This window comes from Barbatula barbatula (assembly GCF_947034865.1).
Source record: "Barbatula barbatula genome assembly, chromosome: 16".
NCBI classification, from domain to species: Eukaryota; Metazoa; Chordata; class Actinopteri; order Cypriniformes; family Nemacheilidae; genus Barbatula; species Barbatula barbatula.
In genome coordinates, this window is record NC_136779.1 from 6,598,494 (window position 1) to 6,716,773 (window position 118,280).

The following is a 118,280-nucleotide window of genomic DNA, read 5'->3' on the forward strand; positions in this document are numbered from 1 at the left end:
GGAGATGCGAGCTACAGGAGCTCAGCTGTTTTGGTCTGGTATCTGCAGGTTCCAGTCTTCCGAAGCCAAAAAGCAACGGGACAACCTTCAGCTGCTGACAACACATTTTAGATACTGCTATTATTCAACTAAATTGACTCATAACTAAGGATGTTTATTTATGCAATCCTGTTTTATTAAACAATTTCCTGTACCCTCATCAAAGCAAAATAATATATATTATTTATATGTACCTACCATACAAATATATCCCGTTGCAAGCTGGCATCATCTTCTTTATGTTTGAATTTATTCAAATAAAATGCTATTCTATACAATTTACATCTATACAATGCATTTTAAATTAAGTATGGAATTATATATATATGCGCTTTGTGTATATTTATATGCATTATATCAACACTAGCGTTTTTTTATCACAAAGGCTAAACCACAGTGGTTGCCATTTATGAAATGAAGGTAAGATTTCGTTTACAAAACATTCTTCAGCCCTCTGTGTGATCCTTGAGAACAGTTTAAATAAATCTCTTATTTAAATAAATAACTAGTCAGGTAATATGAATGTTAAAAATGCTACGTGCAATCAGACAGTAATCAATAAAAAAATATTGGATGCATATTTATATTTATATGCCAAATTATTTTTATATTCATACTTATTTTCTTTGATAGTAATAATCTACCAGCCAGTATGCATTTGCACATAAACAAGCGCCAAAAACTTTGTGTTCGCATTTTTGCAGTAAAGACAGAGAAAGAATAACCCCCCGCCCCCCCCCCCCCCCCGCGTCTTTATTCATAATGAATACAGGTTACCCGGCCTCAATTAACCCGTCTGCGCGCGCTCAGTCCGTCTCAACACCATTTCTAATAGGCTATGAAGTCTTGAATGTAATATATTATATTCAAGACTTAATAATAGCCCATTGCACACGCACGCACGCGCACACACACGTATATATATAGTATAATATAAGTATAATATAAAGATAACGTATAGTAAGATATAGATCATTTAAACAATACTCATTTATTAATATAAATAAATAAAAAAGTTATATTGATGTATGTATACAAACAAATAAACAATCCTAATTTTAATATAAAGTAAATGTATATAATGAACAGGTTTAATGTAGAGGGTTTTTTTTCAAATTTAGTTCATGTTTGCGGTTAGTGAGTATTGAAACGGGAGAAAATAAGGAAGCGCATATGATGCCTTGCTGTGTGCTGTTTCACCGCACGGATACACGTAGGCTGCCGCGGATTTTCACAAGTGTCTTCCGCCTATTTTTCCATTCATTCCTGTACAAAAGCAAACAAGGGCGACTCGCTTTAACTGTCCTGCTCTCTTCTCCAAAAGCTCCTTTCCTCTCTCTCTCTCTCTCTCTCTCTCTCTCGTTCAAGCCCTTTCCCCCTCCAATACTTTTTCCTGCCCCTCTCTATTTATGAAAACGTCACTTCAAGTCCCTCCCTGTTTGAATCTCATTAGTTTTTTTCTCGCGTGTTTCTCCCTGTCAATAATCCCGAATCCAGACTCTCTCTATTTCCATCCCTCTCTATCTGTCAATCAGCGCCGCCTTTGAACTGAAAACCACTCCGACCAACTTCAACTCCCTCAATCCGAGCGCCTCAGCTCCGTCTACGGCTTCTGTTTCTGCCAAGATTGCCCTCTTCTTTTTGAGTTTTGAGCACCCATCCAGCCAAACGCCAGTGCAAGTCCCTAAACTTAAACTCCGGATTCGGGGATCACACCAAGATCAAGGGTTTAAAAACTTTCGGTGTTTTTGGCCCCCCGCAAAATTAGCGCTCCTCGGGAAAAATGCCGCAGCTGAACGGCGGTGGAGGGGACGATCTGGGTGCGAACGATGAAATGATTTCCTTCAAAGACGAAGGCGAGCAGGAGGAAAAAATTTCGGAGAACTCCTCTGCAGAAAGGGATTTAGCAGATGTCAAGTCTTCTCTCGTAAACGAGTCGGAAACGAATCAAAACAGCTCTTCGGATTCCGAGGTAAGTGACAAATAAACTTCGAAGCGAACGTGCATTAGTTTACACGCACTTTTGTTTGCTAAACGCGGAAAATGTGCGATGGAAACACGCTGCAAAAGAGTTGACGATTTACCCACTGTGATTATTCAATGCAATCCCTGTGTTTCGTTGCATTTCAAGGCGGAAAGACGGCCTCCGCCTAGATCTGAAAGTTTCCGAGACAAAACAAGAGAAAGTTTAGAGGATGGTGAGTTCCTGTTTTCTCTAAATCGTCTTGTCTTTTACACTTTTTGCACCGGACAACAACACACTTCCTTAGCTCCCCTTGCTTCTAAGCGTACACACAAAGTTCTTGGAGTGTAACTTATAAAAGTTTTCCTCTTTTTCCCCCCGCCATGTTAGCTGCGAAAAGGCAAGATGGAGGGCTGTTCAAGAGCCCACCGTACCCGGGCTATCCATTTATAATGATTCCCGACCTCACGAGCCCGTACCTCCCGAACGGATCGCTCTCCCCTACCGCGCGCACAGTAAGTGTTTTTAACGTGTTTCTACAACCACACGCACTTAGCCACGGCACGGCTTTCATGTTTAGGGATTGTTTTGGTGCTGGCTTGTGAACTTCTGCCACAGTTCACTCGTGGTGTACAGTGGCATGCCGCTCGCGCGTATACACTGTTGCCCTGTGCGAGCACCGAGTGCGCGCGAGTCGGACCAGCGCGAGCTGCCTGCATAGTTGTCATGGTGTGCTTTCACGTCGTCCACAAACTTTCCCTGCTGTAGGAACTTTTGATTTATTGTTATAATTTCCTTTTGTTATTTTAATTGTATTCCCAGCAGCCGTGTCCTTTAGACTCGTGTGTTTTTAAAGTGTTCTTTAAATATTTAGTATGCTTGCGTACAAAGCTTGTTTGCTTTAGATTAGATATTTTGTTTGTAGTATGTTCCGGAGTCTCGACCCGACCTGAAAGTATGTATAATTTATTGTTAGTGTTATTAATGTCGGTATATTATTATTATTATTATTATCGTTATTACTATTATTCTTATTGTACTCGTTAAAAAACAAGGCTTTCGGTTGTTAAAGCATTTCACTGTCCCAGAGTGCACCAAACATTAGAGGTGATAATTTCTCTCGGCTTAATTTTGCTAAATAAGGAATGTCAAACAAAAAAAATATGCTGAAGAGCATCATGGGAAATGTTTATGATAATTAGAGAATGTCAGTTTATGAATTTGTCAGAATGAAATGCAAGTATTGCTCATACAGTGCTTGACATGAGTGTAGTAAAATATCATGCGGCGTGTCAGGTGTTTTAAATATTTTTGTAAGTGAGTCAATATTTACTTTACATGCGGATTACATGTAATCAATTTTAAATTCGTGTAGACATTATTTGTCGTGGCATGATGGACTTAAGAAGATGCAATAGCTTTAATAACGTGTAATGTATATATGCCTTATATTTCTGTTTAAATACATTTTAAATATTGTTCATAAGGTTTGCATGTTAGCAAGGTGTCGAGCTTTCCCTGTACCAAAAATAATAAGTCTTGATATATATTTTTAATAATAGGTCATATTTTGATATATCATTACTGGGAAATGTGCACCAATAGGAAAAAAGGCAATTTATTTTGTGGGACTTTTTATATGAAAAATACCATGCCGTCCATCCCCAAATTATTGAATGTAGTGAATAAAATAGTGCTCTAAATTTAGGATTTTATGTCAGGTGTTTTAGGAATATGAACTATTCTCATAGAGAGATCACTGAATGCTTGTGTTTGCCGTGTTGTGGCCGTTGCATGCTACCCTAAAGATTCCTTCTTGCTGAATCTGTTTTTCACTTACTGATAATGATGTTCTCTATCTAGCATTTTCTGAGGCTGCTGTAGATCTGATTTTGTTAAAGCCATGCACATGCACTCATAAACGTTCACATATAAACAGCAAATATGCATGTATTGGAAAGGAATATGAAGGAATATTTTTAACAATAGTAGTAAGGCAGCTGTTGTGAAAGAGGTTTTTGTGTTCCTAGGGATGCCTTTACCAGAGCTCATAGTCTAATAGTTCCTCTACCTGCTGAGACGAAGACCTGACTAAACCGCTGGCTTATTCATTTGGCTTCTGAGAAAATATTTAGTGAGCTCCCGTGAATGTAGGATCATTGTTTGATATATCCTCTTCTATTTCCCAATGTGTGAGTCAGTCCAGGTCTGTTCCTGCCCTCCAACCTAAATATTATATTGATAGAAATTGTGAATTGCTTCATAGCTGTATGGTGTAATGTTTGATCTTTCACTGTAACCGGGCCTACAGATCTTAGTCTTTGACATTGCGCCGTACCCCCTCACCTTCGTTTCTTTGCATTGAGGTATGCTACCTACGAGCTGCCTGGGCGTCCGACCCACGCCGCTTTGAAGTTGAAAGCCGTTGTATTCATAAACGCATTACTTAAGTAGAGAATAAATAATTCACCTGACCATCGATCAGCTGTCTCTGCGTTTAACAAATGCATGGGGCTTGTTGAGGCTAGCGGCCGACAATGTGATTTTGAGATTTCTTACCATTTTTGCTGTCCGGATTTGATGCATCTTGCCTCCATCCTTTTTAACAAAATTTTACTCAACAAGCTTGCAGGCAAATTATTTCAGTTTCATTTTAATTTTAAGCATTTGGATGAATTTATTACATCAGTGTTTTGTGATCAGCATACATTTGCTACTTGAGAATGATGTAAACTAATAGTGTGTGATGCTGATGTTGAAGTCAAGACTGATATCGGAAATGTGACATTTTTTTAAAAGGATTATTATTTTATTTTCATAGCCCTATGGCTGCTAATTTCCTCTATGGCGCACTCTTGCAATAGTGATGAAATATTTTTCCCCACAGCTCTGATGCGTGTGTGAGAGAGAGAGTGAAAGTGGGGACATCTTTAATCGTCTGACCTCTGAGAACTTCAATAATGGGGAGTTTGTTTTTCTAACTACCTAAATCCTAAAAGCCATATGATGATTTTGAAGCGTTTAGCAATTTGATATGAAGTTACATCTAAAATGGGTTTGCCTTTTTTCCCCTCCCTCTTTGTGACATACCCCAGACAATAACCACTCTTCCCTCTTTTATTGAGAGCAGGGTTTGCGTGGCAGACGTACAGCTGCGGACACGCTCTGTGTGTCTGTTGTGGTTAGAAAGCTGCTGGGTTAACCTGGTGGCTGTAGGCTGAAATCACACCCCAACAGGTCTGCGGAGAGGTAGCGCAGAGGTCTGGGAGGTTGTGTTCTGGCAGGGGGCTTTGTGCCCATAAATCCGCTGGGTTTATTTACTGCCTCTCTGACTTATGAATGTTAAGATATTTGACGCCACCCCTGGCCCCATAATTCCTGAGGCCTGCAGACTTTTGGCAGGGGGTTCAGATTTCAACGTATAATTATGCGTAGTTTAAAAAGGGACAAAATGTAAAAAAAGAAATCTCGCAACACCCAACGTGCTCTCCGCTCTCCGAAACGAGATGATTCTTAAAATTTGTGGAGGTCCTAAAATATAGTTTTTCATTTATTTATATTTTTAATATTACATTTAATTTACAATTTATTCAATTTATTTGTGAATTTGTTAAAGGTTAATTTTTCCTTGTGTAGTCTTGGGTGTATTTTAATAAACCATGGCTGAATATTTTTAGACGTCGATAACAAAGGTTTATCGTATGGATTATGCGTGTGTCGCTTCAGTGTTGAATAGCCTGTCGTGTGAGGTGCAAAAGATAGTTTAATACGGATTTACGGGGATAGATTCATACCTTATCAAATTGGCTTTACATGTTAATAGCCCCTAATTGCTATCCGCGGGGGGCTCGCAGTGCTACGTGCTCAGCTTGTGTGCCGCTCACCGCAAAATACACTCTTAGTTTATTTAAAAGGTTGCCATCCTTTTGTTTTGCAAATCACATTTGCTTATAAAGAATAATGGAGGCAAGACTCCTTTTGTCCCTCTATCACTCTTTCTCCTCCTCTTCTTTTTCCTCCCTCTCCCCTGACCATGCAAAAAAAAAAACTGAAACCGACTCTGTTTTGGAGGGGCTTTATAAACATCCATAAAAAGTGCAATCTGTTTTGGATTTGTGAGAGTTAAGTTGGGGAGCAAAGTTTGGCACCATTAAACTGAAAGCGGGGCCTGTGAGACATTAGTGGCGCGCAGCACATTCTCTGGGCTTAATTAGTCCAAACTGTAATTGTTCATGGTCTGCCAATAGAAGTAATGCTCAGGAAGAGTGCAGTTGCACTAAATCGGCCCATGGTTTTTAAAACAATAAATCACTCGCATATTTGTGTCGTGATTCAGATAGAGTCCCGACCTCTCCCATCTCGACATGTGGTAAATTGTAAAGTCAATGAATCGCAGATGTGGGGGTGGGAGGGGGTCCGGGGGAGTGAAAGAAACAGTACAGTACGGTTTTGTTAGTGCTTGGTAAATGAATGGAAAAGATTTGTGTTGTAAATATTTACTGAGATGTGGGGTTTTTGTACTCAATTGTCTGCCGTTGATGATTTTGGCAGGCTGGCATTTCTTTTTCCTATGTCTCGCTTCAGACATGTGACGCTGGGTTTTAAAGCAAATTTTATGTATACCCAATGTTTTGCAATAGTTTAATTAAATCATCAATATGCTTTTTTTAATAGGGATGCACAATAAATGATCGGCCATATCGGTATCGGCCGATAATCAAATTTAGGCCGATATATTACAGCCGATAAATCATAAATAATTTATTATGGATAAACTTCAGTTGCATGCTGCTCACAGATAAAAAGTACAGTACTGTCTTTCTGTTGTGATCATTCACTTACTGCTATTAGCAAAACATTGTTGATGTAGAGACAGTATTTGTAAGTGTAAATTATAGTAAGAAAAGCATATTGTTGGAATCAGACTGCTGTCTGAATGCTTTCTGTCTTGAGACCTGTTAGACGTGTGGCTATTAAGAACATTTTTCTGGGTTGCTCTGGAAGAACATCTTTAATTTGTTTATTAACTAAAAAATATATCGGAAAAGTTTGAAGGTTAAAGAATCTTTAACTAGTGCAAGCCTGGTACATGATTCTCGGGAAAAAGAGAACTAACGGTTAGCTTAATGACAAAGATTATCAGTTATCGATATCGGCCAAAATGTAGATATCGGTGCATCCCTAATTCTATTATCGAAGTCATTATTTACAGTACTATATTTTTGTTTTTCCTCCTGATAAGTTTTCAATATGTTTGTTTTTAAAGCCAGTGCTGTCCTACATCTGGTAAATACTGTTGTAAATTGTGTGCTGCATTGGCTTAGCAGCTGTGTGTTGTTGACCCCACCCCTCACCTCTCTCTCCTCTTCACCATTTATTTCCATACACAAAGATCAACACAAAGATCGCACTGTACATCTGGAATGCAACTTTTGTCATCTGTTAAATATAGTCCTGCTTTTGGCCTGCATGGTGAGGGTTTATGTAAATGGAATTACTCTCTCTTGCTGTGTACATGCATCAAACAGGCCAGTGCAGCTGTATGAGAGTTATGAGAAAATATATTTATGATGGGGAGCCCGATGGTATTTTTGGTATCGTAAACCATTTAATGCGTTAATCTTTAATAATGATTGATTTCAAGAAATGTATTGAGAAATCCATGAATTGGTCTGGTGGTGACATACATTTTTTGATTACAATAATTGTCCATTTTAATAGACATACTAATGACTAAATGCAAATCAGTTCTTACATTTTTTTATTTCATTTATGTATTTTATGCATATACAGTAATTCAATCTTATAAATTATATTATTTTTGTATTTTTAAATTTAAAAGCTTAACTATATTTTAAATATTTGTATAATCAATTATTTCAGATAATCTTTAAATTTCCTTGATTATAAATCTATAAGTATGTAAACATCTACAATATATTATTAATAAATGCAGTAAACATCTACATGCATTATTTATAAATGCAGTAAATGTTGTAAACATTGTTAAATTAAGAGAAATGAGATCTAGAAGATGGCATATCAGCATCTCTAAAGGAATTTTCCTTTGCTTCTTTTTAGAGAAGTTGCCTTGTACAGCGTGATGTATCGGAGCAGGGGATTAGGAAAAGCGGGAAAAAGCGGGCCTGATTTGCCCGCCTTGGAAGAGTGGGGGAGACGCACAAAGACGGTCTGAATAGAGCGCATAATTGCTGCTAATATGGGGGCAATGAGACTGGCGACAGTTCCTGGTTAGATGTCCAAACAATAGAGCCCCCAGGCCTCACATTTATCTATGAAGGAAAAAGAAAGAGTAAAAGAAAAAACACAGCAGGGCTTTGGAAAAGACAAAGAGGAGGTGCCAAGTTTATAGTCATGCGTGATTGACAGACCATGTGTGTGGCTTTTCTCTCTTTTTAATTTAATAAATCGGGCAAAGTTGGTAAGTTATCAGTGCTTCTTGATTCCCGCCTCGTCATCAAAATGTCACCTGGAAATTCTCCAGCGGACAGGCTTGAGTGAGGCTGGCGGAATTTGGTTGCACTGGGCTTTTGTTTGGATTGGAACGTGCTTGGGTTGGGCCAAAGTGCACACACGCATACGCTTTCTAGCGCTGCCATCAACTCTTGTATGCTTAATGATAGTAGTGCTTGAGTTTCCATTGAAAGTGTGTGTGTGGATATCTTGTGCTCACGAGCATGCAGTCATGATTATTTTCGGTGTGTACATCATTATCAGACTTTAAAACATCTTACCACTGTGTCAGTGGACCTGTAGTACAGAATAAACATTTTGACTAGTGCATATTATAGCTGCTCTCATTAAACAATCCGACAATTACCTTTTTTTCACACAGGAAGTCTAAGATGCGTTTCATTGAAACGTCTTTCCACAACAAATCAGGATCTATATTAAACACAAAAGTAGGACGTGTTGCATTTGTCATTACGTTAAAGACACTTCTAAAAAAAGATTTAGCCCATCCAGTTTATTCTGCTTATGTATTTATTAGTCCGTTGTGAACGCTGCGAAATGTTTCACTTTGATAAGAACGTCATCTAATTTGGTCTCACGCCGACAAGTCGGTCTTTTGGTTTACGATTGCAAACCGAGATTCTGCGATGTTCTTTTGTAGAAGGTAAAATCCTGTTTACTTCGATAATCTGCACTAATTCCTGTAGATACGTCGGGAGGGTTTTTGTATGGCTAAAGCACATAATTGAGAAAGTAATAGGTGATTAAACTCAGTCCATGTATTTTTAATCTTCTAATTAAACTTTTAATTGCAATGGGATAAGCTGTGAACAGGGCCTATAGTGTGTGTTCACTAATGAGTTTATTTCATGCTTGTTTTTAGCAAATGGGCTGCATTTAGAACCTGAGGAAAGGTGAAAGAGATTCAACTTCTACAAGGGTAAAGGGAAATTAATCTACTGATCAGGGTTTATATAAAGATTAGAAGTACAACAGGGTGATATTTGTATACGTTTGAAGAGAATAGATAGTTGCTTTTGAACTTTAAACTCTGCCATGTATTTTAGGCCTTTCTGCTTCTGCAGATAACCCTTAATAATAGGTGTGACATGGCATTTTTGTAGTCTTGTGTTTTCCGGGTTGAGTTTTTTATTTCTTTGGCCATATGCAACTGAACGGCTGTCAGACAATATAGATAACATTTCAGCTGATTAGCGTTGTGCTTGTCACATGGGGTACCAGTTTTGTCCTGTTGATGCGTTCAGGGAGAAATAAAAAGTGGCATAAAAAAACATAAAATCTAATGAGATCATAGTGATTTCTGCTAGACTGCAGTGAGATATAATGGATCAGATGTAGATTGTTGCTAAAGACTTTCTCAGATCTTTCTCTCTATATAACTTTTCTACTTACAATATATGTTAATGCATAGTTTAAGAAGAGTGTCTCAGACTGTGGTTAAATGTCAGATATTTTAATATGATCCATCTGAACCTCATCACATTTTTACATGATTCTATCTACCTCCGTTTTACCATACACTGATTAACATCTGTATTTTTCTTACTCCTAAGATTTTTTGCCAAACATCTGAGACAAAGTGAAAACTGAAAATGAAATATTTCTGAGAATTTTATGTCTCGTGAGCTATAAATAAAATAATAAAATGATCTTCAGTGTTCAGACATTACCTATTTTTACCATTGACTGTAATAAATGTTGTCGTGTTTGTTTGGATGTTTCCATCCTTAAGGATTACTCTGGATTAACGGTCGCAGGCAACATCTCATTAGAGGACAGTGTGAACACTCAGTGCAGTCGATTTCCAAACGGAGAGAATTGACTTCCCTCGCTGAGCGAATTGTCAATTGCATTGTGAGAGGGGTATAATTGAATGGAGGTGTATCTTTGGCCAAATGCCCCAGGGCTCTGTGGGTCTGATCAGTGGAAGCCAGAGGTGGCAGATATGGTGTTCGATTGCAAAGAATGCTCTTTCACGGTGTTAAGATCTGAACACTGACATAGAGGATGTGTAATTCAGCAGCCGTCCGAGTTAAATAGAGACGATGACTGCTCGCCAGTCACAGTGAATAGTGATCTCTCGCTGCTGGCTATCTGTTGAACGGAAAGATTTAGTGATGAGTAGGAGTGATTTATAAGGAAACGGAGTTTAATCCTAACCCGGAGCTGTTTTCTTTGGCCAGCAATCAGTTTAAGCGCTGCTGGTATGGAATAGTCAAGTGACTACGGTGACGTGACGTTCGTCTGGGTGCCCTTTAGAATGCGTAGTTATCTGCAGCTTTACGGCCCTTGTATCTTTATGGACCGTCATGCTTTGCATTTTTCAAATATCAGTAAAGATAAATTGCTTGCTTTGGCAGGTGGCGTGAAATTGACAGATTTCTGGTCACTGAGGAAAAATTGCTCCAGCGTTTAACTGTTTAAGCTCCACGAAAGCTTAGAATGCAACAAAAGTCGTCTTGTTGCGTTGAACGACGTTCATGTCGTTGATGATGTTTCCTGTGTGGTATCTCTATGGTTCACGGTGTTTGATAGAAAAGAGAGCAGATGTTTAGCGCTAAGCATGTTAAGGAATTCAAATCTGTTTAAATAGTGCACCATCTTAGCCCAAGGTCTGCAGGGAAGGAAGTCCCGCAGTGTTTACATAGCCCAATTGTCCTGGAGTCTCTAATGCACTACTGTTCAAACACTCATGAGAGCAGAGATGACCCCTGTAGGAACCTTTAACACAAGTGCTGTGTCGGTCTCTTTGTGTGCGAGTGTGTCTGAGCAAGGGCTTAAAGAAATTGCAGAGTCAAGCAGCATAGTTGCAGGCCCCATTTACTCGGGATGTTGCTTGCTCTAAAGCCTAGTGGCGTGGGTAAAAAGTTGAGCAGCTGAGCCCAATTCATCTCAGTAAGCAGGTTGATAGAGAGAGTAAGACAAAAAGCTCTAGGGAGAGATAGAAGATCCCCTTGTTCCGTCAAACCTGCCTGCGGGGGAGGCAGACATTGACATACGGGGGAGTCATGGAGCTAATTGTTGTTTGAATTACCTGTTATGATCCAATGACAAATATCCTCCTCTCCTGCCATTGGAGCAGAAAATGTTGCCTGGATTGGCATGATGTAAGCAAGTGTGTGAACCGTGCTTCAACAAGATGGATAAATGCAATTATTGGGCAGACCAGGAGAGGGAAAATCCATTTAAAGCTCGAAACGCTAACCAGGGGCCGTGGTTAATTCATTTGGCCAATTTGTATGTGATGTACGAGTGTTGTGGCACATTAGTCAAGGAGAGTGCGCGTGGATCTGTGTGTGTGTGATTGTCTTGAAGAGTCTTGTAGTTGTGTTGTTCGAACCCCTCCCCTTTCCCATCAACCCCTCCCAGTGGATAATACAAATGGGGCATGAGCTCTCAAATGACAAAAAGATGCACTGGGAGCAGAAGGGCAGGATTGCTTTTCAAATGAGCCAGGAAGAGGGCTATGCTCCGTAGGCACGCTCACAGAACGTGGCCTAACACACCTCCTTCAGTCAAGACTATTGCACAAACTAAATACATCATTGCCACAGACGTCACCTGTGTGGGTTTCTCAGGTTCGCGGTCAGAACATAGACTAGTCAAGCTGTAGTAGGGCCCTCACTGACCTAGGTTGTATCTGACATTCATCATGAACTCTCCTCGGTATACAATTAAATTACAATTACTGCACACAGGCTACTATTTACCCAAGGCACGCAAGGCTGAGGCCACTGTCACGGGCATCTCACCGGAGACCAGCGTCACCTCCGCGTGCCCATTACCGCCCATCTAATTATCCCTCTGAAGGGCACATCGGTATTGACCAATCCTTTAACAGCAGTGTTGACTTCCACTTGAGGATTGTAAAGAGAAAGTCACTTGGTCTGGAGACTGTTCTTTCTTTTTCTATTGGGTAAACACTGAAATCTGTTGTTTCTCTCTTGAGGCATGTCAATCCATTTGGCTCCCACACTCTGGATCAACACTGCGGGTCAAAAGTTTAGCACTATTTGACTGAAACTTGTCTCATGATTTTCTAAACTTTTTCACCTGAAGGTACACAGTATGTGTAAATGTTTGTAAACTTAAATAAAAAAGTGACAACATTTTGTTTCATTACAAAACCGAAACATTTATTTAAATATGTGTTATTGAAATAAATTACTTGGACAGAATAATAGGGGGGAGCAAACAATAAGAGCCTTTATGTTATGTTTTATATCTTGCGTTTTAGCACATTCTAGGCATAGTTTGGTTGAACCTTTGGTTAAAATATAAATTGTTTTTTAGTCACAACATCACAAACCCATAGTCTTGACGAGTTTACTGTTATTCTAAGATTTGAAAGGAAATTATGATAAATTGAGGATATTTAGCAACCTATTGAACGGTGGTGTATCTATTGATTTAAAAGGGATGAATATCCCCTGTTCCAAACACAGCTAATCTAAAGACTCATTGGTGAGAAACCACTTTGACAGTTACGTAAGATTTGTGGTATGCAAACACAGTGGTCACAGAATGCTATGAGGAAAATGGCATCGGTTTACAGTGCCCGGCCACAGATTTAACGATCCCACCACATAAAAAACACTGTGCAGGGTTGAAAGCAAAAAGGTGCAATGCCTTTTTACTCATGGAGCTTGGGCTTCGGTGGTTAAGGAGCGTGTGCATGAGGTGAAGCAGGTTTTAGATCTGGTCACCTGACTGTGTGCCTCTCGGGCTGCGAGGTCAGGAAATCGGAGCCATGGAGGAAGCAGCTGGCCTTGTGTCATTCTCACAGCTGCTGTGTGGCCCTCAGCCTTACACACTTGTATACTCAACACACTCGCCTTTGGGACCAGGGTCCCGGAGTGTGACCGCACACTTGAGCAGGACACTCGTGTTTCTTTTTTGTGGTCAGATCTAGCTGATACTACTTAAGTGTGTGCAAATTTTTATGTTGACAGTGATTTTGTTTCTTTTGTCTGAAGAACTCCTCAGAAGTGACTGTGTTTCCTGAAGCCCCCTAGTTTTAATAAGCTAATGTATATACAAGTAATTTCCACCTTCTAGACTAAAAAAAAATCCAGCTCTGAATGTCTCAGGAACCCTTACTTTGAGCATGCTGGTTGGAACATTTAGCAAATTATATCTTGGCAACCCCTTGCAGAACTGTTTTGCTGTTTTACAGAGGCCCCAGGGTCTGTTTCGTTCCATCTCAGTATCTTGTACGTCTTCACGAAAGAACAACTGCAGGCTGTGGTCTATTGACCAATAGTCAGGAAAGGATCATGAACAAAACAGCTTGGAAGTTTTCTGTGTGCTCTTTCTGGATCGCTTTACAGCAATGGACATGCCTCCAGATACAACTGCTCCGGTTTGTTGGGAAGCTGCCAGTCTTATCAGGGCCAAGTAGGGGACAAGTATTTTAAACAGCTATTCTATATGGACTAATTTGAGCTGGGCTTAAAATAATTGGATTTGGTAGCAGTCTTGTTGTCTTAAGCAGTGACCCAATGCCCTCTGCCTTATGGTACCTAAGAAACAATAATTAAAGTCCGGGAGCACAAAGACGTAATTCTGCCTTTGCCTCGTGTTTTACGAAATGGAAAATGTTAGTGTAGTGTTATAGTGTGGCTCGTCCCCAATGGATCAATGTAGATTAACTGTGCCAATCTTGGGCTGAGAAGCTGCTCCCAACTGCGGCATGACGTCTAGCTACCCAGCATGCAACACGACACCCTGGGGCCCAGCCAGAACATGCACCAATCAGAGATGCATTAACACCAAGCAACACGACAGGTGACCACTCAGGCCCTGATGCTAGCCAAAGAATACAGGCTACAAATATTTTTATTGACTTTATTATAGGGTGTGGCATAACGCTCACGCAGTCGGTAGTCCGACTGCTGCAAGTTTTGTATCCCTATACTCTATAAGGTATTTTATGGGAATTGTTTATGCGTTGGCATCGAGGTACGTCTCTTTTCTAAGCAATGTCACAAGCTATAATTTATGTTGAGGAGCTGATTGGGAGATTGCATAGTTTAACGCTTGGGGTGCTGCGGTCTGGGACTCTGGAAGAGGTGACCGCTAATTGTTGACAGAAGTCATGGGCAGAGCAAAAGAAGTTAGGGAGAGAACGAGAGGATGAATAGGCTCTGGCAGCAAGGTTGTGGAGCTTCGTGTTTAGTTTTCAGGAAAGAGTAGATTCTTGGGACGTTCCCCAAAGACAAACGGCGGTGCCCTGTAAAGCCCATAAACCAAACACGCTCCCTCTTTTAAGAAAAGAACACACTTATTTCTCAATTGCGCTTGTTTTGTGGTTTACCAAACCAAGTTGGTTGGAAATGTCCGGTAGAGGCCTCGTTTCTGTTTTTCTGCAACGGATAATAAGGGTCTGTGTTTTCTCCCACTGATTAGAATGTTATTCATTTAAAACACACCCGGCTTTTGCAGTCTTCACGCCTTCTTGATCTCCGTCACTGATGCTCGACGGGAGGGCACATCTGCCTTCGCCAGCTTCTCGCGCAAATCCCGGTGTTGTTGTATTTTGCTGTAATTTAGCAAATAACATCAGTAATCATTCAATTGGCCATGAAGTCTTGCCTGTTTGCCATCCGTCTGATGGGATTACTGTTTCTGTGTAATTAAAAGTGTGACCCCGTGCTGGAACAGGGAGGAGGGTGACAGAACATGGCTGAGTGCTACGCCCGCTTAAGAGGAGGGGTGTCCGTGGACCTTGGTGCAGCACTAAAGTATGTGCAACAGAGCGCTGCAGAAGTGCCATGCTCTTCACATGAATGTGCATGTGTGTGTCAAACCCCCCATCCAGCCTGACTCTTTAACTTCAATTTAGTCGGGGAGAGCAGACACCCAAAGTCTGAGTGATCCCTGTGTGCAGGTGGTGTGTCGGAGGGAGGTGAGGATGCGGGCTCCTGCGTTAACTCTGATTTCACCTAGGTTTTGTTTGGAGTCTTGCGTTTCCCTTGGACACTTTCCAGAGACTACAAGCCTGGCTTTTTTCAAGGCGCTCTCAGAAGCACATTGAAAGGCCCTGGTCAGACCTGGAATTGGATTTCAGACTTGATCTTGTTGTGCATAGTAAACAGAACATTAAAGGCATAAACACGGAACCTAATGAGTGGATGCGTGTCTGGGTGTGTTTGAGTGATGAAGACCCGTCACTGCCTAAATACGTTGGTGACTCGACAAAAACAACGAATCCCCTCCCCCATTTCCCTTTCTATATCTTGGTATATCTCTGTCTGTCCCTATGTTCTTTACTTATACACAAACAGGATGTGAGCCTTAAAAAAGACATTAGCAAAGTAACCAACGAAGACTGGATGGCGCTTCCCCAGCAAAAGAATGAAGTTTGGTGAAGAAAAATACTCGTACAAACAAAAATAACCGTTTTAATTAGCAAGGCTGGCTATGGCTTGCTGGCTCTGTGTGGTTGACCGGACATGACCGAGGTGGCACTGACCATGGGCCTAGATCCAAACATACAGACAAATTACAGGGTGCCCAAGTAAAAAATAGAGCATGCACTGCCTCCCTCTCATATTTTGTGCATTTTGCCATATCTATAGCATAGTCGATCAAGTAACAAACATTGATCTGCTTCCTGGTCCCCTTTGATTCTCGCTCTGCTACAGGCTCTTTATTTTTGCCTTTTAGACCTTTTCTTCCTTTCTCCTCCACTGCCATTTTCTCTCCTCTCTCTGCTCCCAGCATGCAGCCTGATTACCTCTCCAAACTGGCAATAAGTTGATTGCTTTACAGAGATGATGTAAGCCTCTGCCCTAGGGTACATCAGGTTGGCTTTGGCTTGCTTTATCTTGTAAAGCCTAAATTAACAGCTGGTTTGGTTTGAGTTCTTCTGGATCTGACTAAAGGATTAGACTTCGTTCTCATGTGAGTCAATCTGGTTTGATTTATTGCAGGTCTATCAAAAAAGATCAATGAAGGCCCTTTTTGAAAGTAAATCCTTAATCGCTCTTTGCACTTACGTGTCATCATTGTGAATTTTCTTTCTCTCGCCGCTGCTCCCTCGTTCTTATTCTCTTCCTGTCTTCCTCGGCTCTCTTTTCTCTTCTTTTTTACGTCTCATCTCGGGAATGAGACGAACCTACGATGGGCAGTGTCAGTGGTATTTTGTTGTTATACGGAATGGATTTTTTGCTCTCATTAGCCGTCCATCACTGCAGCTCAAATTGAAGCCCGGCTTTAGCGACGCAGGCCCTGCTGGCAGCTTGTTGCGTATTTTTATCGCAGCGCAAATCTAGATGTACGTGTCTACACATCCCAATGCCTGTAAGATGTGGGCATGGGTGCCTTTGTGCTCAGGAGTGACCGTTCATGTAATGTTTTTATTCCAATTGAAGTTTATTACCAATTGCTAATGTTTTGCGATTTTTAACAGTATCATTTTTAGTGTGATTGGTCAAGAAAAACTTTAAAATATACATATTTAAAATAAAAGAATAAAACAATATATTAAAATCATAATGTTTGTTGAATTAGATGCTGAAAAATAGATCCAAAGATGTCCGACTGATGCATATGTAAATTAACAATAACACAGATGGAAGAGTATAGAAGTCGCCCCCGAATGACCTGAAATGGGATCTGCTTGTAATATTCCTCCCCTCTCATTCCCACTTTCTTTCACTTGTTCAATTTCTCCTCCATTCCATTAACAACAGGCCTATTATCCACATGCTTTTTTCTCCACCCTCTCAAGGCCATGACTTTTAAAGAATCTGGTGTTGGAGCAGAGACAGTGGCATGGCTTTCCTGACCAGGGGCCACACATACACCCACATGCACGTGTGCACGCTAGCACCGGTAACAGTGTGTATGTGTTCTGTTTGTGTGTTCTTTGTGTGTGTTCAAGGTAAGATTCATGTGTGCCTTTTCGAAACGCGGATGAAGGGAAATGAGTAAAAAGGTCTGGAATGCAGAGTAGTAAAAATGATATGTGACGTGGTGAGTGAGGTGAATGAGATTTCAAAGTTCAGAACAAATTTCCTCTTCCTCTTCCTCTATTGTCACGATTTGTTTGCGATTCATTTTAGAGAATCAGTTTAATCTTTTATTTCAAACACTAAAAGTTCATAAAAGATGAATTACTCAAGCTGTCAATTCGTGAAGAATTTAAATACCACAATGCTTTCAAATGATGATTTATTTGTCTTTCTTCAACCCCTGGTTAATTGTGTCAAATGCTCCTTGTAAATCAAATAATTTACAAATGCTTTGCAAGTTGGTCTAAGCAAATCATTGAGGTGAGCCTTTCAACAGAAAGATTTATTTGGGAATCACACATGAATCACTGCTCCTTTTCACACCCAGCTTGAGCATGTTTTCCTCAGTCTCTGCATTACCTGCTCATTACGTTCAGGTGCGAGTTTGTGGCCTGTGTGGTTCTTGGTGTCTGTGAGAACGCTAGATTGTGTGTGTGGTGTTGGGAAAAGCTTAGGCAGATCGATGTCAAGTTCAGGTGTGTCCTCCTCCCCGGCTGGCAGAGCAGGGCCGAGGGGCCGAATGCTAGAGAGGGAATTGACAGCCTACGTGGGAAGGAAGGGCTCACTGTCAGCTAGACAGACCTCTTAATCCTATAGCCTTGGGGAAAGGGTGTGCATATGTGTGTATCTGTGTGCACGTGTGGACCTATATGTGTTTTTCTAGCTGAACCTAATCTATATATGTGTGTTTGTAGCAGCGTCATATGCTATGTAGTTTATTGTAGGAGCATTTTTGCCTTTCTTTGTCCAAACCATATATAAAGTAAATGTGTTTCATCATCCCTCTATGTTCCAAATCGGTTTTGGTCACGGCAGGGCTGGAGTGTATCCCAATATATTGGGCGACCCTGAATAGATGAATGTGTGTCCTTATTTTTATATAAAATACTTGTAAAATAATTGTTTTATCTACAATTTCTCCCAAAACATTTCCATTCCATTCTAGTTTTGTTTTTCCATGTGCTCATCAATTTCTAGTCCCTATGTTGTGCTATACATACGTCTGTCTTTGTGAAATACAGCATTTTAATAGCTGTTGCAGCCAGACGACATCTATATCTATGTCTATTCATGCGATTGTGTCACAATGTTGGGAGGTGGGTGTGTTGGAAGAAGCAGTGTGGGTCTGTCTGCAGGATATAGTAAACATTTCTGTCGCTGCTATTGTAAGCTTTAGCCTTTCTTTTGGCACGCCCTCATTGTTTTCAACACTTCACTGTAAAACAACCAGAAAGGAGCGATTGCATCACATCAGCGTTCATTAAAGGAAAAGCGCACTATTTAGCCACATTCCGTACAAGCCTGCTGTCTGTAGCTTACATTCCCACCCTCTCTCTCTCTTTTTGGCATTGACTTTTGCATATATCACGGGCTGCCAGGCTAAGAGCCTGGGACTTCCCCACGCCACACTCCAAGCCTTTGATCCCTTGCTTTGGAGGTAACATCAAAAGAAGAGGCATAGAAAGGCAGCTACTACTGTGAAGTTCAATGTTCAACTTGATGGCTTGGCTGAGGGCTTTTTTTCCTGCGCTGCTTCCCTCAGCTGACAAAAACACACAGTTTGTAGCCAATGCTGTTTCTTTTCTGTGCATATTAACCTTGATTGACAATATCGTAGACAAAAAACAAAACCCACCTCAAAATTGTAGATATCTGCAGCGATGCCCATTCAGCAGTGCATGTACGATACATTTGAAAGCATCTTTAATTTTGTGTTTCATCAAGTAAACAAATAGATTGACTGGCTGCACGTGTACATAGGCTTCAGAGACAGGATTGTCGGTTTGCGGATTAAATATTTGTGGGTAATAAGGGTAGGTTTGTGTCAAGTTCTTGTAGTAAATGAACTACAACTTTTTATATAGAATGTTTGACATGTTAAAATTATTTACCCTTCTAGCTGCTTTTCTAGCCGGTTTAGCTTGTCGTCCAGCTGACCAGTTCCCACAATCAGTAAACCAGACCAGGCTGCAGACCAGCTTTGACTGATTTAAAAGGTTTTCCTTTCAGCAGGTGTTTTGCCACACAGATGCATCTACACATGTTGTCATTTGATTCTTATAAACAGGCCTCTTAGCATGTGTGATGGAACATATGTCTGTCATTTGTCCGTTTTTTTTTATGATTATGATTCATTTGAACCCTGACTGCATCGTGCGTGCAAAAGTTATGAAAGTTAAATAGAACACAAACCATTTCTAAGTTTATTTTTATTTAATCTTGTTGAAATGCCCCCTTGTTTAGGGTTCGGGAACACAGGTCTGGAGTTGGCTCGAGAGAAACACATGGCCACGGAGAGTTGGTTAAAGATCGCATTAAAGATTCATCAGTAATTGCTGTGTGTGATAGTGTCTGTTGCTGGCGTTTGTGGAAGGATGTCTGCAGTAATTAACAGAGAGGTGGAGAAGGGGTTATGTGTGTGTGTGAGAGGGGTACGGAGAGCCGGGTCATTACTACGGTTTATTTGGAGGTGAAGGGTGTTCTTCGTGGGGTGCAGAGAGGGAGAAGAGAGGCCTCGCATCGTCTCCCAGGGTGCTTTGCCCATAGCGCCCACCGCGTGACCTTCCCTGGGTCTTATTGTCATCTTTTCCTCCTCCATTTTAATGAGTGTTATTAACCAGCCCTTTATTTATTTATTTATTTGAGAGCAAAGGAAAAGCTTTGTGCCTGAAGGTACTAGTGAGCTCATGGACATGATTACCAAAAAACATGGTTACTGTACTTTTACTTAAATAACCTTGTTTTGTTTGATAAGAAACTATTGGAGTATGTTATGTAAAGTTAGTCGATTATGATTGTTATTTATTAATGGATAAACAAAATGTATGTGTAAAACAGTATCTTCATCAGCAACAAAAATCATTGCTATGATTGAAACAGAGGCATGTCATTTACCACAATAGAGTCATAGTGACCTTTATATTTCAATAATGGACGTTTTCGGTCTTCCTTATGCCCTGACTATTAGGGTTTGGATAGAGTTTGTGTTATAGCATGAAATATAAAATCTTGTGCTGCAACCACTCTGAATTGCAAGACCAATATTTGTGCACAGATACACTTAGGGACCCACTCTTATGAATATGGAGTTTCTAGTGCTTCAGGGTTTATATCTGTGTGTGTTGAAACCTGTTTGAAGGTTGTTGTTGCTCCGGGAGGTCTTGATTTTGAACTCGAGAGTGTGCACCACTGTGGTAATTACCCCCTTACGGTAGCCCAAGATGACCCCCAACCGTACAGTAAAGAAGGCCACGGCTGTGTGTGTGTGTGCGTCAGTGTTTATGTGTCTGTTTCAGTGTGAGCTCCAAAGTCCAAACTCCATGCCAACCCAATGTTAACGTTGCGGGCCTATGAACAGTCACACCTAGCGCCAAGCCCTGCGCCCGGCCTGAAATTCACGCATCTAGTAGGTCAGTGTATGAGATTCCAAGAGGTAGGAACGAGACCCCTCTAAGTGTAGAAAGACTGGAGGCTGTGTAAGGGTACATATCTGGTGGGTGTGTTGCTAGGTCTTGGCTGCCTGTATGTCTCATTATGGGCCCTGCTGGAGGAGACACCAGCCACGAAAAGCCTGCGGGGCTATTTATAGAGCGTTCATATGGGGCCATAATCACTTAGAAGAGAGACAGAAAAAAACGATGGGAAGAAATTGTATATGCAGAGGCATGGCAACAATTTTAGACATTTCTGAACTCCTCTCTTAGCTTTGTTGAAAGTATGCTGCTTATTTTAAGCTCAACCAAAGTGCAGAAACAAACCGGTAGGCAGCCACGTAAAACGTCATCTTTAAATGGATAGTTCACTCAAAAATAAACTTTCAGTCATCATTTATCCACCCTCATGTTTTTCATAACCTCTGTTTTTATTCCTTCTAAGAAAGATATTTTAAGAAATGTCTGAGTGGTTTTGTGTCCATACAATGAAGGTCATTACCAACATTCTTCAAAATATCCTCATTCTTGTTCCATATAAGAAAATAAATTCATGCAGGTTTAGGATTAACATCAGGATGATTAAATGCAAAACAAAACATTTCTAGGTGAACCTCCCCTTTAAAATCAAATTTAGTTATACCAAATGCTATGTCAACCTCGATGGACTTTGACAGAGAAACTCTGTCCCCAACTGTTGCCATGAGAGACATGTTTGTTTGTTTTACTGTAAGGTGATTGGTTGCTTTTAAAGAACTAGTAGGGCCTTGAGGCTTGGCAGGCGATCTTTATGGCCTTCTGAGTAATATCTGCATGCTGAAGTTCTTGCCTAACACGGTCTCAATGTTTCAGGTGAATCAGCTGCTGTATGGCAAATGCATGAGCCAACACCTGCTACGCAAACAGAGCGTGTGCGCGTCGAACACGTCTCGTACTACTGTGTTTGAGGTACTTTGCAATCATGCTGTACTAGATTATATTGAGAACGAGCCTAGTGTGAAGATTTTTAATTTGCAAAGGATTGCATTGTTATGAACCGCACTGACACAATGCATAAAATTGAGCTTGCGTAGCTAGAATGTGTCCACGTATGTTTTGGGTTTCAAAAGCTGCTGAAGATCATTTTTAGAAGCATCCTGAGAGCACAGTGTCCGTGGAAGTTTATGAGAATGGGAGTGAAGAAAGGCCAGGGTGAGAGGTGAGTGGATGGAGGAGATCAGGCTGTGAGGGACTTTGGCTCTGTGCTGTCAGAGTGATGAGAACCCCCCAGCGGTTCAAGCTTTGGAGTAAATACGGGCCCCGTGAACCCTCTCCCGCCCCGGGGCACACAAACCCCAGGCCTGCCCACATTCCAGCTTTATTTTCCTGGTTGCACAACGCCTCGGGCTATCTGAGCTGGTGGGGTGTTCTTTTCTCTTTTTTCCTTTATTTACTCATAAAATGTGTATTAGAAGAACTGAGCAAGTGTGAAGAGCCTTCGTGTAGACTAACTTTCAGTTTCATCTACTGTTGAGCTACTCCTCCTCCAACACCCTCCACCTCCAGCATACCACCATCCATCCGAAATGAAGGCTATTTGAATGTTTCTAGCAAACACTCATAGACACACACACACACACACCCAAACACATGCTTTCTCTCTTTCTCTCACTCTACCTCTCCAGAGATACGAGTCTCACAGATGGGCAGATCCCTTCTCTTTGGATCAGTGAATTTCAAAGAGCCTGTCTGGATCATTATTATGTCCTTTCCCCAAAAATGTCTCCTCTTGAGAGAGCGAGTGTATTAAGCAGGGGTCTGCATGTATCCACGCATGCCTGTGCCTCAGCACCTGTGAACAAAACAAAGGGCTTTTTTGTTGCTTGTTCTATGGGAGTGTTATTTTTCGCAAGTCTAATACAAACTAGCTGTGTGGTTCTCCATTTGAACCCAGAAACAAGCACTTGAGAAAACCATTTCCACAGATTGTTTCACGGATTTAATTTGGCCTATTTGCCAGTTTTATTGAAAAAAAGGATATCAGTTGGTGGGTGCGACTGAATCGGACAGAAACTCAGTTTGCCGGTGTTCAACAAGCCAGAGAATGTGCATCACCTCCTAGGCCAAATCTTTTATTAATTATATTATTAATCGTTAGAACTTATTTTTTCAGGATCTTATGAGTCTCATTTCTGTAAACGTAAAGATGATGGTTAGGGTGTCACATGTTTGTATCGGTGAATGTGGAGACGCTCAGACACAAATACTCTCATTCTATAATATCCTTTTTGCTGTCTCTTTAAATTTCCCAGTGTGCATTGTTTACATGGCTGGAACGCTTCCTGGTGGCTCATCCCATGCCTAGGCTATTGGGAATACGCAAAATTTACAAGTCACTTGGCTTCAATTTGGTTATCTTGCTCAGCTTTGTTTGCTCTGATTTACTTATGAATACTTTCATAACACAGTGCCGCACATGACTTCGGCAGCAGGAGTAATGAAGTGATATGGCGACTTCTAGTTTTTCCATGTGCGAGATGTTCTTTCCGTTAAGCATTAAGTTTCTTTCATGCCAAAGGTCAAGCTGAAAAATTACGATCCAGTTCAGGTTGACATTTTTTACCAGAAAACATAATTATGCACCTTGCCTCGTCTATCTTGTTTTCTGCTTTTGTGTTTCTCTGTTTCTGCTTGTCTGGAGTTCGGAAGACTCCAGGCAAGAGAGGGACAGAGGAAGAGTTCATCCCTCTGGGAGGATTTAGAGAACTCTCTTGTCTTTCACTTTATCAGAGACAATTGAGTCATTCATTCCTATTGTAGCTATGCCGAGGCCAGGCAGGAGAAGCCAAGGCTGGGTCAGTGGGTTGGGGGAAAGAGGAGCCCCTGCAGTTGAGGTCTCAGGACACAGTGCTCGTTCTGGATACGTCTGAGGCAGCTTGGGGGAGGGTACCGAGAGTTCTCCAGAGCTCCGGAGCAATTTGTCACATCAGAATAGCACTTGAGCTACGTTGAGGGGGCCTCCTAGCTGGAGAGTTTCTGGAAGGAGGAGCAGAGGCAAGGGGAGGTCAGAGGTCATGGCCTTTTCAATCCCGAGTGACGTGTCCGTCATTGAGATGAGGGGGGTTGGGCTGCGAGGAAAGGCTGCTGGGGGTTTTGGCACAGGCTAAGCTTAGCTTTCCTTGGCATGCTTGTAAAACCTGCTGGAGGGATTAGGCCAAAGGAACATTTGCAATAGCGGTCTGAAGTGTATACGCCTGTCAGAGTATGTGCACTCAGCACTCAGCACCCACGCTGGCCAAGGTGTCACCTTTCACCCCAGAACAAAACGCTACAGCACCGGAGCACAGGACGTCAATTGGCCCTCAGCCCGCTACTGTCAACGCATAAACCGTTTCCCACAAGCAGACACTCGTTCAAGTAGGACTTAGTTATTTTGGAAGATTACACACATTTTCAAAACCTTAAACACACAAAATGCTTGAAGTAACACGTCTTAGAGTACATTGAATAAACCTGTGTAGGAAGCGAGAGTTTTGAAGCATTATGATGGGACAGAGTAGGAGCTGAAATGTGGACCATGATTAAGGGGTTTTAATTATACGATTTTGATTTGTGGTTCATTTTGACCACAACCGTTAGTTTTTTGGCTTGAATCTGAGCAAGAACGAATGACTTTAGAAGTCCCGCTTTGGGATCTGAGGAAGAATAGCTCATTATGCACCGAGTCTTGAAAATTTCACTATTCCTTATGTGAAGTGTATTCTGAATTTATTTTTTATGTTATGTGCCCAAGATTGCATCCAGCACTGCCCCAAGGTTATGTGTCTACACTGTTCTATATTCTTTCTTTCTTGCTATGTCTTTCTTGCTCTCTTGCTCTCCCTCCTTCTCTCTCGTTCACCTTAAATTACTTCCTTTAATGTTATGACATCGGCCAAGCCCTAATGCAAATCCACTGAATTCACCATATTCTTCAGTACAGATTGTTTGAATGATTATTTGAATTCACTATTTGAGTCAACAGAGCAGCAGTTTCCAAAGCTTGTTCTTTTAAAAAACAGTTTGCCTCGAGTTAACCTCTGACCCTGTGTAATGCATGCTTCAAGTGTTAAGTGTCCTCACACTTTTCCTGATGTGACACAAGTCTGTGCCCTGGAAGTCTGAGACCAGGTCACACGCTTACAATCAGTTTTATTCGAGCCTCCCTGGAAGCAAGTAAAAAGTTCATAGGTCAATTTCACTAGCTGTGTGTTAGGTAAAGCAGTGTTGGGACAGTAACAGCAGGTTTGTAATGGGCCCCAGCATGTGATCTGTATGTGAGAGGAAGAGGTCACTTGGGCAAAGAGAAAAGATGTAAATGAGGCGTCTGCTAAGCAGATCCTGCAGTCTGCGGGTGATAACAGGCATGTGACCTCTGGGACTGTCCATCAGCAGGGCTCTATGTTAGGGTTCAGGGCTGGAAATAAGAATGAAGAGGAAAGAGAGATGACATTGCGACTTCCTGTAGGATGTACAGGTTGTACCAAAAATGGTACAGGTTGCAGTTTTAACTATCCTAGACAGGTACATATCTAGATGTCTGCTAAAGATCTGGAAAGCATCTGTTATGTAGACACATCTAACAAACGTCTTTGAACAAGCAATTTTGCATACGTTCTAAATTATAAAATTTTTACAGAGATATTCTAAATGTCTATATGACATCTGACAGTCGACATTTCAGGGATTTCAAAACGTTTGCAGACATCAAATATACGCCCCATGGATGAACGTGTGCTATCAGGGTTGTGAAAGCATTTTGGGTTTTTCTTGGTGATTATTTTTAGCTGTTGGCTTTAAGGTATGGATCACTATGACAGAGTTCACAAAATGATTTTTTGCCTCTGGTAAAGTCCTGGTCAATCATTTACGGGGACAGTCGCCGTGCTGACTCGAAGCCACACCCTTATTATGTGTACTGGGAAAAATGCCAGAGTCCACCTGGAATTCCTAAAACGCTAAGGAACGATAATACAGGAAGAGAAATGAATGTATTCACCACAATGAATTTAAGTGTGCTGTTTACAAGATTAAAACAAACATAATACACTTTAAATAAAATTAAACTCTAACCTTACTTGTATTAAGTTTCAAGAAGTTCCACCTCATGCATCATTCGACAATGGCATAATTTATTTTCTTTTGCTTTCTATGTCACACTGTCATGTTTTAGATATTTTAGCTCTTATGTTGTGTTTCCCTTTGTTTTCTGCATTGTTAACATGTTTTTCTTTTGTTTTTCTCCATTTTTTTCCTTTCTGCCATTCAGTACCTACAGATGAAATGGCCACTGCTAGATGTTCAAGCAGGAAGTCTTCAGAGTAGACAAGCACTTAAAGATGCCAGGTCACCATCTCCAGCACACATCGTTGTAAGTAGCACCCAAGAGTCATTGCATTTACAAAGTTCTTTGTTTTATAGCGTATTCAGTGAAAACAAAACAACTTCCTGTGTTCTGCATTGTTTGTGTACTAACACTTCTCTCCTAAGCTGTAGCTGCGGATTGGATGTGTAAGCGACTAGTGACTATAGGAAATAGTAGAGCAGTTTGAGTTGGAATAAAATATTTTGATTTTTTTGTGTCACCTATTACGTTAGTAGCTCTTTGTTTATGAAACGTAATGGTGAGATTTTAGTCAAAACAGCAGATAGATTTTTATTCTTGTTTGCATGACACATACTTTCCTGCAATTTAAAGTGGAAGAGGTGACTGCATTGTTTGGAGTGTCTGAAGTTGAGATAAATGTTTTATTCACTGGATCTGCTAGTGTGTTATTTCAACGTATTTACCTCTCAATTAGTTTTAAATGATGGTGAGCAATGGTGAGGGCTTCAAGGTTAGTTGCATGGCTGGATTGAATAATGTTTCCATGCTTCAACATTGTGTTATTGATTCCCTGCCTTGGATAATATACCAGATTTGATTTTGGTCCGTCCATTGTGGCACAAGGGTTTGGGCTTTTATTGAGTTTCCATGGTTACTGGAATCAACAGAATGCCTTGAAGGTCAAGTTTTGGAAAGTCATTTGTAGAATTTGGTCTAAATTCTCTCATTGTCTGTTTTAATATTAGAGATTTGGGGCTAATTATATTAGTTTTGCCTGCTGTTTTAGACATGGTACATTGTGGAACATTTCCAGGTACCTTTTTATGTGACTGCATAAAATCAGCCTGTGCGACTTTTGGTTCACATTTAATTTTTGTGGTCATTCACTTTAGGCGCAAATTGGCTATTGCAGCACTTTAATGAGATGCTTACATTGTTCAGGTAGTATTTTTGCACTTGATGTAGGGTTTAGTTAACCCCATGCTTATTATAGAAATGAGAGAAGGCAAGAAAAGTATCGCCCTCCTTCTCAAAATCATTAAATTTGTAGGAGGTTGAGAACAGGCTCAACACTGCACTTGAGTTTTATACCTCTGTCTCATGGGGCTGTAAATGCTTATCAGCACACAACATTTCTCTCTATTGCCGTATAAAGCAACCACTGATTGAGCTATATATCACGTGTTTTGTAATTTCATTTAATTTGATCTTAAAATTGTGCATTCTGCTCTTGGTTCTATCAAGATTTGACTTCAATCAAAATGAATCATGATGCCTATTTGGCATTTTTTTCAACATACTTCATCTCACACATTCATAACCTTTTTCTCTTCTGCTGACGTGTTTCTGATTTGATGTTTCCTTGGTTTGCGTCATGCCCCTGGTGAATCTGTCTGGAGACCGTTGGTATTGGCAGAAATGGATAACAGTGGAATGCCCTAAGCTGTGTTTTTGCTCCCTCAAGTCGGCCGTACGTGTAGGCCTTATCAATAAATTGTTACCATAAACAAGTAGTTTCTCTTCTCTGTCAAATTAGAAGAACACCTACCCACCTTGACCCGTGGTACTGAAGACGCCTGTCTGCCGTAGACTGATAAGAAAGCACAGATGGGCGTGAGATAAGGGACGTAAGCCGAAGTTCAAGTGACCCAGCAATCACAAATGATAGGAGGTACAAACGCACAGGTAGACAGCAGGAGAGCGGAGGTGATACCATAAAGGGCAGCTCGGCAATGAAGTAGATGAACTGAGAGACAGCTAGAAAGTCAAACAAAAATGGATGGACTCTGAAATAAGGATGTCTTCAGGCTGCGTTCACACAGCGGGTTATAAAACAGGTGTCACATACTGTTGCTTTTTATAATTTTATATAAAATAGCTATCTATAAAATTATTTTATTGACATTTTCGGGACATTTTTTGAGTGACAATCCCAAATTCTCTGCTCCTTTCATACGATTCAAAGTTGTCGATTCAGATTTCCTTAACTCACACTTTGACTGTAAATGATGTCAATAATTATGAATGTTTTTATGTTATTGGAGTCACCCTTTTGGTTATTTACCGTCACCATGACACCACGTGTCAAACACGGCCATTGTAAGAATAGAAAGAGGGCTTGGCTTATTGCTTAATTAATTCAAACAGTATTCAAATTATTGTAAGCTGTTTGAACAGGACCATTCGAGAGTCTCAGGTGTTAGTAAACACTTCCAAACATTTAACGTAACAATAGAAACGTTACACCTGTATCCGTGCGCTTCCTTTAGACGGTCACATGTGGCCGTAGAGGTGCTGCTCCAAACTGCTCTATTTATAGGACACAGGAAGTGACCCTCTCGTTTCAGTCCACGCCCTTAGAAGGCAGTGCCAGGATGTTTGAAGTATTAAGAGCCCTGCAGGCTTTCCAAAGCCGTTTAGCCTTACACAGTGAGCATGCATTTATTACCTGTTCACAACTCATAAAGAGCACATCACCCAAGACCACTATAAGCCTTCTGTCTCATTGCCATTTCCAATAAAAACTAATGTGATTTGTTAAGTCTTTGCTTTTATAGTTTGCATTAGAGACAACAATGCGGACAAGTGGCTCGTATTTGGACTGAAGTGCTTAAGGATGTGTCCCACGTACACAAAAGGATGATGGGAGTTATTTTCACATCTGTGACACATTGGCGAATCATTACGGAAGGGGTGTCCTGTTGTCGTTCTCTTTCTGTGCATGTACGGTATGCACAGCTGCTCATTGAGGTTCCGGACGTCACGGTAGTGTGGCCCTATTTACCGTTTCATGATGTTAAGCATATACCTGATTTAACGCACAGTGTAAGGTCTGGTTCACTTTACTTCATTCTGGCTAAGACCAGTTTGATTTGCAGCTACCAATGGAAACTTCTTTTGTGTTTATGTGATATTTTGGACCTAAGGACTAAACAGTCTGGGTTTGGGATCCACAGTTACCGAAGAAAAAGCCAGTGGCATCATTTTGTTACTACGCGTGTTCTGTGCATTGTAGATTTTGTTTCCCGATTCAGTTGAATCATATTTCGTTAACTGTTTGTGACACCACCGTAGAGTTGTGAATATTGTAATGTTGTTTTCTAAATGATCAGTGCTGAAGCATAAGGATACGTTCACACACACATATAAGAGTACAGGCACACTACACGCTGTCTAAAACACACAGACACACACATTGTGCTCTCGCTCAGAGTCTTGTTGAGGCTGAACAATGTCTCCATTGTTTTCTGCGCTTTCATAGGCAGCAGGGGGCGGCTGGAGTGTTAACTATTTCCCCACAAGGCCCCACAGCAGTTGCATATGTGTATGTGAGGAACCACTAGCAGGAAAACGCGGGAATAGTGAGAAAGCAGAAATAGGAGGTGGAATAGAAGGGGTGGAGCGTTGAAGAATAGCTAGAGAAAGCTGAACAGTTCCTGTGTGGTAATTAGTATTTAGGAAGTGATGGAATGTGTAACTTTTTGACACAGCGAGAAATAACAACCAATCCAACGTATGCTCAGGCCAAATTTAGTAATTGATGTCTTAACATAGGAAATGCCTTCAAGCTGAACTTCCATATATCTGTTGCTCCCAACCACAAGTATTGAAATCAACATTTAAAAAAAGTGGACAAAATGAAGAAAGCACACATACAGAATGCGGTTAATTTTCCCACCCCCCAGCTGTGTAGGGGAGGCACGCTTAGTTGTCTCAAGCTAGCACGGGGCCTGTAGTTTTGCTGGGTAATTTGCTGGCCTTTTTTCCGCAGTGAATGGCTGTGCACCTGGACTGGCTTGACAATGGCTGGGAGGGCCAGAGGCATGCTGGGAAACCCCAGCCCCCTCACTGTTAATGAGAACCCCAGTGTCACAGGCACAAGACACGGAACCAACATTTTTCTCTTACCCTTTCCTCTCTCTTTCTGCAAACCATTTCTTTTTCAAGCTTACTTATGCTCATTTCTAGAACCTTGTTTTCCTGTGTTTCTGGTGCTTTACTATGCAGCACGGTAATGTAAATCTTATAACTAAATGAAAGCGGCAATTTGGTTGCATCTGTTTGTAAGCTGGTCAAGAGACCTTTGGCCTCAATGTGTGGCCTTGTGTAGTTCATTACCAGCCATCAAAACAAAACCTGAAATACACTTTCTCGCCCAAACTTAAGGATGGCAACAAAGCTTTACGAGGGACCTGGTGTCAAGGTCACCACCCCATTGACCTTAATGTGTTATGTAACCGTGAGAGTTCAGGCCAGTTCTGACCTGTCTGTGTGTGTTCCAGTTAGCATTAACATCACTTTTACACAGCTTAAACCCTACAAAGTGTAATTTTTTACTTCCTCTCAAAAGACAACATGGTGAAGTAAGAATAAAGAAAAAATCAATTTCAGTCAGTTCATATGCACCCACTGTCAACATGCTAACAATATCAGATCCTTAAATCGAGAGAAAACTCTTTTGTTTTTGGGTATGTATGTAAGACCTGTTTGGGCTTGTACCTGGCAGCGGCCTGACACCGTAAATATAGAGGAAGCAGATTCAATAAATATGTGACAGAGGGTTGAGACATAGCTAGACATTTTTTTGGTTTCAAAAGTCATGCCTTCATTGTCTTCATGCCCTGGTTAAGTGATGAGTGTGTAATGTTCTCATTTTGTGACACGGGACGTCCGTCTTTGCCTTTCAGGGGCCCTACTGCTTGGAATTCCCCGGACAGACAGATCTGAGTCTTCACCAATTTCATTTGGTGAGAAAACTCCAAGTTTCTTGAAGCTGGCTTATTAAGTATTTAAATGAATGAATTGATCATTTGCTGGAAAATCCATTGTAAGCTGGTTGCTTTCTTTCAGAAAGTTGGTTTCAATATGATCATTTGCTGGTCATACAAACCACTGTCCAGAGGCCCCTATCAGCTTAATTTGGATTTTCCAACAGAAAAAAACAAAATCAATGAAAAGTGTATATCAAAATTCTTACAATGAGAGTGTATCAAAAGCTATTTTGTTTTTGATAACAGTGCAATCTTCTGCTGTTTTTGATTTCGTTTGGTTGCTGCTGTTTTCTGGTAATGATTTTTTCCCGTAAAGTGAGCCTAGATCTGCTTTGCATCTGTACACACACACATACTGTACATGCCTGTCTCTTCTGCCTTTAGTTTGAGCTGTAATTGTAAACTGTTGCTGGCCTTTGACGTTATGCTTTTTTGTCAGTAGCGGGATTTGTGTTATGATACAGTACGTCGCTAGAAGCATCACCGCCACTCCAGCGGTGTAAAATCCTGAGTTCCTGGCAGCCCAAAATGCCTCTCGAGCATCATCTTTGTCTGCTCGCAGGCCCCGTTTCAGCCTTGTTAATTATTTTTCTGCATCTTCCGGAATGGTGGCGATTATTTCGCTCCGATTCCTTTTCCTTTTCTCTGAAGCAGCTGGCGTGAAGAGGATGCTTTTCATTTGTAGCATCTGGGCTTGAACGTATGCCAGCGAGAAGTTAGGAGGTGGAGTAGTTTGTGTTTTTGTGTGCGCTCCCGCACTCGTGTGTGTAAATGTAAGCGCGACTCGGTTTGCGTGGGTTGAGGTTAAGAATGTTTTGATGAGACGGGCCGTCTAGCTGTTGTAATTGTCCCCTTGTCCATTGACACGAGGCTCAGCGACACGGAACGTAAACGCGGCGCTCGTCTGGCTCTGCTCTTCAGCTTGGTGTGGCACGGAGTGACGCAACATGGGGCCACTGATGCTCAGTGTCTCAATTGCACCTTAGCCCTCCTCGACGGACACAAACTGTGTGTGGAATTCGTAAGGGGGGCATAATGGGTTGCCCCGGTCTGCCAAAACTCATTAGTGGGATCAGTAAGATTGTTTAGCTTATCGCCTCAGATTTAGGTCCATGATGGAAGCTGTGACAGGGACAAGCCTGTTGTGGAAGAACACTCAATTTGTCAGTTCCTCAAACTCAGAAAATCTCAACAGCACTGTTGTAACTGTTAACGTTAGTCCCAAAATTTACCGATCACACTTCAGTATAGGGGCAATTCTCGCTATTAACAAGCCATTAATTACAACTTTTTCCTCAATTAACTCTTCATTTCTTGCTTATTAATAGTTAGTAAGGTACTAGTTAGGTTTAGGTATTGGGTAGGATAATGGATTTATAGTATGGTCTTGAAGAATATGTGCTTTATAAGTACTAATAAACAGCCAATATGCCAATAATAGACATGCTTATAACAACTAGTTAATAGTGATATTTTCCCCCTATACTGAAGTGTTACCAATTAACCTTTCTTGCAAAAAGATCAATTTAGTGCTGTTGAAATTAATCACGATTAATCGAATTTGAAAAATCTATATTTAAATAAACAAACATATTTATGAAATATATACATATTATTTATAAATGACAAATAAATAAATTAGTGATTAATCATTTTGACTGATCTAATTTAGACCTAAAATTTGCCATTCTACCAATTCTTGTCGATTCTACAAGCTTGGTGACAGTATGCAAATCTTGTGCTGTTCAGCGGTTTATATAAGTCACTAAACTATTAATCTATGTGTTATCATCTAACCGTTATTGTAGGTGCAGAACTGTATTTTGGTTTCGTAAGGAGTTTCTGGCAGAACTTGTTCGGCAAGGTTCATGAGTTACTTCAGCAGTTTATCTCTGCATTATACAGTATATGCAATTGAGACGATACAAAGTTGTTTGAGTATAAAATGTTCGTCCATAATGTCTTTGTGTATGCATTTTTGCTTCTGTTTGTGTGCGAAGTTTCAGCTGGCAGACAGATGTGCAGGTTCCATATTTTCAGTTATGTCAGGTTGGGCTAATTTAGCTGCACATGATTTCACACGAACCGCATTATGTTGCCATGTTAGCACTCCGAGAGAGCAAAAGGGAGGGTTCAAGAACTGCAAGAATGTTTGGGATTTTTGTTGAGGCCAAAACTTCCACAAGGACATCCTGTGAGCTTCTAGTACAGCATTATACTTTTAAGTACCATTAATACTTCCATTTAGGAGTATTTTTTGTTACACCTTTCTATACACACACACATCTTTGTGCATGTCATTGAGTGAGACGGAGTTAGCCAGGGACTCATACTGTATTAGCACTTCAGGCTATTTCACAGGGAAACGTGTTTTGACAGAACTCCAGGTGTCTTATTGTTGGGTGTGCTATGGTTCAGCAGATTTACCAATTAGTGTCGGGATATGGGCAGACGGGGAGGGGGTGGCTTTTAGACGGTGGTTTGGAAGAGCTGAATGAGGGGGACAGTAAGCGGGAGAGCGATGGAATGACATGGGGCCTTGTGGGCTGCTAAAGGGGTCATATGGTCAGAGAGGGAATCTTGGTAAGTTGATATGTGACCTCCTTTCACAGAACCGTTATAGAGTAGCTTGGGAAAGTAGTTTAGGATGAGAGAGAGAGAGGAAAAGGGTAGTGGAGAGATAAGAAAGAAGGCAGCAGTTAAAAGTCAACATGTTCCTGCTCTTATTGTGAATGATTCTGGGCACGTTGTGTTTGTTTTGGTAATCTTTCATCAGAATGGTGTTGCTTGCCCTGGATCAACTTTTCTTTTTTGGTTGATGTCATCAAGCGCTCGTTTACTTTTAACCCCTCCCCTCCAACCACCCGTCCAATAGAATTGAATTGGTTACAAATCTCAAATTTTTTTGCTTTGTTGATTATCTTAGTCTGCTAAAACAACATCTTCACTTGACTTTTACTACAATAACATAATACATTTCTCTACATGCATTATTTTTAGTTATCATGTTAAGATGGATAATATCAAAATGCGAATTGAAAAATTTGCATTCTCGTTAAAACAAAAAGATGCTTGTTTACACGTTGTCTACACTGTACATATTTTCTAAGGCCTGTTGGTCTCCATTCCATCCATTTTTTTCAAGTTAGCCTGATCCCTGTTGCTTTAAGAAATTATGTCTCTGTTTTTATTTGAGCATGCTTGTTCTGTTTCCAGGAAGTTTTAGGTGAACTGTACAGAGGAAGTTGAAGTGATTTAAATCCCGTCCCCTGGGTGGCCAGTAGAATGCAGAGCTTTTTTTGGACGCGGGCTGGTTGTTTTAGCAAGCCTTTCGCTCACCAGGCTCTGTCATAAAGCCCAGATATATTCACACGGTAATTTAATTGAAGAGAGAACGAATAGGCCGTTTCGTCAAATTTGCAATTGTGTGAACTCGTGTTTGGGAATTCCTCGGTGTGGAACTTGACCGAAGGTAGCGGCGGTCGAGGCCCATTGAAATCACAGTGTGTACTGCAGCACGTTCCTTTGCTAATCCATTGTTTAGGTTGGACGAAAGGCCTCCCCTGCTTCAGACACAATCTCTGACTGCCTCATGGCCAGAGAGTTTGGGCCACATTATGCGGTGAGATTCAGGGGCGCACCGGCGCGCAAGTTGTGTGTGCGTGCTGTGAGCTGTGTCAAAGTGGGAGCGGATGAAAAAGAAAAAAACTGGGGAGGGGGGAAACTGACATTTCCAAAGAACGATTTATTGTTGTGGCTGAATATGCAGTGACAGTTAAAGTTTAACACCTTCCCTCTTTAGGTGTGTGTGTGTATTGGCCCCTGAAACCCCCTTCCAGGGAGCACTTAAGCCAGCCTGAATCGCATTTACTTTCATAGCCCTAAATGAGAAAGCAACAGGGATTTTTTGGAAGGCCTTCAGTTTTTTGGAGCAGTTTTTGCATTGTCCTCCCTTTCTCTCGCTTCAGATTGTTTTCAGATGTGCCTTTGCGAGATGAACTTCCAATGTATTTTGCTCCTCTCAACTTTTTTCTTCACAGACATCTTTTTGCTGTTTATTTGTATCTTAGTTTTTATGTTTCTCCACAATAAGTGCGACGAGAGCCAAGTTCTCTGTCTCCATTATGGCTTTAAAAAGAGAAAGATGAGAAGATTGTTTTTCTCTGACAAATATCTTTGTTTTATTGCATCTTTTCACTTCTGCATGTTTTTGGTTAAATGATTCAGTGAGTTAAAATGGTCTTGTTCTAGCATGCTGTTGCATGCCCCCCTTTATCATTTATTTAGTGTACTTTGAGATATGACTGGAATGTCTACCGTGTAGATGTGTTGTATTTAGGTTGAATATATGACAGGCAGCTGACTGGGCAGACCTGATTTGTACAGGACAGTCTGTCACTATGTTTAGCACAAGATACAAGACTTAAGGGAAAAATAATACAGAATTGAGAGGAAGTTTTATATTCAATATCAACCTTTTTTTATGAGCAGCAAGTTTGGAACGTAACTTAAACTTTAAATACATTTTAAACATCTGTTAGCTCTGGTTTATTGATTCAAGCACATGTGTCCTGACATGTTGAACGTTGGTGCTTAGTGGATGATACACTTTTGAATCCAGCCTGTCCACATTCCCATTTTTTTGTCTTTCTCTTACCTTGTACTGTGAATAAAAAGGGTTGACGTAAAAGAGTTTAGGCCACTTAGCCCCTGGTGGAAGACAATGTAACGACACTACAAGGGCCACTGACAGCCATGCAAAACTTTCTGTGTATCCTGATAAAATCTGGAGTTTTTCCATAGACGTATGAATAATCAAACAGAAGCACCATCTAAATATAACATGTTTTATTGGTGTAGTGAACATCTCTCTGAGACCTTTGTTGCAGCCCCAAGTGTGCAGATTTGAATAAAATGGTGGATCATGATTGAAGTGAGACAGGCATGCCGTCCGTGGACAGGAGACATGGAGCCGAAGGTTTATTGGGAGGCTCATTAAGGACAGCGCGGCGATGTGGAGAGAAGGAGCGTGCGCTTCACTGGCCTGCGTCCCTTTGAACACCTGCCCGCTCTTATCTGCGACATGCTCCGTTCCTCCATAACAAGACATTTCTCCTCACACAACTGCATTTTTTTTCTTTCGCCTTTACCATTGATGGCAACAAGGAAAATCCTGGATGTCACCACAATCCTTAAGATACAGAGGCTGCTTCTCGCGTGTCTTTTTATCTCGTGTGGTTTTTTTCCAGCACCTGTTGCAAAAGCCCACAGACCCTTTTTATTTCCCCTTTGTGAATGGAAAGCTAAATTGGAACTTTTCTTGCGCTGTCTCCACCTTGTGTTGACATGCCGTCGTGGCTGTTTTATGAGCGCTTAGAGCAGAATTCCTTCATCATAGCGTCAGACAGACAGATAAATGCCCTCTGAGTGGGTTTTTATGCACTAGGGATGTACAAAGCTCTGTAGATTTACTATATTAAGTGGGCGACGTGTTGACTAATCGGACAACCTTTATAATTAGTCTTGTGTCTGGGTCACCTCACCACAGAAGGATGTGTCTCTAAGGAGGGGAATTTACATAAGACATGTTCTTACATTAAAAGACTAAAGCTAAACAGAACACAACAAAGTGATACAAGGGTCATTATGTTTTTTAAAGTTGGACTGTTTAAATACAGTACATACAGTTATATACCATAAGTAGTCACCCTGACTAACTAGTGACAAATCACTTTTCCACACTCTGTAGTGTTTACACTATTGAAAAGGTCATTCTCTCACCATGACCCTTCTTTGGCTATAGCCCTGCATACTATTTTATTAATGACCGCATACATGAAGCCGAGAAATGATCTCTCCGGTAATCAGACCAAGCTTTAGGTTCCCTGTATAAATCTTGTGACATTTTATGTAATTGTCGTTAACCGTATTGGACATCTTGCCAAGCACACAGTAAACAGTTTGTATTCGAGCATTGAAGTACATGTTTTCTGTCAGCCACGGTATGTGTCCAGAAAGAAGCAAACCAATACCACATGGCTAATATAACGTTTGCGGACCCCCTCTCATCCAAACCAGCTGTATGAGACTCATATCTTCATATATCCAAACCAGTTTCAGGTTTACTTACTGTAGCCAGAGCTCCCGGGTGAATGACGAAATTTGAAAATGAAGCCAAAATATGCTCACGGTAGTATGGCGCTGGTCCAGGAAGTGGAATAACGGTCCACCTTATGTGTCTTGACATGAAATAGCCACACATCTTGGGGCTCATGAACAAATATTGTGACACCAAAGCTTGTCATTACGGCTTAGGTGTTATTAAATGTTTTGTGTCTCGCCCTGTAAAAACAAGCCAGTCAACCAGTTTTCCTTTCCTCCTTATTCATATTTAGATTATCATATTTCCTCTTGTAGCTATTGCGCCATCTCGAGTACTTTCAATATTCACATTCTAGTCCTGGATGTACAGATGTATAACCACGTTGTCTGTCCGCCCTCTCCTTTAATTGTTTTATCTCCTTACCATTAATAGGAGCAAAAAGAGCGACTTCTCCCATGTACGACACATCAAAGGCTACCTCCCCTAGTTTTACAAGTTGGCCGTCTCTTTGGAGGAGAGGCTCTGGAGATGTGTGCCGATTCCCGGCTGGAATGGGTTTGATGGTCTAATTGTAGCCCCCAGTGGACACCGCTGCATATCACAGAGGGTCTGGGCCAAGCCAGGATCCAGTAGAAAATCCACTGATAGTCCTATATTGCAATGACAGATCCAGCTACGATCAGAGAGTGGAAAAAAGATCCTTGTTCTGTAGGGAACAGAGCATACAGTACGAACTATACTGTATGTTCTCCAGTGCTGAAGAACAATAAGGATCCCTATGCTCTATCTGAATAGTAGTCCCATAAACTACACAAACGATTACTAAAAATATATTTTTCCTAATTTTTAACTTCACATGTTATTGTCTTTGCTCCAGGGACAATTCACCCCCCAAAAAATTCTGTCATTGTTTATTCACCCTCATACCTTCAAAACGACAAGCTATTTTGAGAAATGTCTCTGTGGTTTTGTGTCCATACAATGGAAGTCAATGGGGCCAATGTTGTTTCATTACCAATCTTCTTTTGTGTTCTGCACAGGACATAGTCACACAGGTTGGAAATGGCACGAGGGTGAGAAAATAATCATTCATACATTTTTGGGTGAAATACGAGCCAGTTTTTTTATTAGAACTGCTTCTGCTTCCTCCCCTCAGTAGCTGAATAGCTCCATACATGACTGAAAGCAGTTGTCTGCAGTTAACCACAGTACAGTAGCCAAACGTATTCTCTTTGTGTGCGGCAGGGCGCCATCTGAATGGACAGCTCAGAATTTCTGCCTGATTTACCCCTCAGCATTGGTTAATGTTGCGACTCGCTAAAGACCACGCTGGCCGCATCAGGTCAGGGGGCTTGCCACGGGGCTTCGGCCAGAACAAAGGAATCCACGCAGGCACTTTTTCCGTCTAGCACTGCTGCTTCCATGACGACTACCAACACAGCTATTCTAGCGGTGATCAAAAAAAGATCTCCTCTGCTTTGAACTCCTTCTCTTTTTTTCGGCCGCGCATCAAAAAAAATCAATAGACGAAACTTTGGAGCGCGTGTATCAGTTTTTGTGTTTCTTTCTTCCCCTCCGCCTTCATCGTTTGTACGTTCCGTCACTAGAGTAAAAAGCCAGTTAAAAGAGGGCTGATGGTAAAGATGACACCGTTGCAGAGGGTCCGTGCGGGGAAAAGCCTTGACTGGGGGAAATCAATTTGGTTGGGAGGGGGGTTGGGGTTGCGTTTTGGTGATGCAGATTCTGTTTTTAGACTGAACTGATAGAAAGGTTTTTGGTACCTAGAGACTACACAATACTTTTGAGGGTGAAGAGAAAAAAACGAAGTTCTTTGGTGAAGCCTAGTTGCGCTGTTATGATTTGTTTTATCCAACTGTGAGGAAGTGTGTGTAGCTGTCTCTCTATGCTTTTGGTGCTTGTGAACTGAAAGAGCTTCTTGTGGCATGTTGAATGTCCCGGATGGGATCCCAGTTTCTCAGCGGGTTGGGTCCGGAGTTTTCTGTAATGTGGATGTTGAAAAGCCAGGAAGGTTAGATGATGATTTTATGTTGCAATGAAATTACAAATGAGGTAAAGATATCACTACTGTGTCTTACACAGGGGTGTCCAATCTCTCTTAAAGGTATAGTTCACCCAAAAATACACATTATGTCATCGTTTATTCACCCTTATGTCATTCAGAAAGAAAATGCAATTTACACATGCAGCGCTTCTCATCAATGCTAGTTCTAAAAGCTGTGAACCAATCAGAAGAATTTGGAGGCGTGGCAAACAGGAGCAAGTTGGTTTTATTTAGCGCGAAAGTGCGTTTCCAGACCCTCGCGTTCTAGGGTGCGCTTTTAAAAAAAACATTTGAGCGATTGTCTCGCATTTTTAGACACTCAGACGTGTTCTCTCTGAATGACCCCTTACATGTCTGGAATGAGTAATTGATCAAATCATTTTAATTTCTGGGTGAACTATCTCTTTATTAAGATCTATTTTTTGATAATTTAATCCAAGATGACTTAACTCAAGGGATAGGTCATCTAAAAAAGAAAAATTAATGAAAGAAAATGTAGCGGAATGGCTCCTGGATAGTGACTTGTATTTTGTAGCTAAAAAAAGAGAGAAATTGAATATTTTAAATGTAAATTATCCAAAGATGCTTCCATACAACATCACACAACACGTTCAGTTGTCTTTAGAAGCCTACATTTGTTATGTTTTTGTACTTGTATATATTTTTGGTGCTTGATCGATTGGATCTTTTTGTGGAAAACAATTGTCTTCCTCATAAGTGACATTTTTGTTCCTTCCTTTCAACATCTAAATAATTTAACTGCTAATTGAAAATTCTATTTTTATTTTGTAATATAAACCCATTAGATTTGAGAATTCAACTAGACAGGAATTAGACAAGAATGTCTGAAGGTCAGTGTGTCAGTGTCACCGCGTGCGTCTGTTTGTGTGTACATGTGTGTGTGAGTGTGTATATGCGAGAGTGTGATGCATGCCGTTGCGCTGCAAAAGGGAAAAGATGTCTGCAGCGAGCATTCTCACTTTTCACTTTATTGTTGTGCTTCCTGTTTTGAAAGCCATTAAGGAGACGGTTTCCTTACTGAAAGGGAAAAAAGACGCCCGTCTTTTTGAAACGTGTCCAAGCGCAGCGCACAGAAGAGAAGGATGATAGCGATCAGCAAACAGCCCAATAACAGGAACACAAAGAGGAAAATGCATCGCTCTCTCACCGCTCCCTGTGAACGGCAGATTGATACGAGGATGGTTTTTGATGCGTTGATGAATGCTGAAGGATGTGCTTGTTGTTTGTTCCGTCACAGCTGTAGCGCACTTGTCATGCACCCAAGTATCCCTAGCGCGAGCTCACGTGACCAAAACCCAGAATGCTTTGTGACATCTGCCCTGCCATTTTTATCTAAAGGCTGGGCCACGGTACTGATGTTATGGGTGTTTCCTTCAGTATATTTTATTCTCTTTATCAGTTGAATTGGGTTTTAACTTTCTTCCATAGAGATCTGGGTGTAGATATTGATCTGATTTACGTATTCAGCACTGAAAGGGTCTTGTGCCCTGCGGTATCTCGCCGGAGGGAGAGTTCATAGTACTTATCCCAAATCGCACAAGTAAAGCCCCGTGTGCAGTGACCTCGAGTTTCCATTCGCTTTCCTTTCTTTCATACCATCCCTTTGTATGTGGATCTCAGGCTTAGCCCAGTGACATTGCCAGGGTGTGTGAGGTCATGTGACCCTTTGAACTTTGGTCAGTTTTAAAGTGCCAAGATATTAAGAGGGGCTGTCAAATAAGATTGACGGGGAGTAATGGTGTCTCAATAAAGTCTCAATAATTATGTTAAATATTAAGTGAAAACAAAGGGTGTTATTTTAGGCGTGGGAGTCATCTGGGATGTAGTGCGAGATAAATAGGTTTAGTTGTATATCATTTTTAATGTTTAATTTGTTAAATGAGACATAAGATATTTTGTAATACTTTTCCCAATTGTGTTTATTGTTGGTTTCCCTAATGTTTCTCAAATGGAGACAAAGAGAAGTAAGCCTAGGTTTGTATGTAAAAAAACAGGCCAAACAAAAAAATTATTTATTACATTTATATTGATGTTAATTTTAAGTTTTACAAGGTACAACTTTGCAATCTTTTTATTTCAATATAAATCCTTCATACCATGTATTTTTAACATCTGTCAATTTATCTGGTTATTGACCAATATGTAGCAATCTTCTTTCATTACCTTTATTTTACTTACAGAGCGAGTCGTAATTTATTCCTTTTAGTGTGTCTGAATTGGTTTGATTTAGTAGTGCTGAACCCGTTTTCTCTGTGTGTGTGTGTGTGTGTGTGTGTATGCTGCTCACTGGCCCCGCAGCCTGGCCAGCTTGTAGCTCTTAATAAAAACCACAGACTGTAATTGGACTTAATTGCACCCTTCGGGCGTCATAAACTGAAGTGTTACTAAACAAACTGCAGGGTCTGGAGGCCGTGCTGCATTTTCCACAGCGTTCCGCCATCTTGCCATGTGCATGTATGTGAAGCGACGAGTGTGATGCTTCTCCTTGGACAAAACAAGAGCCTGTGGGTCTAAGAATAATCCACGTTCCCTTTTACGCACAGACGCTGCTGGCGTGTGAAACGGGTGGAAGCACCTACTGGCGAACCTGGTTCAGTCAGGGGGACCTGACATTTATAGTGACAGTTCACCCAAAAATGACCCAATTTACTCACCCTCTTGTCATTTCAAACCTTTGTGACTTTCTTTCGTCTGCAGAACACAAAAGAAGATATTTAGAAGAATGTTGGTAACCGAACAACAGTGGACCCCATTCACTTCTATTGTATCGACACAAAACCTGTGCAAATGAATAGGGTCCAGCCAACAACATTTTTCTAAATATCATCTGTTGTATTCTGTGGAAATAGGAAAGTCATACAGGTTTGAACTGACAAGAGGTTGAGTAAATGATGACAGAATGTTTATTTTTGGGTGAACTATCCCTTTAAGGCGGAGGTTGATTATGTGCTGAAATACTGTCTCTTATTGTGTCCAAGTTCTGTTTTTATATGATGCGTGCGTTTGTAAGAGAGAGAGGCAGAGATGAGTAATTCGCTCTGGTTTAACCAGGCGTGTGTTTAAATCATTATTTATAGTGTGAACTAAAGATGTCACAATATGCCGATATTTGCATTTATTGTGATATTAAACACAAAGATTAGCGATATTGTGTTTATTGTACACACTTCGTAATATCGTAACTATTCAGCATCCATTCAACATGTTGCTTTAAGAGTTACAGGGGTTATGACCTCTCTCTCTCTCTCTCTCTGCCTCCATACACTTGTATTATAAGTGGGATTTGTTGACTAAAAAACAGACAAAACACAGAATGAACCAAATTAAAAATGAATTTCACTGATGACATCATTTATGTCATTTATGTAAATATATCAATAAATATTGTGATAGTATTGTTACTGCAAATTTGTTTGGCCACAATATAAATGATGCTTTTTATAGATTGACTATCAAGCTCAACAACGCTTGCCTGACACTGTTTACCCGAGTAAATCAGACGGTTAATGAAAGTTTTGATTCAGGTGTCTCTGGTGATCACAATTGTGAAGTGATTTTGCACAGTCCAAATAAAGCAATAAAACACGACAGATCCCAGAAGTTATTTTGCATCTTCCACAGTCCAGCACTTAGAGACATCTTGCATAAGTCTTTACTTAAACTGCGTTTTGTTAGCGGGAATAATTCATTCTTCTCAAATGTGTTTTTCGAGCGATTGGCTGTTTAGTGAGTGCACACAGTAGTGTGTTTTACGTGTGCGTATTTGTATTCGTGAATGTGTTTACCGCCTACAGACATTCTCCTTCAGGCCATTGGTGAGGTGCGGCGGGTCGTTCTCACAGGGGGCTCTTGAGGGTCACTGCACACAATTGATTGAGAGATCCAGACCAAATTCAATCATTGAAATGGCAAGGCCAGCCGTGTTTCAGTAGCACCGCTGACCCCGAAACCGGGTGCTAGAGGAGAGGAGAGTGAGATAATCACTGTGAGACCACCGTGTTCCTTTAGCTGTTCGATCGCCTGTGCCGACCGACCGCCGCACCCCGCCGGCAACACGTCACCGCTGAGCGTCCGCCGTCTGTTATCAAGATTTCCCAGATTTACGTGTGCACAATAACTCCATCTGCCCCTTGAAATGCACATTCGCTTGTGTGTTTGAGATAATTGGGGCCGGTCTTTGATTGCACGGGTCGGTAAACTTTCTCTTGAAGCTCAAGGGTGTCGGGTTTTTATGCTAAAATATTGTGCTTAAGAAACGATTATTATTTTTGCAAGATTTTGTCGCATGAAAGTGCACGTTGTGCTTTAAAGAAGATTTCTTAAAGCTTATTATAAAACAAGGTGTGTAAACTCCGATGCTGTCAGCGAACGCAAACCATGAGTTTGCAGGCTCTCATTTAAAGAGGCCCCAGCGCTCCCTGTGGAGGGAATAAAACAGAACACATAATTAAGATATATAGGCTGACTGGGTCAGAATATAGCCATAGACTTAAAATATAGTGAAGTAGACAACTCTGTTAATCAGTGGTTTGTGGTTACTGCTTGAAAGCATCTGCTTTGTGTGTGTGTGTGTCTGTATGTGTGTCTATATAGGAGGTTTTAAATGGTCTACGCAGCTATAAAAGGATCTGTAGGAGAACATTAGCGTCTGGTGTGAGGGGAGTCACTCTTAGACAAGCAGTGTGTGTTTATGACGGAGTTCACAGCGGTATTAGCATGTGTCTGTGTGTGCACGGGCTCTCCCAGCTTGCTCCAGTCAGTGACCCATAACTCCTGCTCTGTTCCACCTACCAGTCCAAGTTCCCGCTGTAATATATGAGCTAGACAGGTGACCGCGCGTGTGCGTGATCGCATCCTCCAGTGGCTCAGGAATGATCGCATTTCCTCCTGCACGCTCAACTCAAGTGTTTTGTCACCGTCTAATGATGACTATCCATCAATAAGAGGGGCGGAGCTGAGGAAATGAAGATGGATTGAATTAGTTTTTAGTGAAATGGCCGGCTATTGAGCAGCCCGTAATTACACTGTCAGGAGTATTGAACCGGATCAGCTAGTGGCACCTTAACACTTTCACCCAACTGTTAATTACAGGGACTCTGATACGGGCAGATTCACCTTATGTCTCCGCTAATAAGTGAATATTTCTGCTGGCGTAACTAGAGTTTAATGGGTTTTGATTTGATTGTTTGAAAAGATTGTTAGTTAGTTGTTAAAATTGTGATTAATAACAATAATGATAATAATATAATTTGTATTAATAATTGCAAAAAGATCTGCACTCTAAAATGTTAATTATTGATTCATAATAATAATAATACAATTGTCGCATTTTTACAATTGTAAAAGTAGTATTTTTTAAATAATAATAATAATAATACTATAACTATTGCTACTACTAATAATAATAACAACAACGGTAATGATAATAATAACAATTATGACAGTAATAATAATAATGATGATAATAATAATTATTATTGTTATTATCATTGTTGTTGTTATGGATATATATGTTTTATATAAATGACAGCACAGAGTAATGTTAAGTGCTCAGTTGCTAAAATGTTGTCCTATAGGTGGTCACGGACTTTCACATACTTTGCATTCTCTGGCTTAATTGTCCGTGATGAATAAATGCTTATTCAGAACAGTGTAAAGGTCCTACCGAAAGAGTTCCCAATCCAAGAACACCTCACCAGACCCTGTATACTGTGGGAAATGAAAATTGGGCTGAAGTGTTTTTAATTAAATAAGTCAGAGAAACTCCAGGAAATAGCTTAATTTCATATTGAGACACATGACTTGGGGATCTTAGCGAACCAATTAACCTCAGTACAGCTCATTAAAAAGCTGCTTTCATGGCCAGGAGCACAGACTTATCTGCCAACATAGGACATGAAAGCAAATTTGTAAATCCCAAACTCTAAAAGTAATTGGAAAGGTTGATGCAAAGTGTAGTTCTAAAGTGACACGTCTGTGTTGAAATTAACTAAAAAAATTGTTATTAGGAAAGTAGTGGTAAAAGGAAGGATTTCTGTTTTTGTAAGGTTAAATTAGCCAAGGGATGAGTAAATTGCTAATAAATGACTAAATGAGAGTAGGATGTACGGACAGGATGTTGTTTAGAATGCACTGCTTGTACTGTGGGTAAATGTTTAGTTCACGAGAGATCGGATGAGTGCGCTAATACCAATTTGTGACACACCCCTGTTGAGGTCACCCTGCTTTTACGAAAAAATGCTGTCTTTGCTTTGGCTCATGAACGTACCCATGACAATATTTCTGTGGTGTTGTATTTTTATGTTATGTTGTAGTTAAGTTGACTTATTTATAGAATGCAATATACACTTTTGTCCTTTGCTGAATTTTAGCTTATTTTGACCAAGGGTCACGTCCCTGAAGCTCCTCGCATAAACAGAGGCGTCAGTGAAAGACATTCGACATCGACCCTTGGTGAAATCATTTTAGTTTTTTTACCTCATTGAAAATCCATTAGTCTCGGAATAGAGTACATTACTGTCACCATTTTGATTATTTAGATGTACGCTAATAATTTCTAAAGACTGGACCCGTGGTTTGACCAAATCCAGTGCTTGTTATTCAAATTAATTATTTAATGGGTTAATGACATTTGAAGATTTTTAATGTAAGGTTTGATTTTGTGAATGTGTGCGTGCTCAGCACCGAGGTCCAGTTCATGTCAATGGAGTAAGAATCATTATTTTAATTATAGGATGAAAAACAAAGCTATCTGATGGATTTCCATATAGCCTAGCTATTCAATCTAAGGGGTTTTTGAGAGTGAGTGTTGTCTTAATAAGGAAGCCCAGGGTGAAATGTTATTGTTCAGAGAGTGCTCTTTCATAGCATGGAACACTATGAAGTTGTTAGTTATGTTTTAAATGTCTTAAAATAGATAGAAATGAGACAATTGTTGACATAGCTTAGCTGAGATCATTTGATCTTGTTAGAATTTGATAAGAAATGTTTGAGTACACAATGAAACAGATATTTGATTGATGTATAACTTTGGTCAATTTAGGACATTCATTTTGGACTCGTGGTTTTCTTGCCTTCAGCCTTTCTGTTCTTTAATAGATCTTGGACTCTAATCTGTCCTCTTCGGTGAGCGGTCATTGATAAACGTAACCTTCCTAATGCTCCGCTTAGAGGTTCAGGGAGCACAAGGGGCACGGGACGTGTATAGGTTACACCGCTCCGCGACACGCATCTATCGTTTGCTAGAAGGCAAATGGCATCCGAAATCTGATTAGGCCCCATTATAAAGAGTGATATTTTCATCTCAGCAATTCTCGGTACTGTGTCAGAGCTCTCCACTGTTCCAATGCCGGGAAGAGCACACTCCTTTGACAGATAGTAGATATCCCAAACGTCGCTTGTTTGGACAACGTTGTCTTTCACGACGTGAAAAAAACAGACAGCCCAGAAAATAGGAAGCAGCTAAATAATGTCAAAAGATCAGAAATCAATGGGCCAGAGGAACGTGATCCCGCTTCTCTTCTCACATGAGTGTTTCTCCAGGGCCACTGAAGTTGCTTGTGTTCACTCCCGTGGAGATGTAACTTAAGCGTGGGGAAGCAGCGTTACGACGTTTGGAGCAAATGGTTCAGCAAAAATAACCTTTTACTTAAAGGTTGCCATCAGAAGTTTATTGAGTTACATGCTTTTTATTTAACAGGAGAAAGTAAGAGGATGGAAAGCTCAATTTATTAATGCATGAGATCGTATTTCTTGGAATTGTGAGTGAATAACAGGAAACTGATCAATAGGTATGACTAAGATATATACATAAATGAAGAGAGACATTTTAGAAATGTATTTATTATTTTCTTTAAAAAAAAAATCAGTATGGTTGATGTGTGAGCTATACATTGTGCATTGTGATCTCATAATGAGACCGAAAAATGCAACACCAAATCGCTTTTGTATTGCCCACTGAGGGCGGGAAACAGACACAGGATTAGAAAGAAAAAAATCTGGACATTTTTAAGAGATAAATTTAATTTCTTTGCTATTTGGAGGTCTTCTTTGAAAATTGTAATGAACACATTCAGAAACCGGAGAATAGATTTACTCTTAGCTTCAAATAAGTCTGTGTTATCGTAGTCTGTCATTCGTTCCTTCCTATTTTCGAGCTGCTAATTGATGTTTTTGATGTTGGCGAGAAAATTGAAGAAAATGTCATGTGTGAACCAGCGCGGAAGTTAATAAGATTGACTTCGTTGACGGAATTCACAATGAGCAAAGGAAAACGGTATAATGGGGGCTTGGTGCCTTCGCCTATACAACTTCGAATGGGATGAAATTCACACCCGCCGAAGCCCAGTGTGCTCAATGTGGAAAGATATAGAACATTTGGGATGGCAATTTTTTTTTCACGGTGTTCTTTTGCGGTTTTATTTGTGGTTTGTTTATCTCCCCGTACTCTACTGGTGTGCATAAGCAGCTGCGTATCCCGAAGGCTCCTGCCCCAAACCAGGCCCAACAATTCGAAGGAATTGTCTCCCAGGGATACCCTCGCGCTTCAGACAATACTTATTCTTAATGCTGTTTTGAGTTTGAAAAGGCGCAGAGCTTTAAAAAGGTTAGATAAAGATATGTCTGAGCGATGCACCGATATCAGTTAGGGTCAATGCATATGCTTGGCTGATGTGAAAAAGAGCTTAAATTCAAATCCCCTTGAATAAAGGGATTGAAGCGCCACCACTGTCGCTCCATCTTTAGCCATTTATCGAACGCTGGCCAAAAGCCGAATGAAATCCATTGTTCGTTACTTTTACCTGCATGCTTCCAGCAGTTTTAGTACTACAATTCTATCTGTAACAATTACGAAAGTAGTTTTTTATAATTATTAAATGTCGATTTTGCATTTAAAAGAACTGTTATTTGTCAATTGGCAATATGGCTTGGTGTAATGGGGTTCTGTGTTTTTAATTAGGGTGCGGATTAGCCGAGTTCGGTTCAGTGGCTCTGATTATTTTGTTCCCGCCCTTTAGGGGAATGAGCTAAAACCCTAATGCGGCCAGTACCCCCAAGCGGTCCTTTTTTGAAGACACCGAACAAAAAAAAAATCGTAGCATTCGCCCCTCCAAGGACCCACAGTAAGCGACATTATTCTCGGAATAGCCAATTAATTCCACTGGCAATGATCGGTTAGTGCTTCTCCCGGCCCTCCTCACCCCCCGCGCTCCACTCGGCATTTGAAATGCTAACACAATGAAATATTTTTCTATTGGTTGGTGTCCCTCGGCTAAGCCACCGCCGCGGGCGGAGAATTTCATCGACTGATGAGACCAGAGGCGGACCCGATAAAAAGGTTACCTGTACGTGACATACACTCGAAATGGCTAGCACTACCTTGAACTCGAAAGTTCTGTAACTTTTATTTGACTTTTCATCGTTAGCAAGGCAGCACTTCTGTGCCCGCGGAGTCGACACGAAGGACAGACACTTGTTTGTTTTCAGGGGCGCATGAAATGTTCTCGCAAATTTTTCTAAAGCATTACGAAAACTGTTTCTTATGTTTATCAGTAATAAATTGATTTACGTATTTGCTAGCTATTTTTCGCATTCTTTCGTTTTATTTAGTATGATCGTAAATATTAATAATGAACGCAACCTTTTAAAAATCTCTGTACGTTTTCCTGAACATTTGCCGTCAAACCCTCCCCGTCTTGCTTAGCGTAAAATTGCGTTTGCGCATTGACGTAGCTAAGGCTTTGTGTTGGAGGCCGGGGTGTAAAGAAAAGAGCAGTAGTGCACCTGTCACGTCAACAGCCGATGGGTGGGGAGGGTGTCGAAAGAGTAACGGCAAGTAGGTATAGAGTTTTTTCTCAAATTGTTAGTTGAAGTATGGTGTCGGAATCCCCCCACACACGCACTCCCACAACAGACACAAACACCCTAACCCCCTCTTTTTTTTTGCAGCACACTCTCACATATACACAAATTCTCTCTCGCACACACACACATATTTTGCTGTCTACAAGGAGAGAGGCAGGTGGCTCCCCATGGCTGCAGCCTCATGACAACATGCCATTAGAAATAGCAGGCCTGTTGATCAATCCTGCCGACATGACAGCTTCGCCGCAAGGCCTGGCTCTTTGAGCACCATCTCCGCGGCAGCTCCCTCTCCTGTTTCTCCTCACTAATTGGTGAAAGTTCTCTTATATATGCTTGTGGCACAGGGTTCTTTTTTCCTTTTTTCTTCTCTCTTTCTCCTTCGTCTGCTGCTTTTCCTTCCCCCCATCATCATCACCCCTATGTATTTTTTCTTTTTGTCACAATGGAAGTGATAACTTTTAGTTAGATATTGCAAGTGGGTTAAAAATGATATGTGCGCCGTAGGCATTTTTTTCTGAATACCGAATTACTTTTTCATTTACTTATTTTTTAGATATGTGCAGTAAGGCTGTCATGTGACATTGGTTATCGGCAACATAACAACAGATTTAAATAAAACGGCTTACAAAGAATTACGTAAAATAGCTTTTTTTTTATTATGAAAAGCATACATAATTTAACATTTATATATACATTTATAATATATTCTAATATAATACTAAATTGTCAAACAATTTTATCCGATTGAACCTGCCTGTTTTTATAGAAAAAAAATTCTGTGCTCGTATAAAATGCAAATATTTATTAATGACAGAAAAAAAGGTTTTTGCTCAAATACAAGAATCGTCAAACCAATTGTCATAATACTTATTCTGCTTCGTGCAAGCTGTCATGTTCCACCACCGTGTGTAAACCTAATGTCATCTTCTGTTGAAGTGCTTAACTCCCCCTCTTTGATTTCTCTCTTAACTAAATAAATTAGTAAAGAGATGGAAGGAGAAACACACAGCAAATGTTAAATATCTCCTATTTGTTATGTGTTTAGGCTTTTAATTACAGGCACAGCTTAATGCTGGCACTTCAAGCCAAGACACGTTCCTCTTTACATTTGGAGCCAGAATACAAACACTGTCCTTCCCGTGATTAATTTGATTGTTAATATTTAATATTTATTTTAGGCAAGCCCTCAGGGCCAGAGGAGAACTTGTGGACAAACCTGAGCCTTTTTATCTTTAGTGTTCATGTTTATAAAGGAACTGATTGAAATCCATTTAGTGAGACGTATAGTGCAGTGATAAAAAAAGAAGGAAATAAAGAAAGAAAAATGTATTCTGCTGCCTAGAGTAAAATTCAAATTGTTATATTTTTTTGTCCACCAGATGAGATTTAAAAGATCTTTTCCCTGTGTTATTTTCATGTCAGCGTTGGCTAATCGTTAACAAGTGAAATGGTAATATTAACTGCTATCTCCACCCAGTGGCACGAAAGGAGACGTGGATGATCTTCGGAGCGCAAGTTAGATGTGAAGATTTGCCAAAGGGTGAATATTTTATTACACAATGATGCTGGATGCGGGGCATTTGTTTAACATTGTTAATACTCTTCCCTCTCTCAAATAGTGTTTTGGACATTTAAATACATTGAACAGGAGACAAAAGTGCTTTTTGTGATTTAATTTGAATGCTGTGAAAATGAAATGCAGTCAGATCTTACTGTGATGTGTACGTTCACCCACGGCTTGTGCGTCTCCGAGACACCACCGTGGGTTTAGAAAAGCTCTTTATTCGGCAGGCTAGGATATGTAGTGGTGGTTGTTCTGGTGAAGCCGGGGGTTGAGGAGACACTGGACCGGGGGTCCGTATAAGCGGATCGGCTACTAGTGGAACTGGGGGTTCCTCTGAAGCTGCCTCTCTGGCTTTGATCAAAGCAGGTTGTTTTATGTGGCTTGCGCGAGACTTTGAAGCCACCGCGTCACCTACAGCACTCGCTTCATCAAGTTCACCAGTGTCTTAATAGCAGATCAATAAGTTTCAAAGTCTGAGAGTTAATTTGATACCGGCGCTGATGTGATCGTGCTGGGTCGACACACTCGGGCTCACAGCGGCTCCCTCTCTGCATCTTGCCGCTGCTCTTTCTCGCTCATACACACACACACATATACACCTTCTTCTGCCACTCTCTAGATGCGCATTAAGCGCGGCGTCTTTTCATCTCTGCCCGTTCTTCTACTTGACATTGATTCATGCAAACATTGCATTTTCAAGTGCTGCATTTTTTAATCTCTGCATACTGCCTTAATGTATCTTGATGTCGGATTTTGTGGACCGGTGTGGATATTGTGCTGAGCCGTTATAAATGTGTTCGTGATCTTAAATGTTTTATTTATTTATTTTTGGGAGGAATCATTTTGGGTTGTATTTGTGACCTATTTAAGGAAGTAATTTAGAACAAGAAAGAAACGTTTCATTTATGGGCTATTGCTTTTCTTTGAAAATTCTTTCATTCAGTTCCTTAACATATGTTTCTTACATTTTTCTGGGAGGAATTGGTTAATTTAAAATATGGTGTATTTTATATTACATTATATGCATTTTATTATATGATCTATGAATATATTTTATACATTAAATATTAGATTGCATACATTTTTTAAATGGCAGTGTCTGAAATTGAACATATTCTCTAATATAAATGCCAATTTAAATATATTTCAGTCTAAAATTTTCAGTTATTGATATTGATAAAAAAACAGATATATCTTTAAAATCTAAAAGATAAAATAAAAATAAATAACGCGCAGATCACTACAGCAGCAGCATTTGAACTTCAAACGAAAACGGCCAAACAATTTATATTGAAATGGTTCTTAAGCGGCTTTTCTTTTTTTGGTGGAGAGACGGTGGTGTTTGGACCACCCTTGGCTGGAAGGGTCGAAGTAGCAACCCAGAACAAAAGCCCAATTTAAAATGTTCATCTAAGGGTTGCTAATGGTATTAGGAGGCTGACGGATGGTCAGCGCTTCCCGGCCGCACCATCGTGTGCCCACAGCTTGACCCGAACCCACACTGAATCGCCAGCCCCACAGCCTTTATTTGCACACATCCGTCACTATACGCTCCCTATCAAAACTTCTGTTTCGTTTTTTATTTTATGAATAAAATGTGTTGTTTAAAATGGGAAGAAAGGCTGGTGAAGAGTCCAACAATGAAAAAACTAAGATTTGTTTCATATCACAGGTTGTAATATTAAGTCTGGTTTTACAAGAATATTGTGCATTTATGATTTACGTTTGGGTTTAAATTCAAGGACATTTCTGATGGATTATACTATAAGAATTTATCTGCGTTAAATGGATTGTTACGTGTATAATTTACTTTAAGGTAAGGCTGATCTTTAATGATTATAATGATATCAAATGATTGAAATTGCTCTCAATATTTCGCAAGGTATTTTTTTTGCATTTTAAATTTCCTTTATTTTTCTCTTGCTAAAATTACTGTCGAAAATATTTTTTAGCTTCCTTGGTGTTAGATATTGACTATTTTATTGGCAGTGTGTTTTAGCAGTTTCCCATCTGAATGTGGTGCTGTGATTTAACTGTGATAAATGAAGGTTTTCTAAGCTGTCTGTGTGGTCTGAGGAACCGGCTCTGCCGATCCAAAGCTTGCACCACGGAAAGCGCTGGAACATGCTGTTCAATTATAATAATAATAATGATGACCTCAAATTTAGTTGTGAATTGAATATCCCTGTTGTTTGTATTGCCGGCTCTTTGCTGGATGTATTTGAATTTCTTGGAGGAAATGAAATGGGAAAAACAGGAAGGCATAAAAATTTGAAAATTGGACAGCTCTGTTTCTTAAGATGTTTCTTTAAAATGTTGTATTGCTTCTTTTATTCAAGAAAAAAAATCAATCTTTTTTTGTCTGTTTCTGCACATCTTGCTTCAATAAAAGCATATTAATCGGGTCTCTTGTCCCTTGGAGGCACCTTAAGATGATATTGTGCCTTTTTCTTTAAATTGTTGGGGGGAAAATCTCGCAGATTTGGTCCCTGTCAGTCAGAAATAATTGTGTGCTTAATCTCGTCCCTGATGGATGACTTTGAGTTCAGCAACGGGCCAGCTCCAATGACAAATACAATATTAATATTCATTAACTGCTTTGACAATGCTAATTTTGATGCAGTGGTAAAGGGCTTTCCAAAGTTAGCGGCCAAAGCATCAGAGCTGCGCAAGGTGGCAAGATAATTTGTGCTGGTTTACAGAGCTGAAAGCGTTTTAAGTCTTAAGCAGGAAAAGGGGGCTAGGTACCACAAACAAAATAAAAGAGAAAAGGAAAAAAGTTCAGACGCATTGGAAGCCAAGACTGTGGAAGTAATACGATCAAGAGGGTGCCACACAAATTTGACACCTCCGATGCTGTATCTTTGAGCAAATATTTTTCCTTTTTCGTTTTTTTTCAACGAAAGTTGCAACGGAAGAAGGAACTAAGATGGTAAGTCAGCACATTCTTGATTTTGTTTAATCTTTTTGATCTTTTCAATTATCGCCATTTGAAGATCAATAGTGATTTTTTCCTGCTATGGTTTAAAGGCTCACAGCGGTGGTTTGGTGTATGGTCGGATCATGGCTTTAAGAGTGAGCTTCCTCACTTCAAGCCATCAGTTGGCCGTGCTTAATTTTTGCTATTGCTTGACTTCCAGAAAATCATCTTGGCTAGTTTTATGTGCTTTTGTTATGAAGTCATTGGCATTAATTTGGGATTTTAAGCATTTGCTTTTTGTATTTTGGCACTTTTTTAGTGACTTGAAGATAATTGAAATCTCTTGCAAAGCTCGGTGTCCTGCCAGGCACCTCTTTAATTTATAAATGTCAGAGCTGTCTTTTAAATTTGTCCTCCGCTTTTATCCGTCTGTCGTCGCTTGTTTCTCTGCACCAGATTTTTTCGTGGGGCTCTACGGTTAGGAGCGAGGGGTTGGGTGGCGTGATGGCCGCAGCTAACCGCGGCTCTCCCCGTTCGGATCGGATTACTCGCTCTTTGCCTCCTCTTGCACTTTTTTATTTTTGTTTTATTTTCGCCGACGCTGTGAATGGAGCGTGGCAATGGGGATTACTGACACGTTGAGAGACACCCTGCTGCTTGAGTTTAGCCAAGTTAGGGCAACTCTTACAGCCCCTCGAGTACCTTTATGTTTGCCAAGCCGCGGAAAGCGGAGAAGGGACCGAAATGCCTCTCGCTCTTTTCTCCCTCTCTTTTTGTTGTTCCTTCAACTTATCAAAGAAAGAGATGTACTCAAAAGAGCTTAATAAAGAGGATATGAAGATGAGCAGAAAAGGAGAGGGAGACAGAGAGAGAGGGACTCTTTTTCTTTTCTGCAGAGTGTGAGAATAACTAATCGGGTGTAATTTGGTGAATGGCTGAAGGAGAGCAGCCAGTTCGGGTTCGAGCGGCGGGGAGACTCCTAGGACCTTGCTGAGGGTGGCCAGCGTCGGCTCCCAACATCCGTGGGTTGGGGAAAGAGAGCACGCCCGGAGTCTTTGGGTATTTCGTGTTATCGGCTCAGGCAATCAGGGCTGGAGGGCTGCAGCAGATGTGGTGCTGCCCTCCAGTGGATTAGTGGACGACACAGTGATGTGCATCTTGTTGTAGTCAAAGCGCTACTGCGAGTGCCAGCATGCTTGTTTTAACCAGGAACAGAGCAGCATCAGGACCTTTTTCCATATAGAGCCTATTTAAATGGTAAGATTTCACACTTCATGTTGTATTATTCTACTTATTTTGATTTGTATCTGTTGAGGCTTGTTTATTGTTTTTTTGGCAGCTACTTTGGATTTTTTTTGTGTGTATGTGCCTGACATTTAGCAATTTATATCACTTAAGTTGTTAACTGACAGGTTGACAAGATTTTATAATGAAAGGGTATTGAGTTTGATTGTTTTGCCTGACAGTCTTTTTTTTGTTTTGTAAAGCAAAGAATTCTCTACGGTTTTAAAATTATATTTCGATAATAATAAAATATTTGAAGAAACTTTAATATTTTAGAGCATTTAAATAAAGATTTAACAGTGATCGGATGATGATTATATTTTACGATATTGACAATAAATAATGTTAAGCTAAAACAAGAACAAAATATTAAATATATTGAAACATTTTTTTATTTTAATTTATATAATTATATTGAAACATTTTTAAGAAGCAATATGTCTATTATGAATGTATTGTAAATAGACACATGTTATTCAAAATTAATATCTTATCCTGCCTCGTTTCTTTTTTATTATTTTATTATGATTATCTTATTATTATTAAGAATATGAAATAAATATAAAATTAACATGATAAATACAGCCTTGCAAAACTTTCCATTATTATAATTCATTATATGTTTAAGTTAATGACATTTTTCAATTCTGTGGTGGCATTAAATTAAATTACAAAATTTGCAACAGTCTTTTTTATAATAATTTGTTCTGTTGAATCAGTAAAAATAATTGTTAAGCTTTTAATAGCATTCCTTTTATTCAAACGCCAATGTAATAGGTTTCAATTTCCCTGCATTGACCTCTTGTACAGGATTTTTCTGCCTCATTATTTTTCCATTCTTGTTTTTCCTCTTATTTAAAGGCTGTAAGAAAGACTGTAAAATTTAGTTTGACAATATGGTTGTTGCTCTCTTGTTTCGGAGTCATTGTAGCGGGTGATTGCGGGCTGTCGGTCAGCAGCGGCTGAACTGCCGGTTTACTTAAGAAATTGCACGTGTGTGCGAGGGGGGTCGTGGGAGTGTGGCGGCCCGGCTGAATAGAAGGAGGGAAGGCAATTAGCTGCCACGTTGCTGGGGCTCTTTTACTTGTCAGGCTGGCTTTTGTGCGAGTCTTGTACAGAACATTCCCAGGGTTTGTTTTGGCATTTAGGGCCGAAGAACGGCAGCCGAAACACTGCGAGGAAAGTGGAAGGGAATTCCATTTTCCAGAGGGAGTGTGATTTCCAGTTTGTCAGTTTCATAAAATTATGTGTTCTTGGAAATGTTTGTTCAAATGTAAAATGAACATAATGAATATAAAGATAACAGCTTTTGAATTATGATTAAAATGTGTTATATATGTAATTCAAAACTGCAAAAAACAATTTTAAATAATATAAATATAGTTGCTTTTTGATTATTTACAGTGCATTTAAAAAATATACAATTTGTGATTTGTTTAAAACTACATTTAAACACCCACATTTATTTGCAGAATTATGTGTTGTTCACCATGTTGTGAAGTTTCGCTTATTTCCTTTTGTTACCGTCTTCCATTTCCTCCTTTCATTTTCTAGCTTCCTCGTAAGTAGAAAACCACCAGTGCTTATACAGAGCAATGATTTCAAGACATTATTAAATTCAAGGAGAAATTACAGAGAAAAATAAGCTCAACAAATTTTGAGGTACAAGTTCCAGAGGCCTGTCTAACTGTGCTTTTGTCCGGTCGAGTCCAGAAGAGTTGTGTTAAGGATGTCTTTTATTCCCTTTAAAAAAAAGAACAGAATAAAACAATAGAAACAAAGACCCCGCATTGATGTCACGCCCGTGTCAAACAAACACCTCTCTCCCCCGGACGGTGCGCTTAGAGAGGGGACTGTCAGAATCACACAGTTAAGTGACTGCTTGCCACATTGCAGATCTTGCCCTCCCTTTGTGGATGCTGTTGTCTCTTGTTCTTTTTTGTCTCTCTCGATCTCTCTCTCTCTCTCTCTGTCTCCTTCACTTGCATTTCTCGCTTTATCTTGTTGTAGCCAAAGCTTTTCAAGCTGCTAGTTCGTCTTTGGGCATCCTGCAGGCACCGCAGAACCCACACACACACACCTACACACACAAACATGGACCGACACATTCACATGCAATGAGAACTTTGTAATAAGGCTTTTTCCTAGTTTTTTTTGCTTGTGGGTAGATGTCTTCACAGCTCTGATAACTATCAGGATTTCTCTTCATCTTTTTAAAACCGCAACCCTTTGAGTCGGCTAGCCATGGAGGAGTAAGCCGGAAAACCTGACAGATTCGTAGAAATGCGCGATTATCCATCTGCGGAGGACAGGCCTATCTGGACGTCTTGAGACCTGCTTCTTTAAAAAAACAGCTCGGGAACAATGGCCAGCGTGTGAACTTCTGTGTGCGCGACCCTCTGTTGGGACACACACATGCGCTCGCTCAAACACAATAGAAATTTGGGGAAAGAAGCAAAGATTGAAAAAGAACCAGGAGAAAGGGAAGAAAGGAAAAAGAACCTTTATCCGTTGGCTGGAGTGAGAGGCAGATCACGAAAGGGCCGCGACGGTGCCCATGTACCCGAGAGAAGGCCTGTCAATGGGGCTGGAGGAAGGTGGAGGGAAGGTTAGCTCTCTGGCCTCTGGGCTGTCTTTCTTACAGCAGGTTGGCGCTTGGCAATTCAGTCTTAATGCCTGGGTAAGTGCTATCGCAGATACACACTTCTGCATCTTTATTTCCTTTTCAATGCCATTGTTGGGGTTGTTTTGCCTTTATTCGGTTGACTCATTGGCATTGTTGTGTGGATCGATAAATGGCAAAGGCGTGCTGTTTATCTGTCTCAAAGTGACTCGAGTTTATTGTTGCGTGTGTGTCTCATAAGAGGTACATTTATGGACGTACCATGTGAAGGTTTGTAGAAGAGTTTGATGTGTCAAAGCAGTGAGTGTCTGATGATTCTTTGATTAGGGTTGAAGGGGAAGTAAAGTCATAATATATGTGCTACATGAATTTACCGTAAGAGGCTTTCCTGAGGCTCAGAGGTTAGATTAAGGCGCTAGCAGCTCCAAAGTCATGGGTTCGATCCCATCGGATTGCACACAGTCAGAAACAAATGTATAGTACAATGCAATGTAAGTCGCTTTGGATAAAAGCCTCTGCCAAATTCATAAATGTAAATTCCAGCCTGTGACTTCAATGATAACATAGTAATATTTTATTCTTGCAATAATTAGCAAAAACGTTTGTGTTGTCTTCAAGGTTTCCTAAACTTAAAGATATCAAAGAGTTAAACTATTTATATTTTCAGGCCTAAACAAAGTATTAAAACCCGTAAAAGGTAAAGAAATTTCTATTGTTAGTTTACTTTTGTGAAGTTATGCTGAGGTCTCAAATATGTAATCTTTATGAATTTTGCTTGAAATTGCATAATCTTTAATTTACCTATTATATTATGTTTTCCTTATATATATTACAGAATTCAACATATTTATTTCTATACGATATTGACTTATCTGTTCTTAAATCAGAAGAATACAAGTTGTGTAGAATCATAGTTATGCCTCTATTTTGTGTGTGTGAGGGTTGTTATAGAGATGGTGACATCATTATAGTTTCACGTTCTTTGAAGTTTCTCCGTCTCGTTTCAAGCTTTCGTTTTACAAACGGCACACCAAGCGAGTCGGCTGTGTGTCTTTGGCTTCACGTCTTTCTTGCTCATTTGAACATTCCGACGCATAAACATGCAGACACAAGCGTGTGGCTGTTTTCTGCATTGTGTCCACTGCGCTTGGATGCAGGCCATTGGCACGTACACTTTTGGAGTTCAAGTCCCTGACAGCTTTTTTTGCTTGCTCTGGAATTCCGCAGGCCTGAGAGCCCCTCTATCCATCACGGGGATGTCACACCCCCCCCTCCAGCCCCACTACAGCTCATTAGAGCCCACAACTCCAGTGACAACTCATCATATCATCCCGTAAAGCAGAGAGAAGCGCACGGGCCCTCAGGGGGGCCACAAGGTCGCCACCTTCACATTTTGTCTTTAAATTGCTCTGCAAGGTGCCACCAAGCGGAAGTGCAGCACCAACAGCTTTTTCCTGCTGCTGTGGGGCCTCGTCCAGCCTTGTGTGTTACTCTCAAACTCTCTTCCTCCATTTCACTGAATAACCGTATATAGCCATTTGCTATTATGTTGTAAGATTTACTTATTCATTTATCCAATATTTTACCATTAGATATTATTGAGATATTAAATCTTTCAGGGAGTCCTGAAAGTATTAAGACATAAGTTTACTATGACTTCCAGCCCTATAAAAGACATAAAAATGCATTTTACGTGTTACAAGCTGTGAAAAGTAACTTTCCAAGCTATATATTTTGTGTATTTAACGTGTGCTTAGTAAAATTTAAGTTAAAAATATATGTACATGTTACATCAGTGAGAGTTTTTTTTTTTTTTAACAATCATAATTCATGACAAAATTGTCCTTAAACAACCAATCTTTGTATAAGAACTATTACGTCTATGGTGGGTCCCTATGCAGACTGTGTATAAATATAAATGTGTGTGAGCACATGCCTGCGTGTGTGTGCAGGTGTGTTTAAGAGAGAGATGGAGAATGATGGACAGGATTTGATAGACGCTGCATCCTAGCGATTGTGACACGCTCTCCTAAGACAAACAGACCTCTGCAGGGTCTCTCCATTAAAACAGTCCAGGCTTTTGTAAGACCACCACTAGGGGTCATGACCCCAAGAAAAACTGTCAATCTCATTGGTTAGACAGGCGACAGAAGAGAGTATGCATTACCATAGGCTCACTCAGTGGACAAATTGACAGAATTATATTGAAAGTATTTTTATGTATGTATTTTACCATATAGGCCTACTTGTAAACCTTCCAAGTTTGCAAATCTTCGTCTGAATAGCTGATGTTAATTTGCTTATTTTCTTGATAAATAATCACAGATATGTACTGTACATTTAGTCTGATTTCCTCCCAGATTCGTGGATTGGTTTTATAGTCGTTGTCTTCATCCAGTGAAGGTGGTGGTTGTGGTGGGAGGCATTGCTGAAGGTCTGAACAGGAAGTAGCCCACTTTCTTTGCGGATAATAAGAAAAAAGGACGCCCCACATATTTTCTTTATGTTCCTTGTGTGGTTCATTGTACGTCCCGCTGGACCTCCGTGTGTCAGTCTCCAGTCTCAACGAATTGTTTAGAAGTATGTTTTTAAAGAACGTTTATTCTGCGATTGTTAACGGCCGGCAGTATGCGGTTGTCCGTGGCTGGGCATGTAGGTGGTCCTCCTCACTCCGCTGGGTTGCCGAAGACAATTAGCACTGTCTGGAGGAAGAGGCTAAAGCCATCATACAATAGCAGCGAGGTCAATGGAGCCTGATTTATTGTGAAGCTTTTCATAGATTGGAGACTTAATGGACTTGAATGGCACTTAGAAGAGAAATGGTTTAAAGAATGTGTTTTGTATGGTGATAGAGGTGATTAACCATTGTATCGTGTTATTTTTGTCCTACTGCGTGCGTGTGTGCATACACTCAAAAAAAAAAGACAGGGGTCTTATACACAAGGCATTTTATACACAAGAGCTTGCAGATTTCCAGCAATAGTAGATCTACTTCCAGCTCTTTAAATCTATTTTCGATCTTTATTGATGCATTCAGGCAACATGTGGGAAAAAACTTAAAATCTGTACTGCGGTACCGTCCTGGACTCTGAAGTCCAGATAAACGTGATGACTGCCTATTATTTGCAATGCTGTGAATGGAGATCTGTTGGTGTGATGTAAATCACTTGGCTTGTCTCTGGGTGCATGCGGACACAGCGGACAGCCATTTGGAGCTGTCTCTCAATGGAGGGGCCCCGGACAAAAGAACTCATTTAAATGGCTACTAAAGCTTTTCAGCGCAGAGAGAATTGACAACATTCTTTCACATCATTACTGAGAGCGAGGTTATGGGGGTAGCTTGCGGTGCGGGGGGTTGTTTTGGGTGGGGGCACACCGTTCCGGTAATGGCAACAATTCGTCAGCTGTGTTTGGCAGCTGTCATCGTTGCCCTCTGTTGATGGCAAAGTTTTTTTTCCAAATGCATTTTTATAAGTTTTCTCTCTACTCTTTTGTTTTTTTCCTCTGTGGCCTCACACTTCTATTTTTCTTTCTCTGCAGTGTGTTCTGCTCTCAGGGGCCCCGAAGAAGTCCCCAGAGCCCCTTTCTTTCCCCAAGCAGCTCTGTTCAGTTCATTAATCATTCATTGGGAATATGGTAGATAGAACCCCCATAGTACTGAATGGGGTCTCTCTCTCACCCTCCTAGGGTGGACACTCCAACCTCATATATCGAGACCTCTTAGTCGACCTTAATGTAACTAAAAGCTCGGATTGTTTGGTTCGCTGTTACTTTTATAAAGCCTGTAGTGACGCTCACTATTGTTTTTAACAACACCCCGAGTCGAAGGCTGGATTTGAGTTGGTATGTTCTAAATCAAGGCATTGGCCCCTGTGCAGGACATGAACAGCTGTCAATCAGACATGCGGACGCCATGCTTTCCTGAAAGCGGGGTCAACCCACATGCATCCGAAGAGCTCAGGGTGTCATTTACGACTGTCTTACTGTCAGTCCAGTCAGCTCGCTCACAATTTACGCACCGTCTACGGGCTTGGGAATCCTGCGGATAAAAAAAAAATAGAAGCAAATCCTGTTCCATGCGTGGCAAGCCCTGTCAAATCTACAGCACGGCAGTAATCTGGTTAGGTCGCGTGTACTGGGAATACACTAAATGCCAGGCTATGCATCAGCACCCCTCTGCTCAGCTGTAATCTTGAGTAATTGAAAATAAGTCCTGTACCACTTTAGAGCACAAAGAGCAGATTACATAGCTAAAACCAATTTGACCAAAATGCAGAAATGGATTTTCTTCCCCCCTCCTCTGCTATCTTTTATAATGCAAACCCTTTTCCAAAACCAGACTCCGAAGGAAGAGCAGAGGGAGGAAGGGTTGGGAGCGTGAGATGTGGGTGAAAGAGGAGGGTGAGGACTTGAAGAAGCAGAGCATTGTGGGCATTGGCTGTGTGTTTGGATTCACTGTAATTTTGTTTAATTTGTGGTTCCTCTTAATTGTGAAAGCAATGCTTCGGGCAGAGCTTTGGGTTAAGGAACCATAATGCAATCAGACACAGCGTCCTTATGTGTATCTAGTGATGGTTTTAATCAATATCCTGTGGCATTGCACCTCTCTAGAGTTGTTTAAATTACAAACCACAATATTCAAAAATGGCCTTGTGGTTTCTGATGGTCTTGATAAAATTGTATTGGGATATTTTATGCAATTGTGATGGATGGGTAGTTGGAATTAAGGCACCTTAACCCAAACCTATATTAATGCCTTGTTCAATCCCTTTCCCTCTCTTTCAGTCTAATAAGGTCCCCGTGGTACAGCACCCTCACCATGTGCACCCTCTCACACCTCTGATTACATACAGCAATGAGCACTTCACGCCCGGGAACCCCCCTCCACATCTACAAGGAGACGTGGACCCCAAAACAGGTACATGCATGCACGCCGTCTTTTTACATTCATGAATTTCAAAACAGGCAGGTAGAAGTCCAAAGATAAACGATAGGCCTGGTAAACAAGCAGCTCACCATTCATCAGTCATTGCGAAGGAATAGCTACTGCTGCATCAAAGCTCCTTGGCAAGATGCATCTTTGTTCCACAATTAACTCGCCACTGTTGTTGGCCTGGGTCGGTTAAGCCAAAGAGACACTCGACTTCTGATAGAGATGCTTGCGGGAGAAACTTCAGCTTATATAGTTCACCCAAAAATAAAAATTTGATCATCATTTAGTCACCCTCGTGTCATTTTAAACCTGTTTGATTTTCTTCCGCAGAACACAAAAGAAGATATTTTGAAGAATGTTATGAACTGGCACCCTTTAACTTTCATTGGTTTTATGTCCATACAATAGAAGTGAATGGGTGCCGGTGATGTTTGCAATATTCTTCAAAATATCTTCTTTTGTCTTCTGTGGAAAGGTTTGAAATGACAAGAGGATGATCTTGTCAAGGGTGAATGATGACAGAATTTGTATCTTGGAATGAACAATCAATTTAAAGCTGCAAAATTTAACTTTTACAGGTCACTTTACATGCTTTTTTTATTCAGGTCTAAATCAAGCGACGTCAAGCTGACATTTCTAGCAAAATCATACCTTTACTGCTCAACCACAGATTTTTTACCAAAAAAGTTACGTATTGCAGCTTTAACTGTGAGATCCAAAAGCAATTATCCTCTGGTGTGATTTCATTTTGGTGAATGTTTTGAATCAGCATTTTCCTCCTCAGCAGCGCTACACAGCCACACAGCTGCTCTTCAAAGCTGTTGACAAATCACATTTTTGACTCTTATAACAGACTTTAGCACTAAGGGCCTATTTACGTACTCAGAGGCTGGTTAATGCGCTTCTTAATGGGGTCGCTTAATTGAGTTTAGAGTTTAATTAATTAACAAATCGTATTAAGATCGCCGTGTGCGGTGCCAATGCACTGTGGCGGCGATGCATTCTGCATTCTGCAAGCAGTATTGAGCGGAATGTTTGCACTCGCTGGTAACACTTTACAATGAGGTGGAATGTGTTAACATTAGTAAATGCATTAACTAACGTAAACTAACTAAGGGATAATGTACAGACAGCCAGTTGTTATCGCAGCAAAAAGCCCCGACAGTGTGATCTTGTATTGAGAAAAGAATAGACATGAAACGTGAATTGGAAATATTTTATTAACGTATTTTACAAAATGCAGACCTTCCATTATTAAAAGCAGTTTACTTGTTAAGACCAGAACGACGTTCAAATTTCACGATCATGCAATTCGGCGCTATCATTTGTAAATATAATGTCATGTATGTTATTAAAAGACATATTTATACTTCATTTGTCAAAGAAAACTTTGAAAATGATTTGCTGCATCCGGGTTACCGTGTGTTATTAGTTTTGAGAGGTGGTTATCTGGGAATAACGAACCTGCAAATCCTGACCAATCCGAATCAAGCAATGTACAGTTATACAAATATCCAGTCACTTGTCATGGCTCATTAAAACATAAAAAGCAGTCTTTATTTTTACTTGTAGACCTTTGACCCCGTCATTTGTTCTGTTGATAACAAAGATAATTGGCTGTTGCACCCTAAAGTCAATGTTGTGACTGTTCTGCACTTCCATTAATATGTCAGTCTCTTTTCAACACATGCCGTGGCGTTCGCGTTGTTGACTTGTGAACCTCAATTATCGCCCATTGTTAATCCTGTGATTCGATAGATAAATGTGACAGGGCTCTGTATTTTCCCCGCTCTCCCCTGTGTGCCATACAACATCGCGGATGCCTCCTCAAGCTTTGATCAGAACGTGTGATTTAGGGGTGCGCTTGTGAGCTCAACATCCTCCCTCTCCCTCTGATGTTGACTTTGTTCAATTGTGTATCTCGCAAAGGATAAATTTAACACTTCATTAGGGAATTTCTGTGTTAGGACAACAGCAGAAACATTTTCTCACCGTTCTCTCTTTTTTTCTTGCAGGAATTCCAAGGCCCCCACATCCTTCAGATATATCTCCTTATTACCCACTGTCACCTGGCACTGTAGGCCAGATACCCCATCCGCTGGGATGGTTAGTTCCACAGTAAGCAGACCTTTTATTTTCCTTCTCTGTTGTCTGTGTGACTTTGATTGTTGTGATTTTACAGTTTGATATACACTGTTTGATATACAGTGGGGCCTGGTAGTCTGAAACTATGAGAATTCTGTTGTAATGCAATTGTTTTAGTACTTTTAGTTTAAATCAAAAACTCTGTCTCTGGCTTTACAAGTTTATTCAGAGCATGATTAATGTTATCCAACAAAATTCAACAATTTTGATGCTTCAATGAATGCAAGGAAATCCCAGAGAAGTCTCATACTTGTGGACCCTTGCAAAAAAAAAGATTCTGAATGAATGTTTCTGTGCATTAAGCTTAATTTAAATAAATCGTGGCAAGTCTCCATGCATTTTATATTTACCTGGACTCTGTCCACTGTGCTTTGGGCCTCATATGCATTTTAATACTCAGACACATTATAGCACAAAAGATGACTCTTAACCCCTTTACAGTTTTAAACATTCCAAAAACGCACCACTGGGTCCCACGGTAATGCACTCACAGCTTTCTTCATCCCCTTAACTCTAAATTGCCTCTTTGTGGCAAATGCTATTTTGCATGTCTCTGTATTGTCCAATTAGATTAATGAACTGTGATTGCCAGTATTTTACCCACAATTCCACAAGGGGGCTCTCCCCTGGTAACTCTTGTCAACACTTGTTAATATGACAAAAGGCTACAAATTAAGCTCTGTTAATTTAATGTTTTCTCACCGCGATCTAAATACCGAGAGAGAGGCCCCAAGCACAGCCACGGCCCTTTGATTCTCCGCACTTTATTTTGGTATAAATTTACATTCATTATTGTTTGTCTTTGGATGTGTAGACCTCAATTAGCGTGATGGCTCCATTAAAGGGGCCGGTGCTTCGTCTTTAATTAGCACAACAAAACACCTAGTTTCAGCTCAGGGATAGGGGTCTCCGTCGACACCAAGCGCAGGGTTATGAAATTTAATTAGCCATTCCTATCAGATTTGTGGCATTCAAATTGTTCCGAGTTTTCTTCGCTTTGATCCGCGCTCTGCAATCCCCCAGATTTTTGTTCTGATCAAATGAGAATAAAGCCGCCTGCGTGGAGAGCGCTTTTTCATCCTTTCTTTTACCTTTCCTTCCTTTCTTATTTTCCTAGGCAAGGTCAACCGGTTTACCCAATCACGACGGGAGGTTTCAGACACCCCTACCCGACTGCCCTCACTGTCAATGCGTCCATGTCAAGGTGAGTTGAGCCCTGGGACGGCAAACTTGCTGAGAATGCATTCACACGTCTAAACTTCTCCCTTAAGGAAAGACTGCTCTCGCCTTGGTGTTCAAAAAGACAGTCCCCCGCGGCCCGCTGCGTATTAAAATATTAATTATTGTTATTATTTAATAATGAGGCTACTGAAGAACATTTACCCCTGCTGAATGCAGAGGACTGTAAATCTCTTCTTAGCTGTGGTGTAGCCAGCGTTACATTTGCAGAAGTAAATAAATCTCTATTAAGCAGAACGGATTCGGGAGACTGTCGTTGACTCTGAGCGAGTGGCTTTTGCGGCCCACTGGGGTCCGATTCGAGTGTCAAACACACCCAGGGGAGCACTTACAGCTGTGTATTGGGGGGATATGTGTGCATGTTTGTTTTATTGGTCACCACGATTGCTCCCTTCTGACCATTTATCGTCTATAATGTGAGAAGTGGGTGTATGCTTTAGATGACAAATCTCTCTGCATTCTTTTGGTTTTACTTCATTCAAAAAAAGAAACGGAACAGTAGCTTCAAATTGGGTGGTCACCTTCTTCTAAATTTACTCGACTCCGCCCAATTTCCTTAATCGTGTTATTTTCCGAACCTCACAATGATAATGAATGTAAAGATGATGATGGTGGTGGTGTGGCTAGCCAGAGAAGCAAAGGTCTGGTTTATAGGTTTGAGAAATGGAGACCTGCTCAAGCCCATCCTGCGTCTCCAGACAGGGACAAACTCTTGTTTAATTGCATAGTGATTTGAAAAGCAGCTCTGGAGGCCTGGTGAGCTACAAACAGATGACGTTGATGGATAAATGTGAGCCAGGGAACAAGAAAAGATGGAGAGACCCGGGCCTGGCTTGAGCTTGTTTAAGGGAGAAAGCTGGATAGTAGATTTAGATATTTAACACACTAAAATATTAAAGCCGTACATAATGGCAGTTTTTAAACATTCATCACATTACATTTAACGTATATATGAACCAAACATTTCTGCATAATTACTTTTGCGTAAGTTAGTAGCATTGAGTTTAAAACGTCGTAATGCTTATGTTTCATAAATAACGCTTTTTTCACATCAATAAGAAGTTTTCACATCAATTTGTTCTTCTCCGCCCGTCTCCTGTAATATTTTCAGGATAACAAATTTTTTATGTACTTTGCCAAGCATAGCAGTTCTCTAACACAATATTTATCTTTGCAATAAAGATCACAGTATATTTGCAGCCGCTCTACGTGTGACCACAGGGTCTGTTTTTCTAACTCATGTAGGTCCATTTTTATTACCAACTGGCTTTAAAACCAATGCTTCACACTTTTGACACCAACAGCCATACTGTGTGTGCGTTCTGTGGTCTTGACTTCATATAAAAGTCGTTTGTCCCCTGCCAAGGCCTGAAATAAGCACATTCTGCCTTTTCCGCAGTCAGGCGCCTGTGCAGGTCTGCAGGCCCCCCTCCCCTGCTCCGGCACTGGACCTTCACTTAAGTGACAGCTGATTGTGCTCTAATGAGGCCTTTATATTCTGATCATCCTATTTCCAGTGCAGGCTAATTGAATCTTCTGAATGGGGGCTAGGGGGATTGGTGATGTGCTGGGGAAGAGCTAATGCGTTCTGATAATCCGTAATTGAATTAGCATAGATTAATAAATGGTGGTCTTGCGTCTCGGTGGAGGGAAGGTGCTTTAACATGTTTGTGTCAAAACCACCGGCCGTTCCCTCTGCTGTCACCGGCCTCCAGCAAAAAAATAATGAGCAGCGGGAAAAGGTTTCTTTAATTGTGTTTATGCCTTTTCAGTAGAATAAAAAGAGGTAGAGGGAGGTAAATCCTGCGTAGACCTGTTTTGCTTAGTCAGTTGATGATGATTCTAGGGATTAAACATATCCATATGTTACCCTCTGTTGTTTGTGTAGGGCTAGGAGGCCCCATTGCTGAAAGCATTCAATATATTTCCACAACAGATGACATTTAAGCCCGTAAAAACAAAAAATACACAGTTTCTATGTATATTGCAAAATATATATACTCTTGCACAATACAATTATTTGTTATTATTGACAAATATAACAGTTAATTAATCGCTTGGACTATTATTCTGTAATTCTTTGGATCGTCGTATCAAAAGTTGACTAATGGCTGGGCAAAATACGTTTAAGGGATAAAATGAGAATTTAGTCTGTGAGTCTAGGAGTCTCGCCCCCCAAAAAGATAGATTTTAGATCAATTTTAAGTTTGCACAAAAAATTGAAAATATTTGCTGTCCTAAACACAAATTTCTGTATGTGGCATGTCTATTGTTTGTCAGTAATAAAGATATTATAGTTAAGTTTTCACAAAATGTGAAATACATTGTGTATAATTGCCTCCAGAATAAAAGTTTGTGTTAACATAATATATTTCCGCGTACTTTTTACATCGAAACATATTAAGGAAATATTTACCATTTATCAAATTTATCATTACAAATATTTATTTAGAATTTAAATTATATGTAAATGTTTTTAAATGTTTATATTTTTCTGAAATATGTGCGTGAAAGTGTGTACAAATAAAAAATATAAAATGCACTGTACGCAGACATATATTATGTGTAAACAAACTTTTGGATGCGATTAATCGTGATTATTTGTTTGACAGCCATATATGTAAAAAAAATAGGTGAGACCCGTAACCTATAAGTCCTTTTTTAGCGGACAGGCTACATAATAAAGATACATCAATGTTTGGCTCTCAGGTCAATTGAAACACAATTGTAAGAGCGGTTCACCATTCACAGCCACAGTTTTGGTGGAAGGCAAATTGTGATGGCACTCTCTGCCAGCATTTATTATGCAGTTAGAACACAGGACTTCATGTAGAGATCTACTTTTCACCCAGGTAGCACCTCAGCTTCTTAAAAATACATACAGAGCACTAGCAGCGCCGACTTGGATCCAGCAAATGAGCTACATTATTGTGATAATGGGGTTTGAGCCGTACAGGTGTAGCACCCATCCCAGTTGACAGGGGGAGGAAATGCAGGGCCCCCTTGCCCCCTGCCCGTACCTGCCCTTTGATATGTTTCTCCAAACGTACCTCTGCTCCCATCCCTTCTTTTTTTTCCGAAAGAGAAATTGAAAGACACAGAGCACACCAGCGGGGTCATTATACATTAAACAGGCTCCGAGACCATCTCTCCGATTGCCAATTAAATGCCGCTCGCTGACACTCGGCTGGCACGGAAGATTGAGACATTGGACCCTGCAGGGGCCCTTCTCTGCACACCTATTGCTCTCTCGTTCCTCGGCGGGGCTAAATTGGTGGCAGGCTCTGCCGCGTGCTGATGAGCGATGATTCCCTGTGCTTCAAAGAAACGGCCGTCATGTTTAAACCATAACCTGGGCCTCGTCATGGCAACAGCAGCGCTGGTGGGAGGGGCGGCACCAGTGGGACAGTAAGAAGGAGAAAACGGATGTCGGAACAGAGAAATTTTAACAAGTATGCAAGGACAGAAAGGTGGGGGCTAATGATTACGCTGATGCAACCCCAACGCCGGTCCCCCCATGGTGAAGGCGTGCGGGCGGCCCGGATGACATGGCACAAACACAAATGTGTCAGTGATGAAGGGAAGAGAGAATGTTGGAGGAGAGAGACCGGGGGGGATGCAGTCCCCAGAGAAGGCCTCCAAGAGAAACTAGTTGTTCCTTGTGAGTTTACGCTCATCATTATATTCTGGCTCCGAGCCATACAGCCACACTCATGCGGATAATGAGCTGTTTGAAAAAAGAATTATTCCTTTTCTTTTTTTCATCATTCTCCATTCTTTTAAATTTGTGTACTGCCACATATGGCTGAGAGACACAACACACACAGGCACGGAAATATTCATGTGGAATTTATTTTGCTTTTAGATAAATCTTTACACTAAATCAGGGGATGATGCTTTATTTCTTCAGTCAGGCAGGGGATGGTTTAGGAATCCTTACATGTTGGAGGAAAAGGAAACTATCAAAGGGCAAGTAAATGAGAAGAAAATGACCACCCTAAAAATGATCATGAAATCGTGTTTTAGTATACTCAACCCCAAATTGTCCCAAATCTGTATAAATGTGTTTTTACTGACGAACACAGAGACAGATATTTGGAAGAAAGCTTGTAACCAAACAGTTCTTGGCCACCATTGACTCCCATAGTAGGAAATTTGCTTTATACATTTCTTTGTTCTATTGAAGATATTTTGAAGAATGTCGGAAAGCAAACAGTTCTGGGGCACTTTTGACTATCAATGAAAATCTTTTGCTTTGGTATAGTCAATGGTGGCCAAAATGCATATTATTCTATATCAATGGGCAACATTTTTATTTATTTATTACTTAACAAATCCCAGTGAATATACAGTTAACAAATATCACGGTTTAAAATTGTGAATGTTTTTTTTACGTTCTATGTTGTCTTTGATAACCCTCTTGATGCTTTTCTTGGATTTGTCATTTCTTGGATACAGTCACTTCCTATTTCTCTAATAACAAAAATGTATTAGCCTACTGTTTTATGCATATAGCCGCTGTGATGCAGTACATAAAGTTTTAAGCTCATAGTCAGTGTTCTACTATGTCATTTGTGTATGTATATTTCCATCCACCATTTCACCTGTGCCCAATCTGACGATTTACACAGTCTTTTCTCCTCTAGGTTTCCTCCACACATGGTGCCATCCCACCACAGTTTGCACACCACAGGGATCCCTCACCCCGCCATCGTCGCACCCAACGTCAAGCAGGAGTCCTCTCACAGTGACATCGGATCCCTCAACAGCTCGTGAGTCGCTTTGCACTTTTAGACACACATTTCAGGATTCCTTCTGATTGGTCGATTTGTTATATCGTGTGTAATTAACATCAACTTTCTTTCCTGTTGCCAGGAAACATCAAGATGCGAAAAAGGAGGAAGAGAAGAAGAAACAGCCCCACATAAAGAAACCTCTAAATGCGTTTATGTTGTACATGAAGGAGATGAGAGCTAAAGTCGTGGCGGAATGCACACTGAAAGAGAGCGCAGCTATAAATCAGATCTTGGGCCGAAGGGTGAGTTTACACACTGGTTCTTAATATATCCCACCATTATGTCTAACAGAATCAACAGGTTCATGTGGAGGTTATACTTAAAGCAAAACATGTCTGATTTTGTTTGATTTATGGGCCTGTCAAATAGTAATGACCACTTCAGATGCCTTGTGAGAGAACATGTTTAAAAATGTAGAAAAATTACAAATATAGCCAAACCTAAACACACACACACAAACTTTTAATGCTGTGGTGAGGATTCTCACATGTGATGGTTTGTATAGCAAAATATGATATTTGCTATACATGTTGATCATATCAGATACTTTTGATAGGATTACATACGTTTCAATGTTTTTTGGTTGCCAGACATACAAGTATAAACGCACACATGCACTTCAAGGCCACGGCATGATGCAGAGCATCAGTAGCCCGTCTCAACTTCTGAGACCACAGATTGTAGAGTTGTCAGTGGTGGAAAAACATAGCTTGTTTACTTTTCTATTTCTGTATAATTGTAATCTTGCACAATTTTTCTGTAGTAAAAAGTGCACCAGGAGACATGAGGGGAAGGGGAAACGTAAACATGTCGGTGTGACCGCACCTGGAAATGTACTTGGGCCTAAAATATCAGTGGCTTGTTCTTCTGTGACGGCTGGCGTTTTGATGCATGTGTTTGTGTGCGCAGTGGCACGCTCTTTCCAGAGAGGAGCAGGCCAAATATTACGAGCTCGCCAGGAAAGAACGACAGCTTCACATGCAGCTCTACCCCGGCTGGTCGGCACGAGACAACTATGTAAGTTTTTAAGTTTTCAACAAGTAACCATTTTTGATTCCCTCCGCAGGGGTTACACAGCGGATTCATGCCCTGTAAAAATTTTGCAAGTCATTGCAAACCAGCAGCCGTTGGATGAAGTTTTTGTTTATGTGGGTATGACGGTTCTGAGTTGGCTTTCCAGACTACCGGGCTTAGAGGTCCAGTGTATGAAATTTAGCGGCATCTATGGTGAGGTTGCGAATTGCAACCAACGGCTCACTCCATCCCACCCCTCCTCTGTTTTGAAGGACTACGGTGGCTGGCACAGACACGGAACTAAGAAGTCATCACGTTTGCGCTTCTTTACCGAAGGAGATAACCTATTCATGAAACACGCTCTGTAGTGCAGTTTGTCCTGTAGAAACAACATGGGGAATTCCATATAAGTGGACCCGCAGTGTATTTAGATAGAAATAGCTCATTCTAAGGTAATAAAAACATAACGCTTTATTATACAAAATCTTTATAGATCTCCGAAGACATAGTTATTTACATTATAATGCATTTCTGTCAATAGACCCTCCCAAAAATGACACATTGGTCTTTTAAAGAATCTTGGTGTTTTAGCATAATGGCCGATTGGTCTTCCAGCTAACCAGTGCCCCCCCAAACCCTTTAAAACCATGCAGTTGCATAACATAGATCATCTACAAACGCCGCTTTTATACGGCGGTCAGATCTTTTCTGTTTCTCGCCTGCCGTGCGATATTCCTTTCATTAGTATTCCACTGGTTCACCTAAAAAGAGAAAGGCGCGCTCAGATCAGAGTAATTAAATAACCACGGGGCCTAAACGCCTCGCAGCTTTGATGAAAGAGGACATCTCTCTCCTCCACCAGAAATAGGGAACGAGCACTCCGTTTACCGTTTCACCCAGGCAGAACGTTCGCCCCTTATGTCTGACAAACCGCTCTGCCGCCCAGCCTGTCAGCTCTTCTTGCAGCCTGACCGCTGGCAGAGACACAGGGGTGAAGACTTATTTCATCCACAGAAAGGAAAGCCCTCAACGTTCTGACCTCCAACTCAACACAATCAACAGTAGCTGTAAGAACGCACCATTTTCAAGAAGGACAATGCGAGTTCCCTCCTGTAAAAAAACCCACTCAAAGAAACCTCAAGAGCCTCCAATCGTTTCACAATGAAAGATAATAGAGAAACGGCAGAAATAAACCAAAGGAGCGAAAGAGAAAAATAGAGAAAGTTCTGCTGTGTCCTGCGGTGGCAGATCGAACCTCCGGGCTCCGGCACGAATAAATAAATCAGTGAACATTGAGTGTTTTTGTTCATTTCGTGTAGCGGTCTTTTCTGCAATATAATAACTAAGGTTCCTGTCTGTTTCTCTCTTTCTGGCATGTCATCAGGGGAAAAAGAAGAAGAGGAAAAGGGAAAAGCAGGCAGGAGAGGGCACCGGTAAGTGAGCTGCAATTATATCTCATATTAGAGCAGACCCATCATCTGTCACTCATGTGACATCTCAAAGATGAAAGTCCAGACTTTTTTCTCATCCCTTTTTTGTGCCTGCCTCATTTTGCATATAGCTATGCTACCCAATGCAATATTTACACGACAGACTGCTTGTTATCCCCCTGCCCCTCCCCTTGCCCCATGTTGAGCATTAATAACATTGAATATGCATGATCCCCCCTCCCACCAGATACCCAGCCCCCCTCCAGCATTTATGGTACTGTGATATGTGTGTTTTGAGAGCGTGAGTTAATCACCCTTGTGACTGACTGCTGTCTTGATTCATCCGCTAAGTGGCCATAACTTTGGGCTTTGCTTGCTGCATGCTTTTTATGTGTTTAAATATAACAATGTAAGAAAGACATTTTTTTTTTTGGAAAATTAAGGAGGTTTGCTGATGACATTGATTTCATTCACTTCATTCACGTTCTTCTGTCTTATGATTATATACTGTGAGATATTGTCCACAACGAATGTTTTTACCGTTTCTCTCCATCACGGGAACACCTTTTGAAGGCTTTTGTATCTTGTTCTTTTTTTTCCAGAACACAGAGAATATTTTCCAAACCCTTGCCTTTCACTTCCACCGATTACAGGTGCTAATCTTATTTTGAGTCTTAAATTACTAACTTGCTTTTTCCCCTTTTTTGGTTCTTTATGTATTTATGTGTTTGTGCAGTATATCATATATTTAATCAATAGTGCTACATGTATCTTAATTCTGTTCGAGAATAAGTTGCTTTATTTTGCTCCTTTTCAGTTATCTCCTTTGCTCCATTTTTCATAATTTATTTTAAAGATGCTTCTGTTATTAAGAGTCATTCTTTATTGTATAAACATAATATTGATACACCAAGCATGCAGCAGTATTTTTAAAAGGAATATACATCTTTTTATTAAGATTAACCAGAGATTTTGGTATCAGGGTAAACCTCCTTAATCTACTGCCCCTGTACCTGCCCACCCCCAGCATGAGAGTGGGCTCCGCCCTTTCTCTTCACTGCTTGGTCTTCTTCGTTTGTGGCCTACCTTCACCCACCTCAAACACCTGTCCTTCGGTGGGCTTTCCTTCAACGCCTTTACCTGGATGCTTGTGAGAGGTGGAGGAATGGGGGCCATGCTTGTTTGTAAAGCAGCTTTCTCAATATTTTCCTGGCTTAGACTAATGCTCCGCCTCCGTGCTATAGCTCCTCCCAGATACTGCTACCTTAACCTACCTTTAGAACAGCAGATAATGTAGCCATATCTGCATCATCCCACTTTCCTTTGCATTTATTCATCATGAGCCTTGGTTGATAAAGGCATGCATTTTGTGCCAATTCATTTATTTTTACAATTTACTTTTTTATGCGTTTGCTTGCAGTTTGGTTCTTAATTTCTAATGTTTGTTTTACTAACAAAATATGGTCAAATATGGCAGTCCTTATTGTTAAGGCATACTGCACAAACGATTGCCATTATTAGTTTAATCGTAGGATGACTTTTTAGAGCTCATCAGGTTCATTGGATTGATCTTTCTTTTCGCTCTCTTTTCTAAATTCACGCTGGCTTCCTCTTCCCTCTTCGTCGCATCAGATCTGAGCGCCCCAAAGAAGTGTCGCGCACGCTTCGGGCTCGACCAGCAGAATAACTGGTGTGGGCCATGCAGGTGTGTATCTGTGTGTCGGCAGGTGTGCTAGAGCGGGTGACAGCTGGGGAACTCTTTCGTTGGTACCTACTTCCTCTTTTTCTGGCACTCTCGACCTTGCAACCTCTCCACACCACGCCTTTCTCTACCAATCAGCCGCTTCTGCAAATCTAGGGGATTGGGTTTTTCTTTAAGAGTGTTTTTGTGTGAGTGTTTGCGTACACAAAAAAATCCCCCTAAAAAAATGAAATGTGCAGTCAATGCAGTCGTGGGTAATAAAATTCCTACAAGGAGTTTGCATAGTGCTCCTTTTAAGACAGAATTGCAGTTAAAGGCGGAGTCTTTGTCAGGGGAGGGGTGTGGCCTGTAGGGTTGAGATGGGCTGGTCATGGTAAGTTTTTGGGGAGGCACGGTACCAATGTCCTCAGCTGAATCCTTTGCTCTAGCTCCATGCCTTTTTGTGTCCAATGACATGCTTTTTTGTCTTTGTTGTGTTTTTATGTGGATAACAGATGCAAATACCCCTAAGAAGTGTCGTGCCTTGTTCGGGCTTGACCAGCTGGGTTTATGGTGCAAACCCTGCAGGTATATTCGCAGCCCCGCTCTTGGGGGAGCGTGAAACCGACGATGAATATTATAATATTTTTTAATCAGTGCTTCTGCTTTGTTTCAGTTTGTATGTACTGTATACAAAACCTTCCGAACGACTTGTATCTGTTGCTTTCTGGCTTGAAAAGCACCTGGGGCAGAAAATGACTAATTATATTTGTCAAGAAATTGCGGTTATTGATGTAAAACATACTCGTTTAAAGTATCATATAGGTAAATTGCATGCTTTAAGTATATCAGAAGTTTTCTGCCCAAGGAACAATCTTTTTCCTGCTTTTGGTACTGTTTTTCTAGCCCCTTCTTTAAGAATTGTGTGATGTAGCCACTTGTTTTGTTGAGGGCAAGGCTTGGATGACGTCATCTCATCCGCCCTCTCTTTTTTCTTCCCCTTCTCCTTCCTTCTCCACTTCTCTCTCTTATAACCCTTTATTCAGTCCCAACCTCTTGTCTTTCTGTTCTAATACAAGCAGTCTTTGAATTGGGGATATGTTGATGGTAGGTATTTGTTTCTGCTAAGTAATACCCTTTTCTGTGTCATGCTTGTCTTCACCCTTCCTTTCTCATGGACATTAGACGCTGCTCTGTCGTGACACTGTTCATTTACACGTGATCTATTTCTACTTTTCCCACTATATCTACCCTGTTCCTCTTATTTCATGATCCTAGTTTAGAAACCCATTCGGTTTCCTGAAATTCATGCCCTTAATATACCTATTGCTACCTACTTTATGTGAGTCTGTCATGTTAGTGGTTGCAAAATAATTGTCAGCCTGTGGTGGGTGAATTGAGAAAATTTTAGGCCCTTAACAGTTGTATTTGAAAATGCTGTTACTATCACAACAACTTTTTATTGCAATTTTTAAGTCCTGAATATTTGGTTTTGGTCCCATTTTTGTTTAGTAAGCTTAAGAAAAAGCTGTTTTTTGCATTTCACTAGTGTTTGTTCTGGACGCTGGCTGTACCCGTGTAACTCCAGTTGGCGAGGTTTTTGCATTTTTACCAGTCATCAGCAACTCTTCGCATTCTCTGCTGAGAGAAACGCTGGTAATTGCACCTTGATTTAGGGAGCTGGGAGGTTAAAAGACCCCACTCAGCTCCGTTTCCTGAACGATGCGCCTGGAGAAATTCCCTCAGAGGCCTATGAATCAATAAGTAACACGGGGAGATACTTAGAATCGATATGGCTCTTAAAAAATGGATATTAGCTTATTTGCCGCTGTTTGACGGGCAGTCAGCACCAGTTGGCACAGCGAACGTGTTCCTCAGTTCATTTTTAAATGCAAGCAGAACGTTTCATGGTTTTGTTTTGTATCAGAAATTGAGGAATATATAAAGCCAACACGTCTCCTAGCCATCTCGATTCGTCAGGTTTGAGACTGAAATGAATTTATTAATTTCTTTAGTTGCCCAATGCGAAAGAAAGTGAAAAGTGCCCGATTTATGCCCTAAAATCCTTTTTATTTTTGAGTCTGGTCATTTTCCTTTCATCATAGTCTGTATCTACTTCCTTGACTGTGTCGCTCAATGTCTCTTTCACCCGCACTTTCGTTTGAAACCACAGGCACACATAAGACCAGGCAGGGGTATAACTTAAGAAACAATCCTTACCTGAGTTCACTTTTCTTATAAAATCGCAAAGAAGTTACCGGTTAAGTTAATCTCTCGCAACTCTCTAGCACCCCCTGTATTTGATTAAAATCCCTTTATTTAATTCTCAGCATTTTGTTGTTCAAGCTTAGCCTGCATCACTGAACTTGCCCTTTAGGCAGGATAACAAGAGTTTTTGGAAAGGGGGTGTGCGTTTGGGGGGTTTGGTCAGGTCAGGTAGGGGTAAGGTACACTGAGGTTTTCCTCTCTCTCTCCTTCTCTCTTGTTCTCTCACCCTATTGCTTTTCCTCTCGCTCCCTCTCTCTACCCCTACCTCACGGCGTGCCGGCTTTGGCGCTGGTGAGATTTTGCCGTTGTGGCTGGCTGGAATGGCTGGCCGTAGGCGTAGCAGACGAGGGAGGGTCCTGACCCGAGCAGAAATGCAAACATGGCACCTCGACCTCTGTGCAGAGCATTCACACACATGTCTTAGGGGCAAGCTGAGAGTAGCGCTTGTTCTGTAACCTCGTACCCCACCATCTGAACTTCCCCTGGAGGAACGCAAAGAAAAAGACAGGAAAAAGAAGGCAGAAAGAGGAGTGTAATAATTCAAGCTGATGTCTAAACCGGATAGATCCCCTTGCGGTTTGCGAAAACCGGGGTGGAGTTCTTTGTTTGGAGTTCTGTTGTTCCGCTGAAGAGAAACAAAGAGAGACGTAGGCCTCACCTCTTTTAATATGTCCGTAGAGGTTAGATACACTTCCACCCAGTGGTGGTCTTCCTTGTCACCCTTTCCTCTCATTTGGTTCTTCTTCTGTCTGTCATTTCATGTTCCTCTTTTCCTTCATGCCTCCCAACATACTGTCCTGTGCATGTGTGATTTTGTGACGTCGTGTGCGAGGGTACAGCTCTGACCCTGTCCGATTTGCGTTCTCGTATAGCTTCAGCGTCCATTTTTATGCTCTTAATATCAAAGCTTTTTCCGAAAATTGTTATGTGCATTTAAATGGACGTTGCAGCTCTGTTTGTGCAAAGCAAGGTCTGAGAGTCAGAGAAATTAAAAAAGTGTTTCTTTTGCTTTTTCAGGAGAAAAAAGAAGTGCATTCGCTACATTCAAGGTGAAGGCAGCTGTGCCAGTCCTCCCTCTTCGGACGGAAGCTTACTAGAGTCTCCCCCATCTTCTCCCTCCATGATCACTCCACCCCCGTCCTTAAAAGAGTCCAAGCCACAAACTGAACAATTGCAACCTCTATCACTGACTATGAAACCGCCCCCACTGATTTCGTCCTCTCAACACCGACACCAATTATCTCTGTTGGACAACTCTAGGGTGGGCAAAACATCCGGGCCGGCACACAACGGCTCTTTGGATCACTCAGATGTGTCGTCGTCTCGACCCACAGGCTCCGCCTCTTCTAGGCCTACATCGGCGTGTCATTCCCACTCTCTGCTACCCAGCTCGTCGTCACAACCCCTTTCACTCGTAACCAAGTCAATAGACTAGCTTTTTTTTTTAAACCAGCTTTCTCTGTTTGTCTGTCTTTGTCGTGTCTTTTTCGTTGCGTGTCGATTCTGTTTTACCGTGCGAAATGGCTTTGAAAATTAGTTAGTTCTTTATCGAAGTTCATTGGTCAATATTTGACCCGTCATTATCTAAAACAATGAAATTATTATGATTAAATATTGATGATGAAATACACTAAGTTGTAGAGTATAGGTTTGTAAATCTGCCAATTGTTTTTACGAATTTTTCATTCGTTTTGCCTTTTTCAGCTGTACGACAGAAAAATACATAACTGTTATGTAGTTTTACATAGACGTGTTTAAAGACAGATATACAAAGTAGGTGAGGAATCAGTGAGCCCTTTTCTCGAAGAGTTGGTTCTTCTTCATTATTTGTATTAAATACGAGCTTGTGAACCAATAATTTTACAGCAGTCCAAAACTCAGAGGGCACAAGGACCGTGGAGACACTCTCCGACTGAGGAACAACTTTTATTGTGATGTTACTTGTTCTTGTTTAAATGTACAGAAATATGGGGGGGATATCGTGTTAATATGCATTGTTCCATTGCGTTGTCTGTTTGATCTTTTATTTCTTGTCGTTGTTTACCAGGGTTGGGGTGGGCGGACTCAATTGGAGGGATGTTTTGGGGTCGGGTGGGCAGGGTTTGGCATATTCAATACAAACTGTCACAACGCTAGGACCAGTAGTATTTATTGCTTTAGAGATTGCTTGTCGTACTTGTATGTTGTCCCTTTTTGAAACGTTTTCTTTTTCTTAAAACATTGTATAAATATTCTTTTTCTTAACGTAAGCAACTTATATAAATATATATATAAATGATCCATTTTTACAAGGAGGTTTTGAAGTTAAAAATGTTTTATTGTTTTGATTACATTAATTTCTTTTATTTTGTTGAAAACCAGGATTCCACCTAAACTACAGTGTAGATTCTCAGAAAAAAATGTAAAAAAAAACAAAAACTAAAAAACAAAACAGACGAACAGACGTATGCACAACTTAATTTCTAGAAACATATCTATAAGCCATTTTACAATAGGTGAAAAGGAAACTTGAAACAGGCACAGTGGGTTCCATGTCTTCAGTAGTACAGTTTTGTCTGAAGCCCTTCTTTTCTATTGTACAGTCTCATCTCTGCCGGACTGTAGAATCGTGTACATATTTCCCGTGCCAAAATTTGTGATAATTTCCTCTCCACCTCTTATAACGCTGTAGGTTCTTCTGTTGTCAATGTTTGTTTTTCTTTTTGTTTTCAACCATAATTTGCTGTGACGTTACATAGATTGCTATGTATGTAGTATAAATGTTGCTATAACAAATGTGTTTGGTAGCAGATTGTCAAATAATAAAATTTAAACTTAATAAAAGACGGACGTCATACTGTATAAACCCTCGAGGGCCAAATTATGTATATTAGGAGGTTCATAAAAAACGATGAAATAATACAAAAAAACACAAACTGCCACTTTTAAGTACACAACTACATCTAGGTAGATAGAAAAAATAGGCATGTTGATGTTGCAAGAAGCTGTAAAAAAGCTGCAAGAGAATCATTCATTCGGTGCCATTGTAGTTGACATGACGCAACTGTAACCCGTCGATTTCTTCTCTGGTTTATTAAGATGCTAATGATGAATAGTTTGAATGTTTCCTTAACGGCTGTGATGTTCCTGTTATATTTTATGCTCTTATCTTTTTGTTTTCGTTTTTTTTGTTTGACTTTTTTTTTCGTTTTTTTATTTTCTGTTTTGTTTTCCATTATTTGAAATGGTTCCCAAAAACCATGTTTTTGTAATGAATAAATGTTAATGCTGTACAGTCTCTGTAGCATGCAGTTCTGTATTAATAAAAACGAGTTAGTATGTGAGCTTGCCATCTCTGTTTTTTTCTGCTGGGATACACCAGCATTTCTTTGCCAGCAGGCTGAATTTTTACTCGCATAATGTGTGGTTTGTTTTTATTTATTGTGAAATTTTTTAGATGCCTCCCACTTGTGGTCCTGTGTGAGACAAAAACACGGCACCATATATATCCAGTCAACATCCTGCATGTCTCAAGGGGTGTAATCTAGATAAATGGTGTGTTTTTCTCTTTGAGTAGTTAATGACACTAGTAATATTGATTGATGATAATGAAACCGTGTCAAATCGACTTTAAGTTTGTCGGGTAACATAAATCTCCCATCACACATCGTTCACTCAGGGTAGAATACTAAAGCTATTTTCATGTTATGGATTAACTGTAGATTTACGGACACTGTTTTAAAAAAGGTGCTACAAAAGGTTCTTCACAGTAATGTAATAGAGGGATAATCTTTGGTTTCCCAAAAAACTTTTCTTTATAAGAACCAGTTATTTTTTATGATCTCTGGTCGTTAAAAGTAATTTATGGAACCATTTAGCCAAAAATGTTTTATCTTTGGCATTATGAGGCACCTTTTTTTTCTATAGGAATTTATTTTTCCTGTGTTCTTGTACATACACTGTATATTCCATTATTCACTTAACATAAGACATGGTTCAGTTGTTTCACAGTTGTATGTCATACATTATAAAACAGAACAAGTAGTTCAACCATACCTTTCTGGCCGTTTAAATATACATTGACGTCTGATGTAACGGCTGTAATCTGTAACATGTTTGGTTAAAAATTCAGTAGCTTACATCATTAAACATTTATTAGCAAAAATAAATTAACTTTTTACATTATGTCATAATACATTTAAAGGTTTCTGTCACACATAAAGAAAAACATTGTTTCCTGTTGAGGACATTCTGAATGGTCCATTACATCAATAAACATAAACAAACGTTCTTAGTCAATTCACACCACTCTTAAGAAACATTGTTCAAAGCCTATAAACAGTTTTGCATCAAGAATATCGGCAATCGTTCAGTATTGTTCACAAAGGTCAACCGATCAACTTGAATCGTCTTTGTGCACATATAAACACGCCAAGGGAGAAACATTGGACATTCCTAATGCGTATAAAATCGAGTTTAAACCGACATTTACATGTGTTGATTTTCATCAAAAGGTTTTACTGCATTTAAAGATATTGACTCAATCTAGAGGAAGTAAACTTATATGTATAACTGTTGCACAGATTTCAAATTATTATTCAAGCACACAGTACTAAGCTATACTTAAAAGCCAAGTACTTTTCTGGATGGAATACAATTCTATTTTTCTATAAAATGCAAACAAAGTGTTGTTCTGGCCTTTTGAACCAAGGGAAAAATATGAGGTTACACTTTCCTAATCGTTCAGTTCTTTGGGCGCCTTGTTTTTTTAGAAAATGTTTTAAAAGAGGAAAAAACCCCAGCACTCAGAATTATTCATGTTTTGGTATTCATATTTTATATGCTGTAGGACTGCAGTACAGTTAAAAAACATTTTGTTGTCTATTGCTGGATGCCAGTAATTTGGTAAAGTCATGAAACCACACACATCTATCCATCTCCAAATCAAAATGTTATAGGAATAATAGCAGTTATGTATAAAGCAGTACATACATGTTTATACATTTATGTTATGAAACTAACTAGTGCCATTTATCAAAAACATTAATTCTTGTCATATCTCATTTTTTTGTCATACTTTGTTAATTTACACAGACAAATGGAATTTTTATGTCTTTTATCTGGCAACACATGTAAATATTATTCTATTCACCCAGACTGTCTGGCATAAAAACATTGCCTGATCGAGGCTGATAACTGTATATGATAGGAGAGGTGGTTTTCTCTACGATGCGCTCAGGGTGGGTTTATTTACCGAACCGCCAAACCAAAGCCTTCGCTTTACTGTTTGTTGACCTTGGAAGGACCATCAATTCACCTTTCGATTCCATTATTACCTTTCAGACATTTCCTTGTATTTTATAAAAACTCTTTGCGTTCCTTTTTTTTAAATTGGACAAGCGTTTTCCTTTCTCTGTGAAGGATCTATTGAGAAAATGTCAAGCCGATGAGTTAACTCTTTAGTAGGCCTACAGTATGCAAAGAAATTGTGTCTGAAAGACGTAGGAAACAAGCGTAAATGAATATATAATATTTATATATTTTATTTAGATTAAATTTGTTCTTAGCACCACATAATTCTGTACTCTTTCTGAACAGAATTATTATCAATGACTTCACAGCAAACTCGGGTTAGAGTCGGAGGTTTAGGTTACAAACAAAAAATCAGCATAGTGCAGATTCGGAAAATATCTGAGATCACAAAATATATGCACCCAGCACAAAATATATGACTTAAAGTAAACCTGCACGGCGTTGCAACTGTATGCCAAGCACTTTGACTGTCGGATAAAACAAAACCAAGCAGACAACTCTTCCTCAACCCTTCATCATTTCAGTCGGCTGGTTTTCAGTCTAAGCAGACAATGCAAAGTATAAGAAAAACAGAGGAGTGTATATTATGTGGCATGTGAAATGGCAATGATGTTCTGGAGTGGACTGCTGCACTCCTCTATGACAGATTTGACAAGGAGGTGTTGCTCAATAAATCATGACCAGGTCAAGGGGGAAGCAGATCAAGCGCGAGACTGAGAAAAAAAGGGGGAAATGAAAAAGAGGAAAAAGAGAGAAATAGGAAGAGGTGATCATAATGAGTGGCTTCCTACTGTCACTTCATCCGGTTTTTGCCTGAAGCTGTCAGTACTTCCTGGGAGACTCAATAGTTTTAAAGCTCGGGAAAAAAGTTGTGTCTATATGTGTGTTTGAGAGAAGAGGCAGAGACAGGGCCACAATCCCACAGAGGCACTGTGTACTTTGGTAATGAGATGAGTGTTGCTGGTGGCCCGAATCTGCCGGATGACAGGACGGCTTTTGGGTGGAGGAACGGATGAGAAATGGACTGACAGCAGAATGGTAATTCTGAGCTGAGGGGCTTGTGATGGTGCCGGTACTGTTGCAAGGATTATGCGTCATACCTTACAATCAAATCCAAAACATCACAACAAGGGAAATATGGGAAGTTAAAAAGTGAGTTTTGAACTTGATTCTTTCACGTCACCTCAGGCAGTTACTACAAAAAAAGAAAAAAACAAGTACGAGCCTACACCCGAGTAACTATCTGAATTGTGTATCTTAAAGGGATAGTTTCAAAAATGAAAACATACAGAAAAACTATTTCATCATTTACCCAACCACACATTTTCCAAGTCTTTTGAAGACATTCAGAACCGGCTAAATTTCATTTTAAGAACACGGACAATTTGTGAAATAAAAAAAAACTTGAATTGAAAAAAAATTTGATTGATGGTCACCATTCGTGTTTGTTTATGGAAAAGTTTTTGATACATATAGCTTTAATGATCTAAAATAATATGGATTTTAAAGGACATGGGGTGAATAACTTCTTAGAATTTTTTTCTTTTTTGGGTGAACTAGCCCTTTAAAAGATGTGCTTTCAATGATGATGCAATGGGTCCCACAATACCTTGCAAACATCACACACAAATCTGCAGAAATCTTTATCATTTACTCACCTTCATGTCATTCCAAACCTATGACTCTCTTTCATTCTCCAGAACACAAAAATATATATATTATATAACGTTGATAACCAAACATCATTGGCCCCCATTGACTTCCATTGTACAAAACCTCTCAAAATATCTTCTTTTGTGTTCTACACAAGAAAGTGATACAAGTCGGGAATAACGTGAGGGTGAATAAACACAAGCATTTTCATTATTGGGTGTATTGTCTCTTTAAGTGCTACGCAAGTAAGGTGACGTAAGATGCGGTATAGAGGGAATAAACTGATACTTTGATAGTTAGGGAAAAGGAAGACAGGCGTATAGGAGGTGGCATGTGCTGCTTGATATGCCGGGAGGTTTTGAAAGGGCCGTGAGGGTGTGTGACTGCAGTGGCCCAGCTACAGTCCTAATGATGGCAGTATGTTGTGAGCTAACTACCCTCACTGTGCTACGAGCCCTCGGGCTAATGCCACATATCTCCGTCAAGGCCTTCCTTCATCCTGATTTACTCGAGCTTTCCGAAGACACACACACATAGACACACACGTATATACAGTATACACACATAGAGAGAGTGATGACAAATAATTCATAATATGTTGAGCTGAAAGTTTGCAACAGAGCCTCATTAAACCGGTGTTGTAGTAGAGTGACATTCTTGGCTTCAGCTGCTTGGTCAGGATTTTTAAAAGGGGTGCCTTATATTACTTTATATAAAAAGTAATAATATATATATATATATATATATATATATATATATATATATAAATGGTAAACAGCTTCTTTTTTGCACCATAGGGAATAGTGTTTTTGATTCTTGTGCGAGACAGGACACCTGTTATCTGAAGCGCCTCATTGTGGACCACTGATGTCATGCTGAGGTAAGTCTCGCAAACTTTTGATTTTGATGAATGAAATCTAAACATGGATGAAGCCCAAACAGAAGATTTGTTTGTGAATTAAGCAAACGTTGCTAAAAGGTAATACAATTGACATAAAACATTACACTCATTACCCATTACCCCCCCCCCCCCCTTTCAAACTGTTCAAAGGCATCACATCCTAAAACATCTGCAAATCACTTGAAAAGATTTCTCGGACAGGTTGAAAACACCGTTCGACACATCCAAGCGAGTCCCTCGTGAATCATCTGCTGATGGGTGTGTTTGGCGTAATGAGGATGCTGTCATTGGAATCGTAAACGTACATATTGAGTTTGATCTCTCATGTAGTCCGGATTGATTTTCCTCTTAGCACCACGGTCCAGTGACTTGCTTCAAATGAAGAGGCGAAAATGAGCCTCTTTGATTTTATCTGCAAAATTAAAGAAGATTGAGGGTAGGGGGTACCGGAGCTCTGGGTCGAGAGAGAGTACGACCGCCTCGCTTTGATGTTTTACTCATTTATCTGCGTGTCAACAAAAAATGAAACGAATGAATTGTGAGAGTTGAGAGAATGGCAATCATGCATTTCAAACCGGCTCAGCTTAGAGCAAGCCCACCAGGCATGTGGCTGGGTGATTTCTGTCCTGGGGGCAAGAAGAGGGATTTTACAACTAGTTTGACTTTTTCAGGGCATGCAGAAAGAATGGCGGAAAAGTTTTTAGAGGGGGGAAAACTAATGGCTTGGGATGGCTCACGACTCCTGAGTTGCTAGCACTGCTTTGTGCAAAAAAAATATTTGCTTACACAGAAGCTTTGATGGTGGTAGTTGCGTCAAGCTTTTTATTTTACAGGGAAAGCCACCGAACAATGAAGAATCATATTTTTTATTGTGCACTCCATTTAATATCAATCAAACTGCAGTTGGGAATAAAAACTAAACAAAATACAGCTAAGTAACACAATAAAGCATGATAATGATGATTTTTTATCTGTTTTTGGACATAAACCTTTGTATAGAAGATGCTTAGAGCCTATATCCTGAAGATTCTGGTAGGCTATGTAAACAGCTCAAGATATAATAAACATTGCAACGGGTTCTTCTTGATGCTATATAGGTTAAATTAGCAAGTTAAAATCCTACAGGTAGAGTGTGTTTAATTTAAAGGTGAAGTGTATATAAGCATGATATTAATTGTAATTGATTACTATTTAAATAGGATCAGTTTCTGGAACACTCAGACATAGTAGGCGGAGCCAAAATGGTTATATCACAGCTGAGATCTTAGTATCTCAATTATTGAGATGAGATGAATAGAATACTGTTGCTTAAGTCTCCTACGTCTCAGATATTTCTCCTGAGTAAAAGATCCTGAAATCTCACAAATATCTCCATTAGTTTCAGAAGAGATCTTAACAATGTCGGGCTGAGCTAAGAGTCTGCAATTTAAAAGCAAGCATGATTTCAATATTCAATATTGTTTTATGGTCATGTGACCCGTATGCTCTTTGACCTATGACGTATTAACAGCAACCTATACGTCAGCGATTTTGGACACTGTGTTCCAGTTAGATATTTTTCCCAAAAATAAATAAATAAACTAAATGAATGATGAATCCGGCTTTCATAATAATACAGTTTTTGTGAATCCATTTGACCATGATAATAACGTTGACAGCCCCGGCATTATTATGGCCTCTAAAACAGATTACAGATTTGATGACACATCTTACAGCTCAAAAATTTAAATTACAGTTTACCCCAAAATATGTTTATTCTTTAACCAACTGATACCTATACATTTAGACTCGAAAGCTCATACTGCACTACTACACTAATAAAAATAGAAAATTAGGATCCTGCCTTTGAAACGAGTAAAACTTGATGTTTGTATAATGTTTAAACTCAGATACGTATTTTCAAAGAGAATTTACGTATGTGTATTTTATTGTTATTACTTCTCTGTTATTTTTATATTTTCACTTTTGGAGAACTTTTAAATTGGTGCCTTTTTGGCGCCACGGTACTTTCATGCAGCGCAGCGGCGACAGATGCTGCGAGACAATTAGAATGTTCACGACGCGGTGAGTGTGGAATCAGACAGAGAGAGGCAGAGCACACAGATTACTGCTGACGGCTCCTGTGTTGCTCTCTGAAAGTGATCACACCCCGCTGCAATGTGTAGGAGGACTTTTGTCACCACAATGAATCAAGGGAGGGAAGAAACACGGTACAGCCACTCTAGGAAGATCAAGAACCAGCTAATGAGGAATTTTTAGATCCCAAAATTAAAGCCAAGGATGTCTGTTTATACCAGGCCCCCTGACTGAGAGAATTAGGGTTTCTGATCCGGTCTGAATAAACGGGAAATGCACGAACACAGGTAACTTTGAGTTAGCGCGCAGACTTCCGTGATTCAAAACAACTCTTGAGCGGGCTAATCAGACAAAAAAGGATAAAGACCTGTTCTTTTACGGAAAGCAAAGTTTGTACGCAAAGAATCCGGTTTAGCTTGACGACAACAGGAGATGATAGTAAAGGGAAGGCACCGTAGGGGTTAACAACTGCACACTCTTAACTATAATAACATGGAAGCATTGTGAAACTGAAGAGGGCTTTTGAAAATTAATTTAGCTGCTGAAAAGCTTCTTCACCAGGAGCATGAGTCAATAACCTATTCCCTGGAGTCATGTTGCTTTATTTTACATCTGTCAATCATGTATTGAGGGTGAGGAGGAATGGGCATTATTGACCACTTAGAGAGTTTAATGGGCCCCCCAGGCCAACCCCACACCCCCGTTTTTCCTCCCTTGGATTGATGACAGCAAGAGTGAAATTGTGCAATTTTCACATGGGCAATTCTTCAGAAGAACCGTCAGCATCAGAAGAAAAATTATAAAAACAGAAAGGTATGTAAAAAATTGTACAATTGTTATAAAATGTGATTATGAATTTAAGTTTAGAGGATAGAATTAAAAAACAATATTCAAATTTAACACTGACATACCTATGCAAAACTACTGCTACTGTAGAAAAAAGACATAACAGACTGTTGACCAATAACCGTACAGTTCCTGAGATAAGGTACACTTCCAGCCAATTTTCCCCATGTGTATTTTATTGCTAAGGGTTTCACTCTTTTAATGACTTACAGCTAGTTCTTTTTACCCACAGCAACTCAGAAGAGCAATTGTCTCCAACACTGTGAGGCAACATTTAGTCATCCTTATGCAACTCTGCTCAACCATCACTGTTGAGGTTTTGACAGAAAACAGAAAGAGCACTTGTGTTTAATAAATACACAAAACAACAACAGACATTTTTGCTGAAAATGTGATTAAAAAGTCACGGAAACGTTACAAAAAAGAATTTTAAGGTACGAATGCAGTGTAAACATACACCTTATAGTGTATCTCTTCTCTTTTCTTATAGATTGTTGCAGCAACCAAAGAAAAAACTATTTTTTCAAATATTTCCCAAATATGTCCCGAGGTTTTTACGGCACTAGTCAAATGTTGTCCTATCCTAACACACCATACATCAATGGAAACCATATGCATTCTGCTTTCAAAAAAAGTTCTGTTTACTTTTGACTGTTCAAATATCATTCAGTGTTACATTACATTTAATATGACTTACTGTATAGAACTTGCACTGGAACAATGTTCATGCTGTTTAGACGATATATCTGGCCCGCCTAAACAAGATTTATTTCATCTAACATTTACTAACATACTTTTGCCACAGTCGTCTTTAGTGTTAACTGATATATCATGAAGCTTCAAAAGGAGCTGCTCAACAAGAACATGTTAAATTTAAAACATTGCACTGATCTGTTTCTTTGCAAATCTGCTTTGAGAAAAGCACTATATAAATAAAAGTGAAAAGATGTTTTGACACTTAACTAAACATTTTACGTGTAGTGACATTATTTTTACTGTTGATCGATGGGAACAAACTTCAATTTGGTAGAGGCTCTGTGAGGGCCAGGTGAAGGTCTATACTATTCTTCATAGGTATTCTACACTCCATAATTTCATACACAAGGGAGGCCTTGGATATCTTTTGTTTGACAGGTTTTGAAAATAATGCATTGTCAAATAAATCACAATATGAGAATGGTGACACCAACACACCCTCAATATTCAAATGCAGCCTGGCTCATAAACCCGGCCACAGCGACAGCGCGTTCTCCATCAATCAGTTTCTGTCCGCATCAGCTGGCAACCCATATAAATATGAGACTCTAAACGAATGACCGCCACGATTCACAGCAAGAATCAACCCTCATAAGACACTCACACTAAAGGAAATGCATGTTGCTGTCACATAAAAAACAACCTGAAGTAACGGAATGAAAGAAAACATGCTCCTCTCAGCCCAGAGAAATGAACAGAACTGTGAATATTGTATCTTATGTAAGGAATGAAGAATATTTAGGGAAAATGACAGGTGTGTATCAAGGGGAATGTTTATTTAGCTTGGCCATCGCTCCTCAGATAGAGATGGATGGTGGCTGATGGGTACTGGGCCTCCACGTGTGGTCCTCTCCACGAATTAGATTCAAAGGGAAAGCAGGCATAACAAGCCGCAAAAATCAATGGTAAACAAAGCGAGAAGGAAAAAGGGAGACTCAAGTTTTAGGCATACATGATCAGCACATTGGCCAAATGATGTCATCCATCAGAGTGGACACAGCAATTTGCCATCTATTTCCTCATCCATCAAACCTGATGTGCTTGTGCCTGTGCATGTTTGTATGCATGCGTATGTGTGTGTGTGTAGGGCATGGAAGCTGTTTTGTAATAAAACAGAAAGAATGAGAATAATTTATAAAACACATACGTATACTTTCATTTCCTTAAAGGGGTTGTTTACCCCAAAATTAAAATTCACAATTTACTCATCCTCATGTCTTTTCAACCCTGTATGACATTTTGCTAAATATAAAAAATAACTTTAAGTTCTATTTTGAAGAACGCTGGTAACCAAACAACACTGGCCCCCTTGACTTCCATTATATGGACAGAAAACCACAGAGACGTTTCTCAAAATATCTTCTATTTGTTCCTTGGAAGAAAGAGTCATAGCCATGGTTTTGAATGACATGATGGTGAGTAAACCTTCCTAAGAAAAGTCGTTAACTTTCATGCACAAAGGTCACTTAAATGGACACAGATTTGCTACCCGTTTTAATTTGAATAAAGTCTCTCGAATTTTGTTTATAACCTTTGCGGTATTTACTTAAAAATTAAACACTGGTTGGCTTTTGTCATTCAGTGTGTTTCCTGATGTCTTGTTAAACTGCATAATATAAAATGCATACTATTTACACACCGTGTGCATTATATAGTATCAAATAAGTTGCACAGACATATCAGTCATTTCTTTTCCTCAATTTATGAATTTTAATAAATGTAGTGTATATCAGGATGTAGTTGTCTTTACCTCAATTTAACCCCTGTTTAAATAACATGCATTTATCAGATCTTAAACAGGATTTGTGCTGTGCCACGAGGTTACATGCTTGAACCACCAACCTAATGGTGCCGGACACCCTGCTGAGAATCTACATGCACAGCAATGGCCTGTCAAACAATCTTCTAACACATGCACAGGGATGATGGAAGAGGACTACCCTGCCATAGTGACATTAATCTTAATGGTGAAAAAAACTTTGGCAGATGTAAAGATGTTTATAAAGAGACACGTACACCTCTTTATGACAATGTGTACAGTGCAACGTTTGTAGAATAAATGTACAGGCCCTTTTCAATCCCATTCTCACGGCATTTTACAACAGAGAAATATAGTACATGTGAAGAGTTTGGTTCAAAATTAGATAACAGTTTTTTTGTTATTCATTCCAATTACTATCAATCAAACAGCAGTTGGTTTGTTTTGATGTAAGCATTAATAACAAGCAAATACAGCTAACAAACACAATAAAACAAAATAAAAACATGATAACATAATAAAAACTGAAAGTGTTGAACTGAAAAATGAACGAAGTTATTTCGTAACCAAACTCTACATGTGGTATTTTCAATCGAAAAGTCAACCACGCAGTTAAATTTGGAGTGGTATCAGATTAAAGAAAGAGACAGTTTAGATGAAAGGTTAGTTTGGAACCTTGGGGTAAATTGGCATGTTGTTGATCCATGAGTCTACACACACGGCAAAATATATGTTATGGGAATGTACATTTATCAGATTTCACCAACGTTCTATATAAATTCAACCTCATGGCAGAAAATGTCCCTTGCGTACCATCCACCTGTGTTCTCAGTATCTGCTGCAGGCATCATAGATCTCTACACAAACACATCACATGTGTGTAGAAATACGTTCATGTGAGAGCTTACTGCTAAACAAGCACATTTAAGGTTAGGCATGAATATCTAACCTAAGAAATTCTACTGCGGTTTCGTTGACCTGTTCTGTTCATGTTTTGTTTAACATAAAAATATCAATCCCACATTCAGTCTTTACTGGAAATCAAATAGTTCCTCTCATCAGATGTATCTAAAGGATGCCTAAAGCTGTTTGTGTCTTGATTGTTTTAAAAATGACATTTTAGCTCATTTGTAACAACAAACCTATTCAATGAAGTGTGTTTTCTTGCTAATGCTAATGCTTGAAAATTAGGCTAATGATGTACAACAGTTTTCTGGGAAATAGACTTCTTATATGCATTTAGAGACATAGAACCTAAACCTAATCTGACTGGAGTAAACACGTGTGACAACTAGCCCCGGTTTCCCCACCATCGTTCTTTTTTTTGTCTGTTATGCCTTTTCACCTTCTTCAAGAGCAAACAGCAAACCCAGCATCTGTCACTGTGAACCGAGAAGCACCATTTAACCATAAGAAGCCGAAGCAACAAGGGACAACAGGGATGTCATCACTCTGCAATCCATGTCACTACATTGTGAACTTCTGTCTTTCTTTACCTCCACAGCACTAAAAAGAGCAATTGAGCTCCCTTCTGCTGGGGGTCAAAGGTCAACGTGACCCCGTCAGGAGAAAACAGGCTCGGGGGAATAGGTTAGATCAGAAGCTGTGGCCTGTTGATTGAGTGAGGTATGATCAGCTCTGGTGAATTTCTACGGTGGGGTGACGGGGTATTGAAGGGACTGGTGTGACATGGTGAGGGCGATGAACTGTGAGGAAATATAAGCTGACATGAGGAGATTCAGGGTGGGTGAGTCTTTCTGTCAGTACCTGACACAATGACACTAAGAGGAGACGTTCAGAAGAGGAAAGAGCGATGGAGAGACAGAGTGTCAGCGAGCATGTTGGGAAAGGAAACAGGACAACTTCAGTTGGAGGGGAATAGAGAACGGAGGCTCGGTTGACCTATGATGTTTGTCATTGGTGTTGTTTTTTTGTTAGACCTCACAACAGCTTTTGTCGGATCACGAAAAAACACTCAACAAAACATGTATTTTAGCACAAGACAATAAAGAAACATTGCATTGAAGCATTAGGCTGGATTAAAGTGAATTGAGATTTTAGCTCTTACAAACATTATTAATATTTAAACACTCAGGAATACATTATCTAACAATAATAAAAATGCGTGATGAAACGAAATATGTGATCAAACAACAGCTATTGCATCATGATGCCTCACCCCTAACCCTCGATGGCTTCGAATGAAACCATTGGAATGTATACAGATAAGCCACATCGTCAAAAAGTTACATTCTTTGTCACAAGATTATTTTGCTACAGCATTGGGAATGTTAAAAAAAGTGCTGCAAGTTAAATTTATGAAGCCAATTTATTACATTATAATTTTTAGGAGTACTTGATGCCGTCTGGTCAGTTGTGACATCCAATGTCAATCTTTTATTTTATTTTAATTATTTCCAGTCATGTATTGATTTACTTGGTAATATTTGTAGAGTGAAATAAACAAAATAATGGTGGACTATCATGTTGGTTATTTGCAATATAAATGGGCTAACTGTACATTATTCCTTACATACGATCACTCCAGACAAAAACATAGCAATAATGATAAATACAAATCCAGGTATATATTTTAGCAATTGCACATCCTTTGCCTACATTCTTTATGCTTTGTTTGTATATATCCACTGTTTTTTACCCTTCTGTTAATATTAGCTCCACGGGCATTGCTTTTTCTCTGATGTTGAACCCAGCAATGAAAACAGGCCTTGAAAACAGCATTAAATTAAACAAGGGAAAAACACAGATTGTTGTATAATTTATCTGGCCTTCCCGCTGAGATTCCTCAGTTCAGTCGTGTTACTGTCTAGATTGGAATTTCCTTTTATTCCTCGTGTTTATGTGACACGCAATGTGGATCCTAGCAGGGCCCTGTAAATTGCCTCTTAAAACATTCATTTGGATTAAGCAAGAAGAGAAGAAAGATCTCTTGATTTCTTATACAATGAATAAGTTAATAAAAAGGTTGTTTTTTTCAAACACACTTTACTTTTTTCCTCCTCTCATCAGAAATAAAAAATATGGAGAATGAAAATGCACGCACAGGAATGTACGCGTGCACAGACATCCAACATCAACACACACAAAAAAAGAGAGGGAAAGCAGAGCAATAGAGGCACGAAAAGAGAAAAGGGAAGGAGGTTGAGCAGGCGATGATGTGCCTCACAGGCTCCAAAAATATCCAGCTCGGGAGCCGCGCGAGGCGGCCCGCGTTCCCCTGAGAGCCCGCGCCGCTATCATTAGCGAGGGAGACGGCAAACGCAAGTGGCATACAAACTTCAGCAAAACGTCAAGTGAGAAGAGCGCGCCACTGCCAAACTCCGCCAAATTAATACCGCTGAAAATAAAAGGCAAGGACAACTTTCAACCATCCAGCGAGGCAGAGCGAAAGAAACAATTTGAGAAGTGTGTGAGAGCGGATGAAAGGCAAAGGGAAGAAAGTATGGGTCCGTGCTGGGTTCGCACATAAGAGACACGTTCAATTTGGAGATCTGTGCTCGCGCGTTTTCTACGTTACCTCAGCGACTTGGCTGACGATTGAAGGGAAGACAGGCCAGGAATGGGCGCTTTCTTGATGAGGTCATCAGCAGGGCTCGTAAACACAAAACTTTTTATCGCTTGAGTTTGCCTGTTGGTTTTTGCAGAACATAAATGAGTGCTAAATGAAAATGTCCAGCGAGAAACACACTGCATAAAGTTAAAGAGAACGCGTAGACACGTTACCGTTTGCTAGGAAATATTTTCTGGCCTGGAATTGGACATTCTGGCCCGGTTTCACAGACCCAGCTTAAGTTCGGACTATGCCTTAGTTGAATTTAGATATTCATGTCGCTTTTATAAAAATGCCTTAGAATTAAGAAATTTCTGAGTAAGTTATATTCAGTTGAAACAGGTCACACGTATATTTTATAGCCTCAAGCCATTGTCTGTGAAACCGTGCCATGCTGTCAAACTAAATTTTACTTTTTAAATAACGCTTTTTTAGGGACTTTTATTATAATATAATATAGAAATTCTAATGCCATTATGAACCATTAGCTTACCATTAGGCCTACAAAATTCCCTTGTAGTGCGTTTTATGAATTATTAAAATAGGATTTAATGGTGTTCAATTGGTTCCCATCTGCCAGATAAAATACCAATCCATCATCTAGCACCATTCACTCCAATTCCCATTATAACCATTTTATTTTTGTATCGTTGTTTTTCAGAAGGGTTCTATTGTTTTCTGGTGAAGAGAGGGAATCAAATGAGGTTGGGAAATACCAAAAGTTAGAAAAGGACCATGACCTGTGTCTGAAGTGTTATTGTGCAATATGACACACAGCCCACTTGATCAATTAAGTTTGGCACCATTATTACTTTCCCACGTCTGGTCAAAGGTGTACAAACTTCTGCAGGATAGACTGTACAGAAAAGCATTTACCCTTGGAATGGCACTGCCATTTTCCAGCCCAGCAGTGACAACATAATCATGGACATGAAATGAATGGTTGAGAGATGATGCAGAATTTAGGCTGAAGCTCTGAACAATTCAGAGCCATAATTACTGGTTACATTTAGGCAAACAAACAGGACTTTGACTGACCGCTCTTTCAGGAACATTCTACTGTAAGTGATTTCTCTGATCTGAATCAGTATATATTCATTCTATATGCAACCTGATGGATTATTTTAAAAAGAGCCATTTTCTACAGTGGAGGAAATACTTGAAATAAATGTCAACGAAACTAACAATTTCCCCATTTTTTGATATATTTTCCCCTGCCAATTCTTTGAAAACACCAACTTAGAAAGCCAGCGGGCTGACCGAAGGTACAGCATGGTACTAAACTGGGAGCGTCGAGAATGTTTTTTTTCTTGATTCCAGTTTTAGAACAGTGAACTGTGGAATTCATCAGTCTGATCGCAGTGATGTCTTCTGTGGTCCTGAGACACACCACTGAAGATGCTAAACACAGCCTTTCTGGCAAATTACATGTAGAATGAGGCAGTTAAGTTGAGAACTTTCTCTGTGTGGTTAGTGGGGTACCTCAGACTTTTTCTACTGAAGGTTTACCGTTAAAAGTAAAACTTTAAGGTGCCAAGCATTGTAAGTAAATACACTCATTACACAAATCATTTATTCACAGAAGCGGCTGATATTGGCGTTCACTTGGGACACACGTAGCTTGTTTGCACCGTTCAGGCTAAAAACAGTTTATTCTTCCAAACAGCTGCCTTTTTTGCTGTCAATAAAGCACTTGGTGGATGGCAACGTTAAATAAAAACCTGGGTGTTTGACATTAAAGAGATCAGTTTAGTGCTAGCTTTGTCTGAGAATGCAGCTCGCTATTTATTGTTTTAAGTAGTTTCTGTCACACATGGGGCGATACCAATGTTCACACGAATACTTTCAAGACAAGTGATGCTACTTCAATACAAGTGACGCTCACATCAAATGCTTCTATTAGCTAACCTCAACAGGATCGGGCAGAGAGTGTACGATTAAACAATTCAGCTTCACAAAAGTCTTCAAATCTTACTTTTACCCAACAGAATTATTAAACAGCAACTGCAGATTTCCATGTGCTATTTCTATCATGTTCTGAGATGCGATTGTATTTTGTTTTTATTTTCACCTCAATTTGTATGCGATTGTGAAAATCTTATAGTGTTTCATATCTTGTTGTATTGCCTAAAACAGTGGTTCTCAACCTTTTCATGGTCGCGTGCCCCTTTAAACCCAAAGAACTGGCGCCCCCTTATACTGTACATTAAGAAAGATAATATAATGTGTAAAATATGTTAGATATAGTTTATATATACAATATCTAAAGAAGCAGAAAATACCTTTTTATGACAGATCGATCTCAAGACCCCAGATTTTAAATGTAAACCCTGCTGATAAAAACTAAATAAACCATTTAAAATACCATTATGAACTATTAGCTTTTTGGATTAAAACTATTGCAACATTTTAGTGTTTTGGGCAGTAATCCAAAAGGATTCATCTGCCAGATCAGGAGATCAGGTGTTTCATTGATTTAAACACAAGCGCGTTTTTAATACAGACACGGTGTGGTGTATTTTGCCTGTCGAAAATAGCACTTTACATCTTTAATAACTGTAAACAGCTTAAAACAGAAATATATGACACGCCACTCAGTTCACACTCACTCTAAACTCATCGGCAGAGAGAGAGAGAGAGAGAGAAACTTGTGCTTATTCTGAAATTACGGTTTTAAAGACAGATTCGTTTAATAGGACTAGGTGTGTTATAATCCCAAAATTTCAGTTTAATTGCCCAAGACATGTTTTACAATGTAAGCGTGACAGAGGAGCGGTCAAGAATATGGGTAGGGCAAAAAGAGGTGCCAGGCTTCAATGGGTTCGTCAAGTAGGCCTCCTCTGTGTTTGGGGAAATATAATTATAAATACATAATATATTCATAAACATACTTAACTTTTATGATCTACCTGTTTCTTAAGATGGTGTAGAGGTAAATTGCTGCTGCTTCCTGAGTGGACGTTTGCCTACTTTGTTAAGGGCAGGATGTCCGATTTCGCATAGCAGATGTTCAAATCACCAAAACAAGCACACCCCTACCCCCATCTTTCGCCAGCGCTCGGCTTGACTAATGTCCGTCCTGTGCACTGTGCACCTTGCTGCTGATGGTTATTTTGGTACTCGGCCCGACTTTGTATAAACAAGCGTAATTCGGAAATCGGATACCCCGCCTTTAAAGCTTTGTGCGCAGCCTAAAATTCAGACCTAAAACTGCACTGTGCAGGACCTACGATGAGTCCGCGTGGCCGCTCAAGGTCGCGTTCCTCCGTTCATTCGCGATCGAGTTCCAATGGTTGGGGTTTCGGGGGACACGCCCAACAAAAATGTTTAATAAAATGTATCTTTTTAAAAAAATATTCTTTTTAAATGAGTGTATATTATAATCAAGGTTTAAACTAAAAGATGCACAATGAAATTGGTCCCATTTGTTTTTTCCAATCGAAACTAAGTTTATAGAGTTTATAAGATTACAGATAATATTCCATTCAATTTATTATTACAATTATGTATACAAATCTTGAATTTTCCATTAAGTTAACTGATCTTTTCATATTAACTTTTAATAATTTGTTGTTTCATGGTTGATATAGGGCATTGAGCTATTGATGTCGTATTTTATGTGAATATTTATAACATTTTTATATAAACAATTAAGTTTGTTCCTCTCACAAAGCTATCTCAGAAGACTTATAATGCAAGTTGCATGTGGCACTTATATTAAACACTTATTATTGATTTATTTATTTGCACTATGTTTTACCGCAGCCAGAGGGATGACATACTGTATGATATTATTTTGAAATTTACAGGTTTGGCAAAACCTTTAATTTAGATGGATTATTACCTTTAAGACCATGCTTTTTTTACTTAAAACGATAAAATATTAAAGCACTATAGATTGGATGAAACTATGGAGTTATTATGCCCTCTCTTTTTCCTTTGCTCAAATGTCAAAATAATGTTGTTGATGCAACAGAAACTTGTTTTTATTTGTGATATTTGCAGGACTGGTTGAATCAAAAGTCACTGCTAACTGGAGAAAATATCTAAATCAAAGTCCACCTTCAGTTACATCACATTGCCTTCAACTCACAAACACTGATTATCCGTTTTTCTCCAGCTTTCTTGTCTAAAGGTGAAACATCTTATTTGCTTTGATTGTGGTGCTTAAATGATTAGAATGGCAGCTTTGCAGAAACAGGGGCTCATGAAGATATGCGTGTGTGAGACACATCTCCTGGTGAGCAGAACTGGGTTTGAATGAAAACAAGCTCAACTCTTCACATCACATGCATGTGACTTTGTGACTACATATGAACACACTTCAACATACACCACACACACACACACACACACACACACACACACACAAACTGTGTGACATACAAACACAAAAACAAACAGCCACTTTTTTATCAAATGCATGTGTTGTTCTGCAGGCATGTATGCCTGGACCACATCTAATCTTCCTTATATGAGCTAAAGAGCCTTACAGTCTCCATGGTGACAGTGGACAGCCAGGACCTCAGGAAATACTTAATATATAATGACAAGACAGATGCTATGATGGTATAAGTTTCATTTAAGATGCTGTAGACACAACAGGAAGATTCCGTAAATTACGATTTGTAATTGTTTGAAATGTATGCTGCAAAAAAAGTAAACTGTACAACTTGCTTTTTTATTACTTTGATAAACCATTTTCACAATCTTCTATTATCTTTACAATAAATAATTAAATAAACAAACTGATAGATACAGTTAGACCTTATTTGGCTTCTCGAATCCATATAAATAAACTATTTCGATTTTTCGTCTTCATGAAATGTATGTGGATAGCACTAGAGTAACTTAATAACACAGCAGAAGCATGCGCAATAAAACATTTAACAAGAAAAATAAGTACATTCTTTTTAGAAATGTTTTAGCATGTATTTTAGCATATACATTTTTGGTGTGTGTTTTTTTAACTTATTTTGGTCATGTTGGAAAGCATGCTGATCTCTATTTCACCTCCACTCTTTTATCAGCTTATGCTGCAATAATTTACATAGCAAATATTTTATAATAATGACAAAAAAGACAAAAAAAAAACTTGGAAAACATTCTCCTCTTCTTATTTTTGTATTGTAAAACTATACATGCATATATAATAGTTTTATTTTCAAACCTCTTATTCATTCTTAAAAGCAATTGAAAAGGTTTTCGCCTAGCATGATTTCTTTGTGATGTTTCAGAACGTCGTCTTATCAATCGCTTTAAAGGACAGTTACAGTTGCGATAGAGAGAAATGCGCGTTTGCCTTGTACTTTACCGCCACCAGGTGGCCAAAAGACAGAACACACCAACTCAGAAAAATGGGAGCTGTTTGAGGCTCCTAAAACTCAACTGTCTTTTCTAAGAGAGGATTGCAAACTGCATACATGCAGCATTTAAAATATTAGTCATTTAGCTCAAACGTAGAGAGAGGAAAACGAATGCAAAGAATAATGAACTTTTAATATCTCAGTTAAACATCTATCGATTGTCTTTGCATTATCAAAACAAATGCTCACTTTTACAAACACAAGTATAGCTTCTTAAGCCAACACAAACATCTGATTACTGACAAACATATCAACACCGTCTTTCAATGTCTCCGTTTCTCTAATCTACTTTGGCATAAACGCTTCCATTTCCATTTGAAGATAAAGCAACAGAAGGCAAAGCAGACACCGAATACTATGACTGAGTGTGCTGTGAGATAGGCAGGCCCGTCTTTCCCTCTTACCACCCGCACCATGAAAGCCAAATGAAACGCAGAAAAAATGAAAGTGTTCCTTTCCCGCCCAATTCCCTGCCAGCATCTGTTATTGCCATTGCTTCGCATTTGTGGTTTGTGTTTGTTTCTTGGATTTGTGTGCACATGTGAGTGTCCGTGTGGGTGTGTGCTGTCCAGTATTCTTTTCTTTATAGTTGTCTATTGTGGTCTATGTTGATTGCCCTTGACAGGTGTAACACCTCCTCTCTCTCCCGCCCCCTGTCCATCTCTTAGCTGCTCGCTGTCCATCACGTCAACATTGGCCTCACTAAAATAATGAATCCCTCTGATAAGGATGTGTGAGCGGCAGACGCAGTTTTACATTAGTACGGTCGCGTTCTCATTGAGTAGGTGCACAGAGACACTGTCCCTCGACGCAATACAGCAAATGAAGCCCATTCTTTGTGATAGCAAAAAAAAAACATGTCTTGCTTTTCATGCCTCTGGCGCTCACACACCTACAGCTACTCTGGGAGCATGCATCTGAAAGTATGGGGGTTGAGAAAGAAGACAACACACATAAAAACAAGTAAAACACAAAGGACAAGAAAAGACACCAGAGGAGATTTGTGGAAGTGAATGTGTGAATCGAATGGGAGATTAAACGCTAAACGCCAATTCCAATCGCAGAAACACGCCGATGGAAGGCTGGAGTCAGATCTATAAACCATCAGCAATCCATCTGTGTTCTATCAATAAAGCGATCCTCAAAACGGACAAGCCTGGCCTGTTCCAGCAATCCAAACGTTTCCAACATCTGGAAAATCTATTATAACAAAAATCGGATCCATTAGACAGAAAAGTGGACTTGACGCCATAAAAGTAAAGCAGCACATATCTTGTGAGCAACTAGACTTAAGGTCCCATCCAGCTGGTGAATGAATGATCTTAATGTGAACTCAGATTAGACTTTTTATTATAAGCAACATTATTTTGTACTTATGTGTGTCATTATTTTTATGTTAATGTGCGTTCTGCATAGAGACAGCTATATTTGTCTAATACATAGGCTAGAATGTAAAAAAGTCTGTGTGGCCTTAAAAGATTCTGCTTAATTCAATAATCAATTAATTTGAGTTTGGGCTTTATGAACAATGGAAGATGGAGAGAATTTGGAAAACTGTTTGCAAACATTTTTGCAGGTTTATTTCTTTGATGCTCTGTAAAAATCCTTTATATTTAAAATGTCTTAATTCTAAATATTATAATCAACAAATGTTGTTTTATTACTCTTGCAATAAATAAATACAAATCTAAAATTGTATTTTTGCACAATAAATTCCCATACCTACTCTTTGGAATTCAGATGTTTCAAAGGCAATACCTGCGTGTACAAACAAAGACTTAAAGTCATATTAAACCAACCCTCTTGAGCTCAGACTGTGTTCACTTTAACTGGCCTTTAAACAGATCGTTTCCCATCCCTGACTGTGGCAATCTGTAGCTCTGATAAAATCTCTCCATCTGGCCAGCGGCGGGCCATTCGTCCTCGAAGAGCTTTGTCCTGCGTGCAGATAAGGATGTTTTCTCCTCCACAGTTCAAAACTACACCTGTTTTAATGATTGGAATGCAGTCTGGTTTCACCACCAGTCAACAGGAACAGACCTTTGCGCTCATAAACAAGTCTGGGTCATTTCATATCTCTGTGTATATATATATATATATGAACGTATCGGTAAGGTGTTGTGGACATATGTACACTTTTGTTCAAACTGAACTAGCAGCTCCAATATCTGCATTCTTTACTGGAGAGGAAATAACCTCAATGCAGGGTTGGGCAAGAACCCAAAAGTGAAAATTCTTTCATCATTTACTCACCCTCATGTCATTCCTAACCTGTATGAGTCATTTTCTTTTATAGATCTCAAAAGAAGATATTTTGAAGAAATATGGGCCCCCATTTACACAAAACCACGGTGTCATTTCTCAAATTATCTTCTGTTGTGTTTCACAGAAAAAAGAAAGTCATGCAGTTTTGAATGACCTGAGGGTGAATAAGTGTTATAAATAAAATTAATTTTTAGTTTTTTGGGTGAGAGTTTTTGTTTTTTGGGTGAACTATCCCTTTAAGTTTTTATAATACACAATTTGGCCACAAAATAACAAAATATTGTCAATTCATAAAACTATGCACCATTCCTTTAAGCACATATAATTCTTCTCTCCAGAGATAAATGCTAAAAGATTATATTAGCTAAGCCAGAGCAAGGGCATACCTTCACATCTTTAGCTGGATAAACAAATCCAAACATTGAGACCTTTGTCACCCTGGATTTTAGGGTTTGGTCTCTACAGGGCCGTATGGTGTGAAATCTGCTGCTTGGCTACGGCGCTGCCAACACATCTGCTGTTGGACTTCAGCCAGGTGCGTCCAATACTTACAAGCAAAAGAATAAATGTAAGAGGAAAAAAATCTGCTTTGGGTTTACAGAGCCAGTGTTACAGAGCTGCCAGTGGTCTCTGGCAGCCAAAACACAGCCCTGAAGTTAGGGATGGTGAGGCATTGAGTAGGCAGTAAAAAGTCATAGATCACTGTCAGAACTCGGCCGAGAAGAACTTTTTTGACATGCTTTTTCATTCACTCTGCAGTGGGAACACGCTTTCTCTCTCTGTATCGCCCAAACATCTGCAAACTGGGGCTGGGAAGCAACCCAGAGGAAAACATTTACCTAACAGAATACTAATTCTTTCAGGCCTGGATGTCAGCACTTCGTAAATAACGGCAAGTGCGCTGGGTGGGTTTTTTGCTCAGGATCATGAGGGATTCTTTTTTCAGGATAAGTCTGGGAGAACTATCTCTCTTCTACCGCTGTGAGCTACACATGGTTTAAAAGGGGAGAAGCAGACTCATATATTTCTCTCTTTTCCTGTCTCTGTGTTCTGTCTATCCACGGTCAACCTTTTCTGTAGACTGCAGCTGCATATTACACTAGTCAAAACATAACTCGGTTGTAATGTTTCATGTCATGGCTCCGGTGCAGAGCACAGTATTTCACCTGGAGTGAAGAGACCAGGCTTGGCTCTGATCTGAAAAGCTCAACGATGCTGTATCAAAGTAGTACAAATATTAAATCAATGATGTTGTAAGAGCCTTCGCGAGATGGACAAATGGTGTGTCAACTATATTAGAACTTCAGATCTGCTTTCCTAAAATGTAATCTTGTCCTGCCATGTAAAGGTTAAAAAATCTTTCGCATTAAGTTAGCCCTCTGATACATCATTTTGCATTACATTTGTTTTTTTAACGGACACTTTATCCAAAGGGACCTACTGGGCTTTCAAGTTATACATTGGTATCAGTATGTGTTTTCAATGAGAACTGAACATACAAACTTTTACAGTACTTACGCAATGCGTTACCGCTGAGCTCATAAATGAAATAAAAGTGTATTTATTTTATTAAAAACATCACTTCTCATCAATAATTAACAAGAAGGTAATCATTTAAAATATATTCTAAAAATCAATTTCAAATAAACATGAATTGGCTTTTGCTAATACACATCTACGTCTCAAACGCTGTCATGCATAAGACCATAATAAGCAATTACTTTCCCAGTTTGAACACGTTGTCCGCTGGGAAGAGCTCAGCGCCAAATAATGCGCGTCACTTAATGACAGCGGCTGTGCCCTAAGAAAGAAGTGACAGAGACACATGCATAATTCAGTGGTTTTAAGGCAGCTTAGTGTACGTAGACGAACAGCGACGAGAGGGAAAGATACGCTGGCGTCTGCCGCATCATCCCTCTCCTCATCCGCTCCCCTGACGTCTCTTTCAGCGGACGCTGCGAACAGGTGAACGCGCCGGCGTTGGGGCCACTCATGAATAAATGAATGCGGCGCATTTGCATCTTTGAGGAAAAAGTTGCGCATCAGCGCTTGCTTCGTGCTTGTATTTATTTATAATGCGTTACGTTTTTGTAGCTTATTTCTTTGGGTTAATGATAAATATAAACACGTATTGAGCAAGCACTACGTAGAAAACTCATAAACTGGTCACACTTAAATTCTGACTAAACCCCATTTTCCCAAATAACCTCTTAATTTTCTGCTTATTAATAGTTAGTGAGGTAGGATTAGGTTTGGGTATTGGGTAGGATAAGGGACAGTATGGTCATCCCTTAAAAAAATTAAGCCTTTACGGCGCTAGGCTGAATTTTATTTGGGGGTTCCCCTGTGCCCCCAATACAATTGACCCAATACAACGTTCGATTTTTTGCGCACACACTTTAAACCAAGCACATACCCAATTTAAAAAGTTGTAGCTGTGTTTGGGATGTAGGAATGTCATAAAAATAAAAACATGTGAACCTTGTTGTTTTCTGATGGTCGAAACCTTTGATAATTTCATTACTGCCAATTTTAGGTGATCTGTCCCTTTAAATTTTGAGAAGATACCTTACAAAGGTCGTGGAATTTATTGTTCAATGCATTTAACTATTTGCATTTTATTTTAACCACAGCCTTTAAACACCCATTTAAAGCCAGACAGCCCTTGAGGATGATTTAATCTTTTTTTAACCATTAAACTAATTTACAATATGCACACAATTACTCTTAACCTTATCCCCAAAAACGCTGAATTGACAGATATGCTAATTATAAATGACATGAATCACGTAAATAATATATTTTTATTCTATATCAGCATTTTGTCGCTTGCATCAGCGAATACTGTCAGATGTTTAACATTTCTATCGTTAAACACTAAACAGTCAAATATTTCATGTTTTATTGTAGGTCATGTGTTACACAGAACTCTTCCAACTTTAAAACTGAAGACTCTTGCTAAACAGCTGAAGATGTGACAGTAGCTCCATCTTCTTTGGTTTGATTGGGCACTGCTTGACTCTGTAACCAATAACTACCGCCTCCTTTCATTTGATCAGCCGCCTCACTTATTTTGATATTGCAATGTTGCGTTTTGTCTGTAATTTCACAAATTTTGACACATACCACAGAATAAACAGTGCACCATGGATACGGTCCAACTCGAGGAAATGGATGTGTATTGTGAATATACCCCAAAAAGTTGTAATTTCCCGTGCTCTTGGGGGCCCCCTAGTGGCGTCAGAGCCCTAAGTAGCCGCTCAGTTCGCTTATACCATAGATTATTTTGTGGTTGACGTGTAGTAACCATGTTTTTGGTGCATTGATTACTATTGGCAAAAGGTTTTACTATAGTATAGTTTACTATAGTAGCATATATATATATATATATATATATATATATATATATATATATATATATATATATATATATATATATATATATATATATATATATATATATATGTTTTAACTGGTTTTTGAAAACCAGGGTAATTTTGTGGTAAAATTGATTTACCACAGTAGGCCTAACCATGTTAACCATAGTTTCAACTGTATTAAAACCATGGCTTTTTCAAAGCAAGTCACTGTAGATGTTTTGCACCATGCAGACGATCACAATGTGCTCTCACATTTTTCACGTTAATTAGGTTCTTGCGGTACACATCATAATGCATGCTGAAATGCGTTTGTCCTTGCCTAATCCTAGTACTCATTTCTGAGGTTATTATGCAAATCAATACTGTTTACAAACATGAAAGCTGGCAGTTGGCTTTTGATCTGAGGCAGAAATACCATTGGTTATCAATAGCTAAAGCCCCTCCTCTGCAGGTGTCATGTCAATAACAAAAAGATCGATAGGGTCTAGTCATGGGGGGATTGGGACAGGCGGGTCTCTAAAGAGTATTTAGTCTGTGAAGACACATCACAAATTTTAAGTCACATGGCCTTCAGAGTTTGACTTCAAAAACGCAATACACACAAATTATAGCTAATGATTCTGCAGTTAATGTCTTGGGAAAACATTGCAAATTTGTGTAAATGGTAGACTACAGCAGCAGGCATATTCGCTGACTGGCACTATACTACATTTAAATATCACACACCTATGTCTAAACCTCATTTCTTTTAACCTCCCAAAACGCTTGAACCTTTTCATTCAAGTCATTTGTTAGTCTGTTTTAGGATGCATTCATTCTTCTCCTCTGTGTGACCTTTGACCCATAGGCATTCTTTTCTCTGCCTGAGCTATTGTGTAATTAAATCCCTAAAGAGCAAAGAATTGTGGGTCAGGGGCAAAGTCAAGAGGATGATAATGTTGCAGTGAGCATTCACAAATGCACTGTTGTAGCAACCAATCAGAATGTGATAAGACCCCTTTCGAGGTCAGAGATGTTTCTGAATGTTAATCACATGATATGGGGCTAGTATGGACTGGAGGGCTGTGCTTAACCCCTAAAATGGTATACAAAGTGTTTGCTGGTAGAAAAATGGTTAAAGGAGTAGTTCACATTATAATAAGCCCCCATTGACTTGTAATTTCTATTCCTACTATGGAAAGTCAATGGGGGCTTATTTTAAAGTGAACTACTCCATGAAAATGTTCTAAAAGCTACAAAGAAACTACATATGAAGAATCTAAACTGAGATAAAAATATCAATAATCATGTTTTTTGTGTTTTATGTGTTAGTTAGCTGTACTTGTTGAGTTATTGAGGCTTAAATCAAAACAAACCAACTGGAGTTGAATTGATATTAATTTGAATGCACAATAAAAAAACATGATTTTTGAATTTTTTAAAACAGAGTTATATTATTTTTGAACTCTTATATATTTCCGCAGAATAAATTAAGAGACCAAACTTTTCAACAAATCAGCATTTCTAGATGTATTGTGGCCATTGCAGTCCAGTGTCTGTTGAATTCCAGCAAATTCAAACCTCAAGCAATGTAAAAGAATGACAGCATGACAAAATATAAAAACATATCTAATACATATAAAAATATTACTGTTGTATTGCTTAAAAGTGACTTGTTTTCTTTGCAGTATTAGAGGTCCGATAGGGCATATAGAAACAATAGTTTTTAATTTGATATTTGGGAGAAATATTATTAATAGCCCAGTTCACAGAACGAAGCTAAATTTTCAATTTAGAACAACAGAATACATTCAGAAAAACTGAAAACTAATTTTAAATTGTTTCTTATTTTTTTCCACACCTGTATATATCAACAACACAATCTCAAAATATTAAATCTTTCATCTCATGATATTTGTTTTATAATAGTTATCATTATTTATAATAATAATATAACTAGTTATAATAATATTATTTACAATGCAACATATTATACTGTAACATTGTAGCTTTTCTATTAGGCCAATGTTATTATTCTCAAAACATTAAAGGCTACCTTTCTTGTTTTTACCACTGCATAAAGTACTCTTAACATTCTGAAAAAACATTGTACCGCTCAGTAAAACATTTGCACCCTGTATATAAACATAACATAAAAAAACATGAAATAAAAAGGTTTACGACACCCAAAGAAACTGTAAAAGACAGTGCTAATTGATTTAGGAGCAGAAGAGTTATGATAGCAACCTAGACCACCAGAGTCGTGTGTCGTGATGTTTTCCACATGCGTTCATCCTCAGAGTTTAAAAAGACAAACTTCATTCAGCACCAGGACAGAATACTCACACCCACAGCCAGGCACAAATTTATCATAACTGGATTAACTTTAAGCAAGCATTCGGAGATACACAGTTTAACTTGTGTCTCATATAATAACACCCACACAAACTTCTGAGCTCCACAATTTGAGAGGAAGCAGAAGACAGGGAGAACACATGATTCAATTGAGATCTAAAAACAAGAGTTGCCTGAAAAAGAGTATCAGAGTAGCAGATAATTGTGGAAACAGTAGGAGCGAGCCATACAACAGTGAAATGCGACAGCTCCACAGCCACATTTACCCCATTCCTTATTGTTCCCCGCCTTTCAAACAACCTTGACAAAACACACAATCTCTCGACTTCTCACTTCAGTGGGAAACGCAATAAAAAGAAAAGAAAGTGTGGCTGAGAGGATGATGAATACACAGAGTTTTGTTTTCTTTATTTCTGTCTAATTAGACACTCTGCCAAGCTAAAGTTGGATGACACGAGGGTACACTGAGGGACACATCACTTTAGGAAGATTTTCAAAGCGGAAAGCACACATAGAGGTTTGCTAAGTCATAACAGCTAATTGATACAAACTTAATGAATGCGGGTGGTGCCGTGACAGATGCTTTGTGGAATGTGGCAGATTTCTGTGAGCGAATGTATTTCTCATTCCATTGTACATCAAGACACCAAAACCATTTGGCAGGTCACGGAGTTACACGAGGAGAGGGGAAGCTTGCGAAAGCAGGAGAAAAAACACATCTCCGGTACGTCTGCTCTTGAGCTTGCCTGTTTGTTTGAACGCTGTGTCTTTTGTTCGGCTTTCTAGGCTCGCCAGCTATGTGGCACGCAATTAGCTCTCATGCCGCAGGGACCTAATTAACCAGTGCAATTAAATCATTTCTATATTATTATTTTTTTTAATCCTGTACAAGTCACCCTGACATTTGTCTGACTGTCAGGAGATGCTCATTGTATGGTACGATTAGCTCATTTGTAAGCTCTTCCTTTCCCCCAGGTGCTGGTTAGTTGTGGGGTTGAGGTGGAAGAAGGACAACTATGGTGGGCTCGGTCTGCGGGGAGGCAGGCACAGAAACTGAGAAACTATGGTGATGAGCGAAAGCGGGGGTCCGCTGACCTTTCATCGAGTCCGCGATCAATATGGTGCGAGAGCCGGTCGCTTTGACGAGCAGGCCTTGCCCGCCTGGAGACAACCTGCGGCCATGAGCGCAAAGAGAAAGAGAGGTAGGAGGTCTTAGCCATCTCCTTTCATTAGCACATTATGACATCTTTGTCTTTTGGAAAAAGGGGAGGGGGTGGGCTTGGATGCCAGTGGTACCCAATATGCAACAGTCTTATGTGGCGTTTCCCTCGCGGGAACTGTCCCCCTAGACTCTGGATTTTGGGGCCATACTCCGTGTGTTTCCACCGCGGGAACAGAGATCAAAACAAAAATCCCCCCCCAGAAAGTCCCTGCTCGTGTGGTAGTACTTTTCCAGAGTTCAGGAAGATTCGGTGGTTGGCCCTTAATTGTCCAATATGCTGATTGTTTGAATTTACGATTTTATTGGTTGACATTACATGCTGCATAGTGTTTCGGTAAAAACAAACCACCATTTTCAAAAGTTTGTTTTGGTGCTTGTAGTTTCAGCTTGCTGGGGCTGAAATCCAACAAGAGTTGGAAACAACGAACCACAATAAAAAGGTATCCTTAAAAATATAGAGTCGGTTATATCAGCTGGGCAATGTCGCACCAAAAAATGACGAGTGTCTGTCGCTTTATGTGACGTCATCGTTGTTTGACATTACCGCCCCCTCCTGGACTAGGAGGAGCCGTCACATGCAGTCCTACGTCATGGGACTGATTTGCCTAATCTTCACAGTACTTTACACCGCTATAGAAACCCAGACAGCAACAGGTCTGGGGAGAAAGATGTTACTTGGAAAAAAATTCTGGGACAAAGTGTTCGGTGGATAAAGATTTGCAACTCCGTTAAAAGCACATCTTGTAGACCGTTTTCACTATCAATGATTCCTTTAATGAGGATTTAAAGGCGGTTTCAAAATGATTAATAGATATTAAAGCATATAAAAAGGACCTTCATTGTATGAGACCTCCTCACGTGTCACAAACAAAGACAACCAATGAGAAAAGGAGCTCATACTACATGTTTTAAAAAAAGCTGTTTAATAATGTAGTGATGTCAGACAAAGGCTGTACATTATTTTGATAGTTACCCTAAAGTTTGACCATTAACTTAAAAATGGAGTCGCAAAAAGGTTTTATTTTAGTATAAACCATTATTTGCTATCACTGAATCATATGATGTTATTTGTTCACATCAGCTAGAAATTACTCTAATAACTCTAAGTTATGCATGGTTTCACTCTGGTACGTAACACTTACTTTTCTCTATCCCAATTCCAGATGGATAAAAAATTCTCATTGTGTACCTGTTCTTCTTGTAAAATCCGTTAAATTATAGTAAAACAGCTTTTGACACACATACTAGAAGGTAACAACTTCACATATTCACTATTTCTCATATTTTGAGACAGCATAGACAGTCATTCCTTTATGTCAGCTTCAACTAATAAATGTTGACTAGTCCATTAAAATACAATATTTGTAAACTCTCCAGCTGGAATAGATTTCTAAGATAACACCGTGGCGACCCTGGCCCGCATACATTTATTGGCAGATTCCATCCAAGAATATTTTCATGCAGTCACTCACATGGGAACCGTAGAGAGCGTAAAAGAGTCTGACAGACGAAAAGAACGAGGCAGAGTCGGTCCTTGCTTAATACGACCGAAGTATGCCCTCTGCGATGTTGTGCGTGCTCTCGCCCTCATACTCTCTAGATCTCTCTCCTGTTCGCGTTCTATCTCCAGTGCCCTCAAACTTCCCCAAAGAAAGCACAACAGAAAGAGTCTTTGCAGCTTTGATGGGGAGGGGGGTGTTGTGTAAATATTTTGTGTGAAAGAATGCCTTTTGAGCGTCTTAATCATGCGTTGGGTGATCTCTCTTGAGCGGCACGGCGGGTGCTGGCTTTCATACCCACTCCCGGCTGATGATGGGGTCTCTGTACTTCCAGGAACGCTGGGAGCTAGAGTTCACTACGGGGGCGTTTAAGTGTGTCAAGAAGAACGGTTCCCCCCATTGCAAGCCCCGGGCCTTCTCCACAAACATTAAAAAGCATAAACAGTCAATACCAAGTGTTACAGTTAGAAAAAAAGACAGGGTAAGAGATAGGAACACTGGGTTTCTAAAGAGTTACACAACATGGCGAGATCAGAGTGGAGCTTTGGCTCTGCTGCATGGGTTTTTACCGCATCTCACACTCTTGGGGAGGCAAACCGCTTGTTCTCCAAGTGAATCATTCATACTGGGGCTGCCGAGGGTGGGGGAACCGCAAACAGACGAAGAAGGATCAAGGAAACCCACACCTGGTGCAAAGAAGAGGTCAAAGCATCCAGAGAAAAAAACGGAAAGAGAAAGGAAGAAACGGCTCACGTCGTTCCTCAAAGAGACGTCCGTTCCGCCGCTCTGCTGTATTTAAGTACATATTGTGATAGGCTGTCTGTTATGGAACTGACACTGAAAACTGTCAGAACAGTGGTGATGAAAAAACATGTCTGAAATATTTCGTTTGAAATGTGAAGGTTTGTTTATCTTCTGCGTTGCGCACAAGTATAAACCTGTCTTTCACAAACACACACATTCAGGTCATTTCTCAAAACACTCGACACCTGCCTTATGTCTGAGGATCTATAATAAGTGGAAGTCTATGTGCTTCTTCAACATACAGTAAGTCTGTTTTTATGGGGACAGTTGATAAAATACAAATGAAATATTGACTGTCTGCAGAGAAATTAAGCAAGTCATATGTCAATTTTTGTTAAGATATAAAATAAAAAAAGTCAAAATCATTTTATTGTGTAGCAATTATATTATATTATATTTTATTATATGTATTTAATAAAAACATTTCTATATAATAAATAATGACAATAAAAATGTTTATTTTATATCTTAGTAAAAATAGTTAATGTTACAGTATTTGGTAACACTTAACTTAAAGCATTTATGTATAATGCATTATAAAAGAATACTATAATATTTTAATTATGCCTTGAAATGCACCCTATAATGCATGATCATATCTTATGAATAATTGTAACTACAGGTAATGCATTATAACACTAATCAATTCATTGTTACACATTTTTAATTTGGTTATAATTCTTTACAAGAACATTTAATGTATTATGAACAATTATAATGCATCATACCCTTTCATAACCCTTTATAATGCACTATACATAAAGGCATTAAGCAAAGTGTTATCTTTAATTTGGGCTATTCTCATTATGTGATATCATATTTGCAAGAAGATAGAGTCTCTGACACAGATGTTTCATGTCGAAACTCTTTCTATATCTTGTATTTTAGTTCAGCTGGAATGCTGTATTGACCAATCAGGACTGGAATTGTCCATTTTAAAATGGTATCATATCATCTAACAGCTGTACATACAGTACATGCAGGCTTACAGTGTAGCAAAAGAAAATAAATGCTGGTAACTCTCTGGGATTCAGATACTTATCTTTTGTTGTCAAACAGAATCATTAAACACGCTCATTCACATAATCCTCTAGTGAGGTGTTATTAATTTATCACTTTGGAGTTAACTGCGTTCAAATACACGTGGCCTTAGATGAATGGCAATGTGTTAAATTTTGTTTGAATTTGGCTGCTATAAATTATGTAACCATGGAGACCGGAGGCTTTGTTGCTTCTTTTAAGAGTAACCTCACTGGAGGAATTTACATGCATAATCTGATCCGTGCTGTAGTTTAATAAAACAGGTTGTAAGGTGATGACCAGGAACGGTTTGCTCCTCTTTCCCCGACACTGCGGCTCTGACAGAAAGTTGCAATAGCTTCCCTCTATCTCGATGACAAAAACAACCAAACGTGAGGAAAGAGGGGCACTTCATCCCATCACGGCTGATCTCTGATGTTAGCTGTGATATCTCAACAGGCTGGTTTACAAAAATAAATAATTAAAATAAATAAATAAAAAAGGGGCGGCGGCTGCACGATCAGATGTTGATCGCTCTGGCTAAGGCTTCTTTGATAAGCTTCTGAGGAGTGACAGGAGTATTTTTCCCCATTGCTGCTTTGCTAGACGGCTCCGGGAAAAAAATGTCTGCCTCATTTGATTGGTCTGAACATACTGTCAAATGTCAAGCCGTTATCAAATAGGAGATGTGTTTTTATTTAAAAGATGCTGGCAGAAGAAAAAAATGTACACCTACCCAGAAACAGGGTGCCAGGGATCATGCATGGCTCCCCAAAACTGGCACAAGGCCCCCTTGAAGAATACGTGCATTAAAAATAACATCTACCAAATGTTTTCCAAAGAGGTGCAGGGGTTGGTTATTGAATATGTCAGGAGTCATGATCATAGGGAAAGCAAAGGTTTAGCAAAGCGAAATCGAACTCTTTCAAGTACACACAGAACATAAATAACATTGTTTGGAATCATTGTTACATTACAGTGATATCAAATACACTGTGTGTGATTGGACCGAATTAACTTTTTACGTTTCACGAACAATTTAAACAGGAATTATTCCAAACTAATTATTTCAGTCGACTTATTCCAAAACTCCTCCAACATGAAGCTGGAAAGAAGATGAAAACTATATTTCGTCGCCACTTGTTTGTCTTTAAACAAAATGTTAAATGATACTAATCCCATGTGCGAGATGTCCAAGATCTGTACTCTGCTGTTCTGAGTGCAGTTGGGAACTTCATGCCCAGCTCTTTTATTCTCAAACAGTTGTGGCTAGTGTGGATACATGCACAGAGATGAACTGGCTCGCGGCTGTCCTGTCAAAATTCTGACACTCCAAAGAGTGTCCTGCTCAGTGTTTACACTAGAGAAGCCTCACATCTTCATCTCACCGGACAGGGAGATACACGAAAGAGAAATGTATCTGTAAATACACCACATATTTCAGCTTGCTTAGAAAGATCATCTAGGGCAATGCATATAACTGCTTAGGGGAATGTTATATGGGTTTGGTATCGCTGTTTTTATATGTTCTGGGCTCCGTTGAGGTTCAAAGTTGCCTTAAGTGATGCTATGGTTGCTATTCCATCTAGAATCAAATAATGCCAGCACAGCGATATCTGGAATATGACACATCGAGAACATCACATAGCAGCCATTGCTTTTGCTACCTCAGTCCCTTCCAATACAAACAGAATCACAATGTGTCCCTTTACTTTCTAGCAAAAGCAATATATTGCGAGTCTTCCTTCCTTTTGGTTATTCATATTCCAATAAAATCACAAAGCCCTCGTATCTTTGCTCTCACCCCCTGCTTTCTTTGCGTCGAGCGCCGTCGCTCTGAACTGGATCTCAATTTTAGAACAAAAGAAAATATCAAGTCCATTTTCCGTCTCTGAAAAACTCGGCGTTAAGTTTCATTTAATTGAATCTCTATTGAAAAATGTAAGTGGGGGGGTTGTGTTTTATTTATGTCTGTTTTTTCCTGCTCTTCTGCTTTCTTTGTAGCTTCTCCGCGCTGTCTCTGACAAAAGACACCAGCCTGCCAAGCAGGGCTGCTCTGGGACGAACCTGTCAATCACGTCTGACGGCACCCTGACAACATGTACGTTAAAAATTAAACTAGCTCACAAAGCCTGCGCGTGACAGCCGAGCCTTTGAAAGTGGCTGCAGTGCTCAGCGACAGAAAGAGAGGAACGAGAGAAAAACATACTAAGAAAACAACAGTGTGATGGGAGGGAATAGAGAAAGAGCAAGAACAAGAGAAAAACAAAAGTTAAAAGCGAGAAGAATAAGAAGCGTGGTATTGATGGTGGGAATTGATGTTATTTCCCTGCCTTTATTAATTTGGCGATCTTCTCCGAGGACCTGCAGGCGTTTCGAGGGATGCTGCTTTAAGTCACTCTCGAATCTTCGGGCGTCTCGCGAACCTTCAAACAACCTACACATTCTGCCTACTGAGAAATGGCCTTCTGATACACAGGCAGCCGTGACCCAGACTAGGTGTTGGGCTTTTCAAATGATCTGCAGGATATTCAACTATGAATCAAATTCAAGCATATGTACTTATTAGTATGACTGAGATCAAGAGCGAAGGGATGTGATGTGATTCTATGTAACATTGGTGACGGTCAAATAAGTCAGTGGACGCAAGCTATAACGAGAAGAGACAAACCAATTTCATCCCAAACTGTTTGGCATTTTACTACACAAATTTGACTTATTTTACAGTATGATGTAGAGGATGTAATGTTTGTTTATGCTTGAAATTAGCTTTAAAATTTTCAAAATGTCCAGTGCAAAACCACGCAATACATCCCACAATGCATTGCAACTCCAATTTCAAGTTGGACAAATGATCAGGTAGCAAAATTATGTGTGATTTTTTTGTGATCTATTTCTAGAAATATCTGATTTATGTTTGTTCAGACTGTGTAAGTTGCGATTTTTTACATTTTAAAATAAAACCTGAAATATACAATAAATTATCATAATAATCAGTAAAACATTGAATAAAAATTAATTAATGAATATATAAAAAAATTGCATTAATAGCAATTTAATCATTTCTGTCTGAAATGTTTATCATTGTACAAACTATATTTTAAATAATCATACACTATATACTGCTCAGTTTTCTGTGCTAAATTGTGTTATTTTGAATATAGCCTTTATTTTAAAATCATGCTTTGTCTCCAATAGTGTATTATCTTTTTTCATGCAGTTCTTAAATAATATCTCTGTAAATTATTATGACTATTCCTTTAAGTAGGCTACACACAGTTCCATTAAACATACATGTATGCACTAGTAATGTACAGCTTTAAACAATAACATGCAAACATCACATACTGGACAACACGCTAGAATGTTGCAACACCAAAACAAAAAGCTTTTACATATGTGCATGTGTGCGCACATCCCATTGTTTGTATAAGAGAGTGTGTTTATTTTTGTATGTGTGGCCTGTGCTCCGGGTCAGCAGCTGTTTAAAATGACCCGAGTCTCAGCCTGAGCCCAGCACAGCACCTGCTGCAGCTGATAGGATTTAGAGCACTGGGATGACACAGCCAGTAAATACATATCTGTCTGAACACTTCTTCCAGGAATTATTAAAAAAACGAGATAGGGAGAAAGGCTTGAAGAGAATGGGTAGTTGCACATTTAAAACTCTACTGCACTCTAGTGGTGTTCAAGGAAACAATATTAAACTATAAAGTCCCACGCTGTTCGGCTGAAGCAGTGTAAATGGAATTATTTAGTCATTATTAAATTTGTCATTTTGAGTTACTTGTAAAGCTGACATCCTCATGATTTTCTGCAACCGTAACAAGCTATATATTTTATCTTGACTGCCCTTCATACAAACTTAAAGTTATAAGAACGCAAATGACAATGTAAATAAAATAATACTTGACCAATGAATCTATAACTTATTATTTCATTAGCATTATCAATTAACTTTACATAGCTTTATATTACAATATGTGTTGTTACATATATTGCCTATTCAAATATTCCTTGCAACTAAAAAAGGAAAAAATTGTACATAATGCTTAGTTAAGCATATGGTAAACACAGTAAATATGCTTCCAAAATTTCTGACATTCTCAATATTTGTTGTTGATTTGTAATGTATTCTATATTTAAAAAATGTTTTCCCTTTATTACATCCTGACATACCACTTTAATTTAACAAGACTGAAGGCATTTACAGGATAAGTCTATGTGAAAATTGCAGTGCGTTTGAGTGTTGAAACGGGGTAAACAGTTTCATCAGTACAGTTTCATCATTATCGATATGGGGACGAGTCACACGCCCCATTAAGCATCCTCCTGTGTATTATTAATGCGGGATGTACGGCTTTCAAAACACTCTTTAAGAGATACGCGGCACTGGTATGAACGTGAACAAAACAATTCATTTCAAAAGCCACTTCATTTCAAACCACTCAAAAGAAATTTCACACTGCTGTAGTTTCTTTTATTTCCTCATGCCTTCACGTGCTCCCATATGAATGCTTCTGTTTTTCTTAAAACCTCAACCACTCATGAGAACTGATGCATCACTTTGAAATAAACAGTCTTATTTATTACTGCCGTGTGGCTTCCTCCACTACCATCAATTGCATTTTTATGAATTTGTGTGGAGCTACAGCTAAAAACTCAAAAACATATCAGTCTGTAATAACCAACAACTGTTATGTTGCTATATATCAGTTATAACAATGGTTTAGACTGTAAATCATCTACCAATGTGTCCAAAAGTCTAAGACCATGAGACAAGAAAATGGTTCCGTTTTAAATTTCAGCGTTACAAGTTCAATGAAAGAAAACAATAATCGGAATATGTTCATATTTGGTTTGTGGAAAACCTGATGATGCCAGTTATCTCATGATTCAACAATGTTCTAAAAAGCATCTTTTGTACTTCAATGAAAACAAGGAAATCAAACCGTTTGTACAAAGATAATATGATGATACAAATTTGCTTATTTGACAATTGACATTTCTTTGTTTTACTTTTTTGTTTACATTTCTCAAAAACGCTCATAAACCTTTTTGTTTATCTTGTATATTTTCACTATGATTTCAGACTTTTGGAAACCACTGTACTGTTACTCAAATACATTTTAAAGTGCACTGAGGTTTGCTTGATATAATTACCAATATTATATTGTAAAGTAGCATCAACTTTGAATACAAAATAATGTCATTGTCTAATTGAACCGAGCTCGATCCTTGGCTACATTAATTCTTACACACATACGCACACACGCACACTCACACACACACAGGAGCACACAATTGTGTTACAGGACAGACACCTTAGAGTTGTGATTATCCTGAGTGGCTCGGCTCAGCTCTGATACCTGCTGGGACACAAGCACAGTGCTTCTAAATAAATTGCAAGTGGCCTTGGGCAAAGAGAAGAGCTGCCTTTTGATCTCCTTTATGAGTGAATGAAGAGAATTTGCAGGCTGTCAATCAAACTCATAAGTCTTCTCAACAATGAGAATGACCTTTATCTTTTTTTTAATCACATATTTCATATTATGACAAGGCTCTCTCTCTTTCTCTCTGGTTAAGAGCCGAACAATCAATAATTGATACAGCGTGATGCAGCCGACTTTCCTCTTTTCCTTTGGAACCCTTGTCACTAACTGTTGTCAGAACACATTTGGTTTGATGGCAAATTTGAAGAAGCAAAAAAACGGCATCGTATGTGATTATATATTTAAGGCTGTAGAAAGGTTGGGGTAGATCGGCAGCTCCGCTGCTCGTTTTCCCAATGCGTTCAGGGGCTTCATTGAAGTTGAGTGTGTTGCCTTAAACACACAGATGCATTGTAAGGTGATTTCACCTTCTAAAAGAGGAGATGAAAAGATCTGTTTTTGTCATGTGTCAGTAAACAGTGTTTTTTTAAGGATGGTGGATCAAGAAACCTTCTCTTTAAAGTGTGAGCTATGGGACGGTGTGGGATACATCACGTCAGATAAACGGACTGCTCTGGCTTACCTGAAAGGAACTTAAAACGTGGGGGAGATAAAACTACTGATAATGCATACTCATGGTGGGGTTTGGATGTCAGAGTGTGAATTGTTTTTACAAATTTTGAAACCTGCAATGAAAAGCTAAAAAAACAAGGGCTACCTGAAGCTAGCTAAAAAATCGTATAAAATGTGTTAAAAATCCAAAAAAATTTACTTCCACTTAATTTCTTTTTAGCACACATACTGTTTATGTGGGGTTTAATTGAAGGTAAAGGCATCAATCATCAGATGTTTCCAGAGGTGGATAGTACTTTAGTTTTTCTTACTCTTACTCTTCTTACTTCTTAAACTTAAATTTTACCTTACCACTTTACATAGCATATATCATACTTTTTACCTTTTAAACTACATTTCAGAAAACACAAAAAAATTGTTTTTAGCTTTAATAATTTATGTTAGAATCTTACTTACTTTCACTCAAACAAAATGTTTGAGCAAAAATACTAGACTTTAAATTTGAAAGTTAGGTAAACAAATT

General features: G+C 39.6%; 1 protein-coding gene across 10 annotated transcripts; it reads left to right on the forward strand.

Moving 5' to 3' along the window:
• The first annotated feature begins 1,472 nt into the window (after nucleotides 1–1,472).
• Nucleotides 1,473–80,331, forward strand: tcf7l2 (transcription factor 7 like 2). Of its 10 annotated transcripts, XR_013787752.1 has the most exons (16): nucleotides 1,500–2,011; nucleotides 2,171–2,237; nucleotides 2,393–2,517; nucleotides 26,233–26,334; nucleotides 30,978–31,037; nucleotides 62,288–62,420; nucleotides 64,451–64,553; nucleotides 65,698–65,784; nucleotides 70,451–70,591; nucleotides 70,695–70,857; nucleotides 71,525–71,632; nucleotides 73,014–73,062; nucleotides 73,662–73,712; nucleotides 74,692–74,764; nucleotides 75,256–75,328; nucleotides 78,026–80,331. XR_013787752.1 is itself a non-coding variant. In XM_079476266.1 (15 exons), the coding sequence occupies exons 1-15, from the start codon at nucleotides 1,823–1,825 to the stop codon at nucleotides 78,441–78,443; spliced, it is 1,869 nt and encodes a 622-aa protein (XP_079332392.1). In that variant the 5' UTR covers nucleotides 1,500–1,822; the 3' UTR covers nucleotides 78,444–80,331. The 10 variants fall into 10 exon arrangements, 9 of the variants coding, with proteins under 9 accessions (XP_079332396.1, XP_079332399.1, XP_079332395.1 ...); XM_079476266.1 differs by lacking the exon at nucleotides 75,256–75,328; XM_079476267.1 differs by lacking the exon at nucleotides 74,692–74,764.
• The last annotated feature ends 37,949 nt before the right edge of the window (nucleotides 80,332–118,280 follow it).

What these genes read in the sequence shown, in the direction of transcription:
- tcf7l2 (XM_079476266.1), top strand. Translation starts at nt 1,823, where the DNA reads ATGCCGCAGCTGAACGGCGGTGGAGGGGACGATCTGGGTGCGAACGAT. An exon ending in CTGGGATGGTTAGTTCCACA is followed by an intron (nt 64,554 to 65,697) that starts GTAAGCAGACCT and finishes TTATTTTCCTAG; the next exon opens with GCAAGGTCAACCGGTTTACC. An exon ending in ATCGGATCCCTCAACAGCTC is followed by an intron (nt 70,592 to 70,694) that starts GTGAGTCGCTTT and finishes TCCTGTTGCCAG; the next exon opens with GAAACATCAAGATGCGAAAA.